Here is a 106,669-nt window from a genome sequence, read left to right on the forward strand (position 1 = left end):
GCTTCCCATTGGCTGAAACACTGTAACACTTTTCCCATTGGCGGAAACATTGTAACCGCCTCTCCATCGGTCTAAATGTTGTAATCCCTTTACCATTGGTTGAAACATTGTAACACTCAGTGCATTGTCAACCCTCTTTCCATTGGCTGAAACATTGTTCCCTGTCCCTATTGGTTGATACTTAAGTAGGCGGGGTGAGGTTTGATTGACACGACGAGACGTGGTCGAGAAGCAAAGGAAAACCTGAAGAGAGGGAGGAGGCAGTAAGCGGACACGGAAGAAGCAAAAAAAGTAGCTGCTGGAGATTGCGCCCAGAAGAAAGAAAGCTTCATTGGAATTTCAATCCCTGGGATTGGGGCAATTAAACCCCCCGCTCCAGCTCCACCCAGGAGTAAGAGGTTTGCAGCTTTGACCGACTTGCAGGTGGCCAAAAGCTTCGAGATTCCTCTCTTTCCTCCTGGGAGTGGCTTCCAATATTCCTGCTGCTTTTCCCCACCCCCTTGAACAGTAGGATTTCCCTGGAGCCTGAAGGAGCAGCTGTGCCTGGTCAGGGAAGGCTCCTGCGTTTATTTAGAAAGAACCTTGTGGTCAGACTGACAGGCATCTGGCTGTAGAACTCGGCTGGAGCCAGTGAACGAGGTCAGAGCACGTTGCCCACGGTTTGTCCCGTTGGAAGAGGAGGACAGGAGCTCGGGAATGGGGAGCCGCTGACACTTGGAGACGGGGACAGGAGCGATAGCCTCGGCTATGCAATAGTGAGTGCTGTACCTGTGAGTTTAGGGACAGTGGGCGGTGGGGAGGCTGTCAGAGTTTGCAATGATGAGTTTTTTGTGCTGGATGATCTGGGAGGAAGCCGAGAAAGTGGGTCAAGGACTGAGAGGCAGAGAGGGTTGTGTCCACACGTGTGCAGAGCTGAGTTTGTATTCCGTGTCGCATTAGAGTGGCTTGGAGCTGGCTGACGAGCTGCTGCTTATGTTCCGCTCTGTGTGTGTCTGCACCTCGCCCTTCAGCTGTTCTTCCTTCTCTTTTCCCCCCCCCCCCCCCCAAATCAATTGGGAGAGGGTGACAAGATGGACTACTCTCTCTATAAGTAACATGTGCGAGTGTGACTTCAGATCTCCTCCAAATTTACTGCCATCTGGACGTGTCAGGAGTTGGAGAAGTCAGCGTTTTGGGTATAACCCTTATGAACCCCAGAGTTTGACTGCTCCACCTCCCTGATGCTGTCTGGCTTTGAGTTCTTCCAGCCTCCTGCTTGTCTACATTGGATTTCAGTGTCTTGTTTGTCTCCTAATCTGGATGTATCTACCTCATAGACTGGTCATCAATTCAGTTCCTGATCTGTACAGTGTAGGCTAATTTTAATATGAATGTTGCTGGCAGGGCCAGTGTTAATTGCCCATTTCTACTTACGCTTGAACTGAGCTTGCTAATACAGTTAAGAGAGATTGCAATGAGTCACATGTAGGTCTGCCCTGGTAAAGATGGCATCTTACTTCCATGAATTGTCAACCAGATGAATGCCTGTAACAATTCACTTCTTAGAGTTGTAATTTTGAATATTCATTGAATTTACATTTCTTCACTTGCTGGAGTAGGATTTGAATGCATGCATCCAGAACATTAATGTAGGGCATTGGATTGCTAATCCTGTGTTTGTTACCCCTGTGACCCATACTGAAGTCAGCAATACTGGTGCTGCATTTAGCTAAAACACCCTGGTAATGAAGAATTGTCAGGTTCCCTACCTCATCAGGATCACTACTTTGTATTTCATACCTGGGGCAAATGTGGAAACTGGATTGTGCTCAGTTGGCATGACTTTTATAGTTGGCTAATTATCAGAATGTGCACATCCTGCTTGCATCTTTTGAATTCACCTATTTCCTGTCCTGCCCATTCCTGACTTGTCTGTGCTGCTTCTACTGTAGCTGCCTTGATAAGGTATCAGGTTCACCAGAAAGTCCATGTGCCTATGTGGAATTATCTAGTTGCAGTCCTTCTGCTGAAGTTCACCTTGACGGAGGTGATTAGTGTATCCTGGTGGCATTGGTTTAACTGAATTGAATCTTTTAACCGTTTCAATCTGCTAATCATTATTGATATTGGACATTTAAAGAATAGTTTTGATCTCACTCAAAGTTTTTGAAGTGAGACTTGCCTGGTGAAGTCCTGCTCTTGACACTGTTTGCAGCAATGGATGTTGCACGTCACTATTTTATTGTGGCAACAATCAGGCTGGGTTGTTTGCCTGATACAAAGTGACTGAAATAGAATTTACATCACTGTGTGCATGATCCTTCCCTGGACTGCAGGGGCAGTCCACATCCAGGACGGGGAGCTGAGCAAGTGTTGTCATTCTAGACATGACATTAACTCTCTTTCTCTCTACAGGTGCTGTCAGACCTGCCAAATTTCTTCAGTACTTTGTTTTAATATCAGATCCTGAGCATCTTACTTTTATTTGATGTTGAAGTGATTTTTGGAGCAATTGCAAACCCATGCACAGAGTTACATGCAGGCATTTGTCACACTGGAATAAGTTTGCAAGCCATGTTGGTGCTGTGTCTGTAGTTAAAGCCTCGATCCTATTTTCTGATGGAACGGTGGCATATTCACCTTCAGGTGTCACGTGAACTGGGTCTGTTGCATTTTAAACAGTGATGTTTTAGGTATACTGAAGGCTTTTTGCTGAACCAGCGAGGTGGGAGAAACCATGTCTGGTTAGGCTCCATTTGATTTTTCCATTTGTTTGGTGTTGAGGTGGTTGGAGGTTGCCCCTTTTAAGTCATTACAGCCCTTGTTGATATTGCTGCCACAGCAGGAAAGATGTTGTGAAACTTGAAAGGGTTCTGAAGAGATTTGCAAGGATGTTGTCAGAGTTGGAGGATTTAGCTATAGGGAGAGGCTGAACAGGCTGGGGCTGTTTTCCCTGGAGCCTCGGAGGCTGAGGAGTGACCTTATAGAGGTTTACAAAATTGAGGGGGATGGATAGGGTAAATAGGCAAAGTCTTTTTCCTGGGCTTGGAGTTCATAACTAGAGGGCATAGATTTAGGGTGAGAGGGGAAGGTGTAAAAGAGACCTACTGGGCAACTTTTTCATGCAGAGGGTGGTACGTGTATGGAATAAGTTGCCAGAGGAAGTGGTGGAGGCTGGTACAATTGCAATATTTAAGAGGCATTTGGATAGGTATATGAATAGGAAGGGTTTGGAGGGATATGGGCCACGTGCTGGCAGGTGGGACTAGATTGGGTTGGGATATCTGGTCAGCATGGACGGGTTGGACTGAAGGGTCAGTTTCCATGCTGTACATCTCTGACTCTCTAATTGAAAAAGCAAGAGTGTAATCAGCTAATTGTAATGTAGAATCTTTGTGTGTTCTGCCTTGTGACTTTAGTCTTGGATGGTTTCCTTAAGATATTGGTGCGACCTGTGATGAAACTGCATGCAAATACATTTTAATGTCAATGGGTGGAGTAGTCTGTACATCAGGAATCCTTTTTACAGCCCAAACCATTAAGAGGCATTTGTGTTTCTAAGATAACCTTCTCTGAAACAGGTTCACATAAACCAGCAATGATTAATTTCTACATTTAATTTAAAAAGCTTTAGTGATTGGACTTGGCCTTTTGATTAGGAGGAGTTGTGTTAGGCAGCAGCTTTCTGTTCATTTGGTAAATCACAAAGAACTTCTGGTGTGAAGAATGTTAATCCTCCTGCTTGTTCAGGCTCAAACAATAGGGCTTAAAAATCATAAAATTGATTCTTCAAATGGTGTGATCCATGTTCATAGATTATTCAGTAAATGGGAATTACTTAATACTTTCTTTCCTATCAGCAACTTCTGTAACACGTTCAATTACACAATTAAAGAATAAATCAAACTACGTTTTAAAATTCATTTGCTCCAACACAGCTCTAGCTATAAAGGGCATGTTCTACCTTTTAAAAGTTACAAGGGTCAGTCTGCATTGAACTTTACTGCTGGAATCCATCTTTGAATCTGACTGAGACAGGAACAATAAAAGCTTCCCCTTTTCCTGAAACACATTTCTCAACAATTAATTTGTCAAAATGTTTATTATAAGCTATTTGAGTTTAAATAGTGGCAATCTATTCAAGGTGCAAACTGGTTTGGAAAATTTGAGACATAATTGTGTGAGAGAGCAGCCTCTTTATCATAAACTCGCTTCACAGGCTTGTAAGGAGAGAGAGAGAGATCCATTTCTATCCTGTTTGTGTAGTGAATACACTGTGGATGCAACAGTGGAAATTTTTGTTTTGTAACTCTCCTGGGAGTATGGGGATGGATTAAATTGAAGTGTTACTCATGAATTTTACTTATTGGCTCCTTTGTGGATGAATGTGAAGTGGTAATTATGGTGATGCCTGTTATTAACCAGCTGGATATAACCCTGTGTGTATACTGTAAATTTTGTTTTGCTGCAGCAGTGATGGTTGTGGGGAGAGATGGTCCCAATAGGCTGTCATCGGTCATAGCAAGCAGTGACATTTCGGGCCAGGAGCTGGTTGAATGGATTGTCTACTAAGTTCAGTTAGCTCTTCAGAAACTTGAGCACTTAACAGCGGCTTATATTTTGTGCAGTATTGAGCAATTGCTGCACTGTTAGAGCTACAATAGTCTAATCACTTTGAATGAGATGTTAAGCTGAAGGTCCTGTCTGCCTTCTCATGCACAAGATCTTATGGCCCTACTTTATAGAATCCCTGCAGTGCAGAAGCAGGCCATTCAGCCTGTCAAGTCTGCACTGACTCTCTGAAGAACATCCAGTCCAGACCTATCTCCCACTATCCTTATTCCCTGTATTCCCACTTTTCCTATACATAATCCACCTAGCCTGCACATCTCTGGACACTACAGGCAATTTAGCATGGCCAGTCCATCGAACCAGCACATTCTTTGGACTATGGGTGAGAACCAGAGCACCCAGAGAAACCCCTGCAGACATGGGGAATTGAACCTGGGTCCCTGGTGTTGTGAGGCAGCAATGCTAATCACTGAGCCACTGTTGCACTTTGTTTTCAAACAAAAAGTAGCAGGGAAGTTGACCCGGGCATCCTGGTTTGAGATGCTCGTTCCTGCCAGAGAAACTTACCCTCTTGACAAGTGTATGACGATATTGGACAGTTTGACTGGGACATAGGTTTGCGCCTTTCCCTCCCCACCTCACCATGTTTGAATTCCTGGTGATTGTTCTTATTAAGAAAAACACGTTTTGTGGTATGGCAGGCTTCCTGGAGTCTGTGCAGCAGTGTCTCAGGATGGAGTTAAGGAGCTGTCAGCCTTTGCTTCAAGATTGCTTTTTTGTTTAAGTCCAGTAGTGCCTCAACTTACGAACTTAATCCGTTCTGGGACCCGATTCACGAACCGAAAAGTTCATGGACTGAATCAATTTTTCCCATTGTTTGCATAGCGTAAGAATGCTTGGATGGCTGTTCATAGTGCACGCGCCAAAGATGAACTGAATGAGATCACGCGGGGCCTGAGAGCTTTTGCGTTCAACAAGCGCGTGGCAAAGCAGAACAATGAAACCACATGGTCGCACACGGGCTTTTTGCATTTGTACCTTGAATTTTGTACGTGCGTTGAAGCAATATTTTACGTACAATCCTGTTTGTAAACCGATCTGTTCGTGAAATGGGGTTGTTCGTATGTTGAGGTGCTACTGTTTTTTGCTTTGTAAGCTTCCAAGACTTTTGTGAAATGGCGATCAGAAACTTTCTCCAACTCCTAGTCAAATGTAATAGTCTGGCTTTTGACTCCAAATAACCAAATTTTGTTTATCTCAACAGAGGAGTGATTACTGAACACATCACTTACTTTACTCAAATTAAATGTGAAATGCTAGTTTCTTTTGAAAGTATCTTTTTAAAAAAAAATTCTAACAGCTTATCCCCCTTTTTTTTTTCAAATCCCATTTTGTACCAAAAATTCTTTGCGGCAGTTTTCTTTTCAGATCAGCTCTGTACCTGTCTGGAGTTGAGCTGTGGGTCAGTGTCCTAGATAGTCTATAATTAATTCCCAATGAATGACTTATTCTTGTCGGCTTGTTACACAACAGGGGCTTGCGGTGCAGCCTACATACTGCAGCAGAATTTACAGTAAATACCTTCCCGTGAAATAAAAAAATCAAATCGGCATTGGACCCAAAAAGCAGAAAATATTGGCATGTAATCCAATATGACACTCCTCCCGGTAATGCAGCCCTCCCTCAGTCCTGTCGGCAGTGTCATTTTTTTTTTTCAAACATGATGTTAATCCAAGATCCAATCTGCATTAAGGTGGGCCTAAAAGCATTAATCCTCCAGAGTGCAGTGATTATTTCCCAATGCCCAGATCAATAGTTATCCTTTTTAATCAGTCCTGAATGCAGATTGTCTGAGTTCACTTTACTGTGTGTGGAATCTTATGATTGCTGTGCTTCTATATTACACCAGTACTGACCCTTTAAAAATAATTAACAAGTCATTTACAGTCTCAGGTTTTGTAGCCTGCTCCCACCAACTCATGTGATCTTCCTGGATCTCTTCACCTTTGCATGATGTCACATGTTCTCCTGGGTAGCCAGCCATGTTTGTATGCAGCTCCGGTCCATTTAAAGCAGCATTTCTTGCTACCACCGGCTACAAAACCGAGTGGAACAGGATTCACCAGCTTCTTATAAATGATTAATGCTACTTCAGTCGTCATCGGCTGTCCCTTGCAGACAAGAGTGACTCTCTTCCACTGTAAAGGTCTGGACAGACCAATGTTGTGACCACAGGCTCTGTTACACTTGGGCCAGGTACTTCATGAGAACCTTTCCCATGAAGTCCTGGGGGTTGGCAGTGATTGATGTGGGCCGGAAAGATGGGAGTGCAATTATGAGTTAGTGAGGACCTTGTGTTTTGTTTGTTAATTAATTTTAAGCACAACAGAACCTCTGTTATAGTCATTTCCCCCAAAGGTCCCAGTTCTGCAGAACCTATAGCATCCTCTGCACCATCTGTTTGTTTGTAAGAAACTGGGACAGAGGAGGAGAGAGCTTACGCATTGGAGCATGTAACATGGGATGATCCGAATGCAGATCTCATCTTGCGGTGAGAGTTCCCTATAGCAGTACTAGCTCAGTACAACAACGTCTGTTTATGTAGAGCATTTATATAGATGCAGTAAACCACTTTGTCTGCTTCTATTCCAACAAATCACCTCAATGTTTGAAACTGAAGCATGATTGTAGTGTATATGAACTAAATGCTGGAAGTGTTTAGGGAGGAGGAGATTTAGAGAGAGCTTGAGGCTGAGGTTACTGAAGGCATAGCTACTAATGGAGGAGTGATGTTCATCAGGGAGAAACGCAGATCTTTGAAGTATTTTAGGGGCAGAGGTGGTTACAGCTATAGGGATAGGATAAGACAATGGAGGAATCTGAAGCTGAGAATGAGTATTTTGTAAGTGATTTGTTTTGCCAGACTAAAATGTAATAAAAGCAAAGGTGTGGATGCTGTAAATTGAAACAAAAACAAAAATCGTTGGAGGAACTCGGCTAATCTGGTAGCATTTGTGGACAGAAAAGAGTTAATCGCTTGAGTCCAGCGACCCTTTTCTCCAGAAGTTTCTGTTTTTGCTCACTGATCTCTATTAGATTCTGAAACACAGCCATAGAGATTTACAACACAGAAACAGACCCTTCAGTCCAACCCATCCATGCCGACCCAGATATTCCAACCCAATCTACTCCCACCTGCCAGCACCCGGTCCATATCCCTCCAAATCCTTCCTATTCATCTATCCATCCAGATGCCTTTTTAAATGTTGCAATTGTACCAGCCTCCACCACTTCCTCTGGCAGCTCATTCCATACATGTACTACCCTTTTGAGTGCAAAAGTTGTCCCTTGGGTCTCTTTTATATCTTTCCCCTCTCACCTTAAACTTATGCCCTCTAGTTCTGGACTCCCCAACCCCAGGGAAAATACTTTGTCTATTTATCCTATCCATGCCCCTCATAATTTTATAAACCTCTGTGGTCATCCCTCAGCCTCTGACATTCTAGGAAAAACAGCTCCAGTCTATTCCACCTCTCCCTATAGCTCAAATCCTCCAACCCTGACAACATCCTTGTAAATCTTTTCTGAACCCTTTCAAGTTTCACAACATTTTTTCCGATAGGAAGGAGACCAAAATTGTACATAATATTCCAACATGATCTCCCAGTTCCTGTACTCAATACTCTGGCCAATAAAAGAAAGCATATCAAATGCTGCCTTCATATCCTATCTACCTGTGACTCCACTTTCAAGGAGCTATGAACCTGCACTCCAAGGTCTCTTTGTTCAACAATACTCCCAAGCACCTTACCATTGAGTGTATAAGTCCTGCTAAGATTTGCTTTCCCAAAATACAGCACCCCACATTTATCTGAATTAAACTCCATCTGCCACTTCTTAGCCCATTGGCCCATGTGGTCCAGATCCTGTTGTAATCTGAGGTAACCCTCTTCACTGTCCACTACACCTCCAATTTTGGTGTCATCAGCAAACTTACTAACTATACCACTTATGCTCACATCCAAATAATTTACTTAAATGATGAAAAGTAGTGGACCCAGCACCGATCCTGGTCACAGGCCTCCAGTCTGAAAAACAACCTTCCACCACCACCCTCTGTCTTCTATCTTTAGTCAGTTCTGTATCCAAATGGCAAGTTCTCCCTGTATTCCATGAGGTCTAACCTTGCTAACCAGTTTCCCATGGGGAACCTTGTCGAACACCTTACTGAAGTCCATATAGATCACATCTACCACTCTGCCCTCATCAATTCTCTGTTACTTCAAAAAACTAAATCAAGTTCAAGAGACATGATTTCCCATGCACAAAGCCATGTTGACTATCCCTATTCAGTCCTTGCCTTTCCAGGATTCCCTCCAACAACTCGCCCACCACAGACGTCAGGCTCACTGGTCTATAGTTTCCTGGCTTGTCCTTACCACCCTTCTTAAACAGTGGCACCACCTTAGCCAACCTCCAGTCTTCCAGCACCTCACCTGTGACTATCGGTGATCCAAATATCTCAGCAAGGGGCCCAGCAATCCCTTCCTAGCTTCCCACAGAATTCTAGGGTACACCTGATTAGGTCCTGGAAATTTATCCACTCTTATACCTTTCAAGACATCCAACACTTCCTCTGTAATTTGGACACTTTTCAAGATGTCACTATCTATTTCCCTATGTTCTACACCTTCCATGTCTTTTTCCACAGTAAACACTGATGCACAACGTAGGGTGATGTGTAAATGGGATTTGTGACCTACCCATTTTGCACTGTTAGATTATACCGGGAGAGTGTATGCACATCTTTATTGTTGCTTTAATGTTGTCCTAAAAGCTTGGTCAGGTTAAAGCAAAATACCATGGATGCTGGAAATCTCAAACAAAAACAGAGAAAAACTAGGTAAACTCAGCAGGTTATTGCGACATCTGTACTGAGAGAAATAGGGTCATTTGAGTCTGATGTGACTCCATCAGAACCGAAGAATTTTTGAAGATTAGAGAAACATTTATCTCCCAGTTGAAAGAATGACCGTCAGAATTAAGAAACTGTTTCAACTGACAGGAAGATCTGTAGCCAGAGAGTACAGATTTAAAGTAATTGACAAAAGAACCAATGGGGAAATGAAAGATTTGTTGTGATGGTTAGAATGTGCTAATAGCTGGGATGGCAGATCCAGCAGCAATTATTAAAAGGAAGCTGAGAGTCTCTTCTGTGTGTGAGAATGTGGGGAGACATGGAAGGGCATGACTGAAGCAATTTGAGAAGACTGCTCACCACCTGCCTCTCCAGGGCAGTTGTTGATGGTTAACAAATTATTCGTTAATGAATGAATGAAAAAAAAGTGAATGGATTCAGAGCCAATTGGGTAGCACTCAAAAAGCTGCCGGGGGCATGGATGGGCTGAATGGCCTCGTCCTCTGCTGTATGATTCTATGATACGCAACTGATAAAAGCAGGATTGAGTTTATATGGAATAGCATAGACGGCAGTTAATGTCTACTTTTTATGCACTCACTGTTTAATGAGTCTTGAAGTGTAAGAGTTAAAGATGGAAAATTGAGAAGGGAAGGCTTGAGAGATTAAATTACTTAGTGTGAAAACAGGCCCTTCGGCCCAACAAGTCCACACCAACCCGCCGAAGCGCAACCCACCCAGACCCATTCCCCTACATTTACATCTTCACCTAACACTATGGGCGATTTAGCACAGCCAATTTACCTAACCTGCACATTTTTGAATTGTGGGAGGAAACCCACGCAGACATGGGGAGAATGTGCAAACTCCACACAGACAGTCACCTGAGGCTGAATTAAAACCTGGGTCTCTGGCGCTGTGAGGCAACAGTGCTAACCACTGAGCCACCATGCCGCCCAGAAAAAAAAGACTCTTTGTCAAGGAGGGTGTCTTTAACTAAGATTTTGAAGATGTCAAGGGTTAGGCTGGATATGGGATTCTAGTGGTCTCTGACAGTCATTAACATTAGATGCTTCAGCAAGAAGATTTAGGACAGGTAGGTTTTGTGATTGAAGGTGGTTCCTGGGATGGAGTGGGTTTACACCATGGAATGATTGAGACCAGTGTGATGAGAATTTTCAATTGGAGATATTTGAAAATTGCTTTCTCATTTAAAATTTAGAGAGGTGTGAGAGAAAAGACAATACAGGATGTAATCTTAGTTGTGTTGGAAGGGTGAGCAGGAGCTGATTAGGTGCTGGCTTTATCTGAGCAGCATAACTAGTGGGGATTTAGATTTCACCTGTACTTGTCTTCCATGCTGTCTGTTAGTGACTGATCTGTTCAAGGAACTGGATGTGATGAGAGATCAGTGATGGAATTGCTCTTTAGTTGCAATCCTCTTTTGTCAACCTGCCTCAGAGCTTCCCTTTGTGTAGCAGTCACAATACCCACCTACTCCCCAAAGTTAATTTGCCAATGTCCAGTGTCTCTTTCAACATGGTGGTGTATTTTACTTGAAGAGCCCTGGGTGGAACCAGATGATTTCGAGTTTAAAGTAAGCCTTCAATGACATTTTATGCATTTCTGTTCAGCCTTTCCTGACTCACAGGAAACAAAACCAAAGTTCCTGCCTGATTCATTTTTTTTTTTTTTGCTTAAATTCCAGAGCTGATAATTTGATTCCAATACTGGCATTTCTTATGAGAGATCGAATTGTCGTTTACTGTGTTTTATTTCCTAGTTTAACATTCTCTTCCCTTACTGTGTCTATGTCTGTAAAACCTTATCTTACCTGCCCTCCAAGTCTATCCCTGCCATCTCCCATGATACACTGCAGGACTGCATTCAGGCTGTATCGCAAGAGTGTTCAGTTGAGTGGGTTAACATGTGCGTGCATGCTTGCCATGCCCTGTCAAAGGGAGAGGAAATCATTCAGGTGAAATTTCAACTCTGGTATCAACTGGTCTAAATGTGGCACTGTGGTGTATTGGAGAACAGGCGGAAACGTTATTACAATCGATGGGTAATTTAAAAAAATTAATTCCTGGCATGTGGACATAGCTGGTTCAGCCAGCTTTTATTGCCTGACCCTAATTGCTGAGAGAATGATATGAGCTGATGCTGTTAGGGATATAGGAATGTTGAGTGTTATTGTACTGAAAGATAGAGGATAAATGACTCCTGTGGCATTGTGAGGATTCAAAAGAATGCTGTCAATACCTCTGTGGAGGTGCTGTCAGTATCTGAGACTGCTTCTCCATTGTTATGTGTGTAAATGTACAGCAGAGAAACCTGAAACGGACTGACTTTCTCAAGTCCCTGCCAGGTATGGGCTACTGACCTTGGTTGTTGCTCGAGCTTTGTCTTCAGAATTGTTATTGTGGATTAAGTAAGTTCCTATATCTCTTTCTTTGCTGTTTACAAAACAAAATATCTTCGGCACAGTGGTTAGCACTGCTGCCTCACAGCGCTAGAGACCCGGGTTCAATTCCTGCCTCAGGCAACTGTGTGGAGTTTGCACATTCTCCTCGTCTGTGTGGGTTTTCTCTGGGTGCTCTGGTTTCCTCCCACAGTCCAAAAATGTGCAAATTAGGTGAATTGGCCATGTTGAATTGCCCATATGTTAGGTGAAGGGGTAAATGTAGGGGAATGTGAGACTGGGTGGGTTGCTCTTCAGAGGGACAGTGTGGACTTGTTGGGCCGAAGGGCCTGTTTCCACGTTGTAAGTAATCTAATCTAATCTCAAAATATCTTCTGATCATAATGCTCATTCTTAGACCTGGATTGAAGTGGTTGATATTGGAAGTAAGGTTACTGGACTAGTAATCCAGATGAGGCAGTGATGAATTCAGTACGTATCGCAGCAGTAGGATTTTTAAATGGAATTGTTGTAGGTGGTAATGTAGAGGTCAATCCAGAGTACAAGACCACTCCCCATTTCTCAAGCTCCCAAATTGTCATGCGTATATTTGACACTTAAGCTGAACCTCCCTTCAATCCCAACATTCCATATTGCTGTTAATTACTAGCTTTGATTTTCCGCTTTGTGTAACTGCATGTTTATCTGTAAGCTTTTCAAAACAAAAACCCAAAGAACGGCAGATGCTGGAAATAAGAAATGGGAATTGCTGGAAAAACTCCAGACCAGGCAGCATGGAGAGAAAGCAGAGTTAACCCATTTGAAGAAGGGTCACTGGATCTCTTGCGACTGGGTGTATAGGATCAAGCCAGTGCAATGGACCAAGGTGGAACTGACCCTGTTCTGGAAAATGAGCCTTCCAACAAGGTATATGCAGCACAGTGCTTGTTTCATCTGAAAAGTCATAATATTAACTTGTCACATACTGTGCTGCAGTGAGGGAGTTTGGTATTTGTGGGAAAAATGGTGTGAGAACAGAAACCAGCTACAGGTCAAAGCTTAAGCACGAATCAGAACGGATCCTCAAATGATCAGAATGGTTTCATTGTTACTAGAAATGAACTGGAGTATATTCGTGAACCAAATCGATGGGTTTGTTTAGTCACTTTTTTTTAAATGGCGGGGGGGTTGGAGGGGTGAAAGGATGTCTCTGTTTTTACAACACAACGTTAACATCATTGGTTATCTCTGAATAATTCTAATGTCAAAACGGCCAGTTTCTAGTGAATCTTCATTAACAGTGGCAAAAACATGTGTACCTTCATAAGGATGAAATGCCCATGACATTAAATCAGTCCAAAGACTGACTGGAGTAGGAGGGTCTGAAAACCCAGAATCAGAAGGCCATACAGCCCTGGATGACTGAAAATTAAGCACATGGAAATCATGTGAAAAACCAAGTTTCCTGTAGGAGGTATCATACATATTCAGGACAGTGAATGAATGTATGAGGGTGCTATGATGTGTAAACTAGGCATCCCAGTGGTTGAGGGGAAAGAACTGTTTTGTTCTTTTTGGGGTATGTTCAGATCCATTCTACCTGATGAAAACTGAGAGGTACGACTGTAGAAAAAACCCAAAATTATTAGGCCGTGCATTCATGGCTCGGCTATTGGATTGTGTAGTCATTCAAGCTTGAATGACAGGTGGATTGGTGAAAAGTTGACCAATGAAAAAGCTTTCACAAAATATGGAATGTGTGCTGCTATGATCCACACTTCATGTGGTTTTGTCATCAAATGAGATGTTATTAATACACAGTCATCTGATCATTTTCAGTAAGTACAGAATATACAATTTGGCTGGGAGGAGATGATTAATGTGGGAGAAAGATTCTGAAACCAAAAGCACCACATCCGACCCAGAGTGAGATCGTACAGCAATGCTGCAGCTAAAGTGACTCAGAATGAATTGCAACTCCTTGTATCACATGCTGATAACAAATTTGGTGGTTTTAAAAACTCCTTCATTGTGTTGAAAGAGATTTGTTGAATAATTTATTCAATTAACCATACCATGTTAACATGGTTGTTTTTCTCACCTTTCAAAACCATGCCCCACCCACATTGGCATTTCACATTTTATATTCTTGTGCACAAGTTGGCTCTTGTTTTTGGAACAATTGTTTGAGGAATCAAAGGTTAACTTATATGCTGCAATCTGGGTTTTTGCAACAAATCTAACAGCTGGGCCACCAATGTTCTTCAGAGCAGATGATCTGATTAGATTACTTAGTGTGGAAACAGGCCCTTCGGCCCAATAAACCCATACCAACACTCCGAAGAGCAACCCACCCAGACCCATTTCCCCTACATTTACCCCTTCACCTAACACTGCGGGCAATTTAGCATGGCCAATTCATCTAACCTGCACACTTTTGGACTGTGGGAGGAAACCGGAACACCCGGAGGAAACCTACGCAGACACAGGGAGAATGTGCAAACTCCATACACAGTCACCTGAGGCGGGAATTGAACCTGGGTCTCTGGTGCTGTGAGGCAGCAGTGTTACCCAGTATGTCACTGTGCCATCTGGTGACCTTTACCTGGTCACACCTACATGTGACTGCCGACCTACAACCAGTGTGGTTGCCTCTTGACTGCAGTCAAATGCAGGTGACTCACCACCATCTTGACTGACTTAGGATCAGACAATATCTTCTGACCTTGTCAATAACGCCCATGTTCCAAAAACCAACAGATTGCAAAAAGAGATCCTTGCCTGCTGGAAATGAATCCAGCAATGAAGTGTCCACATCCCAGCATTTTCATTCAGCAAGGTTATGGAGCCAAGGTGGAAACAGGCCCTTCGCCCCAAACTGGTCCATGCTGACCATGGTGTCCACTCAGCTAGTTCCAATTGCCTGCATTTGGTCCATATCCCTCTCAACTCTTCCCATCCATGCCCCTATCCAAAGACTTTCAAATGTTGCTATTGTGCTTTCTTCAACCACTTTCATTGGCAGTACATTGCATATGTGCACCACTCTGTGTGAAGAAGTTGTCCCTCAGGTCCTCTTCAAATCTTTCCCCCCTCACCTTCAACCTGTACACTCTAGTTTTCGATTCCCCGTCCCTGGGGAAAAGACGATATGTATTCATCCTATCTATGCCCCTCATGATTTTATACACCTCAATACGGTCACCCCTCATTCTCCTATGTTCGAAGAATAAAGTCCTATCCTGGCCAAACCCCCTTAAACGCAGGCCAACTCATCTTGGCAACATCCTTGTCGATCATCTTTGCGCTCTTTCCAGTTTATTACAGGGTGACCAAAGCTCTACACCGTACTCCAAGTAGGGGCTCACTAACAACTTATACAACTGTAACATGACATTTGACCCCTATACTCAGTTATGATCGAGTTGAATGGCAGAGCAGGTATGAGAAAGTGGAACACCTCCATCTTCCTGACGTTCGGTTTCATACTAAGTTTTCCCCCCAGGCATGACTCTGGTCTCTTGTCAGCCTCCACTTCTTCCTCCATTAATATTCAACTAATTGCTAATGGCTTTGTGGACTTGCGGTATTCTACCTCTGCCATTCTTTTAAAACTAAAAGATACTGTAAATCAAACAAAAACAGATTGCTGGAAAAGCTCAGCAGGTCTGGCAGTATCTGTGAAGAGAAATCAGAGTTAAGGTTTCTGGTCTGATGACTGTACAGAGCTGATGGTAGTGAGGAAAATGTTGGTTTGTATGTGGAAGATAGGGGTGGAGGAGGGGGTAAGGAGTAAATGAGAGGTGGGGATGGAGTCCAAAGAGAAAGAAGAACAATTGGGTAGACAGGAATGAATAATAATCTGGCTGGGAGGGCGAGTAGCCACTAAACATCTCTTATTAGCTAACAACAGGTAGTGTGCAATAGCAGACTGTGATAACAAGACCCGGTGTGTTTGGTAGGGGACCAGGATACAGGAGAGGTCAAACCCTAAAGTTTTATTGAACTCCATTTTGAGGCCAGAAGGCTGCAGGAACCCCAGATGGTAAATGAGGTGCAGTTCTTCCAGTTTGTGCTGAGCTTTACAGGAGCACTGCAGCAAGCCTGAGACAGATGTTGGCCAGGGAACAGGGTGGGGTGTTGAAGTGGCAGGATCTTCTTGGCGGGCAGAAAGCAGTCACCCGGTCTATGCTCCATTTCTCCACTGTAGAGGAGACCATATTGTGAGCAGCAAATGCAATGGACTAGATTAGATAAAGTGCTGCTTCACCTGGAAGGTATGTTTAGGACCTTGAATACTGAGAAGAGAGAAAGGAAACCGGTAAGTGTTATACCTTTTGGTGGTTGCAGGGGAAGGTGTTGTTGGGATGGGAGGGAGTTGTGGTATTGGCAGTGAAGGAAGAGTGGGCCAGAGTGTCCCAGAGGGAATGGTCCATGCAGAAGGCGGATGAGGAGGAGGACGGGATTGTGTCTGATGGTGAAATCTCACTGCAGGTGGCAGAAATGACAGCTAATGATCCTCCAGATGTGGATACTGGTGGGATGGTAGGCGTGGGCAAGGGGAACCCCATTGCTGTTGTGGGAGGGAAGAGAGAGGGTGAGAACCAAAGTGCAGGAGATGAGTTGGACTCAGCTGAGGGCCCTGCTGACAACCGGGCTGGGGAATCCTGGCTTGAGAAGAAGGACATTTTGGAGGCTCCCTTGTCAAAGTTGACATCGTCAGAACATATACAACAAAGATGGCAGAACTGGGAGGATGGGATACAGTCTTTAGAGGAAGCAGGGTGTAAGGATGTACTGTCCATGTAGCTGTGGGAGTCAGTGGGTTTGTAGTGGTTATTAGTGGCCAGTTTAACCTCAGAAATAGAAACCACCTCCATGGAATCCTCCAACAGAATGGAAGAGGATTCTACTGATTTGAGCTGCTGTGTGTATATTAGCCCCACCAGTCTCATCAAAGAAATTTCCGCAGTCACAGAGCTTTCTGGAGCCCTGCTCCTCTTCAGCCCCTCCTTATTTGGCATTTCTTCAATTAACTCCCGACCATTCTCATTGTACTCAGTATCTGATCTATCATTTTGTGGAAACATACAAAAAGTAGCAGGGGTAGACCTTTCTGTACTCTGATCCCTCTCCGTCATTTAATATAATTGTGGCTGATCCTGTCTCAATGCCATATTGCTGTTTTCTCTCTCTGTGCCCTTACTTACAAGGTCATTCCTCTGTAATGTGATTGTTGTGTTCTTGTGCAGCCCCACATTATAGAACGATCGCGCTTCAGAAACTGTTTAAAGTGTCAGCAATGTCACCACAGTACAGCCAACATGTTTTAAAAGTTCACTCTTTGGAAATAGTGCCCAGAATTCATCAATCGCGTTAGTGAATTTGTGTTAAGTACACGTTATAGCAGAACAACCTGTTTATCATCCTCTTTCTTGGCAATACTCAGTGATCCAACCTCCGCAGCTGTCTTTTGTGTAGAATTTTAGAATGTTTCCTCCTTTTCTCTTAAATGGCCTTACCCCATCCCCTGAGTTTGACTTCCTGGCCAGGTAAGCATCCACCCTGCATCTTGTCTGTCCAGCCCTGTTAGAATTTTGTTTTTAGTTCAAGCCCGTAATTCTTCTGGATGTCAGTGAATATGAAGCACATTGAGATTTTGCTTTTGTTACGAAGACCATGTTAGTTGTTTCATTGAGGTTTCACTGCCTGTCTAGTGGATCACTGATTTTATTTTAAAAATAGCTTATTGACATTCTGAAATATGAACTTATTCTGTCCGTGCATCTTTGATTTTTAAACCTCTTGCTCCCAATGCTCTAAGGGACAGCATGTTGTAGTCGAATGTTGTGCAAGAACTAAAGGTTTCATATTCAATCCCTGGTCTGTGTTACATTAGCTGATCTTTTTTCTGGGTTCTACAATTGGTCTTGAACTATGACAAGTAAATAGTGTGGTTGTATGAAAATTGAAACTTGTCAAGGTAAGCTTAACCGTGATGGTATTAACAGCTGATTAGCTCTTAATGGTATTTTCTTACCCGTTCAGAATATTATTACACACCTCTGGAGCAGGTGGGATTTGAACCCAGGCCTTAAAGGCAGGGACATTCCCTGTGTGCCATGATCACCCATTATTTAGTCTGACATGCTGCCAAGGTTGACACTGGCCTGCTGGTCTTTTCCTATGGGACATTGCCACCAGCTGATACAAAGTACATGTGATGTGTTGCTGGAAGTGGTAATGCTGCCTCAGGAACTGTGCCCCAACAGGAATTGGCACCTTCAGAGACACTGAGGAAGCACGGGAGGATTGGGATAAATCCTGGGATAATGTTCGATGACTGACTGACAGAGGCAGGGCCTGTTACGTGAAGCTTGAAATATTAGTTCAGTGCTCTGCAGAGCAGTAATTTACATGAGGAATATTTTGAACTAAACAAATGCTTTGGGCTGAAGGAGTGGGAGCTTTTCACGTCTGATTTCTCAATTGAAATGAGAGAAGAGGGAGAATGTGCATAAAATCTATTTATAAACTCCTGGCAGGATTGGGTTCCAAATGTCTTTCAGTGGGCTGTCATTATCTCTCTTCAGTGATTCAGGTTTTCATTCTGCAGTTTCCAGTGAGCCTGTGTAATCCTGAGCTAGTGTTATTAACCGATGAGGTCCCTGTAAAGTGTCTGTTTGGATACTAGCAGAATCTGGCAGCAGAATTTTCTATTCTTTTTAAAAACAAACAACAATGAATATATGACCGTACGCCTCAAACGATCTACACTGGTGTTTGTTTCACACCAGTTTTTCCCCAATCTCATCACATTTTGCCCTATTAACGTATGCTATCCCTTTCCACCTTGCATGCTGCGCCATCTGCCCCACAACATTTTGTATTTCCAGAATAAATAACACTATATTGCAGTTCAGTGCTCTGCAGTGTTGGATTCTTGCTGGGTTAGCCATCTAGAGGTTTGGGCTAATAGTCTGGCAGTGGACAGCATGGTAGCTCAGTTGGTGGTAGTGCTGCTGCCTCATTGCGCCAGGGACCCGGATTCGATTCCAGCCTCTGGTCACTGTGTGTGTGTGTGTGTGTGTGTGTGTGTGTGTGTGTGTGTGGTTTGCACATCCTGCCCATGTCTGCATGGGTTTCCTCTGTCCATAGATGTGCAGGTTAGACGGATTGACCATGCTAAATTGCCCCGTACTGACTAGAGATGTGGCTAGGTGGATTAGCCATAGTAAATGAGGGGTTAGGGAGATGGGGGTGGGTCTGGGTGGGATGGTCTTAGGCAGCACCGACCCTCCGATGTGGGCTGAATGGCCTCTATCTGCACCGTAGGGATTCCATGATTGCCACGGTAGCTTGGAAAGTTAACTTTGTTTATTCAGTCTGGAATTACAGGTAACTCTTACATTGTGTCAAATTCGTTTGGTTCTTTGAGTTATACCAACCTTGTCCTGTCTAGCCCAAGTGACTGAAGGCAGTTTGAGAAATCTCTTGTAAATCTTTGACAGAATCCAAGCTTCCCTGACAATGAGGTATGAAAAGAATTTTTTTCAATTGCCCAAAGTAGCAAGTTGTAGAAGGGTGATTTGGTCTAACCATTGTTTGTTTTCTACGAACACAATTAATCAAAATAAATGCATCTTTCTGTTTACCTCAGCTACCCCCTGTGGTACTGCAGTTTCTGAATATTTTTAATCAACTTGTTTGAATGTTTTATGAGACACCTGCTGGAGCAAGTGAGACTTGAACTTTGGCCTTCTGGCTCAGAGGTGAGGACTCTACCACAAGAGCCCTGATGCATTTCATATTCTGGTTTTAATTTCCTAGGTAAATCCATTTCTCCTGAATTCCCTGCTGGATTTATTATTAACTATCCTGTGTCCATGGGCTCTAGGTTTGGACTCTTCCCTCTTACAGATACGACTCCTCCACACACTCCCCACTGAGCCCCAAGATGTTTATTATCCTATTTCCCTCTGTCTGTGATCTGACCGTACACCACGTAAATCCAAAAAGTCTTTTTGGAATTGCAGCCAGGATGTATGGCATTCTTAAAGTATCTGGCAGCTACTTTCTATATTTAAGCTTAAATCTTCGGACAAGTTAATGGTGTCAGAATGACTTGCAAGCTGTGATGGGCTTATTTTAAATTTTTTTTCTTTGGAGATTTGTAGAATCTCTTGGTCAGCACTCTTGGATAATGGAGCAACTGTTTCCACTGTGTAGCTAGTTGTCGTGCCATCTACATGCTATCTTTTAGCCCTCTACTTTGGGCAGTGCTGTAAACTCGGTGCCAGGAATGTATGTGATTGCTTGGTGATATTCTGGTTAAGTGATGCTGAATAATTTTGCTATCACTCCTTGTCGATGCTCAAACGTGATTAATACTCCAGAAGCATGGTACTAAGTAGCAGTACTGAGACAAATCTTGGTGTACCTACTGAGACCACATAGGTGAGCAAAAGTGTTATTCCTGATAGGCTTATGCCCAAAACGTCGATTCTCCTGCTCCTTTGATGCTGCCTGACTGGCTGTGCTTTTGCAGCACCACACTCTTGACTCTGACCTCCAGCATCTGCAGTCCTCACTTTCTCCTAGAATAGTATTATGTCTAATATAATCATCTGACTCACATGAGAATATAAGCCCTTCACTGTTATAGTTTATCAGACATTATGTGTCACACCCTTGGTAAGCACCCTTTTATTTCCATTATGAAACAAGTTTATGGAGTACTACTTGGTTGAATAAACTCCTTAAACAAGCCCTGCTACCACATTGTCACTGATGTAGGCTTTTTATCCTATTCGCAGTTCAGAAAGCTTAACTGGAAGAGAAACCCAAGAGGCAGATTGGTCCTGACATTTCCCACCCTTTTATGACTATCAATAGATAAATATCTCTGCAGCATTAGAGGTGATAAAATGTAAATGGATCTGCCTACCAACATGAACATGCCACACCAATAAGATTGCAGTTTCAATTCTTGGTCAAAGCTGAATTAGCTGGTGTTGGCCGGACAGTGATGTGTGCTTGTTAGACAGCTGGGGTGGGAATTGCATCCGTAACTATTTGTTTTTAATCTCTTGCGTGGTGATCTCATTCCAAAAAGTGATCTTCTCTTGAACTCTGTACCATCATTCCTAAGATTTCTATTTAACAACATGTATCCAAATAGTGTCTTTTGAGGTGGGAAAATGTTCCATGATCAGGCACTTAATAAGTTGAGGGGTTTTAAGAGTGGAAGGACCTAGGGGCGAATTGCTGAACATGTGCACAGATGACCAGATGTGACAGCAGGGAGGAAGGCACTTGAAGAGTGGAAGATTCGTATCTTTTATCGGAGACAAGATGGTGATGAGATTATCTGAAGGTGATGAGGCACCAAGACTAAATGTTGTTTGGCAAGTGAATCTGATATTGAGTTGGACAGTATGTGAGATAGGCAAGCAGTGTTTTGGATAAATTTAAATACTGAGTAAGAAGGCAGCAGCATTCAGCACTACTATCCCACTCCACCAAGCTCCCAGGTTCAATTCCAGTCTCTGGTGTTATCTGTGTGGAGTTTGAACGTTCGCCCCATGTCTGTGTGGGTTTCCTCTGGGTGCTCTGGTTTCCTCCCACAGTCCAAAGATGTGCAGGTCATGTGGATTGACCACACTAAATTGTCCCATGGCGTCCATAGGAATGTGTGCTAGGTGGAGTAGCTGTTGGAAATGCAGGAATAGAGTGGGATGCCCTTTGGAGAATCGGTGTAGACTCGATGGGCCGAATGGATATTTTTCTGCACGGTAGGGATCCTAAGAATGGGATTCTGGCTAAGAGAGCATTGTAACAGTTAAGGTCTGGAAATAAGAATGCATGAATGAGGGTTTCAATGGTGCAAGAGCTCAAGAATTGGGGAACAAAGAAGCTTTTCCAACGTCAAACCTGCTTGCCTTTTGGTAAGAATGTAGCTGAGCTGATTATGTGCTGTCACCTCCACATTCATATCCATCTAGAACTACACATTACCTTCCTCTATTACAGCCAGACACTGCTGCACAACATGATACTAAATTCAGTGAATGCTCCTTGTGAATTCCAAACTCTTTTTTGCAAATTATTGACAAGAAAAGAAACTTGTGCTTCTCTTTTTAGTTCCACTCTGCATTCTTTGTGTGGAAAGTGAAATGTACTCCATCAAACCAAACATTAGAAATTTCTAAGAACAGCCCAGGGTTAATTGCTTTCTAATATTTTTTCATTGTGTTAAACTTCCAAACTGCTTTGGGGAAAATTGCCTCTGAAATCATCTGGTCCAGGCCATTGGTACCCTTGTTACAACAAAGAACTAAACTATCTATAGTACACCAATCTCTCCCTCCCCTCCAGATGCTATCTCACTACAGTTTGCACCCTCCTTTCTGTAGATAGTCTTGATTTTAGTTTCAAATCTAAGTTCCTTTGAGTTACCCTGCAGAGTTTCCATCCAATGTCATTTTTTCAATTGGCAAATTAGCCTTTTTGAGCTTGATAGATCCACCCATACACTCTGCTTCTTTACTTAGTGGGTGGCACAGTGGTTAGCACTGCTGCCTCACAGCGTCAGAGACCCGGGTTCAATTCCCGCCTCAGGCAACTGACTGTGTGGAGTTTGCACGTTCTCCCCGTGTCTGCGTGGGTTTCCTCCGGGTGCTCCGATTTCCTCCCTCAATCCAAAGATGTGTGGGTCAGGTGAATTGGCCATGCTAAATTGCCCATAACCTTAGGTAAGGGGTAAATGTAGGGGTATGGGTGGGTTGCGCTTCGGCGGGTCGGTGTGGACTTGTTAGGCCGAAGGGCCTGTTTCTAATCTAGTTTAAAGCCTCTTCAATTGCTATCTTAAATTCCTGGCATGAGTTGCTGTTGCATTCTTGTCCCACACCCAAGCAAGAACTATGTTGTGTTTGTTTTTAAAAGCTACAGATCTGGTTACACACTGCAGCTGTAGAGGGTGTCTGTCTGTCTGTTGTTTCTCTTTTTTTTACACTCTCCTCTTTTTCGCTCCCTCACTTTTCGTTCCCTCGCTTTTTGCTCCCTTCCGCTCTTTCTCTTTTTCTTTTTTTTCCCCTCATGCTCTGTTTTTCTCTCTCTCGCGCTCTCTCTGTCTGTTGTGTATAACCTTATGAAGGATAAATTAATATAGAGGAAAGGCGAGAAATGATTGAACTGCCAAAATATTTTTGTGCAGGTGTACTTTTACAACGAATGTCACTTGAAAGATTTGCAAACCTGACTTGATAAGATCTGGTTCACTCGTTCTAATTCAGTTCTAGAGATGAAAGGCTTGTCTTTATTAGGAGAGATTAAGCAGTTTAGGCCGATACTTGTGAGCTCAGAAGAATGACAGGAAATCTAATTTGGGTATACAAGGTGCTGAAGGGGATTGACAAAGTCGAGTTAAAGCAGATATTTCCCCTTGTGGGGCAACCTGGAATGCAGGGGCATAGGTGAAGGGGAGGCAGATTTAAAACAGAAATTACTTTTCTCAAAGGATCATGAATTGGTGGAGTTCACTCCCTCAGAATGTGGAGGATGTTGAGACATTGATAAATTTGAGGTAATAGATAATAGCTTAAAGGGTTATGAGGTTATAGGAAAGTGAAGTTGACACTGAGATGAGATCAGTATTATATTGCTGGAACAGCTGAATTGACTATTCCTGCTCCTAGTTCATAGTCAGATGTACAGCATGGAAACAGACCCTTCGGTCCATGCCGACCAGATATCCCAACCCAATCTAGTCCCACTTGCCAGCACCCGGCCCATATCCCTCCAAACCCTTCCTATTCATATACCTATCTAAATGCCTCTTAAATGTGGCAATTGTACCAACCTCCACCACGTCTTCTAGTAGCTTATTCCATAGGTAAAAACAATGACTGCAGATGCTGGAAACCAGATTCTGGATTAGTGGTGCTGGAAGAGCACAGCAGTTCAGGCAGCATCCGAGGAGCAGTAAAATCGACGTTTCGGGCAAAAGCCCTTCATTAAGAATACAGGCAGAGAGCCTGAAGGATGGAGAGATAAGTGAGAGGAGGGTGGGGATGTTCAGCATCTCCCTATAGCTCAAATCCTTCAACTCTGGCAACATCCTTGTAAATCTTTTTGCTTAGATTAGATTACTCTGTGTGGAAACAGGCCCTTCAGCCCAACAAGTCCATGCTGACCCTCCAAAAAGCAACCCACCCAGATTCATTCCCCTACATTTACCCCTTCACCTAACACTATGGGCAATTTAGCATGGCCAATTCACCTGACCCACACATCTTTGGACTGTGGGAGGAAACCGGAGCACCCGGAGGAAACCCACGCAGACACAGAGAACGTGCAAACTCCACACAGACAGTTGCTCGAGGCAGGAATCGAACCCGAGTCTTGGCACTGTGAGGCAGCAGTGCTAACCACTGTGCAGCCCATTTCTGAATCCTTTCAAGTTTCACAACATCTTTCTGATAGGAAGGAGACCAGAATTGCATGCAATGTCCTGTACAGCCGCAACATGACCTCCCAACTCTTGTACTCCATACTCTGACCAATAAAGGAAAGCATACCAAACGCTGCCTTTACTATCCTATCTACCTGCAACTCCACCTTCAAGGAGCTATGAACCTGCACTCCAAGGTCTCTTTGTTCAGCAACACTCCAGAGGACCTTACCATTTAAGTGTATAAATCCTGCTAAGATTTGGATTCTCCTTTATTCCATTTGCCAAAGTTATCTCATGTCCCCTTTTTGCCCTCCTGATTTCACTCTGAAGTATACTCCTACTTCCTTTATACTCTTCTAAGGATTCACTCAATCTATCTTGTCTATACCTTACCTATGCTTCCTTCTTTTTCCTAACCTTTTCTTTAGTTATCCATCATTCCCTGTACTTACCAGTCTTTCCTTTCACCCTAATAGGAATATACTGTCTCTGAATTCTTGTTAACTCATTTCTGAAGGCTTCCCGTTTTCCAGCCATACATGCAAACATCTACCCCCAATCAGCTTTCGAAAGTTCTTGCCTCATACCGTCAAAATTGGCCTTTCTCCAATTTAGAACTTCAACTTTTAGATCTGGTCTAACCTTTTTTCCATCGCTATTTTAAATCTAATAGAATTATGGTCGCTGGCCCCAAAGTGCTCCCCCACTGACACCTTGGTCACCTGCCCTGCCCTATTTCCCAAGAGTAGGTCAGGTTTTGCTTGATGGTCATTTATTACTGAGACTAGGTTTGCGTTTCAGATTTAGTAATTGAAGTTAAAATCTTCTACCTGCCTTCATGAGATTTGAATGTGTCTTGCCAGGGCCTTAGCTTTGGCCTCTGGATCACTAATCCAGCAAGGTTTACCACAACACCACCACTGGCTTCAATAACTGCGAGCTCATTGAATGGTGGAGCTGACTCAATGGGCTGAATGGCCTACAACTGCTCCTGCATCTACAGTATTGTCCCAAACCATTTCATAGGAATGAAAGTTGTCAGAGAAGGGTTTGACACTGAGTCCCACTAGCCATGTGACCATAGGAATTGTTTTTAAGGGAAGTCTGAAAGCAAGAAAAGGAGATAGAAGTTTAATGCAATTACAGCTTAAGGTCTAGACATGGCCGCTAACGATGTAGAGTGGAAAGTTCGGAATACACTAGAGGCTAGAATTAGAGTCTGGATAATTACTGAGATGGGGCAAAATGAAGGGATTTGACAGCAAGCAATGGAATTTTGTGTATTTAAAGCAACAATTGTACAATGCTTTTCAATGTAATGAAACTTCACAGGAGCTTTATAAAACAAAGTGTAGAGGGAGTCAAAAAGTGTGATGCTGGAAAAGCACAGCAGGTCAGACAGCATCCGAAGAGCAGAAGAATTGATGTTTCGGGCATGAGCCCTACATCAGGAATGTGGTGAGGGAGAAGGGGGCTGAGGTTAAATAGAGTGGGGCTGGGAAGATGATAGGTGGATGCAGATGGGGGGGGGCGGGGGGTAATTATGATAGGTCGGTGGAGTGGATAGTTGGGAAGGAAGATGGATCAGTAGGGTGGTGCTGATTTGGAGGGTTGGACCTAGGATGAAGTGGGGGGAGGAGAGATTTGAAAACTAGCGATATCGATGTTGATACTGTGTGGTTGAAGGGTCACAAGGTGGAGAATGAGGCATCCTTTCCCCACCTGGTAGGTGGTTTTTGATTTGGCAGTGGAGGAGGCTCAGGACTGTCATGTCTTTTGGAGGAGTTGAAATGGTTGGTCACAGGGCAGTGTTGTTGTTTGGTGTGTGTTTCCCAAGTACGGAGGGATGTGACCAAAAGCTTGAACAGTGAAGGAGGTTTGAAGTAGCATCTTGAAGAAATATGGTAAGTTGAAGGGATATAGCCCAGAGCTTGGAACATTGGCAGCTCCAAGTAATGCAAGCAGTGATGGAGTAATTAAAATTGGTGATAGAAGAGAAATTAGAGGAGTACAGTAATTTTGAGGCGGTTCTGGAGGAGATTGCAGAGATAGGGAGGGGAAAGAGGAATTTGAAAAGGAGGGTGATAAACCACATGTATAAAGAAATGTTTGTTAAAACCATGTTGATTAGTCTGGATCCATCTTCTTGCTCTTAGGAGATCACATAACATTACTTGTCCATTAGAAGGAGAATAAATGGCTCAAGATTGATGTTACCAGAGAGACTGTGTTTCTGACAGTGCAACAGATGCTCAGGCTTGTATTGGGTTCACCTGGGTCAGATGGGGTGGGAGGTGCAGCGGTTAGCAGTGTGGTCTGATTCTCAATTCTTCCCTCCACCCCCACCCCATCTGATTTGACAAGCTTGTTACTAACTGACTTTGACTCAATGTGAATTTTTTTTGGAACCTGTAAAACCGCAAAGGCGTCAGACATTCTGGAGTTAATCATGACCGAACAAGTTCTAATTTGAACGGTGAAATAAATCCATTGAGACCTGTATCCTGTCACCAAGTCACTCTCTCTTTATTTACACAGGGCCCTCCAGTGCCAGCTGTGAGTGAATAGAACCTCCTGATATTCTAGTTTGTGTCAGCCAGGGCTCCCTGATTGGGGCTGAAAATGTGTTGCTGGAAAAGCTCAGCAGGTCAGACAGCATCCAAGGAACAGGAGGTTCGACGTTTTGGGCATAAGCCCTGAAGAAGGGCTTATGCCCGAAACGTCGAACCTCCTGTTCCTTGGATGCTATCTGACCTGCTGAGCTTTTCCAGCAACACATTTTCTGCTCTGATCTCCAGCATTTGCAGTCCTCACTTTTTTTTTCTCCTCTCTGATTGGGGCTGTTGACCTGGTCAAATCAGGGAACTCCTATTCTGAGTTCCACCTGACTGATATCTTTATAATTACAAATGGCCCTCCTAGGAAGCGGTATTCGTGCTTTGAGCTGCTTTCGTTTGGGGGAGACCTGCAAACGTTTGCCAATTTGACAAAGTGAGTAGCTAGCACCCAGCACCCATTTGTGTGCAGATCCAACAACTGGATTATTAGAACTGTTGCTACTCCGGGTTTACTTAGCCCCAAGCTACATAATTAGCTGTTCTTAGATTGACTGACTGGGTTTGGTGTTGAGTGTGTGTGCTGTTGGGAAAGCACAGCAAGTCGGGCAGCATTCGAGGAGCAGGAGAATCGATGTTTCGGGCATAAGCCCTTTGTGTCAGCTGCCTGTTCTTGATTTAATATCCCATGGCTTCTGCTGAGGAATGCAGCTACATCGAGCATTGGTGAAGGTGCGGTATTGTTCACAGTTGTCAAACTGATCACTAGCTTTCCTTCTCTCTGACACAGCATGTGAAAAGTAACAATCGAATTGCAGCCCTGGCAGGCTCCTCTCTCTGCCTTTTGGAAGACGAGAGAAATTCTGGATGAAAATGCAAGTTTTTATTTTTGGCCTAAGTTACTGACATTGTGTGATTCACAGCTGCTTGTTGCTCACTCGAGCAGGAATTTGTTCAACCAGCCAGTAGTGCAACTCTGATCACTGCACATAAAGGACTGAAATACAAAAGGTTGTTTCTGCTGTTACCATTGGGTCAATAAAATATTTAGAGGGAGGGGAGAACAGCTGTGCTGTGTGTAAATTAGCTGCAGGTTTACCAAATGCTGGAGGTTGGAGTTGGAAGCATTTTCTGGAACTTGGGCACTTTTTCTTGAAAATGGTAGGTATGAAATATCACGTGACTCCACACCATGTGACACTTGAGCACTCTAAAGCTTTATACTTCAATGTGTGTGTTCATATTCCCTCTTACCTCTCATGCATGCACACGCACTCCGCTCCCTTTATCCTCCCCACCTTGTTGTATATTTCTTCTACTTACTCTCTCTAAGTCTGGTCTGCTCGGTCCAACTGCGCTGTTTTGAAGGGATATAATTTCAGGAAAGGTGTGCATCCAAGAGTCCCAAGATGTCTGGAAGGAATGCCTCCTAGAGTTGGCAGGTCATTGAGTACTGATGGTGAACTGGCACAAGAGGGTCTGCTTGGGTTACTTTGATAAGAGTTTCTCAGTTCACTGGGGGTGGGGGGGATGTTGGGGAGCTCAGGGCAGAGAGAAAGTGGAAAATGACCATCATGCATCCAGGTGAGGGAGCGTTCAAAATAGTTCACGCTTCTCTGCGATGCAGGTACGCTGTTCTCTGTTGTACAGTGATTTTATTCAGTTACAGCAGAGAACACTCTCACGGGAGGTAATTCTGTGCAGTTTGGCTTGATTACTGACTTGACTGCAACTTCAAAGTGACAAAATCAAGCCCTTGTAAGGTGACCTGTATGTACACTGTATGTACACTGTATGTACACTGTATGTACACTGTATGTACACTGTATGTACACTGTATGTACACTGTATGTACACTGTATGTACACTGTATGTACACTGTATGTACACTGTATGTACACTGTCACAGTCAGTTTGTGACTGGTTTCTGAGATAATTTCTTACAACTGCCTGAATTATTAACACAAAGAGAAAGCATTGGAAAGCAAATAACCCCAGGGCCTGCTCTTGGTACTAGATGGCAGGAATTTCTGTGGAGAACCCCACCCCCTTCCCAACCAATCAGGGATTGCAGTGTGAAATCTAAAGCAGAATCAAAGGTTTCTTGTGAGCTCTGCTGTAATGAGCTTGGAATTTGCCACATGCTTTTACTGAATTCCAAGTATTGTGTGACGGCACCTGTTCTGAGAGAGTTAGCAACCATCCTGAACATCAAGGTGAAAGTACGGTACTTGAAGTCAGCGTGGAAGGTAATCCGTCAAGCGAGTGATCTTTCTTTTTGATTTATGAACTTGGCTGAGCTCCTGGCTTAGAGGAGTCCAGCTGACCTGGTTTGGTCATGCTGCCAGTTACCATGACTTCCTGAGAAGGAATGTGTCCTTGAGGTGCAAGTCAGCTGGCTCGCAACATGATACGTCTCCCAACTTTAAAAGATCCAGCTGCAATGAAAAGAAATGGATTTCCCTTTGATTTTTGACATGGACGATGCTATATAAAGGATCAGGTCAACCCTCTACGCAGCCAGATTTATGTAGGTAGGTTTACCTTGCCCTTTGCCTGACCGTGTTGTATAGAGCAGAGTCAGCCTGGACAGCATGTGGGGATGGAAACCAGCCTGATATTATACTCACTAACAATGACATCCAGAAGCATCTTCCATTTTCCTTCCACAAATTCTCTGCTTGCCCTTCCTGAAGCTGTTTGTACCTATTTCTCTCAAGTTCTGTGCCTCAATATCTCCATCAGTTGCTGTTTGTGTCAGTAGAACATCAGACAACAAATCATTTCACAAATGATACTGGGGGATAATAACCAAAAGACTTGCTTTAATTAAGGTTGTGTATATCCCATTAACAACTGAGTGCTTGCTACTATACCCTGTGCTGACTGGGCACATGTCAGTGTACTGGGCATCCCTCACAACTGCTTTTGGAAACAGCTGAAGTCCTATCACGCTAGATCCTTGCAACCAATAGCTACAGCTGTCGATATGGACCACCCTGCAACCTAGTCTAGGAAATAAATGTCTAAGTCACTGCATTATCCAGATCTTTTTAGCTGTCAGCTTGCTTTGAATTCAACATTAACTACCTTGAACAAACATATTGATAACAGTAGTACTGCATCAGCATTTCATACTGTCATATAATTACTGTTCGTTTTAACCTCCAGCATTCAGTAGCTGGTTTGATTTGAACATGCTGGGACGTTTTTCTATAGAAGGGGAGAGCCTGGTGGATAATGGGATAGCTGGAACTCTAAGATTTTTCCAATAGTGGGAGAGATCACAAGGCACGGTGGCTCAGTGGTTAGCACCGCTGTCTCACAGTACCAGGGAGCCGAGTTTGATTCCAGCCTCGGGCGACTGTCTGTCTGTGTGGAGTTTGCACATTCTCCCCGTGTCTGCGTGGGTTTCCTCTGGGTGCTCTGGTTTCCTCCCACAATCCAAAAGATGTGCAGGTCAGGTGAATTGGCCATGCTAAATTGCCCATAATGTTAGGGTAGGGAAATGGGTCTGGGTGGGTTACTCTTCGGAGGGTCAGTGTGGACTTGTTGGGCTGAAGGGCTTGTTTCCATCCTGTAGGGAATCTAATCTAATCTAATCTAAATGTAGGGATAATTACTAATAAATTCAAGATTGAACCTAGGAGGCTGTGTGTGAAATCATGAGAATATGAAACGTGCTGTTGTAGAAAGTGATTGGGTAAATAGTGATTACGATTTAATGGACAAGGAAATAGAACCATGAAGAGAATGGGAGTAGTCTCATGTAGTACATAAACACTGGGCAGAATAGTTTGTGTCTGTGTAAGCTCTTTGTAGGTTAAGAACACAAACTGTGGACATTCCAGCAAAATTATAGTTCATTGCCTTTTGCTTCCAAGGCAAATGTCGGAATAAATCTTGACTGGTTTTGTTTTTTGTTTTTTTTTTAAATTTTACTTAGGAATTGACTGCATCCAGATGTATGAACATGAACCGAGTGCAACCTCTCCAAGTGTCTTTAGTCTGTGGGTGCTAGATTGTGTGGGTGTTTGAATGCCAAGCAGCCATGAATGGTGATGACAAGGTGTTCCCTCCTCCCCAAAAAACATCCACTTTGACGAGAAGCAGCAGCAATGCCTCATCGAAACCCACCAACACTCGACAGGTAAGGTGGTCTCTTAACCTTCCTGTACCCTCTTATTCTTCCAGGTAGTAGGCTCGATGGGCCGAAGGACCTTTTTGTTTCCTTCAGTGCCGTCGACCTCCATGACTGAGATGTATCTTTGTTTATTTAATGTGGATGCATTTGTTGACTCTTTTTTTGGACAAAAAGAAGAAAGCAAAAAACTAGTTGCTGTAAACAGAAACTGAAAATGCTTGAGCTACAAAATCTGAAAAGAGATAAACGGTTGGACGAGGAACTTTTTCGCCCGAATTTATTTCTAGTAAAGATTTTCTACTTGAAATGCTAAGTGATCTCTCTGGTTTATGATAACCCTATCTCCAGCGTTTTCTCTAAATATTGATTCTTTTAACTTATAAACACTATTACAAAATGTTTTCATTTCCATTTCATTACCTATGATCACTGTGTGAAGGTTTGGGCTAGTTTAATTCACTAGATATTATTGGAACGATTTGGATTGTAGGATAGAGGACATGCAAATGTTGGATGCTGATGGATATGTGCACTCTCTTTTTTCTCTAGTGCAGTATGTTGCCTTTTTGGATTGGAGGTATAATTAGAATTGAACCTATTGCTTGTTCTCCAAAGGAGAGATGGTAGCATATAGGTAACATCACTGGACCTACAAACCCAAGGACCAGACTAAATGCTGGGGTCATTGGTTCAAATCCCATCACAGCAACTGGTGGAATTTTCAAGCCAATCTGGAGTTTAAAGTTGATCCCTGTCATAGAGATGTGCAGCATGGAAACAGACCCTTCGGTCCAACCTGTCCATGCCGACCAGATGTCCCAACCCAATCTAATCCCACCTGCCAGCACCCAGCCCATATCCCTCCAAACCCTTCCTATTCATGTACCCATCCAAATGCCTCTTAAATGTTGCAACTGTACCAGCCTCCACCACTTCCTCTGGCAGCTCGTTCCATACATGTACCACCCTCTGTGTGAAAAAGTTGCTCTTTTATATCTTTCCCCTCTTGTCCTAAACCTATGCCCTCTAGTTCAGGAGTCCCCAACCCCAGGGAAAAGACTTTGTCCATTTGCCCTTTCCATGTCCCTCATAATTTTGTAAACCTCTAAGGTCACCCCTTGGCCTCCAACGCTCCAGGGAAAACAGCCCCAGCCTGTTCAGCCTCTCCCTGTAGCTCAAATCCTCCAACCCTGGCAACATCCTTGTAAATCTTTTCTGAACCCTTTCAAGTTTCACAACGTCTTTCCGATAGGAAGGAGACCAGAATTGCACGCCGTCTTCCAACAGTCATGGTGAGCACAAAAGCATCAATTGTTGTAACAACCCTGGTTCAGTCATGCTGTTTTGGAGAAGGAAATGGATTGTCCTGACCTGACCTGGCCCACATATGACTCCACGTCAACAGCAATGCAATGGATTCTTAATTGTCCTCTGAAACGGCTGAGTGAGCTAATCATGTCAGCGGCACTCCTATCTCACAAAGGAATTGTTCTGTAAGAATGGGGCTCTGCTGCTCATGTGGTAACTAATGGGCTCCCACAGCAATTTCTGTCTCTCGAAGACAAATGTGGGATGAGGTCTAGAGCGCCTCTTGAGTTGCAGTGGCAGTAAAGCTACATCTGAGCCAGGAGGTCTGTGTTCCGGTCCCACCACCTCCAGAGGTGTGTAATAACCGCTCTGAACGGGTTGGTTAGAAAAGAACTAGAATGAGGTTGACTCTGTGCTCGGGCGAAAGTGAGGACTGCAGATGCTGGCGATCCGAGTCTAGGTTAGAGTGGTGCTGGAAAAGCACAGCAGGTGAGGCTGCATCCGAGGAGCAGGAGAATCGATGTTTTGGACAAAAGCCCTTGCAGAAACCACTCTAATCTTGACTCTGTACTCAGTTTGTAGAGGCTTCAATTTCTCTTAATTATGGCTCAGTGGTTAGTACTGCTGCCTCACCGTGCCAGGGACCCAGGTTCAATTCCCACCCTCGAGCGACTGTCTGTCTGTGTGGAGTTTGTACATTCTGTTCATGTCTGTGTAGGTTTCCTCCCACTGTCCAAAGATGTGCAGGTTAGGGTGGTTTGGCCATGTTAAATTGCCAATACTGTCCAGGGACATGTAGGTTAGGTGGATTAAACTAATAAAATGCAGGGTTACAGTGATGGGATGGGGGGGCGGTGTTGCGTGTGGGGGCTGGAATGTTCATTGGATTGTAGGTATGGACATGATGGGTAGAATGGCCCACTTCCGCACTGTAGGGTTTCCATGATGATTCAGTGGGATGCACCTTTCTTTATCTCCAGTGTTAGGGTAGGACTGAGCAGCAGGTAGATGGCCCAGTGGTTCTGTTCAGAATGGGAAGGTTTTACTGTTGGACTTGGGGTGATACCAGTGTTTGGATGTGTGCAGCAATGAAGAATGTTAGTAACTGCTCAGCCAGGGAAACATCACAGCAGAAGCGGCATGCCCATTAGGAGAGCCTGCCTGCATTTGTTAGTGTTCACTTTCCACAGCATTGTCTATATAACAGATACTTACCAGCTTGTTTAAATTCCTGTCATTGAAACCTTCTCAGAAGCTGGTTTGTTGGTTTAAATTTCAGCCCCAGTAAACACTGCCAATCTTGATTTTTTTTTTATTCAGTTGATGAAGAAATTCTTGAAATAGGAGGAAATGAAGCAGCCGAGGCTTTCAGGTAGATTAGGGAAATGTACCAAAAGTAACATGTGCCAACCATTGTCTCCCATCAACTATTGTTTTCTCTTCTGGTTCAGAACTCTGAGAACTGGGAGGTGATGGAGGAGCCACTGGGTAACAGTCGTGCATCTCTGGATCTAGAGAGGCAGGAAGGATACCTGCTGAAGAAGAGGAAATGGCCTCTGAAAGGCTGGCACAAGGTTTGTGTCAACGTTTTTCTTCTAAAGGGTTTTCTGCTAAACTCTTTAGTCCTCATCTACCTACTTCAGGTTTTGAAAGTGAGGACAGCTCAAATTTTTAGTCACTAGGTTGTGTGTTCTTGTTCTCGTCAGTAAGACTCTGATTTCTGGTCAGCCTCCAATGTTCTGCTCCCATAAACATGAGGTAATCCAAAAATCTGCTTTCCATATTGATACTCACAGTAAGTCTTCATCACCTCTGAGCTCACTGGCACCCAGTTAATCAATGTGCCAAGTTGAAAACACTCATCCTTAACTTTGACTCCTTTCCTGTGTTCTTTCACCTCCACAGTTCTCTGATATTTGCATTCATCTCACGCTGATGCCTTGAACATTTTGACTTTAGTTGTTACACCATTTGGTGATCATGCCTTCGAAGGCCTAAAGCGCTTTAAAAACTGGAATTCCCTCCCTCCACATCTCTACCCCTTGTTCCTCTTTTTAAGACACTCCTTAGAACCAACTTCTTTGTCAAAGCTTTGGATTATCAACTCTAATATTTTCCTACATGGCCTGGTGTCAAATTTCAATATCACTCCTGCAAAATGCCTTAGAGCATTTTATTACGGTAACATTGCTATAGATGCATGCAGACAGTAGTAACCTGGGCTCGAGGTTTCTCTAATGCTAATGATAGCAAAGCAATACTGAAGGGATTTTGGTGGAATTTCTCTTCCAGCCTTTCTTTTTCATCAGCTCCTTGTAGTATGGTTCTTTAATATTGCAGATGGGGATCAGTCAAACTCCTGGGAGAGTAGTTACAAGTGAACATATGTGATGGGTTTTGCTTTGAATCTACCAAATGCAAATTAGACTGCATCACTTTAGCCAATGAGCTGCCCCCATCCCCCTTCTCCTGTGCACTTATTTTACATTTTAATTTTCTTTTTGTAAAATCCTGCTGTTCAGGATATCTTTAGCAATCAGAAAAGAAGCTCATTGAGTCATACAGCACAGAAACAGACTCTTCATTGTGGCTCTTCAGTCCAACCAGTCTGTGCTGGACTTAATCCCAAACTAAACTAATCCCGCCAATTTGGCCCATATCCCTCCAAACATTTCTTATTCATGTACTTATCTAAATATCTCAAACGTTTTAACTGTAACAGTGTCCACCATTTCTTGTGACGCTCATTTCATGCACAACCCACTCTGTTTTTAAAAAGTACATGTCTCCATGTCTCTTTTTTTTAAAATCTTCTCTTGCCTTCAATATGTGCCTTAGTCTTAATCCTCCACCCGAGGGGAAAAGACATTCACCTCATCTGTACCCCTCGTGATTTTATAAATTTCTATAAATTTATAAAATTTCTACACACTAGTGAAAGAGAAGTCCCAACCTCTTCAGCCTCTCCATATAACACTCTCCGTTTTGGGGGAGTTGTGAACTGTACTGAAGAGGATCTTCCTTCCGCCTCTATGCCATGCACACCGATTTAAAGGTCGTGCAGGCAGACTGTATCAATGACCAATGTACTGCATTGTGAAGCAGACTGGGAAATATCCAGCTGTTATCTCTGATAAGTTGGCTGTCTTCAGCTGGACCAAGAGCAGGAGTTGAATGTGACTAATTAGGACCAGGAGTAGGATCATTGGAGCCCTCCGGTCTGCTTCACTCTCTAATATGCTCATGGTTAATCTCTCTCTCTGGGTTTAATTCCTTTCTGCCCTTTCCGCGCATCCCTTGATTCCTGTAAATCGAGTCATAGAGATGTACAGCACAGAAACAGACCCTTCAGTCCAGCTTGTCTGTGCCCACCAGATGTCTTAACCTAATCTAGTCCCATTTGCCAGCACATGGCCCATATTCCTCTCAACCCTTCCATTCCTTTTATATACCCATCCAGGTGAATTTTTTTCCGTGCTGTAATTGTACCAGCCTCCTCCACTTCCTCTGGCAGCTCACTCCATACACGCACCACACTGCAGAAAAAGTTGTTCTTTAGATTAGATTACTTAGTGTGGAAACAGGCCCTTCAGCCCAACAAGTCCACACCGACCCGCCGAAGCGCAACCCACCCATACCCTACATTTACCCCTTACCTAACACTACAGGCAATTTAGCATGGCCAATTCACCTAACCTGCACATCTTTGGACTGTGGGAGGAAACCGGAGCACCCGGAGGAAACCCATGCAGACACTAGGAGAACGTGCAAACTCCACACAGTCAGTCGCCTGAGTCGGGAATTGAACCCGGGTCTCGGGCACTGTGAGACAGCAGTGCTAACCACTGTGCCACTGTGCCGCCCATATTCCCTTTATATCTCTTTCCCTCTCACCCTAAACCTATGCTCTCTAGTTCTGGACTCCCCCACCCCAGGGAAAAGACCTTGTCCATTTATCCTATCTCATCCACAGTCCTCTGGATCTAGAGAGTTCTGTAAGTGAACTCTGAGTGAAGTAAAATTCCTCGATAATCAACAACATATCCTGAGCCTGTGCCCAAATGTTTCCGATTTTCCCCAAGCAATGTGTCAATTTCTCAGCATCCACCCTATCGAAATGCTTCAGAATTCTAAATATTGCTATAACTAGTCTCTGTGCTCCTGCAGTAGAAGAGCTGGGGTCCTATCTCGGGCTAGTATGGAGGGAAGAAGTGGGATGCCCAGGAGAAATTAGTTTGTGAATCCTGCTGCATGTGACATGAGTGAGACTAAGGTTGGGTTTGGCTATGATGCATCCCACAGTGCAATAGCTGATCATTTGCTGATTGTCTAGTTTCAGTGTTCAAGTGGGTGAGATGTATGGATGGCTGAAATTATCTGTGAGGCAATACTCCACTAAGAGTTACCCCCTTTGGTCAAGAAAATCTGAACAAAAAAGTTTGTGTATATTAGCAGTTTTCTTTTCTTGCCTTTTTCAGAGGTATTTTATCTTGGAAAAGGGCATTCTTAAGTATGCCAAGACTCAGCAAGATGTAAGTGACTCTTCATTTGTGTGATTGCTACAGTAGAATTCATCTGAAATAACTTAGAACCGTGTATGCATTTATAGCCATAACTCTCTTGTTAACGTCACAGATACTGAGAGGGAAACTCCGTGGCTCGATCAACATTGGGCTCTCTGTGATGTCCATCAACAAGAAATCCAAACGCATTGACTTAGATGCAGAGGAGAACCTCTATCATCTAAAGGTAAATAATAATTGTTTTAAACTGCTAAGGCTCTGTGTGTACATGAAGTTGTTGGAATTTGAAAGGTTTTGTCTTAGTATTTATACTTGGACCGTGAGCATTGCTGACAAGGCCATCATTCGTTTCACTCTCCTTGAGCAGAGACTTTCCTGATATTCCTGTTAAACTGGACTTTGACCCTACCGCACAGACTTTTTATAAGGGTGTAAGCATTGGCATTTTTAATTTTTTTTTTCCCAGAATGTTGACATTGCTGGCAAGGCCAGGATTCATTGCTTATCTGTAATTGTTCACAGGGCAGTTAAGAATAAATGACATTGGAATTGATCTTGAATCACGTGCAGGTCAGATAGGGTAAGGATGGTAGATTTCCTTCTCGGAAGAGCGTAGTGAACCAGCTGGGATTTTACTACAGTTGAAAGTCATTACATATTCACCATTGAGATCAACTTTAATAAAAATCTAAAATAAATTGCTGTGGTGGGATTCAAATTATGTCTCTCAGACAATAGCCAGGTGTTCTGAATCATTAGCCCATTGACATTATCACTACACCAATGTTTCCTCTTTTATCGTTTAGTTTTAAAATCTGTCCCACTAACCACTTGAATCCTCTTTCATTGGGAACAGTGTCTCTATCTATCATATCAATGACACTTGAAAGTTGCTTGTCATCAGCCTAAAGGTGAAGGAAATAACGCTCAGGTACCAAGTAAGTAAGCCCGGACAAAAATTGAATGAAAACATATAAAATTTGAAAGCCGATGAAATGAGAAATAAAAGTGCCTACGGTGCAACTTTTTTCCTTGCCTTTATGACCAGAAGGATACATCGAAAATCAAAAAGGTTATACTAAACCTTTATAAAACCTCCACCTTGAACATTGAGTTCTGTTCTGGACCACCAAGTTTCAAGAGGAATACCAAAGTCTTGGAGTGGTACAGGAGAGATTCACCAGATTGGTACCAATGATGAGAGACTTTGATTACATAGAGAGACTGGAGAAGCTAGGGCTGTTTTTCTGAGCAGTGAAGGTTGCAAGGAGGTTCTATAGAAATGTTCAGAATCATTAAAGGTTTTGAGAGCGGAAACCAGGAGAAACTACTTCCAGCGACCAAATAGTTAGTGTCTGAAGGATTGAGATTTGAGGTCATTGACTCTTGTACTTTTGCCAATCTTATAGACACCATAAAATAGGTTAAGGACAAATTGGAACGACAGTTCAGTAGTCTTTGTTCCCACGTTCTGTTATTGAGATGATCCTATGACAATGCTGCTGGCCAACATGTTGTTTCAATCGTCTTTCTCCGGATGCTTCCGCCAGTTGGTAAGAGACACCAAGTGGTGGTTCTCTTAAAGTCTTTAACTGATGAGTCAATGTCACAGTTTATAGCAACTGTTTCACAAAAGATAAAACTGTTTCTTTTAGGGTTTAAAGTGAGGTTTGACTGCAGAGAATAGAAAGACCACTCTCAAACTGGGGAAGTACTGAACAATTCTCTCTGTAACTTGTTCCCAGCTCCAAATTGGTTCTCAGGTAACTGAACAATCATGCAATTGTTGGCAAGCAAATAACTGGTCACTAGTCCATAGACCAATCAACTTGTTGCTAGCAACCCATCTGCTCTTAATCATCCACAAACCACCTTCAATTACTGCTTGTTCAGACAGTTGTTTACACAATGTTTGAGGGGGGTGTCTGGTTATTTACTTTCAAAACTGCAGCCACTTGTTCAAACAATTCTTGTTTAAAAATGTCTCTTTCTCATTTTGTTCCATAATCTTTAACAGCACAAAATAAAACCGCATTATTACAACAATCCGATCTGTATAAACTGTGACCTCGAAGTGGAAGTAAAGGCGAGTCAGTGGAGCGATTACAGTACTTAGCTATATTTGACTCACTGTGTAGTTTTCTGTATTTGTTCAGTAGCAGTGATGGAGTTTCCTTGAGGAAGCCCAAAGGATCAAAGCAGCTGGGTTTTTAAGCTCCTGTGTTATACCCCTCGAGTGTACCTTGTGTTATCAACGAGCTCTCCGGGGTGGGGGTGATGAAACTAATAAACGTGATATTGTTTTCTGTTGTTGCAGGTAAAATCTCAGGAGGTCTTCAGTACCTGGGTGTCCAAACTCTGCTATCACCGACTGTTCCAGAAAGGTGACCCCATTAAACTTCCGTACGGAGCGAATGGATTTAACTTTTCCATCTCTCCGACAGCAGAATTCCTGTCAGCCAGTACTGTTTTACCTCTGTGCAGCAAGGTACGTCATTGTCATGTAGCGGTATATCCATTCCCACGAGAAGGTCATCTTCCATTTCTCATTTTGATCTCGTTCCTAGAGCTCAATCGTAGCCTAATGTGGAAATCCTGCTCTGGGACATGCTTTTCTGAAACATAGCACCACAGTATAGTATAGTCCAACAGGCTTATTTGGAAGCACTAGCTTCTGGAGTGCCATTTCTTCAACCACTTGATGAAGGAGGGAGGGGAGAGAATGTGTTTGATTGGGGGAAGACAGGGCAGTCTGAGGGACCAAGAAACTCCACCCTCTCCTTTCTTTAATGGTGCTCAGCAAAGACCAGCTTTAGCTCTCACTTAGCCTGTGCACAGAATAAAATGGAAACTTTGTTGTAAACAGTTTGTTTTGTATGAAGCAGGCAATTTGAGCCACCTGCTCCTTCATTCAGCAGAAATAGTTTCTGTACCGTTTAAAAGATTTCTTCAAGCCCATATCGTGACTAAGCCTTTACATGCTTCAGCCCTCCCCCGCCTTGACACCTAAGTTCCAACTTAATATTTAATTTCTGTCTGAATTCAAAACTTCAGCTGTTTCTGCTGGATTTGAGCACGATCCCTGGCTAAGTTTGTTCACTGTTTGGTAAATCTGCTAACAAATATGACTTAGAGGTGCTGGTGTTGGACTGGGGTGGACAAACTTGAAACTTGCATCCACACCTCTACTGCCATCTTAAACAGTCACTCCCTCCATTGTTGATGCAGAAGTGGCAGCAGCATGTGCCATCCACAAAGAGCACTGTGGCAATATCGTCCTGCCCCACAACCTCGAGGGACAAGGGCAGCAGCAGATAAATGGGAGAATCACCGGCTGAGAGATCTCCTCCAGGTCTCTCACTGTGCTGACTTAGAGTGGACTGCTGTTCTTTCACTGTTGCTGGGTAAAACTCCTGGAAATCCCTTCCTAACAGCTCCGTACTGAACTGATGCACTGCAACAGGTCAAAATCACAGCTTACTGCCTCCTCCTCAAGGCAATTGGGTTTCGACAATGTGTACTCTGGCTTTCTCCCATCACTGCCAGAATGCTGCTATCTCACACTTCACCTAGGTGAGGCGCCAGGGAGCTAACAACACAACTAGTCACACGTGCCGCAATCGTATGATTGTGTTAGTATCTGAGCTGGTGATGCAGCCCAGTTCTTTAAAATAAAAAAGTCTTCTCTGTTGTCAGTGCTCTGTTTCTGTGGAGCCAATACCATCTTAATTAATTGTCTAGGCGCAGAAGAGTGGCTCCTTCAGTGGAGATATGTTTAAAGACGACAATCAGCTTCCTTCAGTCCCTGTAGCTGGACAGGCAGTGACTGCACCGTGGTTACAGCAGTCTGAAGAATGGGATCGGTGTGCTAAAGGTAATTTTGTGTGCGTAGGCGTGTCTCTTGCAATGAGGATGGCGCTTGGCTCTGGCAATAATGTGTGGCATCTTTTTCACGTGGGAAGCTGTTGTGCTGCAGCTATCACAAGCTGGCTGACCAGGAAACTGTGCCACTTTCCAGGGGTTTATTGGAATGACAGAGCTTGATCATCCATCCACTCGCTGCCACATAATGAACGTACTGAGGCTCTGAGTTGAGAACCTGGAGTTTCTGACCCACAGGACCTCCAGTTTTCTTTGACATCAGCCTGTTCATATGTCCACTGTTCTTTTGTAGATGATCTACGTTGTAATTAGCAGCAGATATCTCGGGATGTCTCTTCAGATTAAATCAATTCTGTACCTTTTTTGGAATGGATTCCTAAAGAGGAACAGCGATTAGTTTATAAGCTCTGAGAAAATGCTTTTTCCTCATTCGGTGCCCCTCAATCAGCGCATTAAGCTCTCAGCTATAACTGAATGTGTTAAGTATGAGCTGGTCTCTTGCAGAAACAAAATGGGTTCAGTTCCCTTCACTTCGTCTCTGCCCATGTTTGTTTATTGGACAGTGTACTCATGTGAGCACAGGCATTAGAACATAGAACAATACAGTGCAGAACAGGCCCCTTCGGCCCTAGGTGTTGCGCCGACCTGTGAACTAATCTCCGCCCGTCCCCATACGTTATCCCATCATCATCCATATGCTTATCTAAGGACTGTGTTTAAATGCCCCAAATTTGACTGAGTTAACTACACTCGCAGGCAGGGCATTCCACCCCCTTACCACGTTCCTGAATAAAGAACCTGCCTTTAACTTCTGTCTTAAATCTGTCACTCCTCAACTTGTGGCTATGCCCCCCCCCCCTCATACAGGCAGATGTCATCATCATCCGAGGCAAAAGACTCTCACTGTCCACCCTATTTAATCCTCTGATGCAATCAAATAACCTACTGATTTCAGCTGGACTCGTTCGAGAAGATTGACAAGAAGTGTATTTATATCACAACTTAAATGTAATTAAACAGTTGGCTGGTTCTTCCCATGAGTGTTTAGGAGGCATTTCAGTCTCTATGAGGCATTGTTTGGGCAGGTGACCAGAAGAGCTAAGATTGCCTCTCTTTCTCCTCTAAGGCCAGTGATATGGATGGAAAATCCAGAGCCTTGGAGCCTGATCACCTGCTACCTACAAGTGACAGTGATTTAAAATTGGGAATGTTCAAGGAATAGAACTGGATGAGTGCAGGACATCGGAGTCCTGGGGCTAGTGATAACTTAGTGTGAGGACTTGAAAATGAGGATTAAACCACTTAAGACAAATGCTAGCTCTCTCAAAAACCTACTTGAGTGTCATTTGGTGTCTTCAGGGAGGGAGAGAAGTCAGTCAGAGGAAAGGAAAAGCCAAAGTAAAGTACTTATCCATCCAATATCAGATCTCAAAGTGGGGACAAGAACGAACCTTTTGGATTCCTTGGGCTTTTGACATGAGTCTTGGGGACAAGTGCTCATACACAGTGTATTCACCTCGTTTACAAATCTTGTGTTCTGAAACCTTTTAGATCTTGGTGAATGTCAATCCAATCTGGGAGAGTTGAATAAACTCCTGCAGAGGCTGGAGGTGGTGGACCGGGTTCACTCAGCACCCATCATTGGTGATGCTCAGGTATGACACTAATGGTTTTGCACAGATATGAGCCTCTGAAAGTTGAGTCTCGCTTGCCTGCACTCTGGTTCACTGGATACATCCAGCCTGTGATTGGTAGGTTGTGGCACATGTTGGGAGTGAAGGCAGTGCTTGAAGAGTTGGGTTGGTTGGAAGTTTGAGTGTTCTGTCCTTGGTTTCACCTCTGTCTGCTCTCAATGTGCTTAGTGCCATCCCGAATGACCCTCCTGTTTTTGTCACTCTCCACTCGGAGTTCTGCGAGTCAGTGGTCTGTCCTGATCCACATCCGGTGAAAGCCAGCTAGGTATTGCTGGCTAAATCAACATCTGTTGTCCGTCCTTTGTTGCCAAGCCTGTGGGAAAGTGATAAGGAGTTGCTTTCTTGGGCTTGTGCAGCCCAGTCAGCAGTGCCCACGTTTCATGAATGAATTTTTCTTTGGTTGTAGAGAATACAGGGGAGAGAGCAGTTACTCTTATGAATGAGGTATTGTGCTGTGCTGTGGTGTCGGTATCTGAATAAGGAGCCAAAGATTGGATATGTGTGAAAAATTGCAATCTCATTTAAAAATGGAAACTTAAATATTGAATGGTTTGACTCTAATAACTGACAGGGAAAGCAAAAGTGTGCAGTTGATGTTCACGTGCAGTAATTATTTAAATACTTTTTTAAAAAGCCATTAGTTTTGAGCAGTTTAGTTTATGGACATTGTGTTTTCAGTGCAAGGAATATGCTCCCCTCAGCAGTAACAGATGTAAAAGCCATAATCTGGGTGAAACATTTGAGTTTCTTTCAGACATATAGACAGGAAGGTTCTAGGCCCCAGCCTGTATAGAGTAAGCTGATCTCAAGAATTGATTTAATTGAATGGCAGAGCAGGTTTGAAGGTTCTTATGCAAACATGTTAAATTTCACCTCTGTGTCCCAGGCACAGGAGGAATATTAACCAGTGATTCCTCTTCTAATCACTCAATGAAGGGTTCAGAAAAGATTTACAAGGATGTTGCCAGGGTTGGAGGATTTGAGCTATAAGGAGAGGCTGAACTGGCTGGGGCTGTTTTTCCCTGGAGTGTCGGAGACTGAGGGGTGACCTTTATAGAGGTTTACAAAATCATGAGGGGCATGGATAGGATAAATAGGCAAAGTCTTTTCCCTGGGGTGGGGGAGTCCAGAACTAGAGGACATAGGTTTAGGGTGAGAGGGGAAAGATATTTAAGAGACCTAAGGGGCAACTTTCTCTGGCAGCTCATTCCACAAGCGTAGCACCGTGTGTGTGAAAAAGTGGTGGAGGCTAGTACAATTGCAACACTTGAAGGGGTTGAACTCCAGAAGGTTGTAAACTACCTAGTTTTGAAGATGAGATCCTCCACTAGTTTGCAGAGGATATATTTGCAGACACTGGACAAGGAGAGGACTGGAACTGTGGTGCCTGCCACAGTCCGCCTACTGAAACTCTGTTTGAAAAGGACTGGCTGTTCAGCTGAGATAGCGAAAATCTGCTGGCAGCAGTGAGTGAGCACATCAGAAAGAGTCTGGTGCATTAGGAATGGAGGACAGAAGGTCACCATAAAACCAGTGTTGATAAAAAGGAACTGGAGTAATTTATTTTAATGATTTTGTTTATGGGATGTGGGCGTCGTTGGCTAGGTCAGCATTCACATGATGTTTGAAAGAAAAACTGTGGTAATATTATGAAACCAGTGTGAGGAAATCTATTCTTTTAACTGCATCAGAAGAAGGCAGTAGATGTTTAGACTGAAGATGCAGCAACTCACTTCAGTCATAAATTCAGGTTAGTTATGGTTATAAATTATTTAAACCAGAAAAGAGGGATTTTAAATTTGGCTATTGTATGAAACAACAGGGTTGGGATTAATTGCATTAAAATTAAAAGCAGACAGCTTGTTTGTAATCCAGTGTTCCAATTATAATTGATCATCAAGGGAGCACTTATCTCTAAGAGAATTATTACTTGCTTTTTTTTCTCTGAGAGAAAGAGGAATCTTTTGTTAGTGTGCTGATAGCTTGATAGCAAACCTGTGGGAAATATTACTACGTTTTTCTAAATCAATTTAAATAACTTGAAATTTGAATGGATTGTTTTGGACAGTTTTAAGGAATGATGTAGCACAGAAAAGATCAATGTCTTGTTGTACCTGCACTGGTTACATACAATAAAATATGGGGCTAGGAAGTGGTGGAAGTTTTGCAGTAAAATCGTTTCGGTGAATTGTAGACAAGAGCATCTCCTGTCGAGTGGAAAAGTGGAAGCAACTTCGGAAGGAAATGGTGTAAATGGTGCAAGGTTTTTGCAACTTAGAGATTGCTAAAACCCTGCTTCCCATCAGCTCAGAGGCTTTTAGACCAGTGCAACCCCCTGGCTCTGTCATGGAGCCAAAGAAACAAACCGGAGGATAACTGGCTTCTGAACGCTGCAAAACCATTCCTTCCTTGGAAGTATTTGTATTCACTGATAAATAACAAATTAAATATTAAGCTGTGATTCCTCCTATATTTAAAAAAAAACAGTATCCTTTTAAGGAAAGGGGTGAGTGAAGATGTTGTGTTGGGGGGTGGGGGGAGGTGGAGGAATCAAAATAGAACTTTATTTCTAAGACGACACCATGTTTTAAGAATCCCATCTGTGACAGGGTATGGTTAACACCATAACTTGTTTTTCTTTTCTTTCATGGTTTGCAATATTTGGCATTGTGTAACAAATTAAGCTGAGACACTAATTGTTCACTTCAGTCACTGTTCCCAAAATTAATATGTAATGGAATTCCTGAACTGAGCAGCATTTTTTCAATTTCAAACCATTGTTCTAGTTTATGACAATCTGCTGCATTTGCTATTTTCAAAATGGTATCTTTTGCTTTTTGAATTGCCCAGGGTTTCCTCACTGACAAACCAAAGAAAGAGAAACGCTCCTCCAAAATATGGTGCACCCAAAGTTTTGCAAAAGATGAGACGAAGGTAATGTATTTGATTTGCATTTCTACCTGAAATGTAGACTCTGGAAAGTCTTCCAACTTTCATTAGTCCGGTGTTCCCTTGTTTTAGCAGCAGTTTTTGCTCAGTCTGTAAGTTAATGCAGAAGAGCGCAACTTTATGCTGGAGCAGTTGTGACTTGAGCCCAGGTGTTCTGGTCGAGAGGTAGGGACACTATCACTGTGCCAATGAGCCCCAGTTCTCCCAGCAACATCAATAATCAGTATCATTTTAAGTTCATGATCTTTGGGCTTGGAGTGGAGCAAAATTTGAAAATTGTCATCCCTGATAAAGGGCTCATGCCTGAAACGTCACATTCTTCTTTACTCTGAGACTGTGTGTACTTCCACCCCTGCTCCCCCTCCCCCCTCCCCCCCCCCCCACCTGCATGTTCTCAATTCCCTAGCAATGTCAAACCTCTTCAGAATGTTTCAAATTCGATCACATTTCATTCTTCTAATATTGGCCCAGGTTCCTCAGCCTCTCGATCATTTCCAACGAGGACCAAGCCTTGACACAAGATTAAATATTGACTGGGACGTTGAGAACACCCTGATTACCTTCCAAAGGTTTCGTTGGGTCTTTTGCATTAATATTAAAAGTGAGGACTGCAGATGCTGGAGATCAGTCAAAAAGTGTGGTGCTGGAAAAGTATAGCTGGTCAGGCAGCATCTGAGGGGTGGGAGAGTCTGTTTCGAGCATAAACTCTTCACCAGAAAGACCATAGTTTATTGCCTGATTTGAACAGTGGCACCTGCAACACTGTAGCACTCCCTCAGTACTACACTGCTACATTTCCCTGGATTTTGTGTTCCAGTCTTGAGTGGCACTTGAACCCACAACCCTTTTGGATCGGGGATGAGTACATCCCCGCCCAGCCAAAACAAGACCAACAAGCATAAAATCCAGTCCCAGTGCTCATGTGTGACTTCACATCTGAAGGATCTTTTGACTGAAGGCACTCCCTTGGCACTGCACTGGAGTTACCATGGGTAATATATGCTCAGTATCTGGAGGCATTCCATTTGAACCTCTGCCTTCAGAAAAAGGAGGAAACTGGGGTAATTCACGGGTTTTCTTTGGCCACTGATCTTGTGTGCAACGCAGAGGATTTGATTTTTAAAAAAAAATAAGTAATTCCAAATCAAAGAGAAGTTTGAAATTGATAGCTGAAAAGATGGATTTTTTTTCTTCTCATCAGTGCCTGACTTAAAATCATTACAAATCTACCCTGACTCAACTTCTTGAGTCATGTCCTATTGCGTTTTGAATACATTTAAGTTCAGAATATTGCATTGTTTCCAAGGCATTGTAGGATGGAATCAGCCCCTTGTGATATTGCAAATGTGTCCTTTTGAGATTTCCCAGCTATTGCTGGAATTAATCTATTTACTTTGGATGTCTTTTTTTCTATGGCCTTTATTAAAATACAAAGCAAAATAATTTATGCAGACAATGAGACACTGGCTCTCTGTTTAATTGCAACCCCCATGTTTGAACTTGAGGAAAGGAATGATCATCTGAATGTAATCTCTCACAATGGCTGCTTTATGCTGATTGCCATAATGTGAAACTCCCATGATGCTTACCCTGTAGAACTGTTCTTTGTGAAACATTCTTTTTAAGTGAGAAGTTCAGCAGTAAAATGTCAGTCAATATGACTCAAGCGGTGATGTTTAAGCTGCAAGTTAAAGGGTTACAGGTTCAACCCCATCCATTAACCAGTATATAATGTGCACTCACACTTTGAGTGCAGAGGGAGCCATCTTTCTGATAGGCCTACTCTGGGCGCAGCAGGTCAGGCAGCATCCAAGGAGGAAGAGAATCGATGTTTCGGGCATAAACTCTTCTTCAGGAAGGGCTTATGCCTGAAAAGTCGATTCTCCTGCTCCTTGGATGCTGCCTGACCCACTGTGCTTTTCCAGCAACACATTTTTCACCTCTGATTCCCAGCATCTGCAGTCCTCACTTTCTCTTACTCTGATAGGCCTCTTTCTGAAGCCCGGCTTACCAGGGTAGGTGAACATAAATGATGTTAGGGAAGTATTTTGAGGGAGAATTGGGGAAATTTTCCAGATTCTTCTCATCAATGTTTCCTGGCTTCACCTCTAACTTTTGAACAGATAATCTGGCCACTAGGTGTTTGCAGGACCTTGCTCCTGGCAGAACTAGCCCCTGTGTTTATCAACATCATGAGAGTAGCTAGGATTTTAGATGTAACTCACTGAATGTGAAGTGTGATTGGAAGATTCAAGGTTGTTTAAAAACTTCTGTGCAAGTATTGATTTTTATTTTAACAGAAAACTTGCTGCCTCAATGTGGGATTGTGGGGGAGTGGGGACAACATCACCAGACTAGTAATCCACAATCTTCTGATTTGAGGAATGGGTTCAGTTACCATAATGATCGGTGGCAGAATGTGAACTTAATAAACAAATCTGCAGTTGAAAGTTAGGCTCAATAATGAGCATATCATCAATTGCTGTAAAATAGCAAGTTTTGAGAAGATTTGTAGCTCAGGTTGGGGTTTTGGGTGTAGGTTTACTCACTGAACTGGAAGGTTCATTTTCAGACATTTCATCACCCTACTAGGTAACATCTTCAGTGGTAACTTTTGCCAATCTATCACCATCTCCCTTAAACTGTAAGCACCTGAAAGGCCAGGCTAGATGGCCAACCTGGGTTTTGAACGTTTAGGAACAATTTGCTACAATACTCCTGATTTAGAGATGTTGAGGAATGAGACATGGTGCATGAGGGTTTTCCATTGACTCCTGAGATGTGAGCTCACCTGTGCTTCAGGTGAAAACGGGATTGGACCAGTTGTGATGTGAATAGATACTGGACTCCCTTTGGCAGAGAAGTAATTAAGAGTCACCACCTTCAGGAGAGAAAGTTTGGAGTGGGGTTGGAAGCATAAAGCAATGCAAACGGACTTCCAACATGCAAAAAGGCTGTTGATTCTGGTCAAGATCCAATCCAATTACAGTCTCTGTTTTGTAGCGAAATTGTGTAAAGCCTCAGAAACTTGGGATTGGTCTTGTTGCATGCTGTTGGCAGTTGAGACTTGGCTATTGTTTTGTATGATCTGCCAGCAATTTTAATAAAGCACTAATGGCCTATTACCAAGCAGAGTGAGAGGCATAAAAAGCTAACAGGAGGATGGAAACTGTGGCCTGCAAGTTTAACAGAAGTCTTTTATGTAGAGAACAACAGACTTAATAACCAATTGATTTCGTTATGATTGATGTTATGGGGTGACTGGGAGAGAATGGTTTCTTAACATCCAGGCTCTGCATTGGACAGTGCACGATCTACATTCCATGTTCTATAGATTGCTGTATGGGATAGTTCTATTTCCTGTGCAGAATGTTACTGTTTGTCAGCCACTTCTCCAGGCTGGCAGGTCGGATTTTATTTTTTCATTTTTCTGAATGATGACTGTGACTCTGTTTTAACAATATTTTTCACTCTAGACCTCCTCTGATGTTATGCGTTCTGCAAAGTTGCATGTCTCCACACCCAGTTTGCCTGACTGCCTGGACTGGAAAAGTGTCTCTGTCCCCATGACGATAAAAGAAGATTATTTTCAGCTACAGCAGGATTTCTGTTCTGTATCGCAGAAAGGTAACAGTGAGGGAGCCCCATACAGGTTAGCCCTTAGGGAGGGTACAGCACAGATTCATCTGTGTGTTGCTGAGATTTAAATCCATTTGAGTTGTGGAAATACAGTATGCTCTTCAATTTAAGGAGTTGAAGAATGATCGAAGTACTGCAATCAAAATAATTAAGGGTTTTGATACCGATAAACTATATTTGCATTGGTAGTGGAAAACCAGAACTTGGGAGCGTAATTGTCAAGTCGACAGTGTTAACCATTGACTGGAAAGTCAGGAATTAGTTCACACTTAGTGGAAATAGAGGGAGAGGAACAGGAGCCCCTCGAGCCTGTTCCACCATCCAATAACCGAACTGTACCCTAACTCCATTTTGGTGTGTTTATATACTTGGATTAACAAAAAATTATCTATCACAGATTTAAAATTAACTGATAATTATTATTAACCTTTTAAAATAAACTGATTCAGCATCCAATGCTGATTGTGGAATAGATGTTCCAAACTTCTATCACCCTTTGTGTGCCTCCTAACATCTCTCCTGGATGATTTTGATAACATTCCCTACAGTGTGGAAACGGGCCCATTTTGGCCCAACAAGTCCACACTGACCCTCTGAAGAGTAACCCACCCAGAGCCATTTCCCTCTGACTAATGTGCCTAAACTATGGGCAATTTAGCATGGTTAATCCGACTAACCAGCACATCCATGGATTGTGGGAGGAAACCAGAGCACCCAGAGGAAACCCACATGGACATGAGGAGAATGTGTAAACTCCACACAAACAGTCACCTGAGGCTGGAATTGAACCTGTGTCCTGGTGCTGAGAGGTGGCAGTACTAACCATTGAGCCACCGCGCTGCCCTATCTGGCCCTAATTCTCAGACAATCTGGAAGTCTTTTCCCCCAAAAGACAGTTGAAACACACAAGGCTGGCATTGGGTATACAATGTATTTTTTATTGAAGGGTGTATGTAATAAAAGCAGGTAAATTGAGGTGTACTTTAGATGGACGGTGATCTAGCTGAATTGTGGAAAAAGCTTGAACAGTTTTGAGCTAACTGATGTTTCTGTTACAAAGTGCTGTCCTTTGCTGATGCAAAATGCAAACTCCGGTGAGTTGGGAATGGGGTAGCCGCAGGACTGTTTTTTTTTTTGCAGCCCAGTGTGGCTGTTGGAATACTTGTTGACACCAACAAGGTGTTGTAACTGTTTGATGTCTTCAGTATGTGACAACTTGCATCATAAATATGACTCAATAGCCTTGCTTCCTGATCTCTTGATTCTGGCTCGGACTTCTGTCTTGGCCACTTACTGGTTATAAATGACCGTGCCAGCATGCCCACTTAATGCTGGGAGTTGGCACAATGCAGCTGCAGGCTCTGCTTTGTTAAGCAAGTTCCTTTCCCCTCCCTCCCTCCACAGAGGATAGTCCAGAGCAGGCTGTGCCATCATGGAGATAGTTGCAGTTCTCTGGTTTCGATGTATCTAGGCATTTGCTGGGATAGCTTTTTTTTGTTCAGGTTGCTGTTTGGACACTGTGTGGTTTGCGCTTCCACTGAGTTAGTTGAAGTAACTAGCAGTTAGATTTGACTTACAGTATAAAGGGAGTCAACACCAACTTCATGATTGTCTTTCTGGAGGCGGGGGAGGCTTCAACTCCGTTTGACTTTTGAGGGGCAGTACAGAGATGACTGCCATCTACAATTGGCCCCAGTTTCTTAACGCAAAGGAAAGCAACCATGGTAGTTTGGATGAATTATTAAAATAACCAAACAAAGGAACTGAGCCTTCCACTGTATAGAGAAAGTGAATGGGTTATCTCTGAGAATAGGTGGAGCTGAGGCAATTCTCCACAGGACTGCAGTGCACTTAAAGTGGGCCCTAAAATTAATTAGATTTAATGGAGGGGGAAGGGGAAGTAGTACGTAAACTGGAGTGCGGAATATGTAACGTTAGGTACTTATTAAGTTAATTATGCTTGCCTTGTTTAAATCTTTCTAAGCAATAGTTATGAATGAAATCTTATGACAGTCAACTGATTGAAACAGTGAATTTGGATTTCTCTTTCAATCTTTAACTAGCAATGCAGTATTGTTTTGAAATTAGCTAAAATATCAAAAGATGTGCACAACAGTGAAACACTAATCATTTCCCTTTACTATTTGGCTTTCTGCACAGGACCGCATTATTTTAATGCATGTTTGAACTTTTTCCACGAGGCTTAATTCTTTTCCTGTTTGAAAATATGGGCTATTTCATAGTGTTTACGTTAACCATCCTGGATAGGGATGGTAATGGAATGCAATGTCCCTCCTAACAGCAGGCCATGTAATGAGAAAATAAATCAGAAGAATTTCAATCTCACCAGCTGCCGTAGCCAGGACGTGAGCCCATGACCTCAGAGTGTTAGCTGGGCTCTTGGTTTATTATGATAATACCAGCTACTGTTGGGTTCCCCTGTGAGCCATCCTCTAAACTGAGTTCCTCAACTTGGCTGGGCAGTTGAGGAATCCCAGAACAGAAGATAGTCACGCTCTGAAATGGAAAGCAATGCAAGTTGCCGAGTTACCAATTTGCATACTTTTCTAGGGCTTATTGCAATTGACACTGTCGTAAAATGATGATGCTGGGTTTGCACCACTCTCACTGCCAGAGGAGCGGAGAGGTTTGCGCGCACGATATCATTTTCACCATTTTGAGAGCAGCAGTGGAATAGCCAGTCATCTTCCTTTCCCACCAGTTGCCATTTGTCTGCGCATTGTGCGGTTTGTTTGGTGAGCAAGAAATGGGGAAGGGGAGGAACAAAAAATTAACAGGATGTGCTCATTTTAAAAAGGCGGAGTCTGTCTGGATTTCATCACCTTTGTATTTTCCCATTTTAACTTCCAGTTCATTTAGGTTTGAAGTCCCTCTTCAACACCCTCTCAATTGAGAGGGAGAAACTTAAGCAGATCTGGCGGGAGAAGGAACTGGAGACTGCACCAGCTATTCAGATCACACACCTAAAGAACACCTTATCTGAGGTGAGAATATCTTTAGTCTGTTCCCTTTGCCCCAGTTCCAGCTGCACCATCCTGCTACACATACCCATGTATCCTTTTGCCTATAATAAAAGCAAATTACCTGCAGTTGTCAGAATCCTGAATCTTCCATCTCACCTGATTTTTTACTACAACTGTTCAGATTTCTCCATTTCGAGTACATGTCCAATTCTCTTCTGAAAGTCACAATTTAATCTGCATCTGACTTCGTGTGTCTGTCAGCATCTGTGGAGAGAGGAGTGGAGTTCTTGTTTGAAGTTGAATGATTTTTCTTCTAAGCTGAAACACACCTCTGTTCCTCACACCAGAGCCTGCCTGGCTGCCCTGCTAAGTATTTCCAGCATCTTGTTACCATCTTCAGAAACGATCAAAGTATGACCAACAAATTGAAATCTCTCCAACATCTACATCGCTCTGCATACACCACTCTGCACCATTCGCTTTGGATAATCCAGGCTCTATTGCAAGCCCCATCTTGAAGTGAAACTCCTATGTGGCTAATCACTGAAATTATCTTTATTTCAAACATATATTGTATTCTTAAAAATATCGTAGTCTCTTAAACAGTTTGGTTCTGTACAGTAACATACAAAGAAACAAACATTGGGGTTTGACTCTATCCAGCAAACAGACCCAAAATATCTATCTCTTACTTGAACAAGACTCTATTTACATCGATGAAATTAACCTGTGGAATGTCCCTAGGTTATGTCTCAGAATGCTGATCTCCGGAATCGTCTGCACAGAATCCAGTGCCTGTCCAGCTTTGATGCAGTGACTGATACACTGGCTCCTGTTAAAGTTGAAGAGGTAAAACAAAATTCTTCTACTGACCACTAGAGATTTTTTTTATTTTTTGATTCTGTTTTTAATCAATCTCATTGCAAAAAAAAAAGCAAGGGACATCAATAGGGACGCACTATTTCAAGCATTTTTAATCGGAGTGTTCATTCGTTACCAACATATGCCTCTAGCCATGGTGCTGTTTTCATCTAATCCCATCAGTCTATCCTTCCATTCCTTTGTCCCCTATGTACTACTTGAACATTCAAAGGGCAGCGACCTAATTATCTGCAGGGAGTAATGGGTGGCATGGTGGCCCAGTGGTTAGCACTGCTGCCTCAGTGCCAGGGACTCTGGTTCAATTCCAGCCTCGGGCAACTGTCTGTGTGGAGTTTGCACGTTCTCCCCGTGTCTGCGTGGGTTTCCTCCAACAGTCCAAAGATGTCCAGGTTAGGTGAATTGGCCTTGATAATTCCCCGTATTAAGAACATAATATTCAGGGGTGTGAATATTATGTTCTTAATGTATTAAGATGTATTAGTCGAGGTAAATGTAGAGCATTTGGGAAATGGGTCTGGGTGTGTTACTCTCTTTGGAGAGACTGTGTGAACTTGTTGGGCTGAAGGGCCTGTTTCCATGCTGTAGGGCTTCTGTGATAATGTTCTATTATTAGTGTGATAGATTGATAAAGTTGCATTGAGAAGGTGCAAGGAGGCTAGTTTGGAATGTAAACACTGGTATGGACCTTTTTTGTACACTTGCTGTGTTTTATTTGTGTAAAGTTACTGGTATACAGTGGCAATCAAAACGGTGTGGTTTGTCACCCTTCATGAATTTGTGAAAAGGTGGCATTAATTTAGAGGAAGGTACTGCATAAAGATCAAGGATTTCCATTTTAGGGTTGAACCCCTGGGGCTCCAAGTTTAATGAAAAATCTGTATTTAAACTGATGATTGAGTAATCACTCCTCATTTTCCTAACAGTAACTTGCTGACTTGCACGATTCTGCTCGGTACAACTGATGTGCAGATATCCCAGCATCTGCTGTGAATCTTCAGGGAAGGAGCCTGTTATAAGGATGAGTTTCTGCATCACTTGGGAATTTTACTTTGCGAGGCCAGCACACATTTTCCAAAAATTGTTGTTAATTGCTACTGCCTTTGGTTATGTGCAGTGTTCACACGGTTCACTGAACTGACTTTGAGATCATTCAGATTCTTAGCTGCCCTGTTGTGTTGGAAATGCAGTTATCCTGTGTAATATGATTTGGATTAACCCAGTTAACAACACCTTGAAAATAAGATGCCTATATGTTCACTGTAAAAAGGGCATTCTGACAGAGCTTTTGTACTGCTGTACTGAGAATCCTGCACTGTGATAAATCTCATGTCTCCCTCTGCATTGGGAGTTGATCTTTGGGTCATGTGGCACAGACAGAGGCCACTCCATTTTGCTCTGCTTGGGCAGCTCTGAGAATCGCTAGTTCTTCCAACAAAACTGCCCTTTGCCCGTAGCCCTTCAGGTTTTTCCATTTCAAAGTACTCGTCCAACTTTCTTCTGAAAGTTATCGTTTTAGAATTATCGGTGTAGGTCGTTCCGTTATACCGACTGGGAGAAAGTGAGAACTGCGGCTGCTGGAGATCGGAGTCAAAAAGGTGTGGGGCTGGAAAAGCACAGCAGGTCAGGCAGCATCCAAAGAGCATGAGAATTGACATTTCAAGCACATGATTTGAATTGACCCCATTAACAACACATTTTTAAAAGTTACGTGCCTTTGTACAGTGTACACACAAGCACCTTTATTTTCAAAGCGTGTTGTTAATTGGGTTAATTCCTTTCATGTGCCTGAAATGTTGACTCTCCTGCTACTCTGTTGCCTGACCTGCTATGTTTTTCCAGCACCACACTGTTTGGTTCTGTTATAATACGTGGTTCATCACAAATTCACTGTTAACGTGTTTGATGAATTGAGGGCTTTTTTTTTTACAGTATGAACTTTTCCAATGAGTGCTGGCTGTAACGTGATTACAGCACCAATACTTTAAGCGCTGTTTCTAAAGTGTGATTTTTTTTTTCTCTCTGTAATGTGGGCTTGCAGCAGAACGTGGGCATCATGTTATAGAAGAACTGATTATACTTGCATGTTCTCGTACATTCTTCGAGGAGAAAGTGAGGACTGCAGATCAGAACTGAATGTGTTGCTGGAAAAGCGCAGCAGGTCAAGCAGCATCCAAGGAACAGGAGATTCGACGTTTCGGGCATAAGCCCTTCTTCAGGAAGGCTTATGCCCGAAACATCGAATCTCCTGTTCCTTGGATGCTGCCTGACCTGCTGAGCTTTTCCAGCAACACATTTTCAGTTCTGTTCTAGTACATTTCCAGATCATCATAACTTGCTGCATATTTTAAAAACAAAAATCCTCCCCTCCTTCTCCAGCCTTATTTTATAATCTTCAAAAGGAAATTGGATAATGATTTGAAATGGGAAAAGTTGTTGGATATAACAAAACATTGAAATACTTCCATAAATCCAGCTCAGGCTTTTATGCCCAATGATTCTAGACAAACCAGAATAGATGGCTGAAGCAAAAATAAATATTGAGCTTGTTATCTTGTGCAACAGAGCTGCAGTAATGGTAAAAACAGGTTGTTCGTTTAGCTTTGGAAGACTTGCTTGAAGGATGTGCAACAACATGGTAATGTAAGGGTCAGAAATGAGTCAGGTAGCCCAGGGTCTTGTTAATACTCTATCGTTTCTCAGGTAAGTTCATCAGCATCCAAATGACCAGATTCCTGCTTCCTGTGCTGGTCTAACTGCTCCTTAAGTGTATCTCAACTGCTTTCTTCAACCAATTCCACATGGTGGCAAGTTCCACTTCCTTGAACTAAGAGAGAGACGCATCTTCTTATTTTCCCTTTTGGATTTCTCGATAACTATCTTTTCTATCTATAATCTCATAATTGTGCTCTTCCCCACAGGACGGAACATTCTCTGGATTGTAATTGTTCATTATTTTAGATATCTCTATTGAGTCACCCCTCAGTTTACTTTCCTCAAGTGACGATAGACCCAGCCTATCAATCCTTCCGTAATGGAATGACCCAACCATATCTGGCATCTGTCTTCTAAATCTGCTCTGCAATTTCTTCCATTACCTTTATGTAGCTTGTTTATAATATGGGGAGGTGATGGTCTTAGTGCTGCTATCATTGGATTGTTAATGCAGAGACCCAGGTAATGTTCTAGTGACACAGGACTAGGACTAGGAATCCTACCACAGCAGATGTTGACAATGAAACCGTTGTTGTTTATCAGAAAGACCAACCTGATTTATTAACATCCTTTTAGGTAAGGAAATCTGCCATCCTTACCTGGTCTGACCTACATGTGACTCCAGACCCACAGCAACGCGGTCGACTCTTAACTGCCCTCTGGGCAATTAGGGATGGGCAGGAAATGAAATGAATGAGAAAGAACTGCAATGTATTGAGGAAAAGCTTTGATCTTTGTGGAGAGTTGTTTACAAAATAACATAAATGTTACGAGTGGCTCTGGAATGTGTTAAGTGATGTTTTCTTTTTCAAAACTTTATCTTTAGGTGGCTTGTAACCGGTCGCTAGCTCATCAGCTGTCCTTAGACAGTAACGCTTCACTGTCTGAGTCACACGTTGAATTCTTTGATGCTGAGGACGTGTTGCTGTCTGCGTGTTCTTCTGACAACGAGGTAGATGAGTCGGCGATTCGTTTTGGTAATAACGTAAGGGATGAAAAGATTTTAGCTTAATTCTTTGAACAAAGGGTAGCATCTGTCAAGGGCGAAACAGATGTAGTCTGAACAGACTTGTGCAGACCAGGGTCTGTGACCTTGTAGCAAAACTGGAAAAAATGAGAGATTCTACAGCATTTTTGAGCCAATGCAGAGAGGGATGCACAAAATGGGTTCATTGTCATTCGCTTTTTAAATATGTATTAAATCGAAGTCACTTTCCTTTGTCACAGATGTCTGATGATGATGACTCCACCACCAGTGAAATTACTAACAGCAACTCAGAGGAGAATTTAGACACTGTGGAAACATCTATTCAGGAACTGACAGGTTTGTTTGTTTGTTAAATCAGTAACATGAGCAGCCATCTGTAGCTTGCATTTTGTGTAATTATGTACACCGCAGCAATGATATCCTAGAATCTTTCATTTTATGATCAGCCGCTGCTCGAAATGCTATGTCCTTGACCCCAATCCTTTCCGGGATACTGTTTCTAACCTGCCCTTCACACACACTGTCTCCCTCCAAACTGTTCATTCTCTGTCATTGCTGCTTTCTGCTTCTCTCAAAAACACTCATCCATACCTCCTTCACCAATGGCCCCCAACACCACCCCCCCCCCCCCCCACCCCAAACCCAGGACTGAGTTTTCTGCTTGCTTGAGTTAGCCATGCCTCACGTTTACTTCAACTTGTTCAGAATTCTCCACCCAGATGTGAGAGACCAAGACTTTTATTCCCTTGTTTCTACTATTCTTTTGTTCTCTCTCTCTCTCTCTCTCTCTCTCTCTCTCTCTCTCTCTCTCTCTCTCTCTCTCTCTCTCTCACATTCCCCGGTACAAACTACTGCACACCTGGGTATAAGCCCTTCCATTCCCTGATGAAGGGCTTATGCCCGAAGCATTGACCCTCCTGCTCCTCGAATGTTACCTGACCTACTGTGCTTTTCCAGCACCACACTTTTGACTAACATTGAGTGGGGTCAAATAGGTTATATTTTGGTCCTAGCAGTTTTTTGCCCCCTTTTTTTTCCCCCCCCTCTTTTGGCGCTGTCATTTGCTTTCAGGCGGTCTACAAAGGCTACTTTCTCACATACCAGAGCCAGTAGAAAACTCTTCAGCCTTACCATGTTGCAATTCAAAACAATGATCCACTAAGTCATCTTCAGAGAGTTGTGTGTGTTGATGCTGCTGGATTGCATCAACACTGGCAAATGGACAAACTCTTTCAGGCCCGTCATGGGTTTGGTTTGACATCTACATTAGGAGGGCGAATGTCCTGGTCCTGGATATTGGCATACTCCATCTAACAGCAGTGACAATATGCATTTGGAGATTATTGATAGCTTTGTGTATATCTCTGCTCCAGAGTTTCCCACAGTATGTTACTTGATGCTGAAATGAACTCCTGCATCGCAGAAACTGCAGCTTTTTTCATGCTGTGTGTGTGTGTGTAAGTGTGTGTAATAGCAAACTGACTGAGAACATCAAACTGCAAGTTCATCAGAACTGTGTCCCCTGTGCGCTCCTCTGCAGTAATGAGAACTTGATGGTAGATAGTGAGGAAGGTTGTTCACTTTCCATGTTCACTATCACAGCCATATCGTTAGCATTTCTTGGCTAAACAAGGTCTTGGAATGTACTAATTCCATCAGCGCACACTCATTGATGCATGCAGTGTGTGTTCCAGTGTCATCAGATGGATGCTGACCATATGCCTAAAGACTTGTACGGTGCCCACAATTAAGACCATTAATGAGAAGACACTATTTTCCACTGGCAAGGGGTCAGGAACCAGAGGACATGGATTTGAGATCAGTGACAGCCTTCTGTAATGCAAGGTGCTGGTTTGCACTGTGGTGATCAACTGGTTAGTGCCACCAGGTATGGCTCAGCAACCTCGCTCTGATAATGGGCGTCTCTGCTGTAAAGGGAGACAATGTGTGGAGAAGGTTTACAAATGGATGGACTCTGATTTTCTGCTGAGCGTTGAGTTTCTGTTTGCCTCTTCCAAAGCCTCCAGAAATCATGGCAGTCAACAACCTTCCTCCTACTTGTCAATGCCCAGCATCTTTATATATCACTTGTATAGCTGTTTTTGTTGCAGTCCAAGAAAGACCAATCAAGTGGCTTGTGCACCATACCAGCAGGTCTTTAGGCATATGGTCCGCATAAAAACTGAGTCATAGACTTATACAACAAGGGGAAAAACTCTTCAATCCAACTTGTCCACTGACTAGACATCCCAATCTGACCTAGCCCAATGTGCCAGATTTAGCCCATAATTTCTCTAAACACTTTTCTAGTAAACCCTCTAAACAATGAGGCAATAGAGAGGGCTTACTAGTCTGAACACTGGGATTGGAAGGGAACAAAATAGACCTCAAACTGAAGCAGACTGCTTGGAGCAGCTAATGAAATTGCTACCTTTCTGTAAAATGTTTCTTGTAAAACTGAGAAATCAAAATGAGGAGCTGAGGCCTGCTGCATTGCCAGGATTGGAACCAATAAGAGGGGTGCTGGGATTAGTACCACTGCATGAAAGTTTTAGAAAACTGAAGATCATCTCCCAAGAGAGTGGGGTGTCAGAGGTTTTTCAGGCCTGATATAGGTCGTCTTGATATTGTGTAATATTTCTGCTTCCCAAGTGAAATGTTTAATCTTTGCTGAGAAAACCATTTTCTGCTGATGCTGATTAGGAGCTACAGTGACATTTTTTTATAAAAAGAGATGTGACAGAGAAGAGGGCAGCTGGTGCATATCCTTGCCCGAGGTGGGGGGAGGGGTGGGGAAGGTGGATTTGGGGAATGCACACCTGGGTCCCTGGAATGTGAAGGTGTTCCATATCTGAACAGCAGTATCCATAATGGTTGCAATAACTTTACCTTTTAATTTGGGGAGCGGGGGGGATGGGGGCGAAAGAAATCTGTTCATTTTCTTACCAGAAAGTTTCATGATACAGGCAGAGAGGATATGGGACAGTGCTCTTTTTCCTGGGCATGATTTTTATTTCCTGTATGGGTGAACTATAAGAAGGAAGTTCAGTGTGCACCCCCTTGTTTACAATGGAATAAAAACCTAAAGAACTATGGATGTTGTAAATCCAGGACAAAAATAGGAATTGCTAGAAAAGCTCAGGTCCGGCAGCATCTGTGGAGAGAAAGTAGTTAACATTTTTGGTCCAATGACCCTTCCTCAGAACTGGACTTCAAGTGTTAATGTTAATTTCTCTCCAGATGCTCTCTGTGTCTCTCTCACTTTTATTAATGTCTTCACTGTGATACCCCCTCTGTCCCTCACTTAGTGATGATTGGCTGGAAGGGGATAACCTGGCACAGGATAAGAATGTGCACATTATCTAGATATTTTCCTCTGGGAAATATGTGCTCTGTTAAGCACTGCCCCCTACTGGTAATATTGAGATTTGATATTCTTGTTTGTGATCTTTTTTCTAACTGGTGAATTGTTACCCTCAACCTTGGTGCAAACTGAAATCTTTTCCCCCGTGTACCCATAAACTTTTGATTTATGGATCAAAGGGAAGTTGTCTGGCTTGTGGACAAAAGGAAAATTTTTAAGTCCCTCAATAGAAACTGAGATTTTAACATATACCCAGCTCTGTCTCACTGCCACCTGTCTCACACCTCTGCTGGCTGAAATCACTGGCTTGACAGTTCCTTTGCCACTGATTTTGTCTAGCTCAAGTCAAGCCTGACTATCCACTAGATTGACAACCTGCCTTATAGGTCTGTCTTTCTCCAACTCTTCCCTCACTTTGCATCTGTACTGTGACTTCATCCATAACCTGGTTTGTAAGTGCTACTCCTCTCATAGCCGGTGAAGTATAACATAGAAAAAAAATGAACTTTTTGCATTTTCCTGCCACTGTATTTCTTCAATGGTAAGAGATTAGGACGCATCATTTTGCAGAGTCCATAGTGTCCTTGTTTGCAAGTTATTTTTTCAAATACTTATAAAGGCAAATAGTACATTGGCGATTACTGGAGCAAAATAGGGTCTTGCTGTAACTGTGAGCCTTGGTGAGATCATAGCTAGAGTATTGTATACAGTTGGTCTCCTTTCCTAAGGAAGGATACATTGCCATCGAGGGGATTCAGTGGACAGATGCCTAGACTACAGGATATCTCTGTGAAGATAGATTGGTGAGACTGGCCTACTGGGTCTAGAATTCAGAAAAATCAGAGGCATTCTCATTTTCTTCAAAATGAGTTGATACGGTAAATACCAGAAATATGTTCCCCCGGTTGGGCAGGACAGTGGGCATATCTGAAACCAGGAGCACAGTCTGAGACTGTGGAGTAAAAAGTTTAGGATTGTGATCAGGATGAATTTCTTTACTTTGACAGTGGTGAGCCTGTGGGAATCCTCTGCCCTAGAAGGTGGTGGAGTCTCGGTTGTTTGAACTTTGATCAAGATAGAGAATTCTAGATGGTAACTATATCAAAGGAATTGGAAAAAGTGCTGGAAAGTGGAGAGGGAGTAGTTCAGCTATAATCCAGTTGAATGGCACAGCAGACTTGAGGGCTGAACTCTGTTTGCTCTGTTCTTCTCCAACTCTCATTTTAAAACTCAACCTCTTTGTCCAAGTTTTTGTCCTCCTTTTGGATAAGTTTATTTTGAATTGAAACTGTAGTAGAGGTGTTATATAAATGCAAACTGTTGTGCTATTTGGCAATTTATCCCCTGAAGTCATCTTTTCATGCATTTTTTTTTAAAAAAAACAATTCTAGGTTAATGAGTCAGCAGTGTGAAGGTCTATGCCAGAGAATGCAAATTCCTAAAGATCTCCTCAACAGTTTAGAACTGTGATTCTGATTTTTTTTTTTTTGTCCATTCTGTTTCATTAATTGAGCAAAGAAGAATTTCCAATGAAAGAGAACCTGGGTGTGGCCACAGAGTTGGAATGTCACCCAGGGCTGAGAGTTTTCGCTGTGTAGCTTTTCATTGGTTATAAACTAAGTAAACATGTAGTCAAGTGAAAAGCCAACATGCCCAGGTCTGGCTCATTATATTTCTACAAACATCTAAGAAAACTGAAACTCACCAGAAAGAGCTCTCAGCAGTGATAACTTGTGACATGGTGGCACAGTGGTTAGCACTGCTGCCTCAAAGCGCCAGAGACCCAGGTTCAATTCCTGCCTCGGGCAGTTGTCTGTGTGGAGTTTGCACATTCTCCCCGTGTCTGCGTGGGTTTCCTCCCACAGTCCAAAAATGTGTAGGTTAGCTGAATTGGCTGTGCTAAATTGCCCCTAGTGTTAGGTCCATTAGTCGGGGGTAAATGTAGGGGAATGGGTCTGGGTGGGTTGCTGTTTAGAAGGTGGGTGTGGACTTGTTGGGCCAAAGGGCCTGTTTCCATACCGTAGGTAATCTAATCTAATCTAATCATATCACATCCAAACGGGGCACAAGTAGGCTGTTATTTTGCCACTCAATAAGGTTGTAGCTAATTCTGTTTTCACATTAGTTTAGGATACTGCATTCAGTTCTGGTCTCCCTACTACAAGAAATGTGTTGTAAATCTTTATTGCACCCTTTCAAGTTTATCAAGGATGTTTTTGGGCTTGGAGGGTTTGAGCTACGGAGAGAGGCTGAATAGGCTGGGGCTATTTTCCCTACTGCATCAGCAGCTGAGAGGCAATCTTTTATAGAAGTTTATAAAACCATGAAGGGCATAGATTGGACAGGGTGAATACTGTTTTTCCCAGAGTGGGAGGGTTCAAAACTTGAAGGAATAGGTTTAAGATGAGATTTTAAAAGTGACCTAAGGGGCAATTTTTTCATGCAGAGGGTGGTGCATGTTTGGAATGAACTGCTAGAGAAGTGGTGGAGGCTGGTACAACTACAACATTTAAAAGTTATCTGGATGGGTATATGAATTGGAGGGATATGGACCAAATGCTGACAAATGGGGCTAGATTAATTTAGGATATCTGGTTGGCATGGGCGAGCTGGGCTGGAGGATCGGTTTCTGTGCAGTGCAGCTGTATGAGTCTATGACTGTGTGTACATTTTTGCAGACATCTGACAATCTATCTTCCCTTTTGGGGTCATCAAGAATCTATCTGCCCTTTTTAAAAAAAATCTCTTAAAATTCTGCATCTCTGTTTTGAGGAAGAGAATTCCAAAAACACTCAACCCTCAGGACAATAAGAAGTTTCCTCTGCTCTGTCTTAAATGGGTGCCTCCTTATATTTAAACTATGACTCTTGGTTCCAAGTCCTCTCTTGAGGAAACATCTTTTCCACGTTGACGTGGTCAAGTCCCCTGGTGCCACATGAGAGCATTTCTCAAACAAGGTCTGACATTAGCTGACATGGCGATTGTGGTACAGGTCATCTCACACTTTTGTAAAAGGGATGTGTTTTAAGAAGCATCTTCAAGAAGAGAGGGGTTGAGGGAGGAAATAACAGTTTGCAGCCTCAGGAAGCTGTACTAGAGGGAAGGCAGCAGGGATGTGCGAGACTCCAAGTTAGAAGAATGCAGAAAGCTATAGGTCTGGAGAGATTACTTGGATGGGGAGGGGGGCTGCCATGGAGGATTTCAGATTGGAGAGCCCTTAAAAAGCAAAAGTTTCCTATTTGTTCTCTCTGTTAACAAATTGTAAGTTTGAAAGCTGAGGCATGAGAAAATTGACTAAAACTGGCTCTTTCTTGTTTAAAGATGTTAAAGCGAAAGGCCCTACAGGCTGCGGTTCAGTGGATGGGACCCAACGCCGGACGTGTCTCCCAGCCCCAGGCCCGAATCTGAACAATGTCAGCCTATGGAACATCTTGAAGAATAACATTGGGAAAGACTTGTCTAAGGTCTCGATGCCAGTCCAGCTCAATGAACCACTGAACACACTCCAGCGACTCTGTGAGGAGCTTGAATTCAGTGAACTCTTGGATGCAGCGAGCAGGACATCGGATCCCTTTGAGCGTATGGTAAGCTGCTCAATCTGTTCTGTGACCCAAATCAATTGGGTGAGTGCTGGTATCTCTTCGAATGAGAGAAACCCACACCTTGACGTCAGCAGAGACGTGGTTATTTTAATTTTTTTTTTAAAAATCCATTAGTAGGATGTGTGTCACTAGCCAGGCCAGAAATTATTTCCAGGTGTGCAGCCAATAGGAAGGTCACCTGGTGAGTTGTACAGGCTCCCCTCACTACAAACCTGACCCCAGGCAGCTGTAACGTTCTGACCTCCGTGTGGGACAGATGGGAAAGGTCAAGGTTTCCTGGTAATCTTTAAGGTTTTCTCTCCTACACACTCTCACTGGTTCAATTGCTGTTTCCCTGCAGATTTACATCGCAGCCTTTGCTGTGTCAGGCTATGCTTCGGCATATTACAGAGCCAGAAGCAAGCCATTCAACCCTGTCCTCGGTGAAACGTACGAATGTATTCGAGAAGACAAGGGCTTCCAGTTTATTGGCGAACAGGTAGGTATTGTCTTTGCTGATCCGTTCTCAATCTTCTCCCCTCCCCCTTCAGGTAATGAGATCCAACTCCAGTTTAAAATCTCAAGGCACTGCAGCAGAATTGCCACCTGATTTGTGTGTTCGTTCTTCTAATTCATTTGCGGATGTAGACATTGCATGCTAGACCAGTGTATTGCCTCTCTGTCATTGTCTTTGGAAAGATGGTGGTGAACCATAGCAGTCCTTGTGCTGTGAGGATGGAAGTTCAGGACTTTGCCCCAATGACAATGAAGGAACAGTGAGGATGTTCCAGGGCAGCTTGGTTCTTGGCTCAAAGTGGCACTTGGGTCGTGTTTCCCATGGGTCTGCTGCCTTTGTGTTTCGGGTGTGAGGTCAAGGGTTTGAAAGGAGCCCTGCCTAGTTGCTGCGTTGCATCTGGGAGGTGGAACACACTGCTTCCACGGTGTTGGTGTTGAAGGGAGCAAACGTTTTATTTAATCACAAGATGAAGGCATCGCTGTCTAGGCCAACATTTCTTGCCATCCTTAATTGCTCAGCGTTGTTAAGAGTCAACCACATTGCTGTGGGTCTGGAGTCATACGTAGGCAGCTTCCCTCCATAAAGAGCATTAATGAACCAGATGGGTTTTTCTGACAAAAAACAGTGGTTTCATGGTCATCGTCAGACACTTAATTCCAGATTTTCATTGAATTCAAATTTTGCCATCTGCTGTGGTGGGATTCGAACCCAGGTGTCTGGAATATTGCTTGGGTCTTGGATTAACAGTAGATTGATAATGCCACTAGGCCATCGCCTTTGTTGGAGAAGATGGATGGGATCTGATCCATTTGACTTTGGAAGATGATTACCACCTGTCTGTAAGGCTGATCACACCCACCTTTGGGTTTCTCAGCAGGTGGATTTCATAGCCAAATAGGGATTGTGCTTGGTTTCTTTTCCTTTGATACCTACACTGCTCATCCTGGGAGGAAAGGTATCCTTCACCCTCTTCCCAATGGTTACCACTCCCTGAGAGTGACTCACTGAGCAGCAGCAGAGTAGATACTGCTGGAACCAGCCTGGCTCCAGTTCACCTGGTAATTTCTGCTTGTTCCCACTGTGACTGTCCCTGGCATGGCCAAACAACGTAACCAGCTCGAGACCAAGACACCCGATGAATGAAACTCTGGTTTCCAGTTGTCAGGCGATGGATCCTGGAGATGTTCAAAGAAAACGACCAGACTTCCATGATATGTTGACAAATACACATCAGCAAAACCTACAATAAATGTGAACATGGGAATTTTTAATGGAGGAATGTTGATGTGAAATGTTTTGAAACAATAGGATTTTTAGTGCACAGAAAAGTGTGAGGAAGTGTGAATTTTCATATTGTATCAAAGGATAAAACACTTGATTTGGTATTTAAAAGATGAAGTTTTACTCTGAATTTCAGTCAAATTTAAAATTTCTTTTATAATTTTATTTTAAATAAACCCTGGTTCATAATGAGTGCAGCCACTAAGCTTAATTCTCTCCATTGATTTGAAACAAGTTGGTACCAAGCTGTTGTTGTCTTTTGGGAAATCATGTCTTTATTATTGTACATGAAGGAGCATGCATCTTCTTGGAGCTGTTTAATGTTATCGGTACTCGGCTCGTGCAGTAACTGCACTTGCTGTGGTTGGTATTGACATTGGGGAACTGTGTTTAATGGCCTTGATGAACATGTTTGAGTTAATAACAGGAGTTTTGCTGTAATTTATTCACTTGTTAAATGCTGGCTAAGCCAGCCATCTTATTCCTATCTCTGATTTGCCGTTGAGAAGGCTGCCTTTTGAAATCCTCGTGCTTTAGATGTAGGTTTGCTCATAGCTATCGGGAGGCAATTCCGATCAGGAGCAGCAGCGGTTTTTATTTCCTTTTTGTTTGGGGATGAGAATCAGCTGCAGCAACGAATATTTATCTGATTTCAGTTGTGATGCTAAAGAGCTGTTTCGTCCCTTTTTTTAAAAACAAATCACATTTGCAGTTTGTGTGAACTTTGTGTGCAAATTGGCTACTCTGTTTTCTATGTGACGACAGTGACAATAATGCAGAGCTACTTTGGCTGTAACGTACTTTGAGATGTTCGGAGATAGTGAAAGGTGTGTGATGCCATTTGTCCACCTGCATGTATTTGCCTGAATGTCCTGATGAAGGGCTCTGGCCCGAAACATCGAATTTCCTGTTCCTTGGATGCTGCCTGACCTGCTGTGCTTTAACCAGCAACACATTTTTCAGCTGTTTACAATTAGCAGCCGATCTTTACTGACCTTTTCTGTATTTGATGGACAGTTGTACTCAATTAAAAAGCACGCTCCTCTCTGGGTCGGAAGATTAGATTCCTGAACAGTCTTAGGGGTAATGCTGCACTGTCAGTTTCGCTGAAAGGCTGAACTTCTATTCAACCAGGGTACCATCTGGTTTGTGAATGGTTAAAATCCATGAGAAATAGCAAGACAGTACTTGGTCAAAGGCATGGTACACCAGTATAACTGGTGTTGTTAGTTGTGGAGAATAGTTACCACAGAGTATTAGTCATTACGTAGAAGTTACTCGTGTCTACAACACTTGCAGAGACTTTAACAATGTGTTAAGACATGAGCAGCTGTTGCTGGAAACGCCTCAGCAGATTAGGCAGTTCCTGTAGAGAGGGACGCAGACTCTACGTTTCAGGTTGCTCACCTTCAGGTGTTTTTCTGCCTCCAATTGACTGCTCTCAGCTGCTGCTGCAGGTGGGGAGTTACGTTTGGTTTTCAGGGGTGGGGGTGGGGGGGAGGATGTCAGGCCCCAGTTGTGCCTGAGTGACTGCCACTGTTCAGCACAAACGCGGCTGAAACCCTGTCCAGAAGAGAATCCGGTGCTTTTTTAGCTCTTGAGATATCTATGCCGAGGCAAGTGACTGGCATAAAGACTGAGATACCAGTATCTCTGCAACTGCAGAGATGTGGTTCAATGGGGCAGGCGCTTGTAGTGAAGAGTTGTGGTTGTCTGCTCACTCCCAGCACATGCTGCCCCTCCCAGCTTATTGTCTTTTTTGTTACAGGTGAGCCACCATCCTCCTGTGTCTGTCTGCCATGCTGAATCCGAAAACTTCCTCTTTTGGCAAGGTTAGTGTCTTTGGCAGTGGGTTGGGGGGGGAGGATTTATAGGGCAGTTTGAAAACTTTGTTGTTACAGAAATTGAATCTCAAAGTGTTGGAGGGGTGAGCAGCAAGTTGCCATTGGTGACCAGTGCGACGTGCTTACATATTGATGGAGAGCTGTCTCTGGTATTGTTGATGCAGCTGTGGGGCTCAGAAATAAATGGCCTTGCTGTCTGCTAAAAGCACGCGTCCCAGTACAGAAATCGAGTTCAACTGATCAGGTTATTTCACATGAGATAAGGGTAGGCTTACTGAGTGAAGTGGCTACAGAAGAGCCTGACAATGACAGGAATATTCCCATGGGTCTCCTGCCTCAAAGGTATGAAACTACTTACTTCCTGCCCTCTTCCCTTTTGTGCTGTGGGCTAGAGGCTTTTAACATGCAGGCTCAGCATTGCCTAAGTACTTGAATAGCACGGATTTATTTTTAATTCTGGTAACCTGTGAATTGGTGTTTTTTCTAAAACCTATGGATGGGGCACAAACGTGCTCTTCTGTCACTAGACTTGCATAAACCATTAAGACAGATGCCCCAGAACACTGCAGTTATAAAATGGTGAATTTTAATCGTACAGTAGAATGTCTCGGACACATTATCGATCAATGAACAGGTGACTTAGAGCTCTTATTTTCATTCGCCCTGAGACAAAGTTAGTGTTACACTAATTGTAATAATGTAGCGGTTGGTTCATGGAGCAGGAACTAAGGTCAAAGCAGAAAGAAGGAGCGAGAAAGATTTAAACAAAACAAAAAGGTCTTGCTTAATTATTCATCCGGCCGTGGGTTTCTCTGTCTCAGATTCTCGATATAACATAAGAATATAAATTACAAATGAGTTTTCAAAGGTTCACTGTTCAATTCAGTGTCCGATTCCTGATCCAGGAGGTCACAGGTGGTGGACAGTTTTAGCTAGTTCACTATTGGAAAATGTGCAGCCCCATACCTCACAAAGGGGAGGTAGTGGTCTGGTAGTTATGAGTCTAAACCAGTAATTCAGAGCCCCATATTAATGATCTAGGGTCATGGGTTCAAATCTCACCATGGCAAATCTGAGTTCAGTCAAAATCTGGAATTGAAATCAACTCTGAGGGTGACCTCTGATTTGTCATAGAAACCCATCCAGTTTACCAGTGTCACCCTCTGAAGAAAACCTGTTGTCCTTGCCCATCTGGCCTACATGTGACTGTGTCCACAGTCTCCATCGTTACCCAGCAACGCCCTTGTCTCCTGAATTACTGTATATACTTAAGTAATAGTCAAATTTTTTGACTACGTTTAAATTTTATGGGGTCAATAATTACATGGATACTACTTTTGAGGGGCTGGAATTCATGCTTGTCAAAATTCCTACCATGTCATTAGCAGAAGCCCAACTGATCTCTAAACAAATAAAGGAAAAAAAAATGAATTATGGTAATTCTGAAAACCCGGAGCAGAACACAACAGCCAGTGGGCTGGAAGATTGGGAATGGAGTAGAATAACCAGCAGACTGGAAAGCTGGAGCGGGATGTGACAACTTGCACTCTGACTCCTAAATGTTGATCTGTTATCTGAGATGAACTAAGGTCAACTGTTACACGAGATATGTTGAAAATTCAAGGCTATTTGGCCAAATATAGGGAGGGCTTACTTTTACATGAGATGGGCAGAAATGGGTACAGCAGATGCTGGAGATTAGAGTCAAGATTAGAGTGGTGCTGGAAAAACGCAGCAGGTCAGGCAGCATCCAAGAAGCAGGAAAATCGACGTTTTGGGCAAAAGCCCTTCATCAGGAATGTCAATTTTTCTGCACCTTGCTGCTGCCTGACCTGCTGTGCTTTTCCAGCATCACTCTCTAATCTTGATTTTCACATGCAATGAACTATATTCGAGTATATACAAGTCTACTTTCCTGTGTTACCTGCAATAACCTGATAAAACTACAAACATTTCCCACTAATTGCAATTATATTTGAGGTGGGACAAGTGAGCAGTGGGGAGCACCGCAGTCTCTGTGCCAACTACATTTTTTTTGTGCTGCATTTTGGCAGGGTTGGAGGAAACCATCCCAAACTGTAAGGTAAATAGACTGATTAGTAATGCTTAGGGTGGTATACCAGTACAGATCCAGCTAACAATTGACCAAGATCTTTTGTTTTTGTTTTTTTTTCTTTAAATCTTTCTCCCTCTTTCTGCTTTGACCTCCGTTCCTGCTCCATGATCCAACATCAACTGTAGTGCGACACTGATGTTTTGCCTAAGATTTTACTCATGATTTGGAGCTGGCCAAATGAATTAGTGGGCAGCACAGTGGCACAGTGGTTAGCACTGCTGCCTCAGTGCCAGAGACCCAGGCGACTGACTGTGTGGAGTTTGCACGTTCTCCCCGTGTCTGCGTGGGTTTCCTCCGGGTGCTCTGGTTTCCTCCCACAGTCCAAACATGTGCGGGTCAGGTGAATTGGCCATGCTAAATTGCCTGTGGTGTTAGGTTAGGGGTATGGGTGGGTTGCACTTCGGCGGGTCGGTGTGGATTTGTTGGGCCGAAGGGCCTGTTTCCACACCGTAAGTAATCTAATCCTTTTCTGGTTTTGTTGTGTTCCGAGTTCCACAAGGTATTTGTTGCCAGCAACTCTATAATGTTGTTCCATGGGACTCTTCTGGCGTGATGGTAGCACCCCTACCTTTTGAGCCAGTAAGTCTGGGTTCAAATCCCACCTACTTCAGACGTGTGTAAGAGCATCTCTCCGATCAGGTTGGCTGAGACAATATTCTGGAGTAATTCCATCTTCTGAGAAGCTTTCTGCTTGTATCTGAAAGTGGTGATGAGTTTAAATGAATTACTTTCTCCTTTTTAGATGTGAGGTGGAAGAATAAGTTTTGGGGGAAGTCCCTGGAGATTGTGCCTGTTGGAATGGTGAACGTGAGCCTGCCAAAGTAAGTAGCTGATTCAGAAACTGTTTCATGGTAAGGCAGAGCAAACTACTTCTGGTAACCATAGGGACGGTAATCCGAAGACACAAATTGGAAGTGATTTGGCAAATAAACCAGAAACTGGATGAGAACTCCATAGATTTTCTATAATGTGGAAACAGGCCACTGGCCCAACAATTCCACACTGACCCTCTAAAGAGCATCCGACCCAGACTTATTCCCCTCCCCTATCCCTGTAACCCTGCAGTTCCCAGGGCTAATGCAGCTGCTGAAAATGTGTTGCTGGTTAAAGCACAGCAGGTTAGGCAGCATCCAAGGAACAGGAAATTCGACGTTTCGGGCCAGAGCCCTTCATCAGGAATGAAGAGAGGGTGCCAGGCAGGCTCGGATAAAAGGTAGGGGGCTAATGCACCTAACCTACACATCCCTGAAAGCTGAGTAATTTAGCACGGCCAATCCACCTAACCTGCAATGTGGAAGGAAACCGGATCTTACACCTTGCAAAAACCCAAGTGGACCAGAGGAGAACTGGCAAAGTCCATGCACCGTGTTTGAGGATGGAATTGAACCTAGATCCTGGTGCTGTGAGGCAGCATTGCTAACCATTGAGCCACCATGCCACCTGTCTGCAGAGTGTGGTTATTATCCGGAATGTACTGTCTAATGTGATGTATTCAAATAAAAATGAGGAACAGGAGTAGACTACTTGACCCTTCCAGCTTATTCCTCCACTGAGTTAGATCGTGGTTAGTCTAATTACTCCATTTCCTAATTTGCAGCACTAACCTTTCACCTCTTTGCTTATCAAGATCCAATCTACCTTTGTCTTAAAAATATCCGCTAAGTCGCAGCTCTCATCACTTTTGAGGAGGAGAGCTCCAATATTGAGGGAGTAAAGGATATTGTCCTCATCTGTCTGAAATGAGTGACTACTTCTTTTTGATACAGTGACCTTTAGTTCTAGATTCTCTCACGACTGGAAAGTGCTTGTTGAGGCAGATTCAGTTGTAACATTAGTTGGGAAATTGAATAAATATACGGTTGAAAATAAGTTGCAGGCTGTAGGAAAGAATAGGGAAGTGGGAGTTATTGGGTAGATGTGGCAAAAAGCCAATGTGGGCCAAAGGGCCACTCATGGCTGGCCAGCATTTATTCCTAGTTGCCCTTTAGAAGGTGGTGGTGGTGGTGGTGGTGAGCTGCTTTCTTGAACTGCTGCAGTCCATGGGGAAGGAATTCCAAGGTGTTGACCCAGCGACGGTGAAGGAATGGTGATACATTCTTGAGTCAGGATGGTATGGGGTTTAGAAGGAAACTTGAAGATGGTGGTTGTTTCCATATATCTACTGCCCTAGTCCTCTAGGTGGCAGTGTCATGGATTTGTAAGGTGCTGCCTAAGGATCTTTTGAGTTTCTACACGTGAATCTAGTAGGTAGTACACACATTTTGGTGCTGTTTAATGCTATGTCTTGTGTTCACTTGTAGGTCAAAACTAAGCAGATGTAAAATATAAGCGACACATTTTGTGACTGGTTTCTAACCAATGTGTTCCTGTGGTATTCCCAGGTTCGGCGATCACTATCAGTGGAATAAGATCACCTCCTGCATCCACAACATCCTGAGTGGGCAACGATGGATAGAACATTATGGAGAAGTGACCATTACAAACATAAGGAACAGTACCTGTCATTGCAGGTTGACATTTTGTAAAGTGAGTTTGATCATGAAGTTCTTGTCCATGTGGCATTGGTCAGTTCAGTTGGAGTTATCTGCAATACTTCTGAAAAGTCCACCTATGTAATTTAAAATGTTTTTCTTTTTGCCCATTGCTCATGATTTAGCAGCATATCGGGTTCAGGGCATTGCACTTCAGGAAGGATGTCGAGGCTTGGGCGAAGGTGTTGAGGAGCTTTACTTGAATGGTGCAAGGAATGTGGGACTTCACATAGCTGAGCTTGATCTCTACGGAGAGAGAAGGTTCAGACGGGATTTAATGGATGTTCTCAAAATCTTGAAGGATATTCTTAGAGTGAATCGGGAGATACTATTCCAGTGGCAGAACTGTCATAACTACAGGATAAAGATTTACGATAATTGGCAAAGGTGTCAGAGGGCGGATGAGTTTTCTCCCCCCAGTAAATGGTAATTTGCAATGTGCTGCCTGAACATTTTGAGGGAAATAGTAGCAGAGTGATAATGTCACCAGACTTGTAATCCCGAACCCAAAGAGAAAATGCTGGAAAATCTCAGCGGGTCTGGCAGCATCTATAATGAGAGAAAAGAGCTGACATTACGAGTCAAACTGATCCTTTGTCAAAGCTAAAAAAAAAGGGAGAAATAGGGAGGTATTTATGAGGCTGAGAGAAGGTGAGTCTTGGCTCCAGAAGCAAAGGTAACAATAAAGAGGTGGTAATGACTGTGCACTGAGATTATAGGGAGATTCGGAGCTGTGAATGACCAAGGCTGAAGCCAGTGCTATGTGACAACATATGTGGGGAATGGGGGGGAAGGATGAAGCAGAGGCAAAATGGAAAACAGGGGAGAAGGGGAGCAAAGGGGGGAAGAGGAGAGGAAAAAGGTGATGAGAGAGTGGGGAGCGAGAGAAAGAGAGACAATCAAGAAATAAGAGGTACAGAACAGTGAAAAAAGTATTTCCCTCTTTGCTGCCCTTCTCTCCATTTTGCCTCTGCTTCACTCTGTCTCACTGTCACTGTCTCACTGTCACTGTCTCACTGTCACTGTCTCACTGTCACTGTCTCACTGTCACTGTCTCACTGTCACTGTCTCACTGTCACTGTCTCACTGTCACTGTCTCACTGTCACTGTCTCACTGTCACTGTCTCACTGTCACTGTCTCACTGTCACTATTTGTCACTGTCTCACTGGCTTCAGCCTTGGCCATTCAAAACTCCTAATCTCCCTATAATCTCTCTATGCACTGTCATTATCACCTCTTTATTGTTACCTTTGCTTCTGGAGCCATGATTCACCTTCTCTCAGCCCAGTATAAATACCTCCCCATTTCTCCTTTTTTTAGCTTTGACAGAGGGTCAGTTAGACTCGTAATGTCAGCTCTTTCTCTCCTTACAGATTGTTGCCAGACCTGCTGAGATTTTCCAGCATTTTCTCTTTTGATTTCAGATTTCAGCGTCTGCAGTAATTTGCTTTTATTGTAATCCCGAATCCTCGAGGTATGAATTTAAATCACTCCGTTCAGTGGAATTTGAATTTAGTTTTCAAAATGTGGAATAAAAAGCCAGTTTAGTGACGAGCATGTAACCACTATCAATTGTCGCCTAGTTCACCCAATGTCAGAAATTTTTCACCCTTGGTCAGATCTTCGTGTATTTCCAGACCCCCAGCAATGTGGCTGACTCTTAACTGTCCTCTCGGTAATTGGGAAAAGGTGATAAGTGCCACATCCTGTGAATGAATTTTTTCAAATGTAGTGGAATTCTATTCAGTAATGACCTTCAAAAATAAGTTAAATTAAAGAATTTATACAACTTTTCAGAGCTCTAGGCAAAGAACAAGGGACCGAGACAAATTGGTTTGCTCTTTCTCAAGCCAGCACGAGACTGCTGGACCAAATGACCATGTTCTATGGTGGACCTATTTGAATCACTTAATTTTTCCTTTGGAAATATAAACTGTATGCTTAATCTGTGATAACTGAATGTCTTGTCATGATGCTGCTGCCAGAATGTGTCAAGCTTCTGTTTGGGACGGGGATTCTAATGGAGCAGCATTGAAATCGAGAACTGAGACTTCCAAATGCTGCTTTCCCCCTGTTTCTCTTACAAGTCCACACCACGTACCCACCCAGACCGATTCTCCTACATTTATCTCTTCATCTAACACTGTGGGCAAGTTAGAATGGCCAATTCACCTAACCTGTACATTTTTGGACTGTGGGAAGAAACCGGAGCACCCGGAGGAAACCCACGCAGACATGGGGAGAATGTGCAAACTCCACACAGTCAGTCGCCTGAGTAGAGAATTGAACCCAGGTCCTTGGCGTTGAGGCAGCAGTGCTAACCACTGAGCCACCGTGCCACCCGTAATTGCGTAGAAAGTGTTGAGTGTGTAGAACTGACTGTTCAGGAATTGGGTGGTGGTGATTGAGATTATTCAAATCCATTTTTCAATGCCTTTGACAACAGATGCAAATGAGGGATAGAAACGGAGTATATATGGTCATGTGTGTGTCCAGGTGGATGAAATTTCATTAAGTGATAGTTTATTTGCATACTGCTGTACACAATATTGATGACTGCTCTCTAGCATAGTCCTTTTCATTCTTCTTATAGTCTCTGCATGTTGGATGTCAGTTGTATCATCACATGCAGATTATCTCATAACAAGTTTATCCCCAGATGCTACACTTTCTTTCTCTCTCTTTAAACCTTTTCAGACCAAATACTGGAGTTCGAATGTGAATGAGGTTCAAGGCTCTGTGATGGATCAGAGTGGAAGAGTCATCCATCAGCTGTTTGGCAAATGGCACGAGGGGTTTTATTGTGGTGGGCCACAATCGGCTAAATGCATTTGGAAACCAAGTAAGCAATGTTACATTCACCTCCTTACCATATCTAAGATTATATGCAGCTTTCATTCTCACAAATGCTCTGATGGGTGATTGCGAATGAAAGAAGGTACATCTTGCATTTATATAGCACTCGGCACAACATCTGATGGTTTCCAAGTTCTTGACAGCCATAGCTGAAATTTCTCCATTCGCTCGTTGTTGGAAAGGAAACGCAGCAGCTAATTTGCACGCAGCAAATTTCTACAGGAGTCATTGTGGTAATGACCAATAAGCTGTTTTAGGTGTTAATTGAGCCAAAACTATGGCCAGACCACAAAAGGGAAATCCCCTGCTTTACTTGTGCTATCGTATCCTTTGCACCTACCTGAAAGGACCACCAGGGATCTGATTTTAACTCGGCCAAATCTTTCGTTCAGATCTCTAAAAGTGGGTCTTTGAAGTGCACTAGCAAGGCAAGGAGTTACACTCTGAATGGTCAGACCTTGGAAAATAATAAAGATCAGTGGGCGCTTGATGTGCACATCCACAACCCCTGAAAATACCAAAGCAGGAAGCCGAGGTGGTTAAGAAGGCATACGGAATACTTACCTCTTAACTAAGACCCAGAATACAATAGTAAGGAGGTTGGTTGGCTGGATGGCTGCTGTATGATAAAAAGTGAGACTAGCAATGTGGCTTCAATTCCTGCAGCAGCTGAGGTTATTAGGAAGGACGCTCTTTCTCAACCTCTTCACCACCCCCACCACCACCCACCTTGCTGAGGCATGATGACCATTTTGTTAAACACCACCAGTTGTCTGCCTCAGAGGGGAGTCCTGTGGTGTGGAAGGACTGTGGTGACTTTAATGTTATGCTGGAACTGTTAGGCTGCAACTGAAATCCTGTATGCAGTTCTGGTCACCACATTTTAGGAAGAATGTATTTGCACTGGAGAGGATGCAGAGGAGATTTACCAGAATGCTGCCTAGGCTGGAGTGTCTGAACAATGAAGATTGATTTCCCTGAAGCAGCAAAGACGGAGGGGGGTGGGGATTAATGAAGGTGTAGAAGATTATAACTAGCATAAATTAGGTGAATAAGAGGCACTTTCTTCATTACTAGAGGGGTCAATACCAGGTTTCTGGTAAGAGATAGAGACTAAGATGGGTGTTAAGGAGAAATGTTTTCACCCAGTGTGGTGTGAATCTGAAACTCACGGCTGGCTAGGGTGGCTGAGTCAGAAATCTGTTAAAGCAGTAATTAGATACTCACCTGGTGTGCTGTACTCTCCAAAGCTATGGGCCCAGAGCTGAAAAATGGAATTAGTGTCGTCAGATCTTTTGACTGGCATGGGAATGATGGGCTGAGTGGTCTCCTCTACTGTAAACATCTGAGAGTTTATGAACATTTGGCAAAAGAAGGTTTTGAACCATATCTTTAAAAAGTCAGAAGTGAGATGCAGAGAGGAGAGCTTTCAGACTGAGCCTTTTTAAGAATGTAATTTTTCATAGAATGCAGATTTTGTTGATGAGGCCAGCATGTCTTGCCCTGATAGCCCTTGATTGGGGCTTTCTAGCCTGTTCAGGCCAGAGTAAGGATGAGACATTTCCTTCCCTTCACAAACCCGAACTAGCTTTCAGTACCAGATTTTCATAATCGTGGAATTATCCAGCACGGAAACAGACCAGATAAACTCAATTGATCTAGTTCCATTTGCCAGCATTTGACTGCTCTCCCTCTTAAACCCTTCCTATTCCCATACCCATCCAGACAGCCTCTGAAATGTTGAAACTATACCAGCCTCTACCATTTTCTCCGGCAGCTCATTCCAAGGGCTTATGCCCGAAACGTCAAATTTCCTGTTCCTTGGATGCTGCCTGACCTGCTGCGCTTTTCCAGCAACATACTTTCAGCCCATACACATACCACCCTCCGTGTGAAAACGTTGCCTCTCAGGTTCCTTTTTAAATCTTGCCCCTCACCTTAAACCTATGACCACTAGTTTTGAACTTCCCTACCTTGGGGGAAAAACCCCTTCTCTACTTATTCCATCCATGCCCTTCATGATTTTATAAACCTCCTTGGGGTCACCCCTCAGTCTCTGATGCTCTGGAGAAAACAGCCCCGACCTATTCAAACTCTCCCTTAAACCCTCCAATCACGGCCACGTCCTTATGTATCTTTTGTGAGCCCATTCAAGTTTAACAACCTTCTGTAGCAGGATGACCAGAATTGCATGCAGTATTCCAATAGTGGCATCACCAATGTCTTGTACATACCAACTCCTATACTCCGTGCACTGACCATTGAAGGCAAGAATGCTAAATGCTGCCTTCACTACCCTGTCTGCACCTAACTCCACTTTCAAGGAACTAAGCACCTGCACTCCAAGGTTTGTTTTTGCTCAGGAATGCGCACATACACCCTGCCGCTTCCATGGCCTTACCATTTAACTGACTAAATCCTGCCCTGATTTGCCTATGAGAATGCAGCATCTCGCATTTATCTAAATTAAACTCCACCTGTCACTCAGCCCGTCGATCCATCTGATCAAGGACCTGTTGTACTCTGAGATAATAATCTTCGCTGTCCACTACATTGCCAATTTTGGTGTAATTTGCAAGCTTACTAATTTGTACCTCCCATATTCACATCCACATCATTTAAGTAAATGACGAAAAGCACCAGATCCTGCAGCACACAGACTTCCAGCCTGAAAAAACAACCCTGTCCCACCACCCTCCATTCCACCAGCTGGCCTGTCTCCAAACCAGAGTGGTTCTTGGTTATCAATTCCAAAGTCATGACCACTGCCACCATCTCCTTTACTGAGGATGCAATCAACAACAGGGAAACGATGAAATAAAAAAAAAGCAAGGGCTAATTCTGGATGTTACAGCAGCTAGAAGGTCCGCATTTAAAACATTGAACTGTCTTTTCCCAGTTGCTGGTGACTCCATTATGCTGAATCTCCATTATTTTCTGTTTTGAGTTGGATATTGTGCCTTGTGTAGGACTCTAAATAAATAAAACCCATCAGCTTTTTTAGATTTGAATGAGTTTTAGGTTGTGTCAATGCAGTTATGATTTTTACAACAGCTGTTTCAAGTGCTTGATTACAACCAGTGTACAGTACTCTACCCTGACCGTATTCCTAATGGAAATTTCTGGGGGGTTTTCTCTTCATCTTTCAGATCCTATGCCTAAAGATCACGAAAGTTATTATGGTTTCACCACATTTGCACGAGAACTTAATGAATTGACTCCTGATCTGAAACGTGTCCTGCCCTTGACCGATACTCGCTTGCGACCTGACCAAAGGTAGGGGATTGCTTTGAATAAACCCATCATCAGCTCCGGAACTAATATAGTTACTGCTAAAATCGTCATGTAAACTTCAACTCCACCAATATCTTGGTCATAAAATATTCAACTGAGTAACGTTGCGACACTCTGAAAGATCATTAAAATTTTAATCTTAGAATCTTCTGCCTGGTGATGTTAGTGCATCGATACAAAATTGGTTTGTGCACATTAATTCCTGTTTCAGTGGATGAGACCAAAAATGTGTACAAAATGGGAAGGTTTGTACCTCAGTGATTTCACATGCTGACATCTCAGTGTAGTTTCTGGGCTCCACTAAATATGCTCCAAGTCACAGATGGATCTGGGGATCAGTACAAAGTTAAAAATCGCACAACACCAGGTTATAGTCTAACAGGTTTATTTGGAAGCACTAGCTTTCAGAGCACTGCTGCTTCAGGTGGTTGTGGAGTATAAGATCGTATGACACAGAATTTATAACAAAGGTTTACAGTGTGATGTAACTGAAATTATATATTGAAAAAGACCTGGATTGTTTAAGTCTCTTGTGATCAGTGGTTTACATCCTTTGCAGCCAGCCCACTTGTGAAAATACAAACACCACTAGACCCTGCCAACAGTTCTCGTGCTTCCACCCCAGTGTGGCAGACTATCTGAACGATCTGCCTCTGTAAAGCAAAAGAACAAATTTTCATCCCTGATGCACTATGTATTGCTGGGTATATGTGCAAAACTCAACCCTGAGTGTTTTTTGTTCTCTCTGTTCACTTGTTTTTGTTGTCCATGATTGCAGATCTTCTCTTTGTGTGTGATAGTCCCTTAGAATGAGGATGACACTTGCTCATGGCCAGAATCTGCCCATTGTTTCTTTAATGTGATACGGCTATAATCCTGCAGCTATCAGATGGTTCTAGCTAACCCAGAAGTTCTCCCAACCTTACCATCCACCGTGTCTGAATTTGACAAGTTTGCACATGGCACCCCTTCTGTGGCCATCAAATGAGACTTGTACCTGGAGCTTTTGGTCAAGAGGGAGGGTCACTGCCCACTGAATCTCAAGACTTCTGTTGTGTTTGCGTAAGGCCAGTTTGTATTTAACTCATCCTGATGATATCCATCCACCTGCTTGCCTTCTATGAATAAATTATTGCATTGCTGCCTTCTGGTGAAAGGTTTTATTTGTAAACCTTTTGAGTTCTCACCAAATAACATTACAAAGTCATTTTTGTATCAGTTGTTGAGGGGGTGGGGGGCAGACATTGTATTTGAGTAGATTCTGATAAAGGTCCCAATTATAGATGTTAAACTAACTGACCTACAGAGAAGAACAAAAAGACAGTTAAAGGCAAATCGGAAACAAGGGGTTTTCCATTCCAGTGCTGAGGGGCGCTGCAGGGTCAACCGGACTAATTCTGCGGTTGTCTTCACCGGTGCCTAGGTCAATACCTGTTGGTCTCTTGGTTTCATTTCTTTGTTGAGGCTTCTTTGTGAATGGTACAATTGTGGCTCGCTAGGGTAGGTTTCAGAGGGCAGTGGGGAGACCGCCACATTTGCTGTGGGACTGCAGGCCAGACCAGGTGAGGATGACCATTTCCTTCCCTGAAAGATGTTAGTAAACCAGATGGATTTTTCCCAAGCAATTGACGTTAGTTGCATGGGAGATATTTAATTCCAGCTGTGACCGGATTCGAACCCAGACTCCCAGAACCTTAGCTGAATCTTTGGATTAATAGTCTTAGTCTTAGTCTTAGTGGTAATACCACTAGACCATCACCTCCCTGATTTGACGACAGTTTTGCTAGGAATGATGGAGTACAGAACATAGCTTTCTGGCCCATCATCTCAATTAAGGACCAACTTCCCTGCTATTTCTCTAGGGCTCCAAAAATATTTCCACTTGCCCTAATAACCTACTTCCATCACCCTTGTAGAGGTGCACTCCTGATATTTTGTAAGGAACATTGTTCTCCTCATCTGATCCTTGACCTTTTGCCAATTACCTTAAACATCTGTGTCCTTGGTTTATGATTGTCTTTCTTTTCAGCAATAATTAATTGTTGAGTCTTTTCAACTTGCACTTGATAGGACAAATACCAAATTTTCAAATGATTGCAACAATTTATACTGCAGGAGGAAAGGGTAACAATTGGTTGATAAGTCGAGTCCTTGCTCATCATTGAGAATTTTTTTCTTACAGATAAACACAAGGCAAAGCAACTTCAGTATTGTTTCTCTTGCCAATAATCTAGTAATGTATTATCCAGTCACCACCTGAAAATACTTTCAGGGTATTGTATCTTAACTTGCACAGGTACCTGGAGGAGGGGAATACTGAGGCAGCAGAAGTTCATAAACAAAGAGTTGAGCAGCTGCAGAGAGACCGGAGGAGAATCATGGAGGAGAACAACATGACATACTTGTCACGCTTCTTTACGTAAGTTGGGAGGAGTTATGGAGGCCAGTCTTTGCTAGTTCTCTTCCTTTTGAACATGCAGTGGGTGTGCAACATCACAAACTGCTGATACTGCGTCAAGACCTTAGCCCTGGGGCAGATGTGCTGATATTGTGGCCGAGCGGTCTAAGTCGCTGAATCCAGGTTCCAGTCCCCCAAGGGGTGTGGGTTCGAATCCCACCTCTGTCCTTTTCAGCTGATCAACTCCCCCGCCGCAGCATTGTTAAAATGCTGCTTCGATCCCCTCTGTATTGGGCGGCACGGTGGCACAGTGGTTAGCTGTGGTTAGCCTCTCAGCGCCAGGGACCTGGGTTCAATTCCCGCCTCAGGCAACTGACTGTGTGGAGTTTGCACGTTCTCCCCGTGTCTGCGTGGGTTTCCTCCGGGTGCTCCGGTTTCCTCCCACAGTCCAAAGATGTGCGGGTCAGGTGCATTGGCCATGCTAAATTGCCCATAGTGTTAGGTATGGGGTAAATGTAGGGGTATGGGTGGGTCGGTGTGGACTTGTTGGGCCGAAGGGCCTGTTTCCACACTAAGTAATCTAATCTAATTGTCTTAAAAACTGGGACTGAGGAGGGGTGTCCATGCACCAACATCAGGACATGTTTGATTTTGTACTGGGGAATTGCGCGCTCTCTCCCTCGCGCGCTCTCTCTCCCCTCAGTACTGTACTGGTTGAATGATCTTTGGTTTTGATGCTCATGACCCTGGATTGCAGGTGTTCTTGCGGTACAGTAGGTGACATTCCTGCCTCCCTGAACCAGAACGTCTGGGTTCAAATCCCACTCCGGGACTGTGTCCAAGGAAAGTGCATGAAGTGGATACCTTGTTAATGATCAATTCTCATATCCTACCAATATATTCAGTAGGGTGGCACGATAACACAGCAGTTAGCACAGCTGCCTCACAGCACCAGGGACCTGGGTTTGGGTGATTGTCACATTCGCCCTGTATTTGTGTGGGTTTTCTCTGGGTGCTTTGGTTTCCTCCCACAGTCCAGAGTTGTGCAGGTTAGGTGGATTGTCCATGCTAAATTGCCCTGTTTAGTCCAATAGGTGGACTAACCACGGTAAATGTGGGGTTACGGGAGGGGGGTGTGGGTGGAATGCTGTTCAGGGGTTCAGTGCAGATTTGATGGGCTGAATAGCCTCTATCTGCACTGTAGGAACTCTGATTTGTTGATTCTAAATGAAAGTCCATGAGAATGGGAGAGATTTCTGGTCAACCATGTGATGGGATGAAAGTTGGAGATGCTAACCCTAGACAACACCATGCAGGTAAAAGGTCAGTGTTACAGCAACTGGGACTCCTCAGGCATTCGGTTGACTGGGCAGTTTGGTGTGGATCAGGATGATCCCAACAGAATGGGGTTTCAATATGGGGTGAACCTAAATCCTTGATCCTCCGCCTCCCATCGTGGGGGCTGCAGCCTTTACTGAACCTGCCTCTATTTCAACTTGACTTCTGACTCCGAGGCGCGCACAACCACATTGAACAGCTTCCGATTCCCGTTGGGCGCCAAGACGCACCTAATGAAACTGTGCTGTGTCTCCCTTCCAGGAAAACTGTTGATAGCAGTGGGAAAGAATCCTGGGTGAGCAACGGAACCTACTGGGAACTGAGGAAGGATCCTGGATTCTCGAAGCTGGACAATCCGGTGCTGTGGTGAGAGTGCGGTTACAAGCTGTACATCCGAGGCTGCAGTGTCTCTTTGTGCTTCTGCCCCAGAACCTGCTTCTCTGAATTACCTCAGTGGGTGTGCCTTACGTTTTATATGAAGAGAGCACAGTTGACCAGCACAACTGTCTGAGGCGAGAAAAGTGTGCCAGGCGCAAAGAAATGTCCTCTTCCTGCTCTATAACAAAGCAAGTGGAGTAGGTGTGTCTCCTCCAGTTATCTCAAACAGTGCATTATTTAGAGAAACAATGCAAGGTTGCCTGCACTTGCTATACAACACCACCTGTCTCAATTGTGACCTGTCCATATCTGTCCTTGTCAAAATTCCAATTGTAATTTTTCCTTTGCAAGTAGCACATTGTGTTCCATGTAAAATAATCTGGTGTTTTACTCAATTCTTTGTTTTATATCTGATTTTAGTTTATAAGAAAAGCTCAACACTTTGTTTTGTTTTTCGCAAAGAAGTCTTCATGGTCCTGGAGGAGAAATTTTCACTTTACAATTAACGCCACTGCTTTTCAAGGCCTGATTGGTTTGCCCACTGCCTTTCAGAAGGTCTCTGCTTGGAGCCAGCACATTTTTCATTGGGTTGAGGTTAAGCCTGGAATATGGCAACAGCTTTTTTCTTTCTCAAGAAAAGCTATGATATTCTCCCCAATCCCTGAGAGCTGACAATGCACCTGAACACTTGGCTGTGAAGTTGCTTTCTCAAACGATTCCACCCTCATCTCTGTAGACAGGTGAACTTTAAAATGGTGCACTACACAACTTTGAATATAAGCATCTCAGCCCTTCAGTATCGCAGTACTGGTTTAAAAGGTCACTTTCTCTTCCTGCCTGAAGAGGTTGCACGTTTGCAGGAACAAAGATACTGGAAAATGTCAGTGAGTGTGATGCTGTGTCCTTCTGTTGTCTAAATCTGCCAAATCCCCAGGGAGTAATCAGAGTCGCATCAGCTGTAGGGCAGACCATGAGTTTTCTATTATGAAGAGGGAACTTACTAAAGTTAATTATCTGTGCTTTGTTACAGATTGTTTTCAATCTTTCAAAATACTTGCACAGAAAGTGACTTGAAATTTCTTTAAAAGGTATTAAAAGCACTGAGATAGGATAACAGCACTTTTTTCAAAAGGCTCCTAATCTCTCCTCCACCACCACCACCAACACCACCACCACGTCTTTAGATTAATCATTCCACCAACAATTTACATTTGCCATTTCTTTACATGTAAACAGAGAGGTATCTCAGAGCACACTCAGAGGGCAGTGCTTTATCTGGGAATCCTAAACTAGAGAGAAGGATCAGAAGGGAGGGCAAGTGCAAATGGATGGTTCTTTGTGAGGGAATTATGGATACAGTTCTATTGCCTGATGAACCAGGACAGACTGCAGAGGGCAACAGCATTTTATATTGATGCTGTAGAGGTTGAGCAGCTAGGTTACTGCCCTGACTGGATTGTATTTCAAGGCTAGTCTTAGGCACAACTTAACACAGTTGGACATCTGAGTATTTTTTTCAGATGTACTAATGAAGCACATAGAAAAGTTGCAAAAGTAATTTCGCATCAGTTATGATCCATAATATCTACAGAGCCATGTTTGTGGATAATGTCAATGCCGAAGTGAGGGCGAAAGAAATATAATCAAAATAAAGTATGCCTGAAGGGTGCCTGGTGCTGCCTCATCTTATTTCTGTTGTGAAGGCTGTGTAATTGTTGGAAGCAGTTTCATCCTCTGCTTGTTTATGCCAGGCCCCACAATCTGCCCTGCTTTCATAGCAGCAACTTGCTTGGTGGCAATCCTAAGAGGTTTAATTGCTGACTTGTACAGATGTGTGGGGCTCATGGCAGTCTGCAGATTTACAATCCATGGTCATTCCTGAGCTCCAAGTGGTGCTGCCATTAGCTGTGTTTGCATTCCTGAGAAGGGTTTGGAACCTGTAAGTAAGTCATAATGGTTTCATCCTGTAAGACGTGTCTTACGTCTCCTAAGTCTGCTGACGTGTTTCCCAATCGCAATATAACACAGCCCTGCTTCGAGAGACCCATGAATGCATATATTACAGGCTAGGTGCTTGCTAACTTGTTGCAATCTCTTGAATGTGGCAAAATTCCCAAGTGGCTTAACATTTCTGCCATGGCTTCCAATGATCAGGGATTATTTCACCACAAATTTGTTCATGTGTGGCTATGAAGATTCTAGTGTGCAACTACAATTTTCTGGTCTTTACATTGAGTAAGGCCAGCAAAGGGAGGGATAGCAAGCAACAGATGCTCTCAACGCATCACCAGAATATATAGCTTGCTCATGATCTACACATCAGTGCTACCGTGAGGCCCTGCTTGAAATGTAATGGGACCCACGTGAAAAAGCTATCACAATCTTACAGCTATCTGATTAAATGTGGTATCTGGTGAGGTCATAATGGACATCAGTCTGCTGATTAGATTGGCAAAACTGAGCTTTTCTTAACCAAGATCAGGGTAGAAGGCAGTTATAGCATAAACACAGTGAATGATTGTTAAGCAGCAATAGACTCCGTGAAATTGACTGTTCTAAACTACATTCTTGTGTGTTACACAAAGGTCTTGCACGTCTAAAATACTTTCCAATGTATTGAGTGTGCACATTTGCAGTTAACGATGTATTGATATCCTGCTTAATTGCTGGGTCTCTTACTCATAAGACAGTAAGAGGTTTTAAATGGTTAGTATTTTATTTTTCATGAGATCATTTCTATGGCCTTAAGCACATGCAATTCTTGCCTTCAGTTTAGGCACTTCAAAAAAATTCCATTAATATGTATTTATTTGTTTGTCTTGAATAGGTTTTAATCTTTAATGTTTTGTTGGGAAAAGAAAAGCTACCCCTGGGCCAGCTAAACTGGCAGGGTGCTCGGGTCTTCCTCTCTCCTCTTAGGATTGGCTTGGGAGTGGAATCAATTGAGTTCATGCTGTGGATTGCTTCCAGTCCATCTTCCCAGATGCCTTTGCAGAATGCCTGACTCATCAGCACGTTGTGCAGGGCACCCCACGGTAATACATTCTGAAGATGCTGGCTGCCTATGGCCTGTATGTGAGCAATGCTCACTTGGCTGGGTTTGCAGGTCTGCCTTACATCTGCTGAACGCTATCCGGATGGGATGGAAGGAGTTTGGCAGTGGTCTCTAAGCTTGTTCTCCAATTGTACACATTAGCATATCAGACCATTGCAGTAAATAAGCCCAACTATCTCGCTCGATTTTTTTTTTAAAAAAGGAAAGAATCTTTTTTTTTCTCCCTCTTCCTCCCCTATCATTTTCATCACTGATTAGATTAGATTACTTTACAGTGTGGAAACAGGCCCTTCGGCCCAACAAGTCCACACCAACCCGCCGAAGTGCCACCCACCCATACCCCTACATTTACCCCTTACCTAACACTACGGGCAATTTAGCATGGCCAATTCACCTGACCCGCACATCTTTGGACTGTGGGAGGAAACCCACACAGACACGGGGAGAACGTGCAAACTCCACACAGTCAGTTGCCTGAGTCGGGAATTGAACCCGGGTCTCGGGCGCTGTGAGGCAGCAGTGCTAACCACTGCCACCGTGCCGCCCACTGCTTGCTGGACAATCTTGAACATCGTGACGATGAATGAAGAAAATATTGTTTTGTGATACACTTGCAGAGTTTTTATTGTAGAGCTGAAAAGAGAAGCAAAAAGCCAAATGTTGAATTGGAGCTTTGCCGAGTCGGGGAACTAGTGGAGAAGGTTATGTCCCTTCAGTTACTTTCAGGCCAGTCAAGCGTAGTGGGGAATAGAAAGAGAGGTAAAACTAAATGAACATTGGCTGATCTGACTTGCCTCTGGTCAGGGTTGTGAAGGGTTTACATTTGTATAGATGGTCTGTCCATATCATAGTATCCAACTTGAACATGTTGGGGGTCTTCTCCGAAACTCTTAATGGAGTGTGGAAATGTTCATCATTTTTACCATTTGTTAGTGTAATTGCTGTCTGATCTTTCTGCTGTTGTATAAAGCTGGTATTTATACCTGTAACATGGGATGTTATGTCTGCTGGCAGGCACTCTACAGCCCCATCAGAACACATGATCTTCCATTTTTTATTTACCGAGGTACGATGATCGAATTGATAATTCCTGAAATAACTATTGGAATCCATTTTCTGCTCCCATCACTTCTGTAATATTTTGAGATGTGAATTTCTTTATAATTACCAAAATCAAATCTGCACAATGTGAACTGAGACTTGTGGTGTACAGACCAAAACCAATAATCACTCCAGGCCTGAAAATGGAAGTGGATTTAACAAAAACCCTTAACCTTTTGTGACCTTACCAGTCATTCAGTTTCACTTCGTGACAATGTGGCCAGTTTTGACAGGAGAAAAACTCTGCCCCCCACCACCACCACCACCACCACCACATTGAAGGCTGACTTTCATTTGGGGATTGTATCGAAGATCATTGACCGAGTTTAAGGATGGAAGTCTGTTTGCTTTATACGTTTTCATTTGTGAAAGGATTATCAGTTACCTGGACTGGATCAATCTTTCAATACGGTAATCTGAATCCAGGTAGTGACCACAGTGTGATGAACTAGCAATCGTTGATCTGGGTTTGTTTTCTGTGTCTCAAGAAGTCTACTGGGGTAAATACAGTTGGTGGCACTGTACAAAACCCGACCACATTAGCAGTGACTTCTACATGCCATTCTATTTGTTTTCTTTTCCCTGCCATTGACCTTGATCACAACTCCTTTAGTTCTTCAGTAGTTTGGTTTTCAATATCCAACTGGATTAAAGATTGTTTCTGTTGCTATCATTGCACACTTGCCTCATTCATCTTCTCTGGTGATGACAATTCTGTTAATGACAGCAATAGTAATTTAGCTGGATCTAAGACTTTTCTCATCAGGTACTCTCATGACACGCAACCAGTTTAAAATGGAGCTACATACACTACCAAAGAAGAAAAGTCTGTCTAAATTTTAGGCTGCTTTTAATATCTTGGCCAAATATGTTGTTGTCTCCGTTCTTTAAAAGTTCTGCTTTTCCAAGTCCACATCAACAATAAAAACATTAGGATTTGTTTTGTTTCTATATAGTTGGCCTTCTCCGCTAAAACCATTAGCAATCTACCCCTGCTCTACCACCCTGTCCGCCCAGAGTTTGTGTAATGTTTGAGATTGTGGAACGTATAGGTTCCACAATGGGGGGAAAACTCGCACATAAAGCAGATTTGATTTTGGACACTTTTTTTTTCAATGCTATGTTTCCCAGGATAATGACTGCAGGGAAGTATTTAAATCACTTGTTTCTGTGCCTTGCTCACTGCTGTAGTTGGTAACTATTTTTTTGGTTTAATACCAGAATCAGTGAATTTGTTGTGAAACTCCAGTCGAATATGACGTGGTTCACCACTCCAATAAACTGAGTACCATTTGCACTGTTGTGTATTCATCCCAGTGTGTTGTTGTTGAAAGAAGCAAGCTGCTGTGCACACAGCTCCCCTAGATCTTTCTGACCTCTGCCCATCGACCTTCCCACACTCCTTAATGACCTCAAGCTCAAACAATATTTTTTCAATTATAATGTATTTGCTTTCAAAGGTGACTCTTCCACAGTCCCAGCTGGACTGGGATCCCTATCATTTCACTGTATTGCCAACTTCTTCAACTCATATTTGTTATCATGATATCAGGTCAAGCTGGGGAGGGGTGGGCAAAGCTTTTACTTTCTAATGTCACTGGGGGCTAAGAATTGCCTGTGTTACTCCTGCAACTAGATTTCCTGTCACCGTTGTAAAGAAGAGTAACTTTTTTTTGTTTGATTTCCTGGCTGGGGACTCCATTATATGCGGTGGAGAATGGAGTTTGATGATCACTTCCCCTGATTCAGAGAGCTCATAGCTTTCCAGTGATGAGATTCAAACTGTGTTTCCCTTTATGGAAGCAGGGTCTTTTAAGCAATTTACATTTACTTCCTAATTTTTTTTTTGCAAGAAAACATTGAATGTATAAGAGTCATTAGACCCTTTGAACTCTGTTCTCCTACAGAATGTATGTAAGCATAAATTGCACTCCAGTTAATTAAGCATGTGATGGACAGGTTCCACTGACTCAGTCACTACAGTCCCTGTAGTATAATAAATCTCCAGAGTAACCATATCACTGAAAACATATCACGAGCTGCAAGGAGCATTCTCAATCAACCACAGCCTCCACACACACACACGCGTGCTTTCTGAAACAGGGGATCAATAATAACGGCATGAGGGGCAGCTCTGAGCAGCTATGTTTAAAGGCAAGTGCCTGGTTACCACTTATGCAGCACCTCTCTTTCTTTTTTTCCCCATCACTGAGAATAATCTGGAACTGCTGGGGTCGACAAAGTCAGAAATAGCATGATAGCAAGTTATAGTCCGACAGGTTTATTTCAAATCACACAAGCTTTTGGAGTGCTGATCCTTCATCAGGTGACAAAGGAGCAGTGTTCCGAAAGCTTGTGATTTCAAATAAACCTGTTGGACCATTGTCTGGCGTTGTGACTTTTGACTTTGTCGCTGAGGACTGGAGACCTTTTTTTTTAATAAACATCATCTTCACTGTCCTTCTGTTGCATTTCTCATTTTCCAAGCCTATTTGTACAGGCGCCAGTGTAAATCAGGCACTAACTGAATGCAGCAATCTGTGCTTCCACTGAAATGAAAATTCATTACCCATTTATAAGTATGGAATCACTATCGCACACTTATGACTGACACTTTCGCTAAGTTCACTGATGCACTGTTGCACAGAATGGGATAACTGGACTGATCCAGGCACGGAAACAACAAGTACTACTCATTTTGAAATGTTCTAGCAAGTCTGGAGTTTATGGCAGAGAGATGTAATTTACTCTAACTTATGAATTTTGGAAAATCTTTGTATGATTTGGGTAAATGATGAATGCAATATGCAAATGAGTCTTGCATAATCAGGTGTTTTGCTTATACCTAATTTGTATCAAAAGAAAATTTAAATCCTTCATTTGAGCATTATCTGACAAAATGTTTAATAACTTATTGAAACCTTGTACTTGGCACCTTCAAAAAAATGTTTATTAAATACATGGTACTGCCTCAGATTCAAAAGTATTTGTGATATTTCTGTCCCAGTCCCTTTTACCCTATAGATGTATAAAATATGTGGGGAGAGGGTGCAATTCAAAGTGATGTGCTGGATAAACTTTCATTCTCCATTCTTCAGCTTTCTGCACTGAACACATACATTCGGACTGGTACCATTATGATCCAAGCTGCTGTTATTCCTGGACCTGTCAAATCCCAGCCAGAAACCTGGCTTAATGGATCATATTTTAATATGTTTCGTTTTAGCAAGATGGTCTCTCTCTGAATTGTATGCATGCAATGCTGCAGATTTAGCTTAAACAGTGAAACAAAGCTTATTAACAAATGAAGTAAAATGGAAAAAAAAAACAAATTATTCATTTAAAATACCAATTCAAGGATTTTTCAACACAGTAAAAGCGTAATCCTATTAATCCAAACAGAATACTGGTACCAAACACAAAAACATTATTCATACAGTGCTGTCACACCAGAGTCCATGTTTTCAATACCTCGGATTTAACTCACTTGTGACTTTAACATATAAAATGAAGCTGCAGATAACTTCATTGTGGAGCTCTTGTGTATCTGAGCTTAAACATACTTAGCTTTAAGTAACCTCTTCAGGGTTTTATCCCAACACTTTGGGGTAATGCCTTGCTCTGGCATAACTATATTCTTCTGATGACCATTGAAGATGCTCGCATAGACCAAAGTATTTCACAGTACTGCTCAAAAACTCAAAGCCAAACTAAATGAAAGCATCTCTAAGACATGGGTATTTCCCTGAAGTCTAAATATTTTCTGCTAACCTTCTAAATTGGATCTGATTTATCTTGTTTGGTTGGAAAACCCCAATGTACACAAAAATTGTTTTAAAACACTTCAGCAATACTTAGTTAGGATTTTTTTTTAAAAAACCTGTTTCTCACTAATCCAGATTCCAAGAACACTAACTTGCAATAAATGATATTTTAAAAATATATCAATCACACTATTTACCTCACTCAGATCTTCCTGAAGTGACCACACTGCCTCTCTAAAGGGTCTGCACAAACTCAACAGACTGAATGGCCTCTTATCACCACACTAGGAGTTTTGATGACAATGGGTCCACAAAATAAACATAATTAAGGAAAGCTGCTCAATATGGCTGATTTTTACTGTGACATGCACCTGTTTCTAACAGGGAATACTTGGCACCATAGTGGATCATTTAGACCCTCAATGTAAATCTACTTCTAGATAAAATGCACTTTTGATAATCAATTTACAAAACGTAGAGCCAGGAGAATTCCGTTGGGCATTTCAAACCTGTACTGCCATTCAGTTGGAACGTGGGTTTTTATTTTCAGTATTTGTTCACAGGCTGCAGGTGTTGCAGGCTAGACCAACATTTATTGTCCATCTCTAATTGCCCTTGAAAGTAGTGCTGAGCTGCTTCCATGAACTAGCTACAGGGCTGTGGTGTAGGCACATTGCAAAGTTTTGGAGGGGGTGTGGTGTTTGGGGTAACATTCTGGAATATATAATTCCAAGTCAGGATGGTGTGTGCTGTTATGGACCAGACCAGATCCCCTCAAAATATCTTAAGGTAATCTAGACCCTAAAGTTCCATGTTCCAGATGCAATTTGATTGGTCAAACTATTCAACGTTATGCAAAACACAATTTATTCCAACACTCTAGTTAAAGATTGTAAGTTTACTCAGCTGGAAGGTTCATTTTCAGACGTTTCGTCACCATGCTAGGTGAGCCTCCATTGAAGTGCTGGTGTTCTGCCCCGCTAGCTATCTATGTGCTTGGTCTATTGTGGTGGCTGATTTCATTTCTAGTTCTTTTTCTCAGAGATTGATCTGAAAACAAAGCTATCCAAGCAAACATGCAACCTAAATCACAGCCTGAGCTACAATTCTTCTCAAGAATCACAAACTATAGATAAGATACAACAAAAGAAAGGAGAATTTAGAATGATGTAACTCTATTGGAAAACTTAATTAGTAATGGTTACTGTATCCGTTATTCTGTTAACTGTTCCAATATAGTAATATCCCATATAAAGATACCCCTTGGCAAAAAGAAAAATTCAGAAAACAGATGTTTTTCACCTGCAAAGCAACCATCGGAAGTTAAACTCCAGCTTCTAGCTCTAATGGCAGACAGGAAAAAATAGCTGCTGCTTCTTAAAGACTCTAGCAGCTTCTACTGAATGTAAAAGCTTAAAAAAAACTAGGAATCTTGGTCTGTGAGAGCTGGCCACACCCATCCAGGCTGCTTCTATTTTTTCTGAAAATGTGTTGCTGGAAAAGCGCAGCAAGTCAGGCAGTATCCAAGGAGCAGGAGAATCAACGTTTCGGGCATTTAAACCCTTCTTCAGGAATCCGGATTCCTGAAGAAGGGCTTACATCCGAAACGTCGATTCTCCCCTGCTCCTCGGATGCTGCCTGACCTGCTGTGCTTTTCCAGCAACACATTTTTAGCTCTGATCTCCAGCGTCTGCAGTCCTCACTTTCTCCTGCTATTTTTTTCCCAACTTTTTAAAAAGAAACCCCAAGACTCCTCGAGCGTTTTCTCCAGACTGCTCGGCACCTCCGTTCACTCTCTCCCTTAAAGAAACCAGGACAACATTCATTGTTTGAAGCCACTGCATCATCACAGTGGCTAGGAGGGGAATTTGATAGTGGTGGTATTCCCATCCATCTGCTACCCTTGTCTTTCCAGGTGGGCGGAGCTATCAGGTTTGGAAGGTGCTGTTGAAGGGGCCTTGGTGACTTGCTGCTGTGTAGTTTCCACAATAGATACCATGCACTTCCTCTGTGCATCAGTGGTGGAGGGAATAAGCATTGAAGGCACTGGATTGGGTGCCACTCGAGGAGGCTGCTTCACCCTGGGTGGTACTGGCTGGTGTTCAGTTAGGCACGTGCAGGGTTATACTTTGTCAAGAATGGACACTTTCTGAGTCGTCAAGAGGTGAGTTATTTGCAACAGAGATCCTATTCTCTGATCTGCTCTTGTAGACAGAGAATTTATATGGGTTGATTTGGTTTAGTTTTAACATTGTTGCAATCCCAGATCAGACCACCAACTTTACATTATGAGTCTAGGTGAGATCTCCAAATTATAATGATCTGGTTAGGGAGCAGTAAAATTGCCTTTATTTTAGAGTAAACAGAAGTTGATTTCCAGAATGAATAAAATGACACGATCCCACTGTTTTGAAACTGACAATACTTTGCAAGCTAGAAGAGTAATACAATCTGTAATGCATGCACAACTTATCCCTAACACCCAGAATTAGCATATGGTAAACTAGAACAATAAATTGAACCCAAACCCCACAGCACACATCAAGTAGTAAATGCAATCCAGATCTTTTCCACAGCCATTCCCTCAGCTGCGATGACACAATTGGTCACCGAATCTCACGAAGCTTTCCAAGATATTACAATTCACGAGCTGTTCTGTCACAAACTACCTTGATGACTGTTCCTGTTTTCGTCAATCGTCGCCCTGTCCTGGCTTCACACTCCCTGGGATTCCAAATGTTCTCTCTGTAGTTTCTTCACAGACGCAGCTGAATGATAATTTACCAAGCCAACACTTGCCCTGGGCTTTCCACTTTTATCAAGCATATGTTGTGTGTAGGAGGGCCTTTGAGGTTCAGTGGTAGTGTCCCTACCTCTGAGTCAGGGGCCTGGCTCAACTCCCACCTTCTTCAGAGTGTGTCAACTATAGCTGACTGAATATCATGTTGCTGGCTTGTTGGTGTAGTGAAAGTATTCCCACTTGGGACTATATACTTGGGGATTTGGGCTTTTCCAAGATGGAGCTGGTGGACAAGGCAGCATCCAGACTCCTGTGCCTGCACTTGTCCTCTTAGTCTGATTTTTCTGTTCTCTTTTTCCTTTCGTCCCCTTCTTCTTTTCCCACTTTTAGGTTTTGCTGAAACTTACCCGATAAAGAGAGTTCTTCGGTGGGAAAGTTGCTTCGATGGGCTCCAACAGCAGCAGCAACATCTTCAGAGACCGCGTGACCGACAGAGTTGGTCGGTCAGCCTGTGAAGCATGGAGCAGGAATCTCGCTTCCGCGTGGCGTGGGCCCCTGGCAGCAGCATAGCCCACAGTGGGGCTGTAGCAGCGGAGAATGAAAAATTGGGCTCTCTTTAATTTATCTTTCTTTAACTTACAGTAGAATAAAAAAGTAATGTGAATGGTGCCTGTGCATGGTGATGGTACACACTTTTCACTGTATTTCATCTTGAATACACTTGACAGTAAATGATTCAATTCATTTGGTACAAACGGCATATGATGTATAAAAAATTAGTACATGAGATCTCCAGGGTTCAAATCCTGGTCTGTTGACTATGCCAAGTCTCCTGTTCAAGCTTTTAACAAGGCTCTCACGGTGCAGTGGTTATGTCCCTACCTCTCAGACAGAAGCCAAGTCCAACTTGCTCCATGGGTTGTGTAATAAATCTTTGAATAGGTTCATCAGCAATATATCCTGAGGAACTCCTACAGTGCTATCCTGGGGCTGATATAATTACCATTCAAAAAAGCCACCACCCTCTTCCTTTGTGCTTGTTATGGTTAAATGTTTGCTATGTTCCTTGCTGCCGTACTCAGTCAAATGCAGACATGATGTCAAGGCCCTGTCACTCTGGAATGATTTCCTTTGTCTGAATTTGAACCAAGACATTAATTGAGCTCTGGAGCTGAGTGGCTCTGAAAGAATCCAAGCTGTGCATCACTGAGCTGTTTATTGCTGAGTAAGCGTCACTTGGTAGAACTGTGGAAAACATCTCGTCCACTTTGAGTGTAAATTGGTGGGTAAAAGGCTGGGTTGGATTTGTCCTGCTTTTAATAGCCAGGACTCACTGGGGGATGTTGCCACGTTACAGGTCAGATGTCACTGCTGTAGCTGTACTGGAATAGTTGAGCTAGGGATGGGGCTAGTTCTGGAGTACAAATCTTCATTATTATTGCCAGAATATTGTCAGGACCTCCAGCTATTTCGTGATATCATGCAGTGTGAACCAAACTGGCTGAAGACTGGTATCTATCATGCCAGAGATCTCAGGAGACCAAGCTAGATCATCCACTTGACTGGACGTTGTGTATGCTTCAGGTTTGTCTTTTGCACTAATGTGACGGGTTCCTGCATCATTGAGAGTGGGATATTTTTGGAGCCTTGTCTATTATTAATTATCCATCACCATTCACAACTGGGATGTGTCAGGACTGCAGAGTTTATATCTGATCTGTTCATTGTAGAGTCATAGAACGAAACATAAAACTAGGAGCAGGAGTCGGCCATTCAGCCCATCGAGCCTGCTCCACCATTCAACATGGTCATGGTTGACCATCTAACTCAGGCCCCTGTTCCCACGTTCTTTGATCCCTTTAGAATCATAGAATCCTTATAATGTGGAAACAGACCCTTTAGGCCAAGAAGTCCACGCTGACCGTCCAAAGAGTATCCCGGTCAGACCCATTCCCCTACTCTATTAATTTACCTTCCCCCCCTGACTAACAACCCTAACCTACACATCCCTGAACACCATGGGCAATTTAGCATAGCCAATTCACCTAACCTGCACATCTTTGGACTGTAGGAGGACTCCCTCCTGACTGTAACCTACTCTGCCACCACTTCTGGTGAGTGTATCCCTCTGAGCGGACATGACATAAACCGAGGGAAGGTGATGATGGTATCTGGGACGTTGTAAGGCATGAGTCCATGGTTGTGTGAGTATGACTATATCAGGCTGTTGTTGACTAGCCTGGGTGACAGCCCTCAGTTTTGGCAGAAGGCTCCAGATGTTAGGGTGGAGAACTTTGCAGCATTGACCGGGCTGATCCCTAGTTTATTCCTGATGATGCGCTTATACCCGAAATGCCGATTCTCCTGCTCCTCGGGTACTGTCTGACCTGCTGTGCTTTTCTAATACCACACTCTCGATTATGATCTCTGTCTTAACTCTAACTATCTTTCTCTGTCACTGCAATTCTAGGTAAACTGAATAGTCAAGTCTATCAGTCTCAGTTTTGACATTTTCAGTTCATCCTAAGCAATGGATTCTTGATAATTTCCAAACAACCACCAACTAACGATGCTCGGTAGCAGCAGGGTGTACTATCTACAAGATGCACTGCAGAAATTCACCCAAGATCCTTAAACAGCACCTTCCAAGCTCACACCATACTCTAGTAGGACAAGGATGGCAGATACATAGAAAAAACACCACCTGCAAGTTCCCCTCCAAGCCACGCACCATCCTGATTTGGCAATAAGTCACTGTTCCTTCAGTGTCACTGGATCAAAATCCTGGAATTCCCTCCATAAGGATTTTGTGAGTCAACCTACCGCATGTGGGCTGCAGCAGTTCAAGAAAGCAGTTCATCCCCACCTTCTCAAGGGCAACTAGGAACGAGCGATAAACACTGGCCCAGCCAGCCGGACCCACATCCCACCAAAGTGTTTTGCTCAGAAATGGTATGACACACCTCTGCAGCAGGTGGGGCTGGTGCTCAGAGATAGGAATGCTACCACTGTGCTACTAAATCCCATATGGCTGCTGTCTCAGTAGAGAATCAACGGGTGGTGGTTTAACCTGAGAGGAGAGGTTGAGAAGGAAGGTCCTTCAGTGAAGGAATTAAACTCACACAGTTGGCATCACCCTGCATCACAACCTAGCTGCCCAGCCAACTAATCCCCTGGTTCTCCAGATTACTAGGACAGGATGTTGTGAAACTTTAAAGGGTTCAGAAAAGATTTACAAGGATGTTGCCATAGTTGGAGGGTTTGAGCTATCTGGAGAGGGTGAATAGGCTGAGGCTGTTTACCCTGGAGTGTCAGAGGCTGAGGAGTCACCTTATAGAGATTTATAAAATCATGGGGGGTGTGCATGGATAGGATAAACAGAAAAAGTCTTTTCCCTGGAGAGGAGGAGTCCAGAACTAGAGGGCATAGGTTTAGTGTGAGAGGGGAAAGATGTAAAAGGGACCAAAGGGGCAACTTTGCCACAGAGAGGGTGGTGCATGTATGGACTGAGCTGCCAGAGGAGGTGGTGGAGGCTGGCATAATTACAACAGTTAAGAGGCATCTGGATGGGTATATGAATAAGAGGTTTTAGAGGGATATGGGCCAAATGCTAGAAAATGGGACGAGATTAGGTTGGGATATCTGGTTGGCATGGAATAGTTGGATCAAAGAGTCTGTTTCGGTGTTGTATACCTCTATGTGCTGATTCTATCCTGCCTTGCACCATGAGGCCCAGTGCAGAGCATATTGTTACAAAGTTGTAGTCACCTTTCATGGATTATAAAGGTAGTTTTGGGGTCACTAATTTTAAATCTTCAAAAGCATCTTCCTTGGCCATTTCATTGATGACCTTTCCTCCTGATAATTTTCTTGACTTGGCTGGCTTCCCTGGATGGAGAGGAAAGTGAGGACTGCAGATGCTGGAGATCAGAGTCGAAAGCTGTGGCACTGGAAAAGCTCAGCAGGTCAGGCAGCATCCGAGGAGCAGGAGAGTCAGCATTTCAGGCATAAGCCCTTCTTCAGGGATGTGGAGGTTGGGAAGGGGCTGAGAGATAAATGGGGTGTGTGTGGAGTGAGGTAGCTGGGAAGGTGGATGCAGGTGGGGTGTCATGGTGATAGGTCAGAGGGAAGTGTGGAATGGATAGGTGGGACGGAAGATGGATGGTTGGATAAACCGATGCAGCAATGATATGCAAGAGTGGACAGTAAAGGAGAAGATGTTTTATCAGCTGCTTGCAGCCCAATGCTGCTTCAGACAGGAAGTGATCAGTGGAACAGAGATAAGCTTATGATAGGAAGGTGGAAATGGCAAGGCAACATTGTACAATGTATTTCTTGCCGATGACCTCAGCAATGAAGTTCCTGGTGCCCCAGCATTTCTCTAGGTGGTGCGATTTTAAATTATATATTATATATTTTAAATAATGTATCTGTTTTGAACAAAGCGGCTGCAGCTCCACCATTCTCTTTGGATTGGTTTCCTTTGGTCATTTTCCTAAAGTAAGTCGGTCTGATACATTTCTAACAGTAGATGGTGCTGTGGCTCTACAAAGAACAATTTAAACAATGCAAGAACTTGAGTTAATTGCATTCTTTTCACTAATGTTAACCAATAAACCTTTTTAAAAAAACATTACGCGAGGTGTACTGCACAAACTTGCCAGTAGCTGTATGTTTTAGATCTGGTTTTTAACAGGAGTGGTAGAAAGACAAACCTGATTTGCTCATTAATGAGACCCCAGAGATGTGATGTTAATAATTTAATTGGTGTCACACTTTGTAACATCAGTATTGCACAGGAACGTTGTTAGACAGAAGTTATACATAAGGCCATAAGAAACAGGAACAGATTTAGGCCATTCGTTTATATGGGGCATGGATAGGGTAACCAGGCAAAGTCTTTTCCCTGGGGTCGGGGAGTCCAGAACTAGAGGGCGTAAGTTTAGGGTGAGAGGGGGAAGGTATAAAAGAGACCTACGGGGCAACTTTTTCACACAGAGTGGTACATGTATGGAATGAGCTGCCAGAGGATGTGGTGGAGGCTGGTACAATCATAACATTTAAGAGGCATTTGGATAGGTATATGAATAGGAAGGGTTTGGAGGGATATGGGCCAAGTGCTGGCAGGTGGGACTAGATTGGATTGAGATATCTGGTCGACATAGACGGGTTGGACTGAAGAGTCTATTTCTGTGCTGTACATCTCTATGACTCTATAAGACTGCTCCACCATTCTATAGGATCATGGATGATCCGAAATTCCTCATGTCCACTTTCTTGTGTTTTCCCTGTAACCCTTGATTCCCCAACTGATCAAAACTTTATCGATCTCAGCCTTAAATATACTTAAGGACTCTGCCCCCACAGCTCATAGATTCACACAGTCATTCAGCTCAGAAAAGGCCCTTCTGCCCATTGTGACTGGATCGACATAACTGCTATTAAAAATGCACTAATTCCAATTTCCTGCATGTGTCCCACTTCCTTGAATGTTATGATATTTGAACTACTCATCCAAATGTGTTTTAAAAGTTGTAAGGTTTCCAGCTTCCAATACCTTCCCAGGCAGAACATTCCAGATTCCCACCACCTGCTGAGTGAAGATATTTTTCCCAAATCTCCTTTGAATATCCCCCTTATCCTAAAACTATGCCCCCCCCCCCCCCTCCCCCATCCCATCTCTCTGTGGCAAGGAGTTCCAACCCTCAGAGAGAATAAGTTCCTCCTCATTTCAGACCAAGTCCTCTGGTCCTAGACTCTCCCATGAGGGAAACATCCTCTCAATATTTACCTGTCAAGCCCCTTAAGAATCCAATATATTTCAATCATTTCACCTGTCACTTAGTAAAATTCTATTGTTTTTCTTAGATCTGATATTTAGCTGATTGACATAAATCCCTGTTCGGTCTCCCTACTTCAGTACAGGAATTACACTAGCTCTCTGCCAGTCCCTTTCTATTGGGCATTTTTCTGACAAATTATTAAGTAAGTTTGGTAAGGACTTGGTTGTTACGTTCTCTCAATTGATTAGATTAGATTCCCTACAGTGTGGAAACAGGCCCTTCGACCCAACAAGCCCACACCAACCCTCCAAAGAGTAACCCACCTAGACCCTCTGACTAATGCACCTAACACTATGCGCAATTTAGCATAGCCAATTCACCTGGCCTGCACATCTTTGGCTTGTGGGAGGAAACCCACACAGACATGGGGAGAATGTGCAAACTCCACACAGACTGTCACCCGAGGCTGGAATTGAACCTGGGACCCTGGTGTTGTGAGGCAGCAGTGCTAACCACTGAGCCACCGTGCGGCCCATTTGGATTCAGTCTTTCATTTGGATCGGAAGAATGGTTATCAAATTGGGTAATTTCTCGACATTTTCAACCAACTTGTTAAGATGCATTATTACACATTGTCTGGGATCAGCTGGGACATGAACCCAGGTTACCTCGCTCAGATGTTTGGACTGTGCCACAAGAACACTCTTCTATCGCTGCTTTTAAAATATGTGGATGCAACCCATCTGAACAAAAAGCTTTACCTTTGAATTCATTTTGTTTATTCAAAACATCCCTCTTTTAAATACATTTCTCATTGTTATTCTTATTAATCGATGTTAATTTAAACGCTCTCTCCTGGTTAATACCAAAAGGAAAGAATTACTTCATATTTCTGCTCCCTCTCAATCGTTCCCTGCGATATTATCCTGCCTGTCCCTTTGTGCTTGTATCGTCATCACTGTCTTCCTTCCGTATTTATCTGCCTGTAATATATTTTACTCATTTGTTTTATATTCCTTGATAATTTAATTAAGTTGTTCCTCTTTATCTACTTTTCTTTCTAATGCCTCTTACTATAAGCTCCCTGGCTGGTAATGTAATTAACATTAATGTCGCTTTCCAACCCTCATTTTGGCCTTTCTGTCTTTATTCATCGATGGACCTTCATCAGTATTTTGTTTGTCCTTTCCTTTTCAGGAAGTAATCTGGAACACAGTGCTTGGGCTGTGGCTGTGTCTTTCAAAAGGGAATTGGATGATTATCTGAAGGGAAAGCTACCAGTGCAGGGCAGTTGGTAAAGACGGTAGGAGGGGGACCAGGTGAGTTGCTCTTGGAGAGTTACCACGGGCAGGGGGGCTGTGTTGCCGACCCTCAATTGTGTCTGGTGTCTCCAGGAGTTGAAGATCAATCTCCAAGATTCTTCTGTGTGGGATCCTGGAGTAAAAACACAGGGACAATTGTCAATTTCTTTAAATAATACTCTTTACCTGATAAATCTATCGGGACAGGTAACCAACAGAATTATCAAAGCTCTGAGGAAGAGTCATCTAGACTGGAAACATTAGCTTGATCTTGCTCCATGGCTGCTGCCTGACCTGCTGTGATCTCCAGCACTTCCTGTTTTTGTACAGATTCCAGCATCTGTGGTAATTGGCTCCTCTTGGGTGGTTAACAAAGTTGATGTAACGGACCAGTTTAGAGAAGGAGAGGGAAGTGGAGTGATTTAATGAGAGGATTCTGGAATGTTTCCAAACTCCCTCTCTGAAAAAAGTCACAGATCAGCTGGAAGCCATTGACCCCATTGTTTATGTGGCAACTCTCTGCGAGAACAAAGCTCTCCATGCCATCTGCCTTTTTCCTCTTCCCTGCAAATTCTTTCCTCTTCAGAAAATTCACTTTTGAAAGCCAGAACTCAACCTGTCTGTGCCATGTTCTTATCTGGCAGCATCTTTGTTGGTTCAGTGCAAATTTGTCTTTCAACCAAAGCATGAAACAACAAGCTCTGCCATTCTCCCTGGAACAACTTGCTTAACATTAACCTTTTCTGAAGTACTGTGAAGATGACCTTTAAAGATAGAAAAGCAGAAACTATGAGTCTTGTATTTTTTGATAAAATAAAAAGGAAATGAACTGATTGAAACTGATCGATTCTGAAGATTAAGATTCCCATTGAGAAGCTGTTAATTCACAACAGGAACTCACAGTGGAGAGCTCAGTCACAGAGACACTGCATGCAGAAGTTTTGTATGATTTGAAAGCTGGAGAAAACTACTGGTCTTGGTACACTGGATGAAACACTAGACAAACCCCAGGGGCACGGCAAGACCTGGTTGAAAATGACTTGTATTTGTGGTCAGCTGAAAAGGCAATGTAAATATTTTCTGTGGCATAACTGTTAATAACTTTATTTTTCAGCTATTACCATTATTAGCTCTTCTCTGATCTTTCTCCAATTTCCTTGCTAAAGCTGCCTCTTCCATGATCAAAGACTTGCTCTCAAATGTGTTGAACCCAGGAGATTGAGCTGCCAGGCTTCCTGTATTATAACAGCATGTGTCAACTACATTGCAAGTATTTGATTGGTTGTAACACTTTGGGATGTCCCGAGATCATGAAGTGTGTGATAGAGAAACCAGGTTTTTGTGTCTATAAATTAACACTTGCTTGTATATTTTAAAAAGCCCTTCTGGCTCCTCTCTGGAATGGGAGAGAAGTTGCTTGATGAATTTTCCATTTGTGCCTCTAGCCTCAGATTATCTCTCTGGTGTTACTTTCTCAAGATTATAACCATTGCTGTTCAGCGATGTCCTCTCTTCCTCCCAAGCAGCAGAGAAGCTGATTGCCAGGGTATTCTTCAAGAGTCCTCGAAGTCACACGTCATCCTGATGCGGAATTATCTCAGTGTACTTTCAGGGTCAAAATTTGGATATGCCTCCATTACAAGGACTGCAGGTGGAACTATGTCACACAAACTGTAGCAGTTCAGGAAGGTGGCTCAACATTGCTTTCCTTGAGGGCAAGTATGGATGTGCAACAAATGTTGACCTTTCCAATGAATCTCATATCTCATGAAGAACATTTGTAAACAATATATTTAGTCATTCACTGGCAGATCTGCCTAGAACCCTCCCCCTTCCTGACCTTATATGGTGCAGAGTCGAGAGTATGGTGCTGGAAAAGCACAGCAGGTCAGGTAGCATCTGAGGAGCAGGAGAGTTGATGTTTCGAGCATAAGCCCTTTATCAGGAATGAGAGGGTGAGCAGGAATCTGGAATGAGCAATTCCTGAAGAAGGGCTTATGCCCGAAACGTCGATTCTCCTGCTCCTCGGATGCTGCCTGACCTGCTGTGCTATTCCAGCACCACACTCTCGACTTTGATCTCCAGTATCTGCAGTCCTCACTTCCTGCAGTTGTATGGTGCAGCTCTCATCTGCTAAAACTTCTCACTATTCCCAGTTCATCTGGAATCCAAAGATAACTCCCAGTTTCTCAGTAATGAAAAAAAGTTTCATTAACTAATGTCTAATTAACTAAAATACCAGCCCTCCCAATCTTTTCACATATCCTCTACCTTCACCAATTTGTTATGGACTAAGACTGACACCATTCAGTCAATTGCCTCTGCTGCTTCTCTTCTAGCTCACCAGCCTAGGTTTTCCCTGAAACAGTGGGGTGTGCCAGCCTTAACTCACATCTTCCTCTAGTATCTCGACTATCACTCCCTCATGCCCACCCAAGTCTCTTCTTGTGCCAAGATTCACCTCTGCTCCTTTGACCATGAAGCTGGTGACTATCCACCTTTCCAGAGAGGCACTTTACTTTCCTGGGACTGGCATGAAGGAAGATGGCAACAAGCGATTGTACCTGAAACTGGGTTCCTTGCAGGGTGTTTTGTTAATGCTGTTCATAGAATTCCTACAGTGTGGAAACACGCCATTTGGCCCAACAAGTCCTCACCGAGCCTCCATAAAGTGACCCATTCCTGTATCCTATTGCTCTAATTTACCCCTAACTACTGCATCTAATGTACACATCCTTGAACACTACGGGCAATTTAGCATGGCCAATTCAGCTAACCTGCACATCTTTGGATTGTGGGAGGAAACCCACGCAGACACAGGAGAATATGCAAACTCCACACAGACCGTCATCCAAGGCTGGAAGCAAACTTGGGTCCCTGGCACTGTGAGGCTGCAGTAGTAACAACTGAGCCACTGTGCCGCACCAGCGCGACTTAGGAGAACATTAACTCAGGAAGGGTATTGGAACAAAGAGAGGATTTTAGAGAGGAACGTCGAGGTGCACAAAGCACGTGGACAGGCAGATAGTACTAATATAGAGAATAGAAAGTCCAATAGGTGAAGTCAGAGCAAAGGGGGAGGCAATTCAGTCTAATTCAGTGATACTGTGAATATATGTGAATGCATGGAGTACAGTAAATAAGGTTGTGGAGTTACAGCTACAGATTGCTATGTAAGGGGATCAAGTGTTATAGGGAAAAGGGAGGAGAATGAGGTTAAGGAACATATCAGCCATTGTCAAATGGTGGAGTTGAATGGTCAAGGACAGAATCAGACTGGCTGGACCAAAGGAATAAAAACTGTACAATGACATTGTTCAGTGCAGTATACAGGTTGTCAACTATTGAGAAGGATGGAGAGGAACAAACCTACAAAGATTACAGAGAGATTACTAAGAAATGGCATAGAGTTGCCAGCAACATAGGACATAGATAATTGGGAATTTTAATGACCTAGATGAAGGAAGGGATAAGGGCGGCATGGTGGCACAGTGGTTAGCACTGCTGCCTCACAGCGCCAGGGACCTGGGTTCAATTCCCGCCTCAGGCGACTGACTGTGTGGAGTTTGCACGTTCTCCCCGTGTCTGCGTGGGTTTCCTCCGGGTGCTCCGGTTTCCTCCCACAGTCCAAAGATGTGCGGGTCAGGTGAATTGGCCATGCTAAATTGCCCGTAGTGTTAGGTAAGGGGCAAATGTGGGAGTATGGGTGGGTTGCGCTTCGGCGGGTCGGTGTGGACTTGTTGGGTCGAAGGGCCTGTTTCCACACTGTAAGTAATCTAATCTAATCAAAGATGGAGACGACAAACATTGGTTAGGCCACTGTTGGAATATTGCGTGCAATTCTGGTCTCCTTCCTATCAGAAAGATGTTGTGAAACTTGAAAGGGTCCAGCAAAGATTTACAAGGATGTTGCCAGTGTTGGAGGATTTGAGCAATAGGGAGAGGCTGAACAGGCTGGGGCTGTTTTCTCTGGAGCGTCAGAGGCTGAGGGGTGACCTTATAGAGGTTTACAAAATTATGAGGGGCATGGATAGGATAAATAGCCAAAGTCTTTTCCCTGGGGTCGGGGGAGTCCAGAACTAGAGGGCATAGGTTTAGGGTGAAAGGGGAAAGATATAAAAGAGACCTAAGGGCCAACTTTTTCACGCAGAGGGTGGTACGTGTATGGAATGAGCTGCCAGAGGAAGTGGTGGAGGCTGGTAAAATTGCAACATTTAAGAGGCATTCAGATGGGTATATGAATAGGAAGGGTTTGGAGGGATATGAGCCAGGTGCTGGCGGTGGGATGAGATTGGGTTGGGATATCTGGTAGGCGTGGGCGGGTTGGACCGAAGGGTATGTTTCCATGCTGTAAATCTCTATGACTCTATATGTGTGTCCCAGCGAGTTTCCTACAGCAGTACATCTCCAGTTCAACTAGAAAGGGTCAGACTTGGCTCTTTAGAATGAGGCAGTCCAAATATATCAAGCACCAGTGGGGCACATTTAGGATCATTTTGTTATTTAAGGTTTAAGGTGAGAAAAGGGGAGTAGACAATCTAAAGTGAGAACAAGTAACTGAGGGAGAGCTGACCTCAATGGGATGAATACGAGCTGAGCCAGACCGTCTCGAATGAAAGGTTAACTGGAAAACCTGTTGCTGAACAATGGGCTCTATCAAAAAAGAGATGGTTCAGGTATAATAAAGGTATGATCCCACAAAACAGGAAAGGAGGGAAAACAGAACTCCTTGGATGAATAAGGAGGTAGAAATTAAAATGAAGATGAAAGTGTATGCTTAAAATAGATGTCAGGTGGAAAATAGAGTTGAAAAACAAGAGGAATACAGAAGCAAAAACAGAAGTTGCTGGAAAATTTTTGTTGCAAACGTTTCGTCCCCTTTCTAGGTGACATCTTCAGTGCTTGGGAGCCTCCTGTGAAGCGCTTCTATCATGTTTCCTTCGGCATTTATAGTGGCTTGTCTCTGCCGCTTCCGGTTGTCAGATGCTGTCCATTGCAGTGGCCAGTATATTGGGTCCAGGTTGATGTGTTATGGTATTCATCCACTGATTCTATCAACAAACATATCGACCTGGACCCAATATACCGGTCACTGCAGCGGACAGCATCTGACAACTGGAAGCGACAGAGACAAGCCACTATAAATGCCGAAGGAAACATGACAGAAGCACTTCACAGGAGGCTCCCAAGCACTGAGGATGTCACCTAGAAAGGGGACGAAACGTTTGCAACAAAAACTCCCAGCTCGGCGAACAGAACCACAACAACGAGCACCCGAGCTACAAATCTTCTCCCAAACGTTGCTGGAAAAGCCCAGTAGGTCTGGCAGAATCTGTGAAGAGAAATCCAAGTTAACACTTCGGATACAGTGACCTTTCTTCAGAAGTTCTGCAGAGCTTTTCCAGCAACTTCTGTTTTAATTTCTGATTAATCCACAGTTCTTTTGGTTGTTATTTAGGAAGACAGAAGGTTCAGAGGGAAGGTGAAAAGGCTTATTAGAGAATCAAATAAGTACAGATTGGCAACCAATATGATAGGTTTCCCAAAGCCTTCCATCAGCACTGCAATAGGTATAGGCTGATGAAATGAGGATGGAGCTGATTAGGAACCCAAAAGAGGATGTACGTCTAGAGGTAGGCAGTATGGTTAAGGTATTAAAATAATACTTCACAACTGTCTTTACCTACGAGGCAGCTACTGCCAAGGCCATTGTGACAAAGGATGATGCATTAACACTCAAAGAATTCATAATTGATACGGAGGTAGTATTGGAATAGATTTGTCAGCATTTAAAGCTCGAGATGAGATGTATCCAAAGATATGAAGAAAGTGGGAGTGAAAGTTACAGGGACATTGGCCATAACCTTTGAACTGCAGCATTATGCATTTGTCAATAAATAAGAAGGATTAGCTCAGCAATCATTGACCAGTCAGTTTAACTTCACTGGTGGGGAAACTTGTAGAAATAATTATTTGATTTGAAATTAATACTCACGTGGACAAAGGTGAATTTTTTAGAAAGAAACAGCATGGATTTCTAAAGGGGAAATTATGTTTAATTAACTTTTTGGAGATTTTTTGAAATAGCAACGGAAAGAGTGGGGTAAGTTTAAGGTATTTCTGCTAAAGTAGAATGGGAATCTATCGGGATTCCCGATGTCTCAGATACACACGTCAATGTATCCTACTACCTAACATAATTATCTTTTGTAATCATTGTGAAAAGTCAAGCCCCAGTGTTTGTTTTCTCTTCGGTATGTGAAAACTGTATAGATCTGAACTGCTTCAATAACTGTCTATGTGTGTAAAAAAATTCTTTTTTATGAATAAGTATATTTTTATGAAAAAATGGGAGTCAATGAGGTCAGTGCTGTTGATGTGGCATAACTCGACTTTCAAAAGGTATTTGAGACAGTTCCACACAACAGACATATGAGAAGCAGCAACGTGTAACATGATGGATGTTGACAGTCCTTGTTTTTGTCTGGTGAGAAAGATTTTCATTCATCTGCACAGAAGGGTGACTGCTGGTCTGAAATGTCTGCAGAGCGAGGTGATAAAAAGAGCAACATTAACCACTCCTCTCTGTGGGGCTCAGAAAAATGTTCCAATTTTACCCATGAAGTTTCAATATTAGTGCACTTGTAGAAACTCTAACTTGAAGCACTTACAAAAATTGATGCTAAAGCAACACTGTGAAAGGACTCCTGGGACAGGATAAGGTGGTGCTAAGGATGATGCAAGTTAAAATGACATGACGTAGCTCACTGTGTTTAGTGATGTGTTCAGTTTTCATGGTTTCACAGTCTTCTTAATAACATTTTAAATGGCCCATCACCCGC

General features: G+C 43.2%; 1 protein-coding gene across 4 annotated transcripts; it reads left to right on the plus strand.

The window, feature by feature from the left end:
* Positions 1-237: 237 nt before the first annotated feature.
* Positions 238-87,533, plus strand: LOC132830991 (oxysterol-binding protein-related protein 6-like). Of its 4 annotated transcripts, none has more exons than XM_060848985.1 (23): positions 238-755; positions 30,826-31,029; positions 33,783-33,905; positions 36,810-36,863; positions 36,967-37,080; positions 39,172-39,342; positions 40,596-40,728; positions 42,288-42,391; positions 45,281-45,364; positions 48,856-49,006; positions 51,890-52,023; positions 52,747-52,851; positions 56,423-56,548; positions 56,824-56,920; positions 63,270-63,532; positions 63,891-64,028; positions 67,096-67,159; positions 70,030-70,108; positions 71,669-71,813; positions 74,517-74,661; positions 77,825-77,951; positions 80,266-80,388; positions 81,967-87,533. In XM_060848985.1, the coding sequence occupies exons 2-23, from the start codon at positions 30,931-30,933 to the stop codon at positions 82,073-82,075; spliced, it is 2,688 nt and encodes an 895-aa protein (XP_060704968.1). In that variant the 5' UTR covers positions 238-755; positions 30,826-30,930; the 3' UTR covers positions 82,076-87,533. The 4 variants fall into 4 exon arrangements, with proteins under 4 accessions (XP_060704968.1, XP_060704970.1, XP_060704972.1 ...); XM_060848987.1 differs by having other exon boundaries at positions 30,843-31,029; XM_060848988.1 differs by lacking the exon at positions 238-755 and adding an exon at positions 29,052-29,128.
* Positions 87,534-106,669: the final 19,136 nt, after the last annotated feature.

This window comes from Hemiscyllium ocellatum, chromosome 32 (assembly GCF_020745735.1).
Source record: "Hemiscyllium ocellatum isolate sHemOce1 chromosome 32, sHemOce1.pat.X.cur, whole genome shotgun sequence".
Lineage (NCBI taxonomy): Eukaryota > Metazoa > Chordata > Chondrichthyes > Orectolobiformes > Hemiscylliidae > Hemiscyllium > Hemiscyllium ocellatum.

Excerpts from the sequence above, each read along its gene's own strand:
- LOC132830991 (XM_060848985.1), top strand. The coding sequence starts at position 30,931 with ATGAATGGTGATGACAAGGTGTTCCCTCCTCCCCAAAAAACATCCACT. Across the intron at positions 36,864-36,966 it reads ATGCCAAGACTCAGCAAGAT|ATACTGAGAGGGAAACTCCG; the intron begins GTAAGTGACTCT and ends TTAACGTCACAG. Across the intron at positions 74,662-77,824 it reads TAAATGCATTTGGAAACCAA|ATCCTATGCCTAAAGATCAC; the intron begins GTAAGCAATGTT and ends TTCATCTTTCAG.